General features: G+C 36.9%; 8 protein-coding genes and 1 long non-coding RNA gene across 12 annotated transcripts; 6 read left to right on the top strand and 3 right to left on the bottom strand.

Annotated features, from left to right (window-relative positions):
- The first annotated feature begins 12,615 nt into the window (after nucleotides 1-12,615).
- rasgef1bb (RasGEF domain family, member 1Bb) lies at nucleotides 12,616-21,243 on the top strand. Its single transcript, XM_059539892.1, has 14 exons — nucleotides 12,616-12,886; nucleotides 15,402-15,591; nucleotides 15,684-15,806; nucleotides 16,647-16,784; nucleotides 17,140-17,364; nucleotides 18,040-18,114; nucleotides 18,235-18,327; nucleotides 18,594-18,696; nucleotides 18,808-18,887; nucleotides 19,756-19,851; nucleotides 19,934-20,029; nucleotides 20,113-20,236; nucleotides 20,624-20,696; nucleotides 20,812-21,243. Exons 2-14 carry the CDS (start codon nucleotides 15,409-15,411, stop codon nucleotides 20,831-20,833), a joined length of 1,431 nt encoding a protein of 476 aa, XP_059395875.1. The 5' UTR covers nucleotides 12,616-12,886; nucleotides 15,402-15,408; the 3' UTR covers nucleotides 20,834-21,243.
- Nucleotides 21,244-22,019: 776 nt separating this feature from the next.
- Nucleotides 22,020-24,945, bottom strand: si:dkeyp-41f9.4 (PR domain zinc finger protein 8). Its single transcript, XM_059539894.1, has 4 exons — nucleotides 24,575-24,945; nucleotides 24,327-24,494; nucleotides 23,535-23,745; nucleotides 22,020-23,078 (listed from the first exon to the last, which is right to left on the bottom strand). Exons 1-4 carry the CDS (start codon nucleotides 24,590-24,592, stop codon nucleotides 22,111-22,113), a joined length of 1,365 nt encoding a protein of 454 aa, XP_059395877.1. The 5' UTR covers nucleotides 24,593-24,945; the 3' UTR covers nucleotides 22,020-22,110.
- Nucleotides 24,946-26,060: 1,115 nt separating this feature from the next.
- antxr2b (ANTXR cell adhesion molecule 2b) lies at nucleotides 26,061-35,826 on the top strand. The gene is made up of 18 exons (XM_059539891.1): nucleotides 26,061-26,482; nucleotides 26,699-26,770; nucleotides 27,462-27,533; nucleotides 27,617-27,698; nucleotides 27,791-27,895; nucleotides 28,111-28,179; nucleotides 28,724-28,804; nucleotides 28,889-28,949; nucleotides 29,514-29,612; nucleotides 29,923-29,992; nucleotides 30,401-30,479; nucleotides 32,182-32,277; nucleotides 32,377-32,427; nucleotides 32,510-32,605; nucleotides 32,686-32,859; nucleotides 32,953-33,033; nucleotides 35,354-35,420; nucleotides 35,503-35,826. Exons 1-17 carry the CDS (start codon nucleotides 26,337-26,339, stop codon nucleotides 35,390-35,392), a joined length of 1,473 nt encoding a protein of 490 aa, XP_059395874.1. The 5' UTR covers nucleotides 26,061-26,336; the 3' UTR covers nucleotides 35,393-35,420; nucleotides 35,503-35,826.
- A 981-nt stretch (nucleotides 35,827-36,807) lies between these two features.
- paqr3b (progestin and adipoQ receptor family member IIIb) lies at nucleotides 36,808-42,162 on the top strand. Of its 2 annotated transcripts, none has more exons than XM_059539235.1 (7): nucleotides 36,808-36,953; nucleotides 37,442-37,640; nucleotides 37,713-37,875; nucleotides 38,014-38,169; nucleotides 39,007-39,204; nucleotides 39,307-39,397; nucleotides 41,258-42,162. In XM_059539235.1, the coding sequence occupies exons 2-7, from the start codon at nucleotides 37,456-37,458 to the stop codon at nucleotides 41,398-41,400; spliced, it is 936 nt and encodes a 311-aa protein (XP_059395218.1). In that variant the 5' UTR covers nucleotides 36,808-36,953; nucleotides 37,442-37,455; the 3' UTR covers nucleotides 41,401-42,162. The 2 variants fall into 2 exon arrangements, with proteins under 2 accessions (XP_059395218.1, XP_059395219.1); XM_059539236.1 differs by having other exon boundaries at nucleotides 36,810-36,953; nucleotides 37,380-37,640.
- Nucleotides 42,163-43,636: 1,474 nt separating this feature from the next.
- Nucleotides 43,637-49,391, bottom strand: anxa3b (annexin A3b). The gene is made up of 15 exons (XM_059539134.1): nucleotides 49,009-49,391; nucleotides 48,130-48,184; nucleotides 47,642-47,686; nucleotides 47,472-47,519; nucleotides 47,294-47,381; nucleotides 47,050-47,144; nucleotides 46,848-46,961; nucleotides 46,676-46,766; nucleotides 46,486-46,565; nucleotides 46,325-46,381; nucleotides 45,500-45,593; nucleotides 45,259-45,354; nucleotides 45,032-45,090; nucleotides 44,780-44,902; nucleotides 43,637-43,917 (listed from the first exon to the last, which is right to left on the bottom strand). Exons 3-15 carry the CDS (start codon nucleotides 47,654-47,656, stop codon nucleotides 43,855-43,857), a joined length of 1,023 nt encoding a protein of 340 aa, XP_059395117.1. The 5' UTR covers nucleotides 47,657-47,686; nucleotides 48,130-48,184; nucleotides 49,009-49,391; the 3' UTR covers nucleotides 43,637-43,854.
- LOC132127327 (uncharacterized) lies at nucleotides 47,938-50,998 on the top strand. Its single transcript, XR_009427513.1, has 3 exons — nucleotides 47,938-48,065; nucleotides 49,101-49,249; nucleotides 50,752-50,998. It is a non-coding gene; the product is annotated as an uncharacterized LOC132127327 (long non-coding RNA).
- A 12,369-nt stretch (nucleotides 50,999-63,367) lies between these two features.
- Nucleotides 63,368-80,881, bottom strand: mrrf (mitochondrial ribosome recycling factor). 2 transcript variants are annotated; one of them, XM_059539967.1, is made up of 8 exons: nucleotides 80,749-80,766; nucleotides 78,674-78,762; nucleotides 76,185-76,355; nucleotides 75,715-75,867; nucleotides 71,950-72,068; nucleotides 68,592-68,683; nucleotides 65,550-65,709; nucleotides 63,368-63,950 (listed from the first exon to the last, which is right to left on the bottom strand). In XM_059539967.1, the coding sequence occupies exons 3-8, from the start codon at nucleotides 76,351-76,353 to the stop codon at nucleotides 63,873-63,875; spliced, it is 771 nt and encodes a 256-aa protein (XP_059395950.1). In that variant the 5' UTR covers nucleotides 76,354-76,355; nucleotides 78,674-78,762; nucleotides 80,749-80,766; the 3' UTR covers nucleotides 63,368-63,872. The 2 variants fall into 2 exon arrangements, with proteins under 2 accessions (XP_059395950.1, XP_059395949.1); XM_059539966.1 differs by lacking the exon at nucleotides 78,674-78,762 and having other exon boundaries at nucleotides 80,749-80,881.
- A 29-nt stretch (nucleotides 80,882-80,910) lies between these two features.
- rbm18 (RNA binding motif protein 18) lies at nucleotides 80,911-99,114 on the top strand. The gene is made up of 6 exons (XM_059539968.1): nucleotides 80,911-81,041; nucleotides 81,724-81,837; nucleotides 93,411-93,537; nucleotides 94,029-94,109; nucleotides 97,776-97,864; nucleotides 98,085-99,114. The coding sequence occupies exons 2-6, from the start codon at nucleotides 81,731-81,733 to the stop codon at nucleotides 98,245-98,247; spliced, it is 567 nt and encodes a 188-aa protein (XP_059395951.1). The 5' UTR covers nucleotides 80,911-81,041; nucleotides 81,724-81,730; the 3' UTR covers nucleotides 98,248-99,114.
- Nucleotides 99,115-100,714: 1,600 nt separating this feature from the next.
- lhx6a (LIM homeobox 6a) lies at nucleotides 100,715-114,906 on the top strand. Of its 2 annotated transcripts, XM_059539529.1 has the most exons (9): nucleotides 100,715-101,344; nucleotides 101,970-102,041; nucleotides 102,476-102,658; nucleotides 104,367-104,488; nucleotides 110,780-111,000; nucleotides 111,088-111,188; nucleotides 112,193-112,288; nucleotides 112,385-112,559; nucleotides 113,378-114,906. In XM_059539529.1, the coding sequence occupies exons 1-9, from the start codon at nucleotides 101,267-101,269 to the stop codon at nucleotides 113,455-113,457; spliced, it is 1,128 nt and encodes a 375-aa protein (XP_059395512.1). In that variant the 5' UTR covers nucleotides 100,715-101,266; the 3' UTR covers nucleotides 113,458-114,906. The 2 variants fall into 2 exon arrangements, with proteins under 2 accessions (XP_059395512.1, XP_059395513.1); XM_059539530.1 differs by lacking the exon at nucleotides 101,970-102,041 and having other exon boundaries at nucleotides 100,716-101,344.
- The last annotated feature ends 423 nt before the right edge of the window (nucleotides 114,907-115,329 follow it).

Genomic DNA, 115,329 nt, shown 5'->3' with positions numbered 1-115,329 from the left:
TATAAATATCATATCACAAAAGTACCATGGTATTACCTGAGACCATCATGGTTCAATTTTTGTAAGGGAACTCGAACAGCAAATACAGACTGTGTATCTGACAACTACAGTTCACAATAGTGCATGCAGAGGCAATAAGTCCAAAATGAATCTAGCCATATGTAGATATGCCAAGAAAACCAAATGTTAGGTAACACATAAATGGTCTATTAAAAATTAATATATTGAAGCAGTATTTTCTCCCACATTTGATCTATCTGGGGCAAAATTCCCCAGAATAAATTTTCCTTTCTGACTCACATCCAAGTGCTGTCAATAATGACTCCCTGTTGTCTGGTTAAACTGGTTGTCTTTTAATATGAGGGGGTTCCATCTGCCTTGTTCTTTAACATGAAAATACATAAAAGTTCTGTGATTTCAGCTGCACCACTGAATCATCTTAGCACTCTTATAAATAGCATTCAGGGAAAACATTTTTGTTATTGCCAAAGCTTTAAAAACCTGTCGTTTTTAAATGATCCAAATGAAGGGAAAGAGAATGTAGCTAGGTCAGCACTGGGGCAGTTTGGAGAAACTGGTGACTTAATTTTGATGTCCATAATTGTTCCAAAGCCAGGCCTGTATCCTGTGATATAGAGCAGCATGTTCTGGGCCATGTGTTTACTGTCATTAATTTGGCTGTGGTGGGTGGAGATCAACCGCTACATCAGGAAAGACTTATGGATCATTTTTCCAAACGTAAATATGTCTTCACTGAAGCATGTTCTTAAAGGAGTAGTTCACACTAAATTGAAAATTAGCTGATAATTTACTCATCCTCAGGTTATCCAAGATGTAGATGAGTTTGTTTCTTCTTTAGAACAGATTTGGATTACATCAGCATTACATCACTTGCTCACCAGTGGATCCTCTGCAGTGAATGGGTGCCGTCAGAATGAGAGTCCAAACAGCTGATAAAAACATCACAGTAATCCACAAGTAATCCACACAACGCCAGTCCATCAGTTACTGTCTTGTAAAGTGAAATGCTGTATGTTTTTAAGAAACAAAACCATCATTAAGACATTTTTAACTTCAAACTCTTGCTTCCAGCTAAAATACAAGTCAATAATATATTGTTTCCTCGAGTGAGGAAGTTGTCTCACCTGAATCAGGAAAGACGTATGTGCAGATCAAGCATTGATTACAAGGGAAAATGCTCCAAAACAGTTCTAAACAAATATGCTGGTGGATTTTGATCTGAGAGGATAACGGGGGATTTTCACTAGAGGAAGCGTTATTATGTATTACATACTCATATTTTAACCAGTATTGTTAAAATGTATACATCTTAATGATGAATTTGTTTGTTACAAACACAAAGCTTTTCAGTTCACAAGATGTTAACTGATGGAATGATGTGGATTACATGTGGATCATTGTGATGTTTTTATCAGCTGTTAGGACTCTCATTCTGACGGCACCCATTCACTGCAGAGGATCCACTGGTGAACAAATGATGTAACGCTACATTTCTCCAAATCTGTTCTGATGAAGAAATAAACTCATCTACATCTGGGTTGGCCTGAGGGCGAGTAGGGCTACATTTTAAACAAATTTCCTTTTTTCTTTTTTTTGGTTGAACTGTTGCATTAACTACACAAGTACAAACTATATGATAAGTTAATGTAATGGGACCTGATTATTTAAACTAAGTAACGGTATATTTTAAGAGCAAATATGGATGTTTCAAACACATTACTGACCCTGAAATGGTTGCATAACGAAAAAGAAGGGTACTTTTTTTTCCCCCAAAAGGCCTACTTTTCAGAGATTACCAAATATGCAATGTCCCTGAGACTGCTCCAAAACCCACAAGTTCTGATTTGACAGATCAGTGTCGGCCTCCAAACACTCTTAATTATTTCAATATGCAGTGGATGGAAAAAGCCTGCTCTGGACCGAGTAACTGGGCTACATGCATACTTTATTCGTGGATCATGGTGTAGGCTAACACCAGATTGCATAACAATCCACTTTTTTGGAGCTCTGACTGCCAGGAGACAGGCCATATCCGGAGTGTACGTAGACAGCAGGCCTCTGGAATAAGTCTGGGATTGTGCAATAGCAAAACAATTAAAACCAGACAGAAAACGCTCCTGCTAATACTGATATGTTCTCTTTGATGTACATTTAAAGAGGAATTTTAACCATTTATAAACACAGAGTTATTGCTTAGCATTTGGTTGCACTAAAGCTGTGGTGTCCTTTAAAATGACACATTAAAATTACCACAGACCACATACTTAGAAATATGGAAAATTATTAACATGACATTGGCTGAATGTAAAAATATATGTAGAGCACTTGTATATTAGAAATACAAGCTTGAGGTCAGTGAGTTTTTTAAATATTTTAATACTTTTATTCAGCAAGGATGACTAACTATATTGTTGCAAATATATATATATATATATATATATATATATATATATATATATTTTTTTTTTTATAGATGCTGCTCTTTTGAACTTAAATGATTTCTAAAGGATCATGTGACAATGAAGACCAAAGTAATGATGCAAAAAAATTCAAGCTTTAAATCACATAAATAAAAAACATTTTAAATTGTATTAAAAGTTAATACAAAAATTCTAAATTCTATTATTAATTCACATGACGTTTGACGTTTTTTATTTTTATTTTTTTTTTTACTGTATTTTTTTATCAAATAAACACAGCCTTCGCCAGCATTAAACACTTACTGACCCCACTCTTTGGAACAGTAGGGATTTGTATATTTGGTAAATGAACTTAAAGGGATAGTTCACCCAGAAATCTAAATTATGTCATTAATAACTTACCCTCATGTTGTTGATCTCCGTTTATCTTTGGAACACAGTTTAAGATATTTTAGATTTAGTCCGAGAGCTCTCAGTCCCTCCATTGAAGCTGTGTGTACGGTATACTGTCCATGTCCAGAAAGGTAAGAAAAACATAATTAAAGTAGTCCATGTGACATCAGAGGCTCAGTTAGAATTCTTTGAAGCATCGAAAATATATTTTGGTCCAAAAATAGCAAAAACTACGACTTTATTCAGCATTGTCTTCTCTTCCGTTTCGGTTGTGACAGAGTTCAAAACAAAGCAGTTTGTGATATCCGGTTCACGAACAAATCATTCGATGTAACCGGATCTTTTTGAACCAGTTCACCAAATCGAACTGAATCGTTTTAAACGGTTCGCATCTCTAATACGCAATTAATCCACAAATGACTTAAGCTGTTAACTTTTTTAATGTGGCTGACACTCCCTCTGAGTTCAAACAAACCAATATCGCGGAGTAATTCATTTACTCAAACAGTACACTGACTGAACTGCTGTGAAGAGAGAACTGAAGATGAACACAGAGCCGAGCCAGATAATGACTCGTTCACGAGTCAAGAACCGGTTGCATCGGTTTTCGGATCACCAGTAGTTCTTTCGGACAGTTCGATTCAAGAAAACGGTTATTTTGCGCTCGACGTATAATGGCGTCATTGGCGATGATTGCCCTTGATTCAAGCCTTCTGTTTACCCGCGCTCATAACATTAGCACAGAATCAGTTCAGAATCAATCACCAAAAGAATCAGTTCAGTTCAGACGCTCTGTGTGTCGGTCTGCTTCGCTGAATCACACATGCGCAGTATCATCAGCTCCTCGGTTCTCGAATCGGACACGTCTGACAGAAACGGTTCTTGACTCGTGAACGAGTCATTATCTGGCTCGGCTCGGTGTTCATCTTCAGTTCTCTCTTCACAGCAGTTCAGTCAGTGTACTGTTTGAGTGCATGCATTACTCCGGGATATTGGTTTGTTTGAACTCAGAGGGAGTGTCAGCCACATTAAAAAAGTTAACAGCTTAAGTCATTTGTGGATTAATGCGTATTGGAGACGTGAACCGTTTAAAATGATTCAGTTCAATTTGGTGAACTGGTTCAAAAAGATCCGGTTACATCAAATGATTCGTTTGCCGTATATAACCGTATATGACAAACTGCTTTGTTTTGAACTCTGTCACAACAGACACGGAAGAGAAGACAATGCTGAATAAAGTCGTAGTTTTTGCTATTTTTGGACCAAAATGTATTTTCGATGCTTCAAAGAATTCTAACTGACCCTCTGATGTCACATGGACTACTTTAATTATGTTTTTCTTACCTTTCTGGACATGGACAGTAGACCGTACACACAGCTTCAATGGGGGGACTGAGAGCTCTCGGACTTAATCTAAAATATTTTAAACTGTGTTCCGAAGATAAACGGAGGTCTTACGGGTTTGGAACGACATGAGGGTGAATTATTAATGACATAATTATGATTTTTGGGTGAACTATCCCTTTAACATAAACATTTCAGCATGCTGGGTTTTTATAGAAAACAAAAAATGGCTTCATAATGCCCCTGAAATGTATTTAGTATTGCAGACTTGCTGTCTGCCACCCTATCAGAACAGAGCTGCGATATATTTTTGAAAACCACTGCTCTAAAGCATTTAGCAATGGCATGTGTACAAATACAAACAAACATGTAAACACAATCTGACTGATATTGACTGATATTCTAGATTGCATTCAAAATCAATCAACGTTGATCTGCATGCCTGCAAGACACTGCAGATGAAGGCTCTACACTATTAGACAGAGGCCTCAGTGCTCAGGGGAATTCCTCTGACATGTGATCTTCTACATCTAGACGCCTGATGGAGGGAAGGGCCAGCTGGTGGCCCTGAAACACTGCTCGGGATGAACAACTGCATTGTGCATCCATTATATACATATAATGAAGAAAGAGAAGAAGGGAAACAGCAAAAATCTTAAAATGAGTAGTTGTGACCTATTTCATACATGCATGTATCTGTGTGTGTCAATTCCTATTTAACCAGGATAAAAACATTAGCAGGGAGTTTGGGTATTTAGTGGTGTAGAATATCAAACAAATCCCTGTTTTTGTTTTTCATTGGCCGTTGTGTGAGTGAATGGATGTGTCTGTGATTGAGAAGGGAAAAGCTGATCTCTGTGCTGACACTAAAGGGATCTGATGTAAATGAGATTAATGAAAGCCCCCACTTTTCTATTTCCATAGGTGAGTCTCCCCCCAACAGAATCTAGTGGAGGATTACAATTTTAAATCCCAGGGGCAGAGACAATTACACTGATAGACTGAAGGAGACACACAAGATGGACACAATAACAGGTTTTAGAGCCTGAGCCGTATTTATGGTGCAGAACCACTATTACTACTCTTATTATTATTGTAAGTATTAAACTTCAGCATATAGATCAATATCTAGTGACCAGAAAGTTATGCAATCACCTAGTAAACACCCTAGCAATAACCTTTCAATCACCTTGAACTCCCTAACAACACCTTAGTGACTCAGAAGACCTTGCTAACTTTAGGATCACTAAGGTTAGCAAGAGTTTTACACTGGCAAGCACCAGTGACAATTTCTTCACAAGTTGTTTTCCTAGGTTATAAGATTATTTATGAAAACCGTCTGTACTGGATATTTAAGGTACCTTCACCTTAACAGAACTAACCATAACTCACAAACCCTACAAAGTGCTGAACCTATGTAACAGAATTGTGTAGTCAGGGAAACATGTTCATCCCAAACACCACTTATTATAGAATACTAACAATTATAAATGATTTACTGATATTATAAGCAGTTTATCTCAGCTGAGAGGATGTGGAGGGATATTCAGTGAGCATAATCTCTGCTGTGCTGATTTTGGACAAAGACACACAGCAAAAACAGTCTGTCTGGAACACTGAGCAAGAGATGATCCAAGCTCTTTATCTCACTAAATGTGTTTGTGTGTATGTGTGTGTGTGTGTGTACAGGTTTTTCCTACACTGGTGGGGACTTAAACCTGAATGCACACCAACTCATGGGGACTTGTGTCATCATGGAGACCTAAATTGAGGTCTCCACGGGTACAAAAGCTTATATATCATACAGAATGAGTTTTTTTGAGAACGTAAAAATGCAGAAAGTTTTCTATGAGGGGTAGGTTTAGGTGTAGGGTTGGTGTAGGGCGATATAAAATACAGTTTGTACAGTATAAAAACCATTACGCCTATGTAGAGTCCCTACAAGGATAGTGCACCAGACTGTCTGTCTGTGTGTGTGTGTGTGTGTGTGTGTGTGTGTGTGTGTCCAAAATCAGGTCATTCACTGATTGATGCCTAAGGTCTTCCTAGACCGAGAACCAGGCAGATATTAATGCAGCAGAAAACAGAAAGAGAAGACAGGAAGGGAGTGTTTGACAACTGTACGGGAACAAATGCCATATTATGATAACCACCACCTGGAAACCGCACTTCCTGAAACACCTTCAACATCCTTTTTTCATTTCCTTTTCCTTTTTACCATAACTAGTATTATCTTACATGAAATACTCCATTTGATATTTTTTTAATGTCTAGTCTTTGTGTTTTCTTTGGAGTTCTCAGGTGTTCTTTGTGTGTTTTCCGTGAAGCCCTGTATGAGTGACTAAGACAATAGAGGTCTGCCACAGCTGTGTTTACCACTTCGGCCCCATTTCCACCTCTCAAGGCGGGGCTGCTTTTAACAAGCCTTTTCAAAAAAATACAGAGGCCCTTACAAACACAGAGATCCTCACCAAGGGAAGCCAACACACCTTTATCAGCACAAATGTCTTCAATGAAGTAGCACATTGCCATAACAAAGCCATTAGCATTGCTTTCCATTAACACTATGGCAGTGGACACCAAGAGCTGTGGCTGAATAAGCAGAAAGGACATTTAGCCATTCTCTGGCATGTGAGGTCATCTGCTGTTTTTCTTCAGTGTAAGGTTAAGGCCATCTCAGGAGATTGTTTGTTTTTTTCTGGTGATTTGGCTGGCAGGAGCTCTGCGGTAGACGCTCTAACAGCTTCTGTGATTGTACTGCTGAGGCCCACATAAGGTTTCCAGACTGTTTGTCTTGATCACAGGACAAGACTTCAAAGTCTGTTTGAAAAGCAAAGAGCTCACTGTAAAAACCTTGATGAACTACATATAATAAAATTACAGTATTTAGGCTAAGTTTTAAAGGGTCATATGACATTACTAATTATAACATTATTTTGTGTATTTGGTGTAATGTAATGTGTTTATGCAATTTAATGTTAAAAAACACATTATTTTCCACAAACTGTACATTATTGTTTCTCCTCTATTCCCCGCCTTCTGAAATGCGTCGATTTTTACAAAGCTCATCGGTCTGAAAAGCAAGGTGTGCTCTGATTGGCCAGCTATCCAGTGTGTTGTGATTGGCTGAACACCTTAACCGTGAAGAACACAATATTCACTTTGTCATGCATACAGCTGATCCGTGGTCGCTGAGGAAATACATCAACTTCACGCTGTGGATCGCCAGATTGGCTTTCACCGTGGACGAAGCGGAGTCCAGCCCGGGGTCGTCATGTGGTTGGCGCAGCCCCCGGACGCTCCATCGTCAAATCCGTGGGTTGTTCCTCGTTATAGCCTCCGGCTGTTCCTCACTCAAGCCGCTGACCATTCCTTACTTTCTGCAAGGACAGTCTGGCGCTTTTGACTCACAGTATATAAGTAGGTTTACATATGTAAAGAATTTGCGTAAAAAGTTATTATAATCAGTAATTATGTTCCCACTGGATACAAAAACTGCCTCGTTTGTAATAGGTTTTATTGTTATTGTCCTGTCATGCCGGTGTTTTGACCGGGACACGCCATAACAGTATATGTTGAGGGGCGTAACATTTCCGTCAGACACTTGAAACATTCGGCCAATCACAACACACTGGACAGCTGGTCAGTCAGAGCACACCTCGCTTTTCAGACCGATGAGCGTAAAAATTGAATGCTTTTCTGAATGCGCGACATAGAGGAGAAACAATAATGTACATTATTAAAAATATATATATATTTTTTTATCTTAAACCGCATCAACACATTTCATTACACAAATACACTTTTTTTTGCGTTACAGTAAGAATAATTTGGGTAGGAAATTGTCATGAATTTCGTGACATTGTTTTTACAGGGAACATATACATTTACATATTTACAGGGAATCTTTGTTTATGTTTTTAGGCCAAAGTACAGAGGAGACTATAATACACAAGGGAGTAATATTATCACTTTTTTGGAAGTTTAATTTAGCTATGATAATGTACACAGATAAGACTACTGTAAACAAACATCCCAAAAACTCCCAAGAGCAGTAGTGTCTCCAGTGACTGTTGATTGTGACACACTTTTTTTAAATGCTGTGATGCAGAAGCTGTTGCTCTGTACCGTTTTCTTACTTTTATCACTTTGGATTGGATAGAGATGGAGCGAATGAGACATGGAGAGAGAGCAAACTATGGGAATGAGATCCTGTCTGGTTGAGGTTTTTCTCCTTCAGTTTCCCTCTCTTCCTGAAAGTTCCTCCCTGTTGTTTTTCCTGGCCAGCTGTACTTACTGTTCCAGCTTTTTGTGTGTGTGCATGTATGTGAGCTTGAAGAGTTGCACTCCTATACACTCCCTTTCCCTTGAGTTTGAACACACACACACACATGCTCATAATGAACAGATCTGTCTGCATGGCTGCACAATGAGGCTCTGTTGGAATGTTACTTCACTCTAACTATGCAGTCTTTAAAGTAAGTGGTAAACAAATTTGGATCACGTAGGAGGCGGAGGAGGATCATAACAGCGCTGAAATGTAAAGGACAAAGCCATATTGCAGCCCATCCTGTTTGTATCATTTTTACCTTCCCCTCTAAGAACTCTTCCAGCCACCTGCATCTCCAAACATACATTTTAAGTCTATACTATATTCATATTTTGATTATTCCAAATTTAATATATATATACATATATATATATATATATATTTTTTTTTTTTTTTTTTTATTATTATGATTATTTAAAAAAACAAACAAAACAAAAAACTGTTCACTATTTATTTTCTCTCATTTTGTTTTTAACCCAAGTGACTTTCTTTCTTTTCTTTCTGTCGATTGGTTTAATTTTCCAACCTGGCACAATAGCTACAGCAGAGGAAATGATTTTCAGTCAATAATGACTTCAGTCTGTTCATCACACAAAATGACTTCAAAATATTTTATGTAACTTGTCAGAACCTAGTCACTTTATTTATTCATTACAGAAATTAGTATCTTTTATGTTTCACTGAAAAACATACTTTACTTTTGGTTTTAAGTGTTATACAGGAATCTGTTTGATTTGTTATTTATAGGCTTTTAGTTTTGGGGAATGCAAATCAGACAGAAATTAAGTGGAAGGGGTACCTAGAAATGTTAAAATCATAAAGAGTTATCTATTAAAATACAAAGCAACCAAATACAAAGCAGGAATAAAATGGGTTAGTTGTTACAAAATAGTGGCACTTCTTGTGAAATGGTTTAGACTGATCACAGAAATTACTCCTCAACAAAATGACTACAGAACTCAAATCATGTCTTTTTTTAGCTGATTAAAACATTCGTTGTTTATTGTTTTTCTCAATAATTCACATGTGTACATTTACAGGAAACTCCGACTGAAAAGGGGAAAGGGAGACGATTTTAGAATTGTGTTCATCGGAAAACTATTTCATAGGCCGACCCAGACATGAATAGTTCACCTTCATGAGTGCGTTCATGTGAGATGGGGGTCATTAACATTTGCGGTGGTGGCGTCACCATGGATATGGGGACAGCTGAGGGAGGTACTGAACTATTCTGGCGCACACATAGGGGACCATGTTTGAAAGTCAATGAACTGGGGGGCTGAATCACATTCTTACTGGAAAGCAGTGAGTCACACTCCCACCCCCATTATTCAAGTGTATCCATTGTCGAACCAACAGATGTTATTGCACTCATCCTTAATGGCTTGCAGGTTTCATTTCCATTGTCATATGGAATTTCTCTTAAGTGAATGTTTAGCATTTTTGCTTGTTTCGATTGTTTTGGTATAGTTTTTTGCTTCATCATAATGGTACAAAGTAAATGGTTGCTAAGTAAACATAAAAACACGGAAGTCCGATTCCGCCACTGAATAAAAAAATTAAAAGATGTTTTTATCTAATAATTCTGATATTTATTTCTGGCAAGTATGATTTTTGATTTTGATTTTGTTTCTCAGAATAACAAGATTTGAACACAATTACAAGAGACAAAGTCACAATTGTAAGATATAAACTCACAATTCTGAGAAAAAAATTGCAATGTTGCAATTCTGACATGCAATTATAACACGCAATTGTGACTTTATATCACACACTTACAGTATGACTTCAAAACTCATTTACACCAAAACATGGTTTGCATAAAATCTATTTTATGTAGTGGAAACAATAGGTACTACGCCCAAACAAAATCTTACTGAAAGCTCTTGTTTTTGAGATATCAACCTCGAATTTGGAACATAATTTAAAATATTTCCTTTCAAAGATTTATTGATGGATTTTTTTGTGATAGGACAGTAAGATGACAGGAAGCGAATTGGGAGATAGAGAGGGGGGTGTGATCAGGAAATGTCCACGATCCAGGACTCGAACTTGGAATGCCCACAGCACAACAGTGCTATACGTTGGTGTGCTGCCCACAAAGCTATCAGCGCAGATGGAACACAACTTAATTTTATTATGACTTGCTTTAACTATACTGCTGTGAATGTTATAGGAATTTCATCAGAGACAGTCCAGCCATAATGCTAATGTATGCAGGAAATTTATTTTGCAGCTAAAAGGTCACAACACTGCTGTTGCATGTTCGGCAGGAAAAATAGCAAAGGAAAAATTCTTGTGAAGTGTGTGCTGACGTAGATTCCGGTTATGTAACCTCAGTCTATAAAGGAAAATATCATCACAGCTAGTTTAGAGATATAAAAGACTGGCGTTCCCAAAGGGTTCTGCTCTGTTGGTTGAGTCTTTGTGGGTGTAAGCTGAAGTTGATGTGTGTTCACCATATGTGTTAACACCATCCTTCTGTAGCTGAAGCTCTGCAGGGGCCAGAAGGTTTCAGGGCTTCAGCGCCGTGGGTGGAATCCAACAGAAGCTTCAGCTTGAAGCACTATTACTGAGCTCAAGTCAAACACTCACCATTAGGTGCCTCTTAACAGTGTGGGCGAAGCACATCATTCAGAAAAGGCCTTGCAGGGGTGAATTATTCTTACAGACACTTTGTTAAGTGGACCTGGTGAGGTACGGGCTTGAAATGCAAACCACGTTCTTATAAAATGAGACTTGCCTACCTCTGCATTGATGTAATTCAACTTTTATATAACCTAAAACTCTGACCACACCCACAGAAATAAAAAATAAGCTGTTCTGGAAAGAGTGGGAAGCTAGTGTTTACCATGGGAATACTGCACACAGCAACATTTGCCCAACCAATGACATACATTTTGGGGCGGGATTATCTTTTTGACCAACCAGTGGCAGACTGGGGAAGTTTTCTGGAAATCTGTTGGAAATTAATAACTTTTTGTTCGTGTAGATGGTGTATTCTCACTGGCCAATACTGCTAGCGAGTTAGCACTGAAGACCATTAGGTCAACTGTTTTTATTGAACAGGTTTTATGAACAGACTTAAATGCCTGAAATACAGGCTGTGGCTGTGTTTATAATCACACTCTAACTTTCGGTAAAATGTTTCTAAAGAAAAACTGAGATGGCGGAAGCTTAGCAATGGTGATGTTGAAGTCATGTGACGTGGTGTATCTTATTTATAGCCCACCTTTAGCTTTTTTTAGACTTCATAATTCATTAAGTTGTGTTAATTTGTGAAGATTATCATGATGAACAAAACATGCAAGAATTATAAACTTTTGTTGGTAACAAAGCCTATTTTCTGGAATAATTCAATCCTAAATTTTTGTCAAAAGTGATGCTAACGTACAGGTTGGCCAACGAAAATGTAATCACTGCAAAACGCTATTTTTATTCTCATAATTTCATGATATACGGAATTCAAATAAGGAGATAATTTCTTGAGCTCCGATTATAAACATTGTGTATGTAGGCAGATACATTCTCAGACATATTACATTCACTGTGTTGCCCAACAATTTCCTCAGGTGTTAATTTAATTTACTTTATTGGAAGCTATAACACTTACCTTGTGCTATTTTTGGATTTCTAGTGACTCTTCATGCTTTATGAGATTGCAAAGCTTGATTTTTGCACACTTCAAAATCTCAGGGAATGCAGTAAGCCTTCTTGATACTGTTTGTATATTGTTTCATGGATACTGCGTACACAGTGACACAAGTGGCGCAGACATTTCTTCCCCCTTAAAACTAAATATCGCTTGCCTTAGTTTATATGCTCTAAATTACATAATACTACTGCCTGTTTATAGATTATAGCGATTCGCAGAGCCAAATTGAACGAATACTGATGAATCCTGGAAAATTAAAACAAGTTAAGGGTGTGTACAGACTTGAACCTTCAAAACAAGCGGCTGTTTTTGTTTTGTCAGTGGTTTGTGCGGCGAGTCTCGGGAGTTGATGGACATCGCGCTGGCCAATAAGATCACTGGAAAATTTCAATTTGTTGCTTCCTGCCTCTGATTGGCCAGTCTTCCCTTGTGGGCGAAACCGCATTTTCCGGTTTTCCTTCTTAATGCTGTCGGTGTTACAGGAATTCGATATTAGTTTCTCATGCTCACGATCTGGATTATTGGTAAAATAATGGAGACCATCACACAGTATCATTTTGCGCCTCGTTAGCAGTGAATTGATCATTAGTATCGCGCGCAAAATAAAGATAAAAAGACTATCAGTGAGCTTGCATTGTAAGAAAGCAACTTGATCTGGGGTGTGCACGCGTTTTGGAGTCTTTTTGTTGGACCTCTTTGGATATCCATATCGTCAACTTTCTCGTAAGTTTACCTTTTTCTTGGGGTAAGTTTACAGGGATTTGTAAATCACTGTCTTTCAAAAAGAAAAAAACTTTTAAAATGACGGTGTCATACTGCCCTTCATACTTAATAATAGTTATTTTCTATACTTATTGAATGTGTAATTTTGCAATCAAACAATAGAAGTATTAAATTTTAAGTCTTTCAGTTCGCTTCACAAATGCATTTAGTTTACTGCATATTTAGTTATTCATATTTAGTTTCACTTTTTTTCAGATGTGAGGGGTTTTTATGCGTCTGTTTGTACTTGTTTCGTTTCGTTTGTGTTGCTCATACATGTGTAAAGAGTGATTGCTCATCATCCATCTGTGATTTTCAGTCTGGTCTGACGAGTCAGAGCTAGTTAGTGAAGGACACTCGTGTAATTACACAGACTGTTTACCATCGCTTCCTTTTCATGAATTATGTGCATTTTGTTTATTTTTGTGGTAAACTGTCACAGTGAATATGACCTGTTCCAGAATAGTTTGCAATGAAGTTGTTTACTGTGCTTCCTCAGAGAAGCGACACATTTACAGGAGACTTCCATCCAAAAATATTTTATGATTTTCTTAATACAAAAACAATGTTACATGAAGACAGCCACAATTTGCATACACCTTAATGTATTCTTTTTCCACTGACTGTCATTCTGCTTAACATCTCCTTTACTGTTCCACACAAGAAAGAAAAGTCATACAGGTAAGGAACAACACGAAGATGAGCAAATGATGATGACAGTTATAATTTGTGTGTCAAATATCCCTTTAATGATTGATGAATAAGCGACAAAGAGAATCACGAGACTAGTTCGAAAGGGAAGATTCGCACGTGGCGTGATTGGTCAGTGAATCACTGTTGTCATAGAAACATCGTTGCCAGTCAAATTAGTTGTTTTGGGGTTCGTTTTGCTTTTAAACACAAGCGCGCGCCTTTTATCTCGCAAATGACTGTGTTTTCAACTTGAAATTGAGCAGGACATCAGGGATGCACTGAACTCAGTAAAGGAGATCAGTGGACCAGGAAAAGAGTCCTGCCGTTAAACCTGCTTGACCACAAGACTCTTCCTTAATCCAATAAGAGTACACCGAGTTTACAGGAGCTTTAGAGATAGCAGAGCAGGAGGGAAATTAACTCTTCTTCTGACCTCCATCCAATGTGATTAGTAAATGCCTTTTTGCATTTTGTTAGTTAGTTTTTCTCCCAATATGAATAGCTTTAAAATATCAGAACTGAACTTCTTTTGCATTGCACAAATAATTATAGTGTCATTCACTATTCAGTTCCTCCTAGGAAGTTCACATTTGTGATTTGGGAAGTTGTAAGCATGACATCAGGTGCGTTCAAGTCACTTCAGTTGGAGCAACTTGGCAAGATGCCCTTTCTGCATAATTTTTTGTATTTTTAAAACTCTATGTCCATAAAATCATGAATAAAGGATCTGGATTGGGTGTGTTTTTGTTTTGTTTTTATTCAGTTGACACAAAAATTCTGTAAATTGAATTATTATATTCTATTATAATTGTACACTATGGTATTTTGTTCCTGCAACCTAATTTTATTGTAATTTATATATTCGTAGATTTACCATGTATGCAGATACTGCATCCATTGTGTTTTCTCACTGACACTTTTAAATTTTTGTATTGTAAATCTGAGGCACTTTTGTAACTTTTAGTCCTGTCCGGGGGTTCAAACTGAGTTGTCAAAAGTGTCACTTGCCCTGTTGGTGCTGTTTTGCACTAACTAGCTTATGTTGTCAAAGTATGTGTGACTTTACAACTAACTAAACTTAATCAGTTAACTGTCCAACTGTTTCAGCTTAAACCTGATAATAACATTTCCAACTGAAATCTGGAAATCTTGAATGGTTTGAAGTTTGGTCTCTTTTTGAAGAAAGAACTTTGCACATTGTTGAATTCAAACAAGCTATAAATAGGAAACGGAGAAAGAAAAATCGACAAATATGAACTGAGCTTTCCAATGATACACAATTTGTTTAGATTAGAAAGGTTTGTAATGGGTTAAATGGGCCCACCGTTTGGCCAGTGACAGCGAATATGTTAAACATGGTTTTCTTTGAGGTTTTACTAATATTAAAGTTGCAATTTATATGCATAAGTTACATTGGATTGGAAAAGGAAAAAGAAATGTGTGTTTATAAGTTTATCCCTTTCATGGTGTCTTATTTACTTATTTTAAACTGACAGCTAAATGTTTAATAAAATCACTCTCTGGCACATTAAAATAAATTTGATCTATGAATCAATCAATGGAAATTGGCAGGGCAAGTAAAGTTTCTTCAAGCATGTTGTTTCTAAACACAACTTCTTGTCCAATCGCATCAATCGAGGCAGTTTGACTGGTAGATAAGCAGAATACAGACTGCTCGCATGTATCTGTGTTCATCTGGTGGTGGGTGTTCATTTCACACCTTGTTTCAGAGGGATGCTGCTATGCTACTTTCTTACTGGCTGACTAATATTTTCATCCACAGGTCCAAAATGCCACAGACAACTCCATATTCAAGCAAATTCAACCCTAGCACTTACAGCAGCAGTCATAGTCACCGCCAACCTGTGGAGGAGAACTATGGAGGCCTGCATTACCGTGATAATAAGCTTGTGTCTGGCTCTCTGGAAGCCTTGATACAGCTCTTAGTCCCGACTGTGGACTATTATCCTGACGTAAGTATACAGCCTTCGCTGTGATAATTATTAGTTGCGTGGTAAATGTCAACGTTTGACTGACGCTTTAGTTTTTCCTGTCATTTTTTCAGAGATCATACATTTTCACTTTCCTGCTAAGTTCCCGTCTCTTCCTTCATCCGTTTGAGCTCATGTCTCGTGTCTGTTACCTCTGCGTGGACCATCACAGGGTTGGCGACCCACAGACAGATAAGGTAATCTTATATCACCAAATGAGTCATTTTACATCACAACAAAGTTTTCTTCTCTGGAAATATAACTCTGATGTATTGCATAACCATGTGGTAATGTCTGTTTTTGGATAATCCAGTGAATTAATCAGACTTGGCCAGTGAAAGGTACTTGATGGATGCAAACCAAAAGATAAGATTATTAATAACAAATGACTGAATAAGTCTGGCATCAGTGCAAAAAACACATTCACATTATGTAACACTTGAACAAATGATTCAAAGAGAGTCATACATAATAAAATGATTGTAGCCACGTTTGAATGATTTTTAAAACAGCCGATGCACATTCACCTGTGTGACAACTCATGAATCAATTCTATTTTAATATGCCAAATTGTCCGCAAGCACCATGTGACATGACACATCAAAAATAAATCACTCCTATTCATTTTAAACTTTGGGTTCATAGGAAATAAATTAAAGAGATAGTTCACCCAAATATATCCTGTCTGTATGAGTTTCTGTCTTCTGCTGAACACATAGGAAGATACTTTTTTTTTTCATACTATGGAAGTCTATGGGTACCAGTTTTTGGTTACCAACATACTTTAAAATATCTTCCTCCTTTATTTATTTAGTGTGTTTTTTTTTCTTTGTGCATTAAAAGATTTATTAATTGCCAGTTTAAACAATTCATTTTACTAAATAAACTCTAAAATGTACTAGTATCTGAAAATGTCAGATACTAGTAAAAAATTTTTTGTAGCTAATAGCTATTACTTCTAATAGTTGTATCCAATAGCTACTCTCTTATAGCAAACTAGATGATTCAGTGCTAAATTGTCTTACTTTATTCAACAGAAAAGAATACGGGAAATAGCACCAACAATCGTGCAGCTGCTCACAGAATGGACCGAGACTTTCCCGTACGACTTCAGGGATGAGCGCATGATGCGCAGCCTCAAAGAGATGACCCATCGTCTTGCTTTCGGAGATGAGGTCAGCAGAGATGATGCCTTCCTGATGATCTAGCACAAACATCATGATTGCATCATGTTATTGTTTGTTTCTGAACCATGTTAAATCTTAAATAAATAAATATTGACGTATGGCTAAATTCGAAACGGCTTATGGATATATCGCTACATTGGACAACAACATGACATGGATTTGAAGCCAAATGCAAATGTGTTGGATTTGCATGTGCGTATTTGGCTTCAAACCCTCTGACGTATTTCCTTTTTGCTCAAGCTGTGATATCAACACAACAGCTCACAGTTACCAAATGTTATTTCTGGCTATGAATGGATATTATAATGCTGACGTAGGAAATGGTTGTGTTGTTTTTGACTAGCTGTCACGGAGGGCCATGCAGAGACTCATTCAGCGCCTCTTACGCAAACTGACCACCCTCGGACAGTACGAAGAGTCTCTGGCGACATCCAGCGCCGCTGCCGCCGCCATGGACAGGCCGCTCGCCCTCAAGTCCAAACAGCAGTTAGTACGCAGAGACGAGTGCGTTTTGAACCTGTGTGATGACCCTTTCGTCTTCGCCCAACAGCTGACGCACATTGAGATGGTGAGTGACAGCAAGGTTCAATCTGATTGGCTGTCAGTATTGATGTTCTGCACTTTTAAATAGTTCACCAAAACATTAAAATTTGCTAACAATTACTCCCCTTCAGGCCATCCAACATGTAGATGAGTTTGTTTCTTCATGGGAACATATTTGGAGAAATGTAGCATTACATGACTTGCCCACTGTAGTGAATGGGTGCCGTCAGAATGAGAGTCCAAACAGCTGATAAAACATCACAATAATCCACAAGTAATCCACACCACTCCAGTCCATCAGTTAATGTCTTGTGAAAGTGAAAAGCTGCATGTTTGTTAGAAACAAATCCATCATTAAGGTGTTGTAACTGCATATTTCTCTCCTGATTCAGATGCAGTATTATGGATGGAGTACTTGTATTTTAGAAGCAATGATTTAAATTTAAAAACATCCTAATGATGGATTTTATTTCCTTCAAACACATAATTTTTCACTGCACAAGATGTTAACTGATGGACTGGATTTTTGTGGATTGTGCTGTTTTTTGTTGGCACCCATTCACTGCAGAGGATCCATCGGTGGGAAAGTTATGTAGCGTAATGCTCCATTTCTCCAAATATGTACTGGAAAAGAAATAAGATCGTCTATATTTAATTACCAGATAAACTACTTCTTTAAGCCTGCTCTCATGTTTTCTAGGAGAGACTAAGTTATATTGGCCCTGAAGAATTCGTACGAGCGTTTGCTCAGAAAAGACCCTCGGACAACCATAAGGTAAGCTGGTCACACAGCTGTAGTCAAAGATTACCCAAGACACTGTAAATGGAAACAGAATGGCCACAGATAAAGAAGCAGCTTGACTATTTCAGTGACACTTGAACATTTGTCCCTCAGAGTTTCTTCAGCAAAAGAAAAGCGAGTAACCTGGAGGCTTACGTTGAATGGTTCAACAGACTAAGCTACCTGATAGCCACAGAAATTTGCATGGTGAGCACACCTTTCATCTATTTTGGGAATAAAGCAAAGCAGTTGTAGCAGGCAAAAATCTATCTGTTGTTGTTGATGTCAAAGGTTGTGTAACCGCTCTGTCATTTGTGTAATTCCGAGCCTGTGTGGTTCATTTTGTTACTTTTAAAAGATGCAAAGGTGGTGGTTTGGTACTTAAAAATCTGCTTCCTGAAGCAAAACCTATTGAGAACACTGTATGATTTGCAATGACTGACACATGCTGCCCTCTGCTGGTTTGTGTTCAGCCAGTGAAGAAGAAACACAGAGCAAGAGTGCTGGAGTTCTTCACAGACGTGGCACAGGAATGCTTCAACATCGGCAACTTCAACTCATTAATGGCCATTATTAGTGAGTACATATTGAATTATATTGTGGTTAACTATGAAATGCAATGTTTAAAATACAGTTTCTTTGCCATAGTCTTGATTTCACATAATTAAAACCTGTTTTACTGTGTAGCTGGGATGAACATGAACCCTGTATCCAGACTGAAGAAAACCTGGAATAAAGTCAACACGGACAAGTTTGACATCCTGGTGGTAAGGAAGAGAGAAAGATCTGCAGCGGGGTCCAGCAGTTTAATGGTGTCTGCACACCTAACACGTCACTGTAGTTTAATTAGGGCTGCACGATTATGACAAAAAAAAATCATAATTTATTATTCCCTTGAAACTTTAATTGCAATTTTATTAATAATGCTTATTGCAATTAATTGATTTTTATGCTATTGTTTGATGTAACTGCATGCTGTATTTTTATATGAAAATAAACAATAACATAAGTGGACTTTGAATGATTAATTGCCGCTTTGAACGAATTGTGGCATCCATAATTGTAATCGTGATTAAATATTTGATTAATTGTGCAACCCTAAGTTTAATCGAACAATGTTTTTTGCATCACTTGCAGAAAAAATTTCCAGTACAACCGGATGTGTCAATAAGTTCTTTGCTGATTGGTTTGCGCGACACATTGTTATGCAAATTTTCCGCTGAAGCTGAACATTTTCAACTGGCGTGGAAGATAACCAATTCATGTCATTTTTGTCGCCTCGCGCAAATTCACATCTTTTCATTGATTTCGTTTGTAATCTAATCACGCAAGAAATTAGTTTCGTGAAACCACAGTATAATTTACACGTGGAAGTTTTTTTTTTACAGAAACATTGAAAGAAAATGATCCGCCCCATTTCTCTGTCATCACACAAATAAGCTAATTTGTCACAGTGACATTGTGATTTACAAAAATGTTTATTAGAAATGGAATTACATTAGGAAAAATTAAAAAACTGAAGTCTTCTTACTAGTAGTCTCAGACTTTTAGACTGACACTATATATGGCTGTTTTAAACCTATACGTGATTTTCTATGCACACCATTAATTTTGCTGTTTGTTTTGGTATTTTAGCACCAAATGGACCCATCTAGCAATTTCTACAACTACCGCACTGCATTACGGGGAGCAACTCAGAGGTCTAGTACAGCACACACAAGCCAAGAAATGGTAATTTAATTACAAAACTTTCATTGTAACACCTAAGAATTGCATGTGAATTTATTATGAATTCACCATTCTTGTCTTTCAGATTGTTATCCCGTTCTTCAGCTTGTTCATAAAGGATATCTACTTCCTGAATGAAGGCTGTGTCAACAGATTGCCTAACGGCCACATCAATTTTGAGGTGAATTGAGATTTAATACTCCACAATACTATATAACTTGGTTATCTATTGGCTTTAAAAGCTTTTCTTTACTCATCTTACAGAAATTCTGGGAGTTGGCCAAGCAAGTGAGTGAGTTTCTGTCCTGGAGGCAGGTGATCTGTCCTTTTGAGAGGGACAGGAAAACCCTGCAGTATCTCATCAGCGCACCAGTGTTCAGTGAAGATGGTGAGCCGCCGCTGCTTTCTACTTGCACTTAGAAAAAAAGATGGTGAAATGTAGAGGTTTTGCAAAAAAGAAAGGACCGATCACAATTCAGTATTCAAAAAATACAGTGATGTCACCTAATAAACACCTTAGTTGATTTAGTAAATATTTCACCTTTATTTTAAGGTAACATCACTGAAGTGTAATTACAAATAAGTATTGCGTAATAATAATTATCTACATGTACTTACTACAGGGTTTGGTTTATGGTTAGTTGCTTATAATTTCCTGTTATTACTATAGTAAATACATGTAACTGTCCCGTTAAAATAAACTGTTGCCGGTATTTCTAGTGGTTTTGGGTGAATGAATTAGGTTTGTGGAATAAGTGTATTTGTTGTGTCTCAGAGCTCCAGCTCGCTTCATATGAGAGTGAAGGTCCTGAAAACAATCTGGAGAGAGACACGCGTCGTTCACTCAGGTCTGAAAAACCCTTGTTTCTAAGACATTAAGTTGTACTTTTTAAACAACTATCACTAGCCACTACTGTAAATGCACACTTGATTTCACACGCTGATTGTTTCTCATTGCTGCAGGTCGTCTCTCAGTAGAATGTGAACGGTGAAATTGGGATCGGTCCTAACACAAGGACTGATGGCACTGAAGACTTTGAAGGACTTTTATAATCATTCCACTTTTTCTGTTGTTTCATCGGTGAAGTTGAGGCTGGATTCTCATTGTGACAGTAACACTATGTTAAAGGAAACATACTCGTGTCATTTACCTCAAGTACCTTAATGAAATGTGTTATAAATATGCTATAGATCTCCTGGGTGAATTAAGAGCGTGTCGCTGGCTGACCTGTTCTACTGTTACATTGTTTTTTTTTTGCTTTTGGTAAGTGGTATTAATAGTTTGTGTACTGAACATATTTGTTACAATATTAAAAAAGATATTTTTATGTGTATTATAGTTTCATGTGGTCAAGTGTATATGTTTCCCTATAAAGGATCTCTGAATTAAGCAGATTTTTTGGGTTGTCATGTTATTTTTTTTTTTTACACTTTTTTTATTTTTTATTTTTTTTTTATTTCTGTGTTCTGTTAATAGTGTGTGATATGCACAGATGGACAGCAAATAAACAAGTACTCTTGCGCCACCTAGTGTACAAACTAGCATTGATACTATGACGTGGTGAACAATTTAGATACAATCTTGAACCATTTAAATTAATCCAGTAATCTGTTTGGCTTTTAAGGATTGTTTCACAAAAAAAAAAAAAACATAAAAATAAAATAGAAATATAATAATGTACATTTTAATTCTGTTTTACTGTTAAAAAGCTTTTGGTCACATCATTCAATTATTTACAAAAATGTTATTTAAAAAAAATATATGCACATTTATACTTATGTAGTAAAGGGACAGTAAAATTATTTTAAACAATAAAACAGTGATGACATCAAATCGTTTTTCTGACAGCACAAATGATTGTTTTCAAAAAGGCATTTATTTTTTAAATAGTGCATTACAAAGTGGCACCGCGTGTAAAAATACAGTGTGTAATATAAAACAGAAAAACTGGATTTAAAAAAAATCCCAAATAATTTGGCATCATTTTGTCAGACTGACCTAATGAAGGTTTCTCAAATATTTATTTAATATAAAAGAAATGCCTTATAAATCTTAATCTTAAACACTAACTTTTATGCTTAGAAAGTGATGCCTCCACATTCCCTGAAGACGACATTGGCATAACAATGTTTATGAGAATTACAATTAAATTTGACAAAATACATTAGTATTTTTTATTTTATTTTAAAATGCTTATTGAGATAGTTCTAGGAAATGTTGGAGAAATATTTGATGAAACGATATCTTTTTTATAAACTAGCTTATGAATGAGAGGTCATGTGACGTGAGAGGTGATGACGCTCTCTGAATGTTTCGTTACATACGGGACACTTCAGCCTCTCGTCCCTGTGCCTCGACTCTCTCTCATCTGACAGCGCCCGCTTGTGGTGGGACCTCATGTGTTGCACCAGGTCCGACGTCAAATGGAAAGAAATGTTACATTTAGCGCACCAATTTTGGAAAGGTAGCCCAAGAGAAGACAGAGAGGGGGTCAGTAGCGACTGCAGTCGATTAGTGTGTGGATGCAGTAGATGGGAGGTCTTGGGCCAAAGGTTTGCATCTTTGGAAAGATGAGCCAAATGTTTTGGAAGATCCGTGTTTAGTAAAGCAGAGCTGTGGAAGTTGAGTGGGAGAATGCCAGGGAGGACAGATGTCCGGTTAGTGAAGAGGTTGTTGGTAAGACTGGTTGACATCAGCGGGTTATGAGGAGGAGGTTGCGTGAACGCGCTTTTCTTGTTCTTGTCACCTTGAACATTGTTTGACACTCCAGTGGTGAACGCAGACTTGGTTTTCAAATCCTGGTTGTCTGGGTCTGTCCTGCAGTTGTCATGGCATTGTGGAAGGCTGCATGGAGAACTCTGGCCCTTGCTGAAAGACTTGGAGGAAGACCAGGAACATCTATTCACTGCATTAACACAAAACCTTTTCACTAATACATTTTCGTCTCCATGTGTGTCCAAAGATGACGCTTCACTATCACTCTCGTCTGTGTCTGATTCAAGAGAACGTCTTCTTTTAGGGCTCTTTGCATCTGTGAGACGATTTTTCCTGCAGTTCTCCAGCTCTCGTGCTAAATTGTGGAAGTTTGTAGCTGGTTTGCGACTATGAATTTCTGGGATGGTAATTTTCTTCAAGAAGCTTGTAGGTTTTTTTGTGCAAAAAAACCTCTTGTGTGCCAACAGAGGGAATTCAAAGAGAAAACTCTGTTTGCATTCAGAGCAAATTAAACCTAAAAGAGAAATCAAATAAAAAGTTATATACCATTGCAGTTAAACATTAATTTAAAGGCAGTTACTGAATCATTCATTTAACAGTTTTGTTCCAAAACACTGATTCATTCATTTGTGAGCAACTTTATTTTGTTATTACAGTTTCCTAAAATCAGTCTAACGCTTGTTTTACCATTTCAGATAAAAATAACAACAACAGCTTTTAATATAATTGATAAAGGTCTTCTATTTTAAATACATTTCAAAAACACTGATTCGTTTGGTAATGAAATATGCATGGGTGATTCACTGAATCATTCACTTATCCAATTTGTTCAAAAACACTGATGCATTCATGAACAACAAAAACAAGTGGCTGTCTTAGTGAGTCGTTGAATTATTCACTTAACTGATTTATTTATTCTTAAACATTGCATTTAATATAATGTGGTCATAAATATGTAATACATTCAAACCTTTTGTGTTCTTTTGCTCTGTTCTGCTGAGGCCAAGCAGTTTGGCTAGATCTCTCCCATACCAAACTAAAAGCTCTGTGTTTTCAGGAATATCATTTATGGCTCTGAAAACCAGATGTCCGTTCTTCATATACGCCTCTAGATTTTGCTCCTCTGTATTTCTGGCTGACTGAATCATCTGCAGATATTTGCTTGACAATGATGGGTCCATCTGAACAATGCAAAATAACATGTCCTTAATATCTGAAAATGAATACATTAACTATTTCTAATACAACAAATGTTATTTGCATAATTCATAATAGCCCAGACTGGAGGTACACTGTCAAATGGTGAAGTGGTCAAAAAGACTATATCTTTGTAATGTTAAAATTTCTGTAATGTTAAACATGCTTTTACACAAATTCGGATTTTCTCTAGCAGTGGAAATATCTTATATTGGAAGCTGAATTTCGTATTTTATTTTTGCAATAGCAAAATGACATACATTTGAATGAGCGCTACTTATAAAATACAAGAATATTTTATTTGCATAATAAGTTGTCATATGTACTTAATATGTTTTTGTTTATTTTATATATATAACTCCAATTGCCAAAAATACTTGTTTCTACTTGTTCATACTGTTTTTGCTAGGCACTAATGGTGAAAATCTCAATAGATTCTTTATAGCATAGAACTTAAAGTATAATACACACACAGAAATTAAATTTCATTCTAATAAATATTCTCTGCGTAAAAGGCCGACACCCAGCCCCGGTCTATAAGTGATGCATTGCTTGTTTAAATGACCTGCAGCACACGGGCGGTCTCTCGTCTGTCCGAGCTCTTGCAGGCGATGAAGGCGATGCTGTCGCAGAGGGAGGTGTGTGTCAGAGCACATGGTCCGAGCACAGCTCCTGCAGGCACGGCTCGAGAGCTGCTGATGCTGCTCTGAAAACACGCACTCTCCTCTGGACCCTGAGACAACAATCTAAAAATCAAATTCACTTTCTGGATTTTTAAATAGAGTTTTAAATATCAGCATAAATGCATCTTACCATTTTCATCTCAAGCATATAAAATCCTCTCAGCTGAGTCGGTGTCTTGGAATGGGTCCTGATTTGGATGCTCTGATGATTCTTAAATGATGAACGCAGTCATTTATCTGAGGGAAACAGTGACGAGACTCCGCCCCCGATCCTTCTGACCTGTCCTGTCCTGTCCTGTCTCTAATATGAGCTCTTATCTCTAATATGTCGTTCTGGGTCAGTGTCGCTAATCGTGGATATGTGTGGCTGATTCCTGAGCACTGATCTTCGGCTCAAACATCGCTGAGATGAGCTCATTACTGTCATGTTAACTAACAGCAGTGAGTTCAGGCGTGAAACATCACTGACTAGTGTCATGACTGCAGGCTATAAGAGTCTTCACACACAGGCTCTATCTATCTATCTATCTATCTATCTATCTATCTATCTATCTATCTATCTATCTATCTATCTATCTATCTATCTATCTATCTATCTATCTATCTATCTATCTATCTATCTATCTATCTATCTATCTCTGTCTGCTACAGTGACTTTTGATTATAAAAGAAAAGGGTGTTTTCTGCAATGCACAGCTTTTTACATTTTTAAAAAGCTATGGAATTTATAATTTTTACATTTCAACTGAATATTCTAGTCTGTGAGCTTTCAAAAAAATTTACCAAAAATTAACAAATTAAACCCATTCCCTAGACGTCCAAAACAATTTTGATTTACTACTGCAGTGTTCACCTGCATGCAGACAAATACATTAAATAACGTTATCTAAAGATTATTACATATTTACATTATTTGAAAGTATTTTTGTGGTTCATTTTTCAAATGAACTTCTAGTTTTTGACTTGGATGTAACATTTAAAAATATGTTTCGAGCTTTCTAAAGTTTTTAATACTGTTTCACAATTGTGATTTATTTTATTTTATTATTATTTTAGTCATGTGGTCATGCATAGCCAACTCATTTTTAATATAATATATAATAAAATAAAATAAAAATGTAAATATAATTAAATACAATATAAATTATATTGAAATCAGCATATTCTGTAACTGAAATCTGAAATGTTAATATGATAACAATTATTTTATTCAAGCAGCCTATATTAATTATTAATTAAGTATACTTGCAATAGTATTGCATTAAATTAAAATTAAGTACAAAATTAATTTTTCTAATTTAGCAGACTTTAAGTATACCAGTTTAGTATACTACCATACGTACAATTGCAGGGTATTTTTATTAAGTAACCTAAATAAATACGTAAATGTATTAGTAGCATGAAATAAATAGGGTAGGCTACTCTAGTATAAAATAAGATCTGTTGTCATGATATATCTTTATTAATGAAAAACCTAGTTGACCTAGATGGCCAGCACCCTTCTGCTGTTGCTGCCGAAGCCAGAAGGCCTTTAATTTCTCGTTTTATTGTGCTCTCTTTTGTCCCACAAACCCATCCCTGCTCTTTTAAGATCACACGCTGTTGTGTGAAAGGAGCGCAACTCCACATTCTGCGCACGCGCACTGAATCAAGTGCTCATGTGCAGCGCAATCCGGACCCGCTTTGAAAAAAACAACAAAACTTCACGGAATGAAATGAATCTGGAGTGGAGGACATGGATATTTGAAAGCGACAGGAAACGAGTAACAGTTCCTGAAGATCGCGGCAGTAGTGGTGTTTAAATGCATTATTATCCGATAGTGAACTAACTGCGCGCGCCAGCTTCATTTCTATCACTGGATTTGACGTGTTCCCACAACAACGTGCAGCACATGACAGGAATGAGGAGAGACAGCGATCGAGCCAGTAAAGCCACCTGGGTCCTCCAACTTTTCTGCATCTCTCTCCTGACTTCATTCGTGAAAGCAGAAGATGGGTCCTGCCACGGAGCCTTTGATTTATACTTTGTTTTGGATCGGTGAGTTTGTAGAATTGCTGTACACGTCTATATGTTTTATAGAGTGTATGTTTATGAAAACACGCGCACACCTCTCTCTCTCTTTCTCCAATGAGCTCATTAATAGCCCTGGTATTTTGAGGTAGCCTACAGTTGTTTTTTTCTACATAGCTCCCAGGAGCCCTTATATGGCCCTGTTTATCTTGTGATGCACCAAATATTCACCATCATTTATAGGTCAGGCAGTGTTTCTGACAACTGGATGGAGATCTATGGATTTGTGGAACAACTGACGAATCGTTTCGTAAGGTATGAAACTAAAGTTAAAAGTTGCTTTTTTATAACCAGCTAACAATTACCAAAAGCTATTGACACAGAGTTTCAAAGTCTTGTCTGGTACAAACCATTTGTCCGACTCTGAAGCTCTTGCACATGTGTGGAACTAAATATAAACTTAATTTTAGATTACTATATTTAACTTTGTGTAAAATGTATGTTTGGATTAGTGTGTGGAATGGTGACCTAGTTATACAGCTATTTACTGCTATAAAAGTTATATGGCCCATCAGACTCTTTCAGAAAACATATTGGTTTTTTTAGGGAAGTCGTGGCCTAATGGTTAGAGAGTCGGACTCCCAATCGAAAGGTTGTGAGTTCGAGTCCCGGGCCGGCAGGAATTGTGGGTGGGGGGAGTGCATGTACAGTTCTCTCTCCACCCTCAATACCACGACTTAGGTGCCCTTGAGCAAGGCATCGAACCCCCAACTGCTCCCCGGGCGCCGCAGCATAAATGGCTGCCCACTGCTCCGGGTGTGTGCTCACAGTGTGTGTGTGTGTTCACTGCTCTGTGTGTGTGCATTTCGGATGGGTTAAATGCAGAGCACAAATTCTGAGTATGGGTCACCATACTTGGCTGAATGTCACTTCACTCACTTTCTTACCCACCCAGAGAGTAAATTTGATTTTATACTTCCTAATTGATTGTTTCTACTTCCTTCAGCCCGAAAATGAGAGTATCCTTTATAGTCTTTTCTTCTAGTGCAGAAGTAGTCTTGCCTCTCACTGGAGACAGGTGGGTTTTCCTTCATACTTAAATATTGTTAATATAAATCCAGATAAAAAGCATAAAGCTGATGTGTTAGCCGGGGTGTTTAGGGCAGCTATTGATAATGGTCTGCAAAGTTTGAGCAAGATCAGACCTGCTGGTGAAACCTACATGCACGAGGGGTTAAGAAAGGTAAGTAGATGATATATCATCACCAAAAGCATTGCATCTTTTTTCTCCTACTATATGTATGTCAGAGATCATAACAAATCACAACATTTTAGGTATTAGAACAAATGACTACCCATGGCACAAGAGCATCCAGCATCATTATTGGACTGACTGATGGGAAGCTGGAGGTCTATCCGCATGATCTTGCTGTGAACGAGGTAAAGCAGCATACCACATATATGAAATATTAATATTGCATAAGCATTTATTTAATGGAAACTATTGCATGTTTGAGCTGATGTAAAATATTGAGGTATTTAATATCTTCCACCTTGTTTTGCAATAAAGGTTTGACATGTTCTGGATTTATATTAGTATCATGCATATTAATATTGAATAAACTATTGAATGTATTCCCTATTCGCTTTCTAAGGCTGGTCAGGCGAGACAGTATGGTGCTCGGGTATACTGTGTTGGCGTGAAGGACTTTGATGCAAACCAGGTAAGAAGGATGCATCTTGTTGTAGCCTACATTAAAGATGTACAATTTTCATCTACTGAAAAACAAACAGAAAATTCCATTGACTTACATTGTATATTATATCTAGAGACCACGATATCATATAAACTTGGAAGCAATCAGCTAGAAACCATAGCATGATTGGTGCATCTCACAATGGCAAGCAAAAAATATTTCTTCCGAAAATGTAAAATGTTGTCTGAATCTTTTATAGTTCATTAGTTGTTGGTGCATCACTGTCACGGGAATGTTGTTGTCATGAGGATATAGTTTTTTCATGTGCATTAGTAACTGCATTAGTGTAACAGAGGGATCCTTTATATTGACGTTGGTGGATGAGCTTGTCTGATGCTGAGTGTAATTGCATTCAGCAGAGCCCATATCTGGCCCGTTTTACATTAGTAAGAGATGGCTTCTGGCTTGGGAAATGGTAGCAGGATAGCTTTAAGAATTGGCAGCTACAGTGATGAGAGATTATGAAAAGTAATTTCTGACACAATATGCCAGTTTTAATATGTTTTCATAGCTTGCAGATATTGCAGACAGCAAAGATCAAGTGTTTCCTGTTGTGGATGGATTCCAGGCTCTTAAAAACATTGTAAATTCGGTGAGGTTTAGCACAAACAAAGAATGCTTTTCTCACATGTGGTTTCTACATTGGCTTCTAATTGACTTGTATTTGTGTTTACAGATTTTAAAGAAATCCTGTGTAGAGATTTTTAACCTTGAGCCCTCCAACATTTGCGTGAATGGTACGTCTAACACCGAGTTTACATTACATGACCCAATTCAGATTTTTTCCTTTCATGTAGCACAGATGACCCACAGATATGTAAGCAGGAAAAAAGCACATGTATTCTGATATTCGTTGAAAATAAATCATGCATTTGTGTCTACAATGTAAGTGGACACATTGGATATTCCAGGTTGCTATTGAAAAATAGCCAAAAACAGACAGTGGCAACTGACGTCAACTAGACGGACACTTTTTTTGGTAATGTTGCCAAGTCTGCAGTTTTCTTGTGGAAATGGCCTGCTTTTGATTTCGAGTGACCCCCAATGAAGGGGAAAACCATCGAAAAATCATGACTGAGTTTGTTTTGTTTTAGCAATTGGACTGGTTTTGTTCTGAAGACCTGGCAGCCCTGTTTCCGGGTCAATATCAAACTTTTAAAAGTCAAAAACTTTTGGATAGAGTCAACAAATCAGAATTTGGCATCAGGACCTGCAGTGTAAATGCAGCTTAAAACCTGATTTTTTAAAATCTTTTTGAACTCATGATCATGTCTAATTTCAGTGTAAACACTGTGTTTTAGAAACTTTCAACATTGTTTTGCGAGGGAGGGGATTCACGCAGGGAAGAACTTCAGAAGGTGTGGTCTGCACATTATCTGTCAATCAACAGGATCCTTACAGTAAGCCACTGAATGCATTCCATCTATTATAAAACATAACAAGACGCCCTATCCACAAAGATACGCCTTAAAAAATAAGCATTATAATTCACCTCCCCATTCAGCAAATGAATAAATAGCACATTAAACGACAATGTTATAATTATTTGCTAGGAAGAGACGTCCTAAACTCTTCATGGGCTCCAGAGGCTCTTGTTTTTTTTAGCCGATGGGGAAGTTTCATGCAGCCACATCCTTAAATAATGCCTCTGTGTTTCAGCCGGCGTTTGGCATTTTATGGCAGTCTCATGCTGCTCTCTCTTCCTTCTAGATGAGAAGCCGAGTGCAGTGAAGGATAATTACGTTCTGTGTCCAGCTCCAGTGTTGACCGAGGTTGGACAGTAAGTGGCATTGGACCAGCTTCAGTTGGAGAACAGTGGCTCTCCATTCACAGCCACAGCTGTTACAAGCCTACATGCAAAGGGAACGAGTTCATCATCTTTTCCCGGGGGGGTTTATCTCGGTTTCTGTTTATGGCTTAGCTAACAGACAACTGATAAGGAGCAGGCTCAGTGCAGGGCTGAAACAAAGCAGTGTGTGTGACAGGAGCATATATTTGTTTGCCGCAGAGCACTGCGAAATGGGCCACCATTTGCTTTGAACAGATGAAAGAGTCTTTTTAAGAGACATTCATCTTGTTGTTTTAAAAATAATACTTTAGTACCGTGCTGTTGGTCTTTTTGTATGTTGAACTATGCTCCGCCTCTGGCAATTAATCCAGTAATAACGGACTTTCCCTCTCTCAACAGCTCCCTCGATGTGCTCATTAGTCTGAATAACGGCCAGTCTTTCATTTCAAGTCCAATCACAATATATGCCACAACATGTGTAAGTACACAATACAGTTTTTAACAAAACAAATGTAATAATATTATATACCAAATATACCAAAAAGGTCAGTAAATATCACAGTAAACTGTCTGGTTAAAGGAACATAATTAAACCAAAGTACAAACCCGATTCCAAAAAAGTTGGGACACTGTTCAAATTGTGAGTAAAAAAGGAATGGAATAATTTACAAATCTCATAAACTTATATTTTATTCACAATAGAATATAGATAACATGTCAAATGTTGAAAGTGAGATATTTTGAAATGTCATGCCAAATATTGGCTCATTTTGGATTTCATGAGAGCTACACATTCCAAAAAAGTTGGGACAGGTAGCAATAAGAGGTTAAATAAATAAAATAATTTAAATAATAAAAGTTAAATGTACATATAAGGCACAGCTGGAGGACCAATTTGCAACTTATTAGGTCAATTGGCAACATGATTGGGTATAAAAAGAGCCTCTCAGAGTGGCAGTGTCTCTCAGAAGTCAAGATGGGCAGAGGATCACCAATTCCCCCAATGCTGCCGCGAAAAATAGTGGAGCAATATCAGAAAGGAGTTTCTCAGAGAAAAATTGCAAAGAGTTTGAAGTTTTCATCATCTACAGTGCATAATATCATCCAGAGATTCAGAAAATCTGGAACAATCTGTGAGTAAGGGTCAAGGCCAGAAAACCATACTGGATTCCTGTGATCTTCGGGCCCTTAGACGGCACTGCATCACATACAGGAATGCTACTGTAATGGAAATCACAACATGGGCTCAGTTTAAACATTTGATATGCCCTCTATGTTGTATTCTGAATAAACTATTGAAATTTGAAACTTCCACATCATTGCATTCTGTTTTTATTCACAATTTGTACAGTGTGCCAACTTTTTTGTAATTGGGTTTGTAGCTGGTTATTGCATGTCCTCTTGAAACAATGGATTCTAATACAGTGTCGCTGTCTTTTTTTGTTTATATATAAATACACACACACACACACATACACTATTATTGTATTTTTGTAATATTTGAGTAAACATGTTTTTTAGTTATTGTTATCCATTTTTTATTAGTTTTTAATTGTATTATTTCAGTTTAAGTCATTTTTAATTAAATAAATAACATTTTAGCATTTAAAGTTATTTTATTAAGGTTTTTTAATTTAAAATTTTTGTTTAGCTTTTTCCCATGTGATATGTATTTTAAATATATTTCAGATAAATGTTAATTATATATAATAATGCTTTGAAAAGAAAGCTTTCCTGGTCACCAAGGATTTATTTAATCCAAAATACAGCAAAAACAGTAATTATGTGACATATTAAAAGAGTTGTTTTCTTTTTTGAATATACTGTCAAATGTAATTTATTCCTGTGATGCAAAGCTACATTTCCAGTATCGTTACTCCAGTCTTCAGTGTCACATGATCTTTCAGAAATCATTCTAATATACTGATTTGATGTTTAAGAAATGTTTCAATATTGAAAACAGTTGATTTGAGTTGATTTTTTTCAGGATTCTTTGATTAATAGAAAGTTAAAAAGAACAGCATTTAACTGAAATAGAAAGCATTTATAACATCTTAAATATCTTTATTGTCACTATTGATCAATTTAATGCATCCTTGCTGAATAAAGGTAATTGTACACAACATTTGTACATGACTTTTATGATTCTAAATCAAACACATTTTTTTCATTTCTTATAGTCTGATGGGATAGTGATAGTGATAGTCATCCTGGTGCTGCTGGTGTTGTTGGCTTTAATTGTGCTCTGGTGGTTCTGGCCGCTCTGCTGCATGGTGGTGAGCACTACAGATACACATCTTGTGTTATTTTCTACAAACCTGTATATTAATAAGATATTACTATTTATACAGACTGTTTTTCTACTCCTGTAACAGGTAATCAGAGATCCACCCCCATCTCGCCCTCCGCCTCCATGCCCAATACCTGTAGGTACAGTACATTGGGGCTTGAAATTTATAATTGCCAAACTGATGATTTCTTGAAATGCTTGTTGTATATATCTTACAGGAACCTGAAGAGGACCCTCTGCCGAAGAAGAAATGGCCTACAGTGGATGCGTCTTATTATGGTGGCAGAGGGCCTGGTGGCATCACACGGATGGAGGTGACTTAACAATCCAATGCAATCCAAAAAAACAGAACAAAAGTTCTATATATACATGCTGAAGCTTACAACATCCACAGGTTCGCTGGGGTGAGAAGGGCTCTACAGAAGAAGGGACGCGGTTAGCGAAAGCCAAAAATGCTGTGGTCAAAATGCCAGAGGAGGAGTTTGAAGAGCCTGTAAAAAGACCCCCACCCAGACCACCACCAATATGTCAGGCCCCAGTCCCAGACAAATGGTACACGCCCATTAAAGTAAGTTTCTTGTCAACACACTGGCTTTTCATTGTTGGATGACTGTGGTAATATATGTATTCTTACAAATGCCATTGTGCTTCTGTGTGTTAGGGGCGTTTTGATGCTGTGTTAGCATTGCTACGAAGACAATACGACAGAGTTGCTATCATGAGACCCACAGCAAATGACAAGGTACAGTGGCCTTGGTTTATGCAAACATGTATATTATAAACTGCAGGAAAATGGCTTTTTGTTAATTCAACTGTTTGGTTATCAATAAATAATCCGTTTTTTAATCTCATGGAGTAAATTGCTATAAATACAAAACAGTAAATTGATATTCTTTGATATTTAATAGTTTGTAGTTGTGAGGACAAAAGGAGGTACAGTATTTTAGACTACGTGTACATTAATATGGATCCAGAAGGTGTTATCAAAATATCCAAAAGCTAGCTGCTGTGTGGAACATGCCACCTGATGACTAATTTACCATTTTTTCTTCTTTGTAATTTAGCGGTTTCCCTCTTGTATCATCCTCCAAGTTTCCCTTACGGTGTGTGCATAACAAAAGCGAATCTAATTATTTGCGCTAGTAGTTTGCATACACGGTCAATGCAAAGACACAAATAGATGCGAATTCGCGCCGGCGAGGCAAAGGACACAAATTGGGTGACTTCAGTTGGCCTCAATCGCGTTTTCCACCCAGGTTGAAAAATGTAGACTCGAGCGGAAACTTCGCATGACACGCTGTCTAGAGTAACAATGTGAATCTAGAGCGACATCGTGATACCTCCTTAAACATATAGATACATAGATTATCTATTTATAGATATAAAGAAATGTATATATTTCAATAAAATGGAAGACATAGATTGTACTGCATGTTAGCTTTCTTATCGTGCCCAAAAGCATCATTTATTTAACTCCAATTGTCTTGCTAACAAGAAACTATGCTTCTAACCACAAGTCAGAGGCTGTAGATTGTTTAGAATGTTTGTTTAGAATGTTCAATTAAACTATGGTTTCAGGAAACACCAACAGAACGGAAATTGCGACCATAGTTGGCTAATGCTTTTAGGAAGTGGAGCCCTAGGCAGGAGCCTATGATGCCTTAAAACGCTGCTTATGTAAAAATCTCTCTAGGCTGTAGAACAGAGGCATTGTGTTCCTCATGCAACCGCTTAGTTCAGTCCCTCATTTGGTCCACTGACAAGGCTCATTAGCACTAATAAGCTGCACAAACGAAGCTGACAGTCCTGTCACAGACAGACCAGATCGCACTCTTGCTACGGTAGTACGTCTGTCTGCGGTGCACCGACTGCTCATGACCTGACTCTCAAACACACACTCATCAGAGAGCAGTCGTCACTATTATACTCATTAGGTTGACCTGACTGTCAGAGTTCAAGTTGTCAGGATGTGACACTCAGTGTCTGACACTTCACTGCCGAGAGTGACCTCTAACCTCACACTGATTGCACTGTCACACTAAGTTTGAGTTTAACTGAACGTCCTTCTAGGGCATAACGAGAATATTGTTAAAGTGTTTGGCTACGGGCAACAGTAGATCATTGCACAAATAGTTCATTAATTCTTTAACTAAATTGTTCATACCAAGTTTGATTACTAAAATGCCTACATTTGTTGTTTTTTCTTAAAATACATAAGAAAAAGATAAAAGTAAAAAGTAGAATATAATAAATTTCAATAGTTTTTTCACCTTTTTCTTATATTATTCCATTTACTTGTCTTTAGGAGTTCTGTGTGTTTAAAACCTTTTCATATCAAGTTTGGTGAATACATGATGCAGTTTTTTTTAGTCTGCCGATTGATTAAATGTACCCTCAGATCAATAAACAGCCACCAGGCAACCAACAAAGCAATGCCATGGCAATGTGGTGGCAGGATTTTCAAAGACAGACACTCCTCATTTTCTTGTTATACAAGGTTTTTTTTCACACCAGAGATTCAGACCTGCTGTAAATAGAGCTTAATTATTAACACTGGTACCTGTTCTACATTCATGTTACCAGATCTGTCCAAACAGGGTTTGTCATGCATTAGTGTTGCTTGATCAGCCTGCCTGACCTCCATCATTCCTGCTTCCTTACCGCCAATTAAAATCAAACCTCCTCTCAATTGAACTCAATTACTCCAAATTATCGTACATGTCAGCTTGACAAAAATATTGTCAAAATAATTATTTTTTACCATATGAGATGCATTAAAAAAAATCCAATGTGGATGATTCAGCTTGAGTACTGAGTTAATGTGATGTGGACTAGTCAGTGAATGGTGGGTAAAAGACCTTTCACCAGTCTCAAAATGAGGGCATAGCCAGTACCATGAGGCAGAGATGTTAGGGGATTCCACTTGTCATATTTCACATTTATAAGAGATAATGGGGTAAAGAGATGAGTGTGATTGTAAGAGGGGGTGGTGGGACAGTCGGTCCTCCATTATGGATCTGTAATGTAGAGTAACATTCTGCTTTTGTTTTTTTGTCTTTCAGGGGCGCTGCATCAAATTCAACCGAGTTCAGCATCACTGACCAAACACAATGTGTCCTTTACTTTAAAGTAAGTTTTAATCAATTTTAAGATACTATTTGGAAAGCCCAGAAATTCTGATGTAGGATTCACAATAAATGTCACTTTTCAGGTATGTTCAGACAAAAAGGACTGGAGGATCCACTGCTGTATGGACACGGTGTGAAAAGCTGCACTTCTGAATTAAAACCTTTGCATTTTAATGTGTAAATCTATCCTGCTGATTTTGTTTCTGCATGTCTTTGAATATGGTTGAATTCACTGCTTTTATAACAGTCAATCTGTTTAAGGTTTTCTAGTTACAAACCAACACCGTGCCTTCTTGTGAGTGTATTATGAATGGTTTTGTCAAGGGAAGAAAATGTAAATTATTATTTTTATTTCCATAGTTATTTCTTTCATTATTATTAGTAAAGATGATTATCCAGTAAATTCATGGAGATGTGTATTTGTATTATTTGTTCTTATATTTATGTATAACAATTTGATTTAATAAATAGATTGCACGTGTGACACTGTTTGTTAATGAGGTAAATGGCATATAAATACAATAAAATAAATTATAGTAGTTTACCTACATTTTTTGTGGAAACTATGACACATTACAGTTCAAAAGGTTACAGTAAAAAACACTTTAATATTAAATATTCTGCATTAAATTGGTCAAAAGTGACAGTAAAGACTAATGTTGCAACAGATTACCGTTGTATAATAAAGTCATTTTGAATTTTCTCTTCATAAAACAATACTGAAAGAAATTTCATGATTTCCACAAAAATATTAAGAAGCAAAAATACTAAAATAAGAACAGTTAAGTTTCAATAATAATTGAGAAGCAAATCAGCATATTAGAATAATTTCTGAAGGATCATGTGACTTTTTTCAGGTAAATTAAATTCATCAGTTAAACTGTGACATTGTTAATTAAGTAAATGGCATATCTGTTAGTTCACTTGTGAGCATATGATTTATTATTTAATGAAACAGCTTGTATTGCCTTAAAAAAATTGCCAAATGGTTCATTTATAAGTTTTTACAATGATCAATGAATTATTGACGTAGTCCGCAAAATAGTCTGATAGAAAATGAAAAGCCTAGTATGAATGATAAAATATAATTTGGTAGGGATTAGTCTGAAACACAATCAACAGACTGTATAATGTCTGAATGTCTGGATTTTCCTAATTATAATCCAAATCTCTATGGATTTTAGGAAATATTATTTTGCTTAAAGGTAAAAGAGGGCTGAGAATCAGACACCTTATTTAAATATAAAAAAAAATATACGAAACGGTAAAATATATCTAATCATTAAGTTTTTAATTGTTTAATTTCTGTCCACATGTATGTGCCTTTTCCATTAAAAACGCAATTCGTGAAGCGAGAGGTTGTCGTCGCATAATGTGTGTCTGTCGCAGGATATTAATGTCAAACACCGCCTCTTTAGCCTTTAGCTGCTCGGCTAACCGCCGGTCATCAATATGACGCTCATATTCTGTTATTAAACAGAAATTAAGAAACAAGTAGGGCTGAATGGGATATACGGCAGGTCTTTACCTGGAGGTGAGATGTCAGCTGTACTTAAAATGAGCTCTAATGGATTTAAAAACCTAATATAATCTTCATTAAAGCGCAGTTGTTGTTAGCCTGCAGCAGACATAAACTAAACATTTAAGGTTACCGTTATGTATGTTCAAATCTTATACGGGCTTTTATTGCATGTTTGGTTGTGTTTATAATATATATATATATATATATATATATATATATATATATATATATATATATATATATATGTTCTCAGGAGACTATAGAGACTTTTATATATGAACTGTACTAGCCACAGATTTCAATACATGCAAAGTTATTAAAGCCGACTCGAACCGACTGTCCTAGTTTAAATCTTGCTGATTTGCTTTTAGGGCTTTTTGTTGGAGCTGATTCATGGGCTTTAATAAATAGTGTGTGTGTGTGTGTGTGTGTATGGAGCTCGCTGTTTTGAGACACAGCCTCATTGAAACGAATAAGACACATTTGTCTTGTTCCTCCAGCCACATGAACCAAGATGCCTCAGAGCATCCTCAAGAGCACTCATTACATTGAGCTGAGCAGCTTTCAGTACTGGCCTGTGCTCGTGGCCAGAGGGATCCGATTATACACCTTTGAACAGATCCCAGTGTTTCTGAAGGAGAATCCCTACATCACAGATGGATACAGAGCACACCTGCCATCCAAACTGTGCCTCAAAAGGTGCGTTTCTTACTCTTTTGCTGGTGTAGATGTGTTGCCATTCGTTTACTCATTATTTCTCATATCCTACAGCATATTTATTCTGTCCAATGAGACGGTGAACATCTGGAGTCATCTGCTTGGGTTCCTGCTGTTCTTCTCGCTGGGAGTGAATAACATGGCCACAGTCCTGCCGTCTGCAGGGGCGTCACGAGAGGACTACGTCATTTATTCAATAGGACTTTTTTGTTTTCAGGTAATATATGAAATGTGCGATAGGTAATATTTCTATTAATTTGCTTTGAGAGAGCTTAGATAATCGTGTATCATACACAGGAACAAAGAAGTGTCACATTAGTTAATGGGCTTTTCTTTTTTATTGTTCTCTGGTCAGGTTTGCATGCTGTGCTCTGTGGGCTATCACTTGTTCTGTTGTCATCGCTCGGAGAAGACATGTCGCCGCTGGCTTGCTCTGGACTATGCTGGAATATCCGTAGGGATTTTGGGATGTTATGTTCCTGGAGTCTTCTATGCCTTCTACTGCAACAGTGTACGACCGATGTGTTTCATAAGAGCCGACTTCAAATCTGATGGTTTCTTTTTACAGCTTTAATTTAATTTGTATTGTTTTTATGGCATATATTAAATTAAATGAATTATTTGAATCTATTTTAATTATTGATTGGAATATTATTTTATCTATTTATTTATTTATACATATTTATTATACACATTACCAAATAGACAAAAGTGAGGAGTAATACAATTTTTTAATGTTTCTTGAAAGACACATCTTAAATTCACCAAGGCCTGCATTTATCAGATCAAAAATATAGTAAAAACAGTAGTATTTGGCAATATTATTACTATTTAAAATAGTTGTTTTATATTTGAATATATTTCAAAATGTAAAATGTGACCCTGGAACAAAAAAACAGTCATAAGTAACAAGTGTATATTTGTAGCAATAGCCAACAATACATTGAATGGGTGAAAATTATCGATTTTTCTTTTATGCCAAAAACCATTAGGATATTAAGTAAAGATCATGTTCCATAAAAGATATTTTGTACATTTCCAACTGTAAATACATCAAAACTTAAATTTTGATTAGTAATATGAATTGCTAAGAACTTAATTTGGACAACTTTAAAGGCGATTTTCTCAATATTTAGATTCTTTTGCTCCCTCAGATTCCAGATTTTCAAATAGTTGTATCTTGGCCAAATATTGTCCCATCATAACAAACCATACATCAATGGAAAACTTGTTTATTCAAATTGACCCTTATGGTTTTGTGGTCCAGGGTCACATATGATCCTGTGATTTAAAGCTGAATTTTTAGCATCATTCCTCCAGTCTTCAGTGCAAATTATGTTTGTTTCAGTTTTGGAGGCAGGTGTACCTGCTGACGGTGCTGGCTCTCATCCTGGCTGTGTTTGCAGCTCAGATCCATCCGCTCTACCTCACACAGAAATGGAAGAAATTGCGCTCTGTTATGTTCTGCTCAGTGGCCGGATACGGCATCATCCCAGCCTGCCACTGGGTCTGGCTCAACGGAGGATTTGACTCTGAAATCGTAAAGGTGATATATTTTCACTGTGAGGAGGGAAATAAAGAGCAATACATCACTTCTACCAGAGAGGGTTGTGGTACTATTAATATTGATCACATCATATCTTTGCAGGTGTTTTTTCCTCGAGTCATGATCATGTATTTGATTGCAGCCTCAGCATTTCTTTTCTACGTCAGTAAAATCCCAGAACGGTACTTTCCAGGTGATGTTTTCTATTCTATATTATTGTTGTTTTTTATTGAAGGAATATTTCACCCCAAAATGAAAATTTGCTGAAAATGTCATGACATCCAAGATGTAGATGAGTTTGTTTGTTTATGTGAAAATATTTGAAAAATGTAGTACTACACGTACACATTACACATAGTATTTGATCACAAATTGATCTTCTGCAGTGAATGGGTGCCGTCAGAATGAGAGTCCAGACAGCTGATAAAAACATCACAGTAATTCACACCACTCCAGTCTTAATAAGTGTCTTATAATGTGAAAAGATGCATTTGTAAGAAATAAATCTATCAAAGCATTTTAGCTGCATATTTCTCTCCTGATTCAGATGCAATATTATGGATAAGAGGACTTCTAGACAGAAGCAACGATTTGAAGTTCAAAACATCTTAATGATGGATTTGATTCTTACAAACATGCAGCATTTCACTACACGAGATGTTAATTGATGGACTGGAGTGGTGTTGATCACTTGTGGATTATTTATATCAGCTGTTTGACGGCACCCATTCACTGCAGAGGATCAACTGGTGAGCAAGGGATGTAATGCTACATTTCTCCAAATCTCTTCTAATGAAGAAACAAACTTTAAAGGTCCCGTTTTTTACGCTTTTTTGAAGCTTTGATTGTGTTTACAGTGTGCAATATAACATGTGTTCATGTTTTGCGTGTAAAAAAAAAACCAGAGTTTTTTTTCACACAATTCGCCTATCGGTATACCGCTGTTTTCACTGTCATAAAAACGGGCTGATGACTTCCTTGTTCTATAAAGTCCCTCCTTCAGAAACACGTAACGAGTTCTGATTGGGCCAGCGGTTCCTGTGTTGTGATTCGACAGCAGCTGAGCACGCGCTGTCCTCCTGGAAACGTGATTGGACTAGTTTTGAGAAGTGGGCAGGAGCATGTGCTGGAGATGTACTTATAATCACAGGAGTGTTTTTACTGACGAGATGCGCATGAAAATCGCATTCGATTTTTTTGCACAGCCCTAACATCTAGTTAACAAAGCTAAACAGCGTTGCCCTTTGTGTAATAAGTTACAGAAACTGTTTAACGCACCAACTTAAATAATAAAATACACTTACCGGTTGTGGTCCATAAACAACACCTTCTCCAGACAAAGAGGGAACTGCTCCATCTTTCAAGAATAATCTTTGTGCGAATCCGGCATTAAACTGATTGAGATTGAGGAAGCTGTCCTCAGCAAAATGAACTGCACAGTTTTACATGTGGATTATAATTTTCGGGAACTGAGTTAAACATAAATTGTAACCATTGATCTCGAAGTACAGCGTCCCTGGGAAAGCCAAACAAAGATGATTGGACTCCGAGATGAAAATAACAGCGTTTCGACGACATGGCGACAAACACAAAAGCAAATCTTGCTCTTCTCTGTCGGAGCGCAAAAGACCACGCCCCCCTTTTTGTGTATTCATGTGGGTGGAGGTTAGTCAAAAAACTGTTTTAGTGACGTCATTACTGCAGGAACTAGAGGGATGTAGTCCAAACGGGTCGTTCGTTGGAGGCGAATTCTGTTAAATAAAATATCTCGCTTGGCATTGAACTTTGAGCTTTAGAATTTTACAGATATTATTTATACTCTAACAACAACATTACACACTAACTAAAGTTTAAAACATGGGATCACGAAGAACGGGACCTTTAAATACTGATGTCGGATGTTCAAAACGATCATATCCAGATCACCAATATAATACTGGTTACATGTTGTGCTTTTTTTTTTCAAATGAATCATGTTGAATTAATCTCATCAAATAAAATCAAATTGACCAAATTAGCCAAAATCATTGAATTTTATATGTCTGCCTCACAGGCCAGTTGAACTATCTTGGAGCCAGTCACCAGCTCTGGCACGTGCTGGTGGTGGTCATGTTCTACTGGTGGCACCAGACCGCTGTCTACATCATGAAGTTCAGACACAATCAGCCCTGCACAGACTACAGCATTCACGGTTAAACACCGTTATACAATCACCTGAGCCATTTATGTTCAACAAATTCATTTGGTTTTTGTTTGGCATTATTTTAAGTTGTGCTAATAGAATCAATGAAACTTCTCCTCTCATTTGCCTTTGAACGCAGTACTGTAGGGTTACGTGCAATGAAAATCACATTTTGTGCAATCAGTTGAGTTCCTCTGGTTAATGATCCATACATTCTCTGCTGGATATCAAGTGTCTTTGTCTGTTACTTCATGTATTTTGTGTTCTATTGAGCCTTTTCCCCATGGTATCATTGGGGCTGTGAAACTATACATACTTGATAATACGTTGCCTAACTTTTCTGGAATGTCCTTCATTTAAATGCTCTTAACTATCACAGTTCTGAGACTGATGAATTCTATGGTGAAGGGTAATTCTCTTTTTTTTTTATATGGTTTGGTAAAGCGAGTTGTTTTGATGTATTAAACGCTTTTAAGTTCATGTATAAAGCAGCACTGGAAATGGGCATTTAAATGATTAAGAAAGCATTACTTAAGTCATTTTTTGTGAGCAATAGGTCAAAATCACAATACTTGCACTGAACTGATTATGAACCTGTTATGAACATATATCAAGGCTGTCGCTAGCCTATGAAACCTTTTGCATGACTTTCTCCATTTCATCCTTTATAAACGTTTGTTGGCTGTTTAATTTTCTTTAATTGATATAATGTAAACCTCCTGTCTGAATGAATATATATCTGAATTGTGGAACTGAATAAAAAAATGTTTTTTGTACTTAGTGTGTAGCCTATATTGTGTAGCTTTACTAAACAGATTGTTTAGCTGCTTGATATCACAAAGTTAGTGTGTCTTGCCATGCTATTTAATTTAAATGTATTATCTTCATTATGAACAATAAGATTTGCGTTGAAAAATAAGATTCATAAAAATAATATTTAACACACTTAGGTCTTTAAACATATTTTCAGTATGCATAATTTGTAACATTTCAGAATTATAGTAAAAGGTATTAAAAACGTTTGAAAAAAAATCGCTTGATCGAGTTAAGATTCGGTGTAACTCGCGAAAGAATCGGTTCTATGAACAAAAGAATGAATCCGACATCGTTACGTAGAACTGAATATCAGAACTGTATTCAGTATACTATATTTTACAACTCATGTTCGTGAGTTATTATTTCAATGTCGTTATCCTTCAGGACAATGACTGTTGTATGTATGCCATGTGAAAGCTGACCTTGTGTCGTGGCCTGTCTTTAATCCCTTACTTGTCACCCCCCATGTTCAGCATGGAGACACAAATGACATATCCAAAATTAAAAGGTTGCTGCTTATGATTCTTTCTTACTAGATACATAATATACATAATGATACCATCTTACATGGAGTTTTGGCATATTAAGAGCTGAATTGTCTTAATCATGTTGAAATCTGTTTTAATCCGAGTGTAGCATTAGGGATTTTCCAGTGCATTGTTCTTTTCCAGTCTGAAGACTAATTGAAAAGAAAGATCGTGGTTTAGAGGTCAGCTTTTCTCTTACTTAACAGCTTATATATTATGAACAGTAATCAAGAGAATATGTGAATCACTTCAGCAGACTGTTTGTACACGTGCGGGTCTTAATTTGTATATATGCTGTGTGATGAATTTCAATAAAAACCCAAATTACTGTGTGTAAAATCAGTTTTCATTGCATAAACACTCATAATAGTGTCTTGCATTATCTCCAAGTATTAGCACTGATGCAAGCCATATCTCATGAGAATGAAATCATACTTCTGGGCCTCAAATATTTCCACAATCTGTCGGTGACCTCACAAATGCTCCAGAGCAAATTAAAACCTGTTTCAAGTCTCATCAGTGGTTTCTTTACTGGTGAAAGGAGTTAAGAATCTTTTGTTGGCTTTAGCAGCATCTGCAAACATCACTTTCTCATGACAATCTGCATTGTCTTGGGGGATTAGATATTAATAATCTCCAAATGAGATTGAAAGTCTAATTTCAGCATCTGAATTATGATCAGTTGTCTTCCTAATTCTGTTTTAATATATGTTTGTAATTGTTATAAGATTTTAATCGTTGACCCCTTTTGGTACCAAATACATGTACTTCACTGCTTCCTGCTGGATCAGGGACAGAACAGCACATTGAAGACTATCACAAATCGCTAAATTTCATAGGGAAAAAAAGTTATTCTTCATTATGTATACACAGTGTGTAAAAAAAAAATTGTCAATTTAAAATGCAGTTTCTGATACTAAAAATATTTTGTTTTATTAGGGTTACTATTGAACCAAGTATACATGTTATCTGTGATTACAAACAATAAAGTTAGTTCAAGAATACATTTCATAAAGCTCTTCTGATTTACTGATAGTATTTTAATTGTAATAAAGTTATATTTGAACATTCTTTCACATTATAGCACTTCAGCAGTGATGTATTCTTCTTTGGCAGTGGGTACATTCATTTGCCATCTTCACCACAGATCTTCAGCAGGGTTTGACAAAAATCCCCTGATGTTTCAGACTACAATAAAGACATACAAAAGAACATTATGAATGTGACTACTGACATTAAATTACAATAATGTAACAAAACTCTGTGCCATTTTCGTATGTACACCTTCAGTAATATCTGAACGGCTCTAGTCTCGTGTAGCCAGCTGAAGGACTGGAATTCATGGCAGCTTTCGTTGGCCAAGGCCCACCCATGAAGCCATGTGACCGACATGTCCAACAACCAATCACAGTTCGTTTCATTCATCGTCATGTTTCGAGGCGTGGAAATGTCACCACAATAACAGACTGGTGTGTAAAACTCTAGAAAAGATTCTATGCCTCAAACTTTAAATATTTCACATACTTTTTAAAATCCAGCATTTAGCTGATCCTGATAAGCACTCGTCATCACAGTTGCAAACAAAATGGCTTTCTTCTTTCGTGAGGGGGTTTGGCGCCACGGTATCTTTGTTTCTAGGTGGAACGTTAAAGATCGCGACATCCTGTAGAATTCAACCAATCCGATAACGACTTCGACATTCCTGAAGTGTTTCCACTTTTGTGTCCCATATGCATCAGATGTTTAGCCAACGGTCCGTGGGCGTGACATCTGAAGCTAGTCTAGAACGGATCTGGTTAAATTGTGAGGTAGGCGGTAACTTTGACCAGTGTATAATAAGGATTTGCAGATTTTTTTTACGTTTAAGGAGAATGTTTATACAAGAAAATACTATTTTAGTCTTTCTACTTCAAAATTTCACAAGTAATGTTAATGTGTTACATGTGATTATTTGTGAAGTTTACTTGCAGTGGCAATGGTGAATGTTTTTTTACAGTATATTTTTTCAGTGTAATGTACAGTGTACAAATTCCCATTTAATGCTTCTTACCGCAATGTCAGAGTATAAAGAAGTGCCAAAGAGCTTCTTATATTCTGCCTTGATGTCCTGCAGGTCGACCTCTGAACGGCTCACTATGATTCTAGTTAAGGTAGATTCAGTGGTACCAGCACCCTGAAAGCACAGGTGTTTCTTGATCAGAAATAGTCTGCTTATAGAGGCATTGCAGAATCTTGTTTCACTGTACATAATTTTTGTAATGTGACAAAATAAGGGAACTGGAAACAGAAAGACAGTTCTAACCTTCATGCTTTTATACAGGCGCTCCGCAAGGTATGCTGGGACGCTCTTCACACATTTCACTAAAGCAGACACATTTTCGATTAGATTTTACAAGTTCAAAATTAATGCTGTAACAATAAAATATAAAATAAAAGATTAAAAAAAAATATGTAAACAAAACTGAAACCAGTTATTTTATGAGGAATACGTGCCTTAACAAATACCACTTAAAAAAACTTTCTAATCACCTATAGCCACCAGAATATCCTCCAGTCTTCCAGTCATCTCTCGTTCAATGCTTTCCTGAAGGGTCTTTCCACTCAGACTCTTATACTCAACCAGAGCTGCAAGATAAAGATTGAGACGTGATTCACACTGCTCAAAGTAAACTGGAACACTGATCCTCACTTACTGGTTTCACAGCTCTTTCAGAATGATTACAAAATAGTATATAAATTGAGAGATCTGAAACTAAGCCAGCAGGTGTACTTTGTCTGAGCTGAGGAACGCTCCTGTGGCAGAGGATGTCGATAAACTTGCTCTCGTCGGTTCCCCACTTTTTCTCTCCTGCCTCATACAAGATCTGCACCGTGGGGAAAATAGAAGAAGAATGTTGGTAACCAAACAGTTTTGGTTCCCACTGACATCAACTGTATGAACAAAAATATAATGGAAGTCAGTGGGATCTTTTAAGTTCTGCAGATGAAATACAAAGTTCTGTCATGAAACTGTAGATGGCACAAGCCACTAAATCTAATATAATTAGATTCACATCATTATTCACATTTGCACAACTGATTGGTTTCTTTGCACATTAGCAGCCAATGAGCTGCTGCTTAATATTCAAATACTTGGCTTGCGCTTGCTGTAGCAGTTGCAGTGTGCTTCAAAAAACCTCCCCTTCCCCAGTTCCACCTGTGTAGATCTGCCACGGGTTAATTTCATGTTATGCATTAGCAGTAGCAAGACTCTGTACTTGCTCTGCCGCCGCAGCATCAGCGTAGCAGATCCATTCCGCCAAAACTAAACACATTACCATGGCCATGTATATTACCATGCTAAAACTCTTTGAGAGTCGTCATGACAGAAAGAAACTCATGCAGGTTTGGAACGACATGAGGGTGAATAAATGAAGTAAGACTTTTCATTTTTGGGTGGACTGTCCTTTTGATACACAGTCATACATGGGCAGAGTAACTCAAGTATGTGGGTATATATTGGAAATTTTGTTTTTTCATTTGATTCTTTTTACCGAGTTTGATTGTACTTATGTATACACCTGATAAAACATCAGCAATAGTGTTTTCACTTTACCTTGGCATCCTCTTTAGCTTTTGCCACGTCCACGTTTGTACTTTCAACCCTCTTACCCTTTTAGTTAGAAAGAAAAATGGTAAGTGAAACAGCAGCATCACTCATTTGAATGAATTTAAATATGGTGCAGGACCAAAAGAAAAAAACTGATTTGACTGAACCTCAGCGAGGATCAACAAGGTCTTTTCAAAGTCCCCTGACACCTCAGATTTCAGGTCGTGAATTAGAGCTCTTCCGGTTTCTGGAAAATAGACAACACTTAAATGGCATCCAAGAGTCAAAGTACTGTAAGAAAAATAAAAAGTATAATAAAAGGAAAATATATAATAAGTTACATTAAAAAATACATACCAGCCAAATATGCATCACACATAGCTTTGATTTGATGGTTGGAGCGTGATGCAAAAATTTCTATCAAAACGCTTTCATCTGTACCAGCACCCTGTGATCAAACTCAATCTGTTAACAACTTCATTGATGTAATCTTGGTTAAATAAAGGCAGAAAAGAAATGCATTGTGTACTTTTATAGCCCGTGTGAACTCTTGGCAGTCAAACTTAGCAGGAGGAGTGATCAGGGCCACCAAAATATCCTCAAAATCTCCATGTGTATCACCTTCCAAGTCATCACAGAGAGCCTAAGATGAAAAACATACGCATGTTTTTATATATCAGACAACAGTCATCACTTACTTCAACGTGTGTACAGGTAACATGGGGTTTTACCTTCCCAGTGGCGTCCTGATACGCTTTACAGATGAGTTGGCGTTGGGCATTGCTTCTTTGAGTTAGAATGTCAATAAGAGTCTTTTCAGTAGTGCCTGAGGAGTTACAAATGCAAACACACAGTTCCTTATTGTGCAAAAAGGCAAACAGCCAGCAAACAGAAAGCAACAGGATTTCAACATCTCAGCTGGATGTGTACACTAGTATAAGTACACTAAAGTCCACACCCATGTTAGTGACTTACCAATGCCTTCAATAGCTTTCCTTAAAGCGGCAGCATCCTCGGCTGGATTAAAGCTCGGCTTCTCCTTAATGGTGCCACGTACCGTTGACTTAGCAAAACATGGATCATGTTAATATAGGAGCATGTTTAACTTACTATATGAAATGCATAACTTTATAAAATACAACCAGAATCTTACATTTACAGTCAAAGAGGAGGGGGAGTCCAGGAGAAGATCCAAATCATCCTGAAAACAGAAAATAGACAGTAATAAGTCTTCTGAAAGATGATAATCATCAGTAAATATCACTGAAATGTAAATGTAGAGTCACTCTATCCTGAAATGGTTACAGTACAAATGAAACTGACCCATACAGAAGACATTCCTGCTGTTGTTGTGGGTGGGTTTCAGTTCTGTAAACAGATGTTATCTAGTTATAGTAAACATAAATATAAATGATTCTTAACTTACATAATTTTAGTAACTAACGAAAGTTGGGATATTTTATCAAAAGCAGCAGCGTTAATTCTCCTAACGCAGGCCATTTTTAACGCATTAATGAAATACGTGTTAAAAATGGAAGATTAAATCCCGATTATATAGCCTAGGTCTCATTGCAAAGTGTATTCTCCATGCAATTTCATATGCGATTCACAAGAGCATGACCAAATCCGCTAACATCACTATGTGCTCGCTGAGATCAAACCCGACAGAACGTGAAAATATGGCGTCTTTTACAGATGAATACTTGGCAACACCGTAACAAACAAAACATCAAACTCGACAATGTCGGTAAGCGCGCGATTGGATTTAACGCTATTTTATATAGACAAAGGAAGAAAACTTTAAACTTTACCTCTGTTAAAGCGTCCGTCCACTGTAAGCCACACCTTTCACGGGTCTCTCTGGGACTACACCCAAATACAGAGGATATGAGATCAAAATGAGATCACCAACTCGTGTATCACGCCAGTTTTACATACGTGGCCACAACTGAGAGCCACAAATCACAAAGATAAGTGATACATGTGGTGATAAACCAGTTAAAATGTACAATGTGCTAGTTTTATTTGCCTTTAGCAGATATTTATTTTCTTACAGCCTATTCTGTCTTCAGAAATAAAATCTCATGTTCCCAGAACAAACTATTCTGTGGAGTTGAGATCATTAGGCCTGGTCTTAATAGACTAGTTTGTGACAAACGAATGCCATATTTTACATACACACCAGTTTAATAAGTCGTGGGAGCTGTATATTGATGCCAAAATGAGCACGAAACCTCATATATGGAAAATGACCCCAACTAAAATTAAACATCACTTCAAAATATCCTGTGCAAACTAGGAAGTTGATTGATTGTTTTATTAACTTTGGGTCTTCTGCCAGAACCAGCAGCTGTTAGTACAGTCATAAAACTAAAACATGAAACGTCACATATAAATATGTTTACATGAGCTTACTGAACGTTCCTGTTTGATTAGCACATTACTGTTTAATGGACAATTCATGAAGTCTTAGGTCTTGGTGGGAAGAAAACATTTATGAAGAGTATCATTTACTGAAAGGTAATAACAGTACGTCTTCCTTTTACATATATTTAACTACAAAACAAATACAAAGAATGCATTTAACTAGTCCTTTCCTGTTCAGTTAAGTTGTGGAAGTCATTCTAAACCAGAAAAAAGCACAATCAGTAGTTAACTGGGATTTTAACAAGCCCAACAACAATCCTCACCAGAGAAAGATGTAAGCCAATTACAAGCTCATTATACGATGTCTCCAAAGTCGTTGTTCTCCACGTGATTCTGCTCTTTATGAATCTTACAGTGTAAAGTGCAGAGCAGGTAGACACAGATGAGAAGATAGATGGAAACCACCGACCATATGACCGTCCCATACAGAACAAACAACCACAGGTTACCCACAGGTTCCCTCTGCATCCTTACTTCGGGACAAACAGCAGACAGGAGAGAGAGGTAGGCCTATCTGATAGGGGGGTTACAAAAATCACTGACGTCATGGAAAAATATGAGGGAGCAATAAAAATGAGTTCTTAACTAACACACACCATTATATTATTAATGCGGAGCACAACTCACATAAATAAGGAATATACTGTACACAGGGAATGACACACTTGCATAACAGTACTGCTGGAACATAACAGTGTCCAAACAATGTATTTCTGCAGTCTCAGCTCCAAAAAAGCTATTGAATATTTACAATTATTGATTAGGAAAAAGAATTTAGTTTAGTAAACATGTTAACTATGTTGGCACTGTATGGGGTAAGTTGTCACAGTGGAAAGCTTCAGTTTATTGACACTCATTTGAGAAGAATACATTTTGCGAAATATTAAAGTTAATAATCTTGCACAGCATACCAAAAATTAATTACATTCAAACTATGAAATGTAAAAGAAAATATTGTTCGATTTTGATTCGTAAAAATTTCTTTCAATTCAGAGTCTTGCCTTTTTTCCCTCTTTTTATTATTTTATTAAATTTACTAGCAATTTCTGAGTAAAAAAAAGTTTCAGAGTAAATCCATTTTTTTGGTCTAGGCGATTTAATGGTATCCAGAAAAATAAATAAATAATAATAATAATACAAATAAAAAATATAAACAGTACAATTATCAAAAAAAAAAACCTTCTTAAAAAAAAAGAATTCATGAAATTGCAATAATGGAAATAATTGGGGGCTGGGCTGTTATTGTAATAAATTTATTAAATTAATATTTTTTAAAAATCAAAAGAAATTATTTAACTCATAAATATGATGCCTACCTTGAATGCATTTAAGGTTACTTTGGATAAAAACATCTGCCAAATGCATAAGTGTAAATATTTAAAACAACAGTTTACCTACAAACATGAAAAAAGTTGAACCTAGTTTAAAAAAAAAATCCTACATTGTTTATAGTGCACTCGTGTAGTTTTATTGTGTTCAGATGTTTACTATTACAAAAATAGAAATATACATTGTCATTTTAGTTTAGGACATGGTTCCCGAAAATTATACAGATTCAAGAGGGATTAAATGAACTAGACGTTTGAAACTAATATACAAAAACCACTGCTAATAATAATAATAATTAAATATATTGGCTTTTTAGTCTAAGGTTTTACTATGACTAAGATTGAAGGCTTGTGACAACTAGCCCCGGTGTCCCAGTAACAGATTCTAACGGGTTACACTGTCTGCTGCCTCCCTCTGCTGGTCATTACTGTCAAATATACACAATTAGCTTTATTTTTCGAAAGCCCTGACCTCGTGGACATTTCTCAGAAACGAGAAACGGATATAGTGTGAAAAGTAAAGAGCCTGATGAAAGTCTGATTCAGCTCTCATTTGTCAAGAGCTGTTGAGGTTTACAGCTTCTCTAAATCACATGTTCTCCACACCACTGCTGTAGATACGTTCATATTTCAATTTCACGAGAGGCCAGCTGAGTGTATTTCTACTGTTATCTATAGTCTCATCTCCAGTGCAGCACCCTTGAGGAAATTGTGGGCTGAAGGAAGCAGCGGACGATCCAAGCCGAGGCCGGAATAACGTCTCGAGTGCAGATTGATCCAGAACACTGTGGGATTATCAAGAGAGCCGGAAGAGCTTGGTCCTCACACTATAGCTGAGGCAAAGCCAGAACCCAGAGCCAATTACTTCCATTTATGAAATATGATATCTAGAATTTTATTCTGGATAAAGTGAGAACATTTGAGATGGAAAAAAAACTACTTTGATTCAATTAGATATAAATTGACTTAATACCAAGAAAAAAAGATTTGCGTGTTTAGAAAATATAAAATGTGAAAAAATATATTTTTCAATGTATTTGTATTCATATTGTATTGTTTAGCCTAAACTAAAAAGGTAAGCCGCTGGCAAAACCATTTGCTCATAAACCAGCTTTTAATTTCCTCTTATATAATATTTTCCTCTGATAACTGTTGTCCTCTGATATTAACATTTTATTTCTTTTTTTGTTTTTAAATATGTTCTTTAAATTGTATTTCATCTGCTAAGTTAATGCCTACTGAAATGCATATGAATTTAACTTTTAAAATCACAGTTTTTCAGCATTTCTGCTCGTAACACTTCTATCGAACATTAGCCAAACATTTACTATACTTTCCATAATAATGTAAATATGTGCAAAATGTATTCCAAAAATTGTATTTACGACCCCCCCCCCCCCTAAAAATTCAATTCAATTCAATTCAATTCAAGTTTATTTGTATAGCGCTTTTTACAATACAAATAGTTACAAAGCAACTTTACAGAAAATTATGTTTCTACAATATTTAGTAGTAGCTAGTAGTTTGTGCACGTTTGACAGGATTTTATAAAAATAAAAATAATAATAATAATACAAGACGTAGTCAGCTAGATGATGAACTATCAATATTATTAATTAATAGTAATTATATGATGCAGTCACACATGTAGCAATAATTGTTAGTTCTGTTTGTTGATTCAAGGTTAGCATCATCTGGGGTCCTCTGAGGGTCAGCATCATCTCTTCTCAGGTGTTCTGGATCCAGACTGGAGCTTGTGTAAATCCTAGTTACATCCCGTGGCAAAACATAGAAACAAAATAGAGACATCATTAGCATAGCTGCTGATCCAACAAAGTAAAATTAGTTTAACCCAAGCTAAAGAATAAAAATGCAGATGCAACTACACTCACAATTTAAGAGATACATTATTCGAATGCTTGGCGAAAGAGATGCGTTTCTAATCTAGATTTAAACAGAGAGAGTGTGTCCGAACCCCGAACATTATCAGGAAGGCTATTCCAGAGTTTGGGAGCCAAATGTGAAAAAGCTCTACCTCCTTTAGTGGACTTTGCTATCCTAGGAACTACCAAAAGTCCAGCATTTTGTGACCTTAGGGTGCGTGATGGGTTGTAGCGTGGTAGAAGGCTAGTTAGGTACGCAGGAGCTAAACCATTTAGGGCCTTATAGGTAAGTAATGATCATTTGTAACTGATACGGAACTTAATAGGTAGCCAGTGCAGAGACTGTAAAATTGGGGTAATATGATCATATTTTCTTGACCTGGTAAGGACTCTAGCTGCTGCATTTTGGACTACCTGTAGCTTGTTTATTGAAGATGCAGGACAACCACCTAGAAGTGCGTTACAATAGTCCAGTCTAGAGGTCATGAATGCATGAACTAGCTTTTCTGCATCAGAAACAGATAACATGTTTCGTAGCTTGGCAATGTTTCTAAGATGGAAGAATGCAGTTTTTGTAACATTGGAAATATGATTTTCAAAAGACAAGTTGCTGTTTAAAATAACACCCAGATTTCTGACTGTAGAAGAAGTAACAGTACATCCGTCTAGTTGCAGATTGTAATCTACAAGATTCTGTGTGGTGTTTTTTGGTCCAATAATTAATATCTCTGTCTTATCCGAATTTAATTGGAGAAAATTATTTGTCATCCAATCTTTTAAATTTTTAACACACTCTGTTAGCTTAGATAATTGGGAAGTTTCATCGGGTCTTGTTGAGATATATAGCGGAGTATCATCAGCATAACAGTGGAAGCTAATTCCGTATTTTCTAATAATATTACCAAGGGGCAACATGTATATACTGAAAATAGAAGGGGACCTAGGACGGATCCTTGTGGCACTCCATATTTTACTGATGATAAATGTGATGACACCCCATTTAAGTAAACAAAATGGTAGCGATCGGACAGGTAGGATCTAAACCATCTTAGAGCCTGCCCTTGAATACTTGTATAGTTTTGTAATCGATCTATGAGTATGTCATGATCTATGGTGTCGAACGCAGCACTAAGATCAAGTAAGACTAGAAATTAGATGCAGCCTTGATCTGACGCAAGGAGCAGGTCATTTGTAATTTTAACAAGTGCAGTTTCTGTGCTATGGTGGGGCCTAAAACCTGACTGAAATTCTTCATACAGATCATTTTTATGCAGGAAGGTGCTCAATTGAGCAGACACAACTTTTTCTAAAATTTTAGACATAAATGGAAGATTTGAAATAGGCCTATAATTTGCCAGTACACTAGGATCTAGTTTTGGTTTCTTAATAAGAGGCTTGATAACCGCCAGCTTGAATGGTTTTGGGACGTGACCTAAAGATAACGACGAGTTAATGATATTGAGAAGCGGTTCTTCGGCTACAGGTAACAGCTCTTTTAGTAATTTAGTGGGTACAGGATCTAATAAACATGTTGTTGGTTTAGATACAGTGATAAGTTTATTTAGCTCTTCCTGTCCTATAGTTGTAAAGCACTGCAGTTTATCTTTGGGTGCGATGGATGAAACTGAAGTGTTAGACGCTGTAGAATCTACATTCGCTATTGTATTTCTAATGTTATCTATTTTATCAGTGAAGAAATTCATAAAGTCATTACTATTTAACGTTGGTGGAATATTTGAATCAGATGGTGTCTGGTAATTTGTTAACTTAGCCACTGTGCTAAATAAAAACCTTGGATTGTTTTGGTTATTTTCTATGAGTTTGTGGATATGCTCTGCCCTAGCAGTTTTTAGAGCCTGTCTATAGCTGGACATACTGTTTTTACATTCAATTTTAAAAACTTCCAAGTTAGTTTTTCTCCATTTGTGTTCAAGACTACGAGTTACTTTCTTGAGAGAGTGAGTATTACTGTTATACCATGGCACGGTACGTTTTTCTCTAACCTTTTTCAATTTGATGGGGGCAACAGCTTCTAATGTATTAGAGAAAATAGTGCCCATGTTGTCAGTAATTTCGTCTAATTCATGTGTATTTATGGGTACAAATAGCAGTTGAGATAGATCAGGCAGGTTATTTGCGAATCTTTCTTTGGTGGCTGGAACAATAGTTCTGCCCAGACGGTATCGCTGAGACATATAGTTAATATCAGTTATACGCAGCATGCACGATACAAGGAAATGGTCTGTAATATAATCACTTTGGGGTACAATATCTATAGCAGTAAGATCGATTCCATGCGATATAATTAAATCTAGTGTATGATTAAAACGATGAGTGGGCCCGGTGACATTTTGCTTGACTCCAAAGGAGTTTATTAGGTCAGTAAACGCAAGTCCTAATGTATCATTTGCATTATCAATATGAATATTAAAATCTCCCATGATTAGCACCTTATCAACTGTAACTAGAAGGTCTGAGAGGAAATCTGCAAATTCTTTTAGGAATTCTGTATACGGCCCTGGTGGTCTATACACAGTAGCCAGAGCAAGAGATACATTAGATTTCTTTTGCATGTCTGACAGTGTAACATTTAGCAGAAGTATTTCAAAAGAGTTAAACCTGTATCCTGTTTTCTGGGTAACATTGAGAATATCACTATATATTGTTGCAACACCTCCACCACGACCAGTCTGACGGGGCTCATGCTTATAACAGTAGTTTGGTGGAGTAGACTCATTTAGACCAAAATAATCATTTGGTTTTAGCCAGGTTTCAGTCAAGCAGAGTACATCAAAACTATTATCTGTGATCATTTCATTTACAATAACTGCTTTGGGTGTGAGTGATCTAATATTTATGAGCCCAAACTTTAAAAATTGTTTTTGTTCATTTACTTACTTACATTTTTCTGATTTAATTATGATAAGATTTTTTCTAGATCCTACATTATATTTTGACCTCACTATTCGGGGAACAGACACAGTCTTAATAGTTTTTACAGCGCAAGTACTTTTATCATTTAAGCGGGTGGAACAAAACTCATCATAATAGTTATTAGAGAATTGTCTTACTAGTCACATGGAGCGAAGTGTCCTGGAGATGTTGTCAGAGAGCAGCTCCGCTCCGATTCTGCTGGGGTGTAATCCATCAGCGCGAAACAGCCTAGGACGCTCCCAGAAAAGATTCCAGTAATTAACTGGAAAATGAATAAAAACAAATATTCCTATTTGAAAACTCAGATTTTTGCTAAAGATGGATTATAGTGAAAACAATAAAATACACTAGCAGACAATCGACAACTATAAATAGTACAGATTTTAAGTGAAGGTTGACTTGTAGACTTTCTGAGGACAACACGAAGGAGTTTTTTGTTTTGTTTTGTTTGGAGCAAGTAGTTTTGGTGATTGTTAAGGACTGTATAATTTGACTGGTCTTTGGAAGGTTGTGACCACCAGGGGGCATCGATTAGAATGCAGACGAGATGTTCCGTTTAGGTGTTTTATTGAAATAAAGGTTCAAAGTATATGTGTGTGGTTCTGAAATAGAGATACAGACATAAATCAGTAAAAATGTAAACTCTCTATATAAATAACAAAGAATTATTACGTGCCTAACAGGTATATAATAAAACAAACACCATCAAAAATTAAATTATAGTTTTGGTATGTATGACTTAAATACAGTGTTATAATAAATGGTTATTACTAAGTAAATACAAACTCAGAAATGCAGTAGTACACAATATCTCTATTCAAAGATTACTTTGCTGCACATTAATTACAACAATATACAACATGCCAAATTCAGCTGAACATTTAATAATTATGGACTGCAGAGTTACTCCTTAAATTAAACAACGTTACACATCGTGCAAGAACAGAAATTATTTCAATTAAGGCACATAAAGTTTGCAGAGCAACACTTTCAGTAATAAACAGCATTATCAACAATTAAACACAAGAGCAGTACGAAGCTCCGCCATTATAGCCTACTGTACGACAATGAGCAGCAACATGCCGCGACATTATTGAGGTAAAAATAACAACAAACTTCAGTATACTTACTGGTAGTTGCACGCACACATTACTAGGAAATTGTAAATAAGTACAGCGTCACTTTCTTATATTATTTATGAAATAACACCGCAGTCTTTCAACGTCAGCGATCTCTTCCAAGTGTTTCGAAACTGAAACTAAAACCGTCTGCTTCCGCGAGCCGCAGAGCGCAGTGACACTTCTGATTGGCTGATTCTCAAACAGTCAGTTTTATCTGCCTGAAAGTAGTCGTCCTTCGTCACACAAGTTGTTATAAATGTTATACATTTACTGGAATAAAAGTAAAATAATTGTAAATTTTAATAATACAATTACCATGGTTTTAAATGTGATATCTTATGCCTAAACTGTTTTTCTTTTCTTTTTGCTGCTTAACGGTTTTTTTCTTTTCTTTTTAAATTATTTTACGATTTAAATATATCTAAATCTATCTATGATATGCCGTTTCTAAGCAGGATCCTTTTATGACGATACTGTAACTTGTTTTAAATTAACTGTGTTGTTTTTTTCTTTCTTAACCTACTGTATATCATCAAAAAATATTAAACTAAGTACAAAGTGTCATAACTAGCCTGACCTACTCTTAATCATGCCATAAAGTTTATGAACCCTAATCTAAGCAACAACAAAAAATACAGATCCCACCCCCAAACATTATTTATTCGCATCAGAAAAAAAATCAAAAAATTGCTCAAATCCTATAAAGAAGGAAAAAATACTATACAATAGTAGTCGGGAGGCTGTCCTTCTGTCTGTTGCCACATGGTGGAGTGTTGTCTAAATCAGGAGAAATGACTAAATAAGAGGCTTTAATTGTATATACATGCTCCTTCCTAACAAACACATTAAAATGAAGCCTTTGCTGCTTTTAAAACTAACCACAGCGAGACTAAAAAGACGAAAGATTGATATGCGTCGTCAAGGATCCAAGGACCACAGGAGACAGACAAACAAACTTTCTTTTTTGGTATTTTGGCGTCCTGTTTGAGAGAAAACAAGTATTTTTCCCATGCCAGTAGAAAACATATGCAGTGCAGCTCTGGGTTGTTCTTTTCTTTTCTTCATTTCCACCGACCGTAAGAAAAATCAGATGCTGAAAGACTCTATTAATTTGGGAAACTCTGCCAAAACCTCAATCCACATGAAATTCTTTACCCTTTGGAGAGAAATATCTCCTCTTGAGCTACAAACCCAATGTCCGATCTCCTCCCTAAATGACAGTTAAACCCCTCAAACAGTGCACCGTCGCTGCACTGGGCCTCACTTCCCCACAGTGCTCACCCGAAGACCCCAAAAGGCTTGGATCGTCTCGTAATTAATATTCCTCGAGAAAGAACCCATGAGGAACCAATTATTCAATAAGCCCCCCAGCCCCCATTGTTTAATGTGTCGTACAGGAGGCTTCCAGCCGGTGGATCCAGAGGTCCAGCACTGCGCCATGGGCCGGGCTCGAGCCTCGACCGATGCACGGCGGTAATTGAGATCAGATGCGAGCGCGACCTGCTCGGAGGGTAACCTGGAAGCATTTATTTTATGGAAAAGATGTTTAGTTAAGTGCAGCGCTGTGGTCTAATGAGGCTGGACTGGGTTCTGTGATGAATATGATTGGTGAAAGCTCTGAAGGCTGGTTCCTGAGTCCTTCCTTCCTTGCGCATGCATCAGGTTACAGATTAGTAGACTTCCTGTCCACTCCGAGCATTTACCCTCGAAAAGACGATTCTTTAATGACGCTTTTCATGTATTGGACTCAGATGCTTTAATCCTTCTTCTTCGTGACTTAGTGTTTGATAAGAGGGGCTCTGTGAGGCATCATGAGCCTGCTCTCTGATGACACTGAACTCTGGGGGGCATTAGCCTATGGCTAATTTCGCATTATAACTAATTAACATATGGATTTTTTTTTGTTGTCCTATTTATTAATTTATCTAAAAGTACATAAAAAATACAAAAGACTTGTATTTGTCAAAAATATATATCCGTGATACAACAATCCTGATATCACAATGAAGAAAAACTTGATAAAAAATTTAATTCTTGAAGTATTTTAATAAAATTCAAAAACAGGAAATCGGTCACGAGGTCCAGCAACACCAGCACAATCATAACAACAGGAAATGATCATGGAGAGGACCGCAGACGCTTATTATGTCTGTCAAGATCAATAAATCAGCTAAAATATCACATAATTAGATTTTTTTTATGCATAGACAAAGGCATTTCCATTTTTAAAATGTCATGATGTGATTCCTTAACATGTTATATTAATTAATAATAATTCATGATATTAAAAACCTTGTAAACCTACAAAATCCTTTTTTTTTAAAATAATGACTAAGATGTGTACACTCACGGTTTAAGGACATTATGATATTACTTTCTACTTGATGGTTGCACCACATGATATTTTTAGTCATTGAATTGAATCCAGTCAATAAGTAATCAATAATTTTGGATTTATTTAAAACCGTATGAAGCCAACATGATAGAGGCTAGATTTACTAAGAACTTAGCAAGTTATACACTTGATAGATGTAAAATCTTTACTGATTTGCGCCGATTTCTTATAAGAATGACCACCTTTTTTTCCTATGCTGGCGTCATTTGAGATGAACCTCCTCTAAAGGACACATAAAAACAATACAATGTGGTCGGTTGCTTTACATGTCCTTCTTGTGGAAGTTAATGCGCTACGAAGTTGACCAGACTTTATGCCACTAAAAATATATATAGGTTATTTATTGGCTTTAATGATTCAGTGAAGCACCTTTAACGTCCATGGAACCTTTCCAATGGATAAAAGTATCTTTAGATTACTGAAATGTTCTTCACACGAAGACAAAAAAAGTTATTTTAAGAACTGGGGCCAGTTGCATAAACTTAGCCACCATGTCTTAAGAACTAGTTTGACCAACTAGCACTTGCCAAGGGGAAATCAGTCTCACTATTCCAACACAAATAAGACCAATCTGCCTTTTTCATAACCAAATTAGAAAATGTACAACCAGTCTTGAGGATTAGATGCAGCCAGCCACAATTCACTGAAAGGTTCTTTTCAGAACCAAAATAGTTTTATTTTAAGTCAGTGTTTGAGACTCCAACCACCTCAGATTCCTGAAGTAAACTGTATACTATTTTTAGATGCTACTTGCTGAGAAATCTTGGTGGCCTTAGACAGCAGTCACTCACACCACTGCCCAATCTGTTCATGACACAAAACTACAGTCCACTGACACTAGTGATCTCGGACTCAGTGAGAGGCTTCTCAAACCACACGCGTGTGCCTTTAACTAACTTGCATGGCAGGTGCCTCCTCCTCGTTTGTGCAGTAAAGACTTCAGCTTTGTGCATGCGCGCATGTAGGCCTATGCCGTGACCCCCACTCGCCTCATCTCGCATCTCTCCGTGCTTTGAGCTGTTGATTACAGTCCTCCCGAGGGGATATCGAGACTCCGTGGAGATGGGGGCATCTAGAGCTCCAGTCACTTAGGATCAAGACAGGGGCAGGAAATCGCCACAGACTTAAAGCTAAATATATAATTCCTCCCGTGCTGGTAATCACAAGGTCCAGACGATTTGAAATGACAGTTTCAAACTCAAAGACGTTTCTGTTCAATAGGATCCATCTAATGAGCGCACCCTGGGTAGGGATCTAATTGCACGTATAGCACAGGTTTAGGTCGTTCAGGTTGGATGGAGGGCAACCGGAAGGAAACTATTTCCACAGACTAAAATCCCAACTAGAATAGATCGTAGTCAGATTTGCGCCATATTTCATTTATGACAGGAATGGAAATGAGGCTGAAGTAAGTGCATTCAATGGATTGTGCTGTTGTTTAACTGTTTGCCTGATGAATCATCTTTCTGAAAGAAAAAAAAGTGGACAAAAATTCCATGAAAGTTGTGAGTTCTGAAAATTCTTCTTGAGCTAGGATCTTTATTCAGTTTGTGTCATTGTACGCAGTGTTGGGGGTAACACTTTACAAGTAAACGAGTTACATAATCAGATTACTTTTTTCCCTACTTTCAAAAGGTAGGCTAACACAAGAGTAATGTAATTTCATACTTTTCATAAAAACTAACTAACGTGATTAGTTACGTTTTTATGGAGTAACACAATATTGCAGTGTGTTACATTTAAAAGTAACTTCCCACAACACTGATTTAAAGACTGTTAAGTCTCTCCCTAACAGCCCAATTTTCATCCATGTAAAATTCAATAATGTGTCTAACCTGTAAAGTCTAAAGTTTACATTTTGTATAAAAATCAGATCTGCATTTGTAGTGCTTGGAAAACAATAAAAGGTTTAAAGTTAGCTAAGCTTAGGGTGTAAAATTAAGCAATTTACACTTAAAGAAAAAATCTATATATAAAGCTTTATATTATTTATTATAAAATAAATTAAAAACTCCAAATTTCCACTTCATGGAAAACAGATTGATGATCTCTCATTTTGTCTAATCAAATGGCTCTGAGATGAACAGGGCTCTGGCTTAAGTTCCTCTTATACCACCTGAACCGAGCAATAGCATAAATCATAGTTCATAGCTGCGGCTACTGTCTATTTTGTGTTATTATAGAGACTTTTTTTATTATTAAGGGATAAGCGCATCACTCGCTCCTGTTTCAACTTCCAAATTTAATTAGGAAATAAGTAAACACAAGGAAAGAAAACAGTAAAATATTGTTTTCTTTTTTGGACTTCGAAGAACCTGATTTCCCAAAATAACCTTTCAGTGAACACTTCTTAAAATAAAAAATATTATTGTACATAACATTTTAATAATCTAAAGAACCTATTTTTCCATTACAAAGAACCTTGAAAGGTCCCTCAATGTGCAGAAAACTGTAGAAAAAAAAAAGGTTTGCTATAAAAAAGATGGATTTCAATTCTGCGTTTCCTCACAGGCAGCATAATAAATGATCAGGGAGGAAAAGTTTGTTAGGCTGATATCGAATAACAGCGGCGAGCTCGAAGTCCAATTCAAGTGTGAAGTGACATGAGCACGCGGCGGTTAAATCTAACCGCGCGCTCGCGCAGGCTATCATCAAGCCTGCATTACAATGCAGTTCACTAGCAGCCACATATTAAGTTGTGTAATTCTTGAAAAAGCGCTCAGATTGACCTGAGATCAAGAATGAATAATGTATTTGCCAGAAAAGGCTTCGATTTGAACTCCTTACTCGCTCCCCTGATATATGCATGACTATCAGAGGAAGAGAATCCGCGCTAATTTCCCTTCCACTTTGCATATGCAGTGATCATGCCCTTATGGCACCGACATCACGACGGAAAATCTCTTTTCATCTCCAGCGAAGTGCATCTCGCGCTTAAACTGATTGGATTCTTGATGAGGCGGTCGGGGTGGCTCGCGCACTTCAGGCGAGGACGCGTCGAGCCAATTCGGTGCCACTGAAGTGATTAAACGCGCTCTCGAGGCATCTCCGGGTAAGGACGCGTGCGTGGACCGTAATCAGTGCACGCGGACAGGGAAAGTATAGCACAGCTCTGCTCCCGTTGTCTGTAAAGTGCTCATATTCCCACCTAACCAGCAGATCAGTGTTCTAGCATCGTCACGAGACTGAGAGGATGAATAATGCAGTGCAGTCCTAACTCATTTGCATGCAAACAAGGGTGGAAATATGGAAGATTTCCATGTGTTTTTGCACGGCAAACAGAAAATGCCGATGGACACTTGCCTGTTAATAGATGTATTGTTTTGATTTTGCATGCACACTGACCCCGTTCCGACACGGGTCAAGAGGTGACGGTCCACGTTACGCAGTGTGTGTATATTCTGCGATGGGAGTTTACTGTCAATTCAAGAGTTTACAGAGCCAATTTACATGTATATATTTCCAGCGACACAGAAGGAAAAACATTTGGTCTCCCCGCTGCTATCACAATCCTCTCCATCATGGTAGTGGTAAACAGAGAAACACACAGTAATCCACTTGATAAATGTCAAGTGAAATGAAGCTATCAGCTGAAAGCAATTTTCGGGGCAGGGCGCGGAGCCAGCGACTCGGGCTTTTCACCCCTCCATCGATCACGAGCCTCTCTCTCAGGCCAAGGTATACAATGCCCCCAAATTACTGACATATGGACCGCGGGAAACCTGCCCATTTCCTCTGTCTGCGAGCTAGCGCCTCTAAACTTTTGTTTATTTAGTGACCCACGTTTTCATCCATTAGAGACAATGCTTACGGTTATTGCCCAGAAATACTTTTGGACATGCAAGGAAAAACTGAAGACGGAATGTTGTAGGCCTATACAATAAATAAATAAATAAAAATTCGCAACCAGGAGGTGATAATGCAACCACAATGCTGTTAACCCATAAGTGTTCTCATAAAAATAATAATAAATGCATTAGCCCAGAGTCAATTATGTATACCACAGTTATCATTTATATTTATCGCAAAGGTATTTTTTGATTTTCTTTTTACATTTTTTGTCTCTTGCAACTGATTAGAAACAGTCCAAGTTCCTATTGACTAGTCACGTTATTGCCATTTTTGGCTGAGCATGCACCCCATTGAACTTTCGTCCAGCTGTCGAAATTGTAAGAAGTTAATTAGAGAAAAAAAAATGGAAACCATTTTTTAGATTTTAATGGTTTTAAACTGTAGCTAGTCATATGAAGTCTGAATGAAAATAGTTTTTTATTGGCACCTATACAGTTCCATAAAGAACCTTAACCATCTTAAAAATATGTAAGGGCTCAGAATAAGACTTTGCGCAGTGATGCCACGGAAGAACTATTTTTAAATCCCCAAAGAAACTTTCAGTAAATTGTTCCTAAAAGAACCACAGTTTTTTTTTTAAGTGTAAAGATTATTTAAATAATCTAAAGAATCGTTTTCCACTATAAAATGCACTGGAACATTTCCATGGATGTTAAAGGTTCTAAATGGAACCATTGATGCCAATAAAGAACCATTATTTCTAAAAGTGTAATAGTGAGAAAAGGTTCTTTAGATGATTCAAATGTTCTTTACACGCCGGAAAAATGGTTGTTTTGGTTACAATTTGAGTTACAAATGGTTACGGTTCACTGAAAATTATTCAGGAAACCTAAAATGGATATTCTATAGCACTTTCTGTAAAAAAAAAAAACTTTTCTTTTAAAGAGAGTAGCCGAAAAAACCTTGGAACATTCATCAACCAATAAGAATCAGTATTCAGCACTGAGAATTCAGAAATGTTGTGGCAGAAGAAGATATATTTCACATTGCCATTGTAGAATAATCTTGGGCATTAAGTTTCAACAGTAATAAACAAAGAACAATGGATGGGGAAATATGATTCAAAAAGACACAGCACACACACACACACACACAGACTAAAGCACAAGGACAATAACTAAACCATTTTATTAATTTTACATGGCTCGATCTGATAATACAGATGAAAATATGACTATTTTAGGCTGTTTTTGTGAATGCGAAACAAATGTTGGCAGCATGTTGCTTAGTGCTCTCATCCTCCATCCTGTGTGACTGTCAGCCTCCTGTAAAGACCACAGCGTTTACATTCAGTGCGGTGCCTTTTACATAAACACCACGTTTGTGGCATCGCTTTGATTAGGAGGAGTACCCCAAATCACATTAAAACTTCATTTGTCCTGCGTTTGTTTGTTTGGAGATGTGAACACAAGCAGCGTCATAAGCCACTGGCGTGCCATGCCGACATTTGTTTATGCATGAGAAAAACATCCAAACACCATCCAAAACACCACCTTCCATCGCCATGATCATTAACTGTTTTCTGTTTGGGGGATTTTTGTTCCAGTCACAAGAACAGCTGACTGTTTTTGACCTGATGATAGAGAGACAAACAGACCGGCGGCGTTATGAAACTCATCCGAGTAACTCCTTGGTTTTAGTGGCCAGCTGTTTGTCAATGTCTGCCACGTAACCGTCTGCCATTTGTTGAATCTAGTGATGTTGGACAACACAAGACAGATCAAATGTAAATGATTATTATTTATATATAAATACCATACAATATTTACACAATCACATATTTGTGTGACTGCGAAAAAATACCTTGTGGGTATTTATATGTTGGTTTATTTAAATTATAGATTATTAATATATATTACTTTTTATTATTACTACTACTAGTACTAATGCTAAATAAAAAGATTTTGTAATAAAACAATCAGTACTACTACTACTACTAGCTGCTAATTATTTGCTATTTATTAATAGAACAATAATTATTAATAACATATAAATTATTTTTTATTAACATTTATTTTTATTAATATTTACTGCAACTACTAAAAGTACCAGTAATAATCTATATTTATTTAATAATAATAAGACTAGTATTAATATTTATAATTATAAATAATATTATTATATTAATATTTTGAATACTACTATTGCGAAAACATTCTAATTAAAAGGAATAAAACAGCAATTAAAATATTTATAATTATTTACTATTACTAAGGGCTGGGTATTGATTCAGATGTCCCGATTCAAATCGATTCGATTCGGAAAAAAATAAACTTTATTCAACAGCACATAATCTCCAAAAATTGCACTACGGTGATGTGGAGAGAAACAGAGGAGAGGAATTGTTGAATAAAGTCGTTATTTTTGTTTTCTTCTTGTACAAAAGTATTCTCATCGCTTCATGAAACACTGATGGCAGATGGAGTATTCTGATGATGGACCTTGACTTGGCAGTCTATGGGACAGTCTCAAGCCTCCTGGTTTTCATCCAAAATATCTTCAATTGTGTTCTGAAGACGAACAAAGCTTTTACAGGTTTGGAACGACATGGGGGTAAGTGATTAATGACAACATTTTCATTTTGGGGTGTGTGAAATAAATACCCCATAAATAAATGTGTGCTGAAATAAATACCAGAAAAGATAGATTTGCGGCTTTCGAGAATAAATATCGAATCATTGTCATTTAAAAAAAAAAAAAAAAAGATTTATGGAAAAATAATTTTTTTTGCCCAGCTCTACTATTACTATACATTCATATAATATATATAAAAAACATGAAATAAATAATAATTATTATTAATTACTACTGCAACTACTACTACTCTGAAAATAATATTATTACTAAAACAATAATTAAAAATACAACTGCTGCTGCTACTTATGATAATAATAAACATGAATTCATTATTAATAAAATAAGTATTAATACTGTATTATTATTATTGTTATTTTAATAAATTTAAATGAATATTTATGCATTTATTAATAATAAAACAACAATTAAAACATTTAATTATATATTATTATTAATACTACTACCACTACTACTACTAATAATGTACATGAATTTATTATTAATAAACAACTATTAATAATTATTATTATTATTGTTACTAGTACTACAATTACTACTACTTTCAATACCTTCAAGTTAATATTAATTTATTAATAATATATATTTTTTTAATTAGTACTAATACTACTATTATTACTACTGATATTAATAATAACATTTATAATTAATATTTATTATTTATTTTATTTCTTGGTTCATCCTCATTTGTGTCACCTGTTTTTCTACCAAGTGAATGGTATCTTCAGAGACGCCCTCTTTGGACTTCTTCACTCGCGTCACCGCATTGGTCCGTACTTTTCTCAGCGAATCCTTGGCCTTGTTACTGAACTGCTTCGCCAGTTTCACCAGATTCTCTCTGTGTTCACGCGTCACCCTGGAAGTCAAATACACGGTTACACCAACTCATTTTAGATCATAATAATCTCTGATATGTCTCCAGATCAGTTGTGCTAATTTATATTTTTAGACCAAATGACATTTAGAGAATGAGTCACGTCATTCAAACAGCTAGAAGCACAGTCTTTGAAAATAAAACAAAAAGTCTAACAATAAACAAACTGTTGTTCTCGCCCAAATTCTGCTGTAGGTGTAGAAGTTTCCCCATCTTATAATTGGCATTTTGCTGCCAGCCATTTGCAAACAGTCCAAGAGTAGTGTCTGTTTACTGCAAACAATGTTCATAATTACTGATTCGGAGCCAATCAAGCCTCCCGCTCTCTTTAGAAATGCAAATGCATGCGAGGAGGCTGTGCTGATTACAGGCGAGACGTTCGGCCCCTACGAACATGCTGCCAGACGAGCACCTGCTGCTGGAGCTAGAGCTGCAGCGCGCTCTCGTAATCAAACAGTTTTGTGGTTTGTAGAATGAAGGCCGTGCGGCGAGACTCTTTGGCTTGGCAGGGAAGAGCAGTTCAAGACCTCTGCGTTTGCTTCTTTGTGTCACATATAAAAGAGAATATACAGCGAACAGAAGGGAACATGAAAAATTACAACACAACGCCATCTTAAACACTAACAGAACAGGCGAGTTTTATATATCAGATGAAAAAGAACAGGATATGACTGGATTGCGATAAAAAGAAACATGAAAAGCATGCAGTTGGTATGTTATGCTATGTGTTTTGAGTGTGTTTTCCAAGGTGTTCCTATGGTGTTGATGATAAAGTGTTCTAGGTGGTTCCTAGGGAGTCACTATACAGTTACTAGGGTGTTCTGAATGGTTGCTTTGGAGTGGTTATGCGGTTGATGAGATGCAGCTACAGTATGTAGCTGGCACAGTTGATACTAAGGCCCTTTTAACACTAGTGCGTTTTAGTTTTAAAACTGTATTTTAAAATGAAAACGATCCTGGTCTACACTGACTTTTTCACTGCATTTTGGAAACGGTCTACACTACACAACCAAAAACGCATGTCACATGACCATTCATGCAGGTACAACCATAGATATGTAAAGGTAGATTCCCTATTATTCAGATGGCGGACACATCTGCGTGCTTGGGGTGGTCGAATAGGGAAACTACCTTTACATATCTATGGGTACAGCTATGAGCATGATGTTATTGTTTACATGTTCGTCAAGGATACGAAGAGCTAATGTGGGCAGCCACACCTCATCATTTTCAAAAGTCTCCATTTTGGTCCGTTTACACTAAAATGCCACCCCACAGTTTTCAAACTAAAATGAGGGCTGCAGCATTTTCAAAAGTCTCAGTTTTCGAGAGGGTCGGAAACGCAGGAGTAGTGTAACCATAGTAAGTTATGCGTTATAAAACGAAAACTCACTAGTGTAAACGTAGCCTAAGATGATCTGGATTAGGGCTGTCACGATTATTTGATTCAATTCAAGTACTCTATTAACATACATACCTGAAAAAGGTGACATGGTTCCAAATATAATCCTTGAACTGGGGATTGGGGACTACCCCATCCCCGAATAACTTTTTTGAGAATACTACGCCATAAGCTATTCTATGCTGTTTTGTAGTATAAATAATGCGAGTTGTATGTTCACATTGAAAATTTCAAAAAGAAAAGAAATCACTTAACTGAAAAACTAAGTGTGGAATATTGAACACTTCATGCACTCGACTGTTGCAGATTTAATTGCTTCATGGAGGGGTAGGGGCAATACATATCGTATAGTGCGTCATTTGGGATGCAGTCCTCGTTTATTTTTTAGATGATCGAATGAAGAGATGATTTGTCCATAGTAAATGCTGCTCCACACAAACAGTGATCATTTACATGTGGGGAGTGTCTCAAACTCCATCTCTGCATACTGTTGTGAGTTTGGGATTGTTATAATGTTCATCTGGGATCAATGTGCACCATTCTATCAGATCTATAATGTAAATCATTTATAAACCTATGCCAACACAGGAGAATACATAATCTTTCTCAATATGCTAACTTTTCATCTGGCCATAACTTAACAGGCCATATGCGCCATTTATCTGGGACACTGACTGGCCAGGATTTTTATATTGCCTAAAACATAAAAAAGTAGTCTGACCAATATCGTGTGTATTGTACATCGACCAATCATGGCGCGTGAGAAGGTGATTTGTACGTTCGTTCGACCTGAAGTCGCTGCGCGCCGATCATTGTATGACACCAAAGTACCGCAACAGTGATTCGAAAGCATAAGGAGCCATCTTCTGTGCTCTCTATAGCTCTAGTGAATGTCATACAACAATCGATCTGCAAAGTGAAAAAACATCAAAAACTTGGATATTTTAGGCAATAAAGGGATCCTGGCAAGGACGGGTCCCATAAAAATGGCCCATATGGTCACCCTACGATAACCAAAATAATCATTTGTGACAGCCCTGTTCTGCATTGTTCCTAGGGTGACTGTTTATTATCCCTAGAGAAAAGAGGCTCTCCATCAACCTGCTGAAAAAGTTAAAACCAGCCTAAGCTGGTCTCCCAGCCCAGTCAAGCATGTTTTCAGCTGGTCTAGTTGGTCTCCAGTCTTAATATTTAGAAAGTCTTAATTTTCTTAACTTCAGTCTTAACTTAAGAAAAGTGCCAAAAAATCCCTCTAAAACCAAAATGTCCTAAAGCAATGGTTATGCATGACATAAGCTAAAAGCACATTAAAGAGACATTAGCATTGTACAGACAACAGGATAAAAATGAGACAGAACGACAGGAACTGGAGTGAAAGCAAACAAAGCTTGTAGAAAGTGTTGTTAATAGGAAAGGTGAGAGTGGTCATGGGGATTCAGGCCCTGGGCGGTAAAACACTCACTTGGGAACAGGCACCCTGATGATAGTGCCCTCCACCTCCGGGTTGAGTCCCATGCTGCTGTCTTGTAAGGCACGGGTGACGGCTGTCGTGGCCTGAGGACACATCGCACACACACACACACACACACACACACACACACACATCAGAGCTAATGACAGCCAGCTGGGCTTGTGGTACCTGCTGCAAAACTTCACACACCCTTTGCATCTCTCCAGCCCTCATATCTCACAAGACCACCCCCTTCCAGATCAGTGGAGTATCCCAGCCCTGGGCCCTTTGATCCAGAAGGAGCTGGGCAGCATCTCCCCATGATGGAGCTCCAGAGAGTGAGGTAGAGGGGTGGAGTGTGTGGTGTAGCAAGCGCTGTAGGGCACTGTCAGCGCCTGATCCAGTGGGACGGAGCTGAGAGGTTGCAGTGCAGGGCCATGACCCACCGTGACCCTGTGTCGGGGGTTTTTGCCTGTTCACCTCATCTCCTGTAGCCAGACTAGCTTGAGATTACACTCTGAACTTATGTGCATGCAGTCTAGTGTATACATCATAGTGGATTTAGTTTGTTTAGACTGGAATACTAGTGCATACTGCACAGTATTTACTGTATATGCCTAATATTACATAAAACAGCATGTGAAGTAGTATGCAACAACAAACGTTTAGCACATTAGTGTGCTATAAAGTTCTCCCATTACCACATTGCATATTTAATTTTGTGTAAAATATTTTGTTTTGCATACACACTGTATACACAAGTTTCAGGAGTGACAGCTGGATTTAAATATGGTACTGAATCCCCTAAGTTATCGTTTTGTGTTTGTATGGAACAGAACTGGTACCATGCCAGGTGTCTCACATGTTTGTTATCCAAAGGCTACTTTGCAGAGTACGCTCCACTTATTATAAGCGCATTGGGCCTGTTGTTTGGGCTCAGGTCATAACTTGATCCAGTTTATGGAGTTAATAATGTAAGCAAGCATGTCACAGTTTTTTTTGCCATGTGGTTAATCTTCTTATTTGTTGTTTTTTTTTCTAGGAAGATCTGGCAACACTAATGAGTCAAAACATACCCTGTTATTTTATTTCCCCACACGAATAGAAGAAACAACTCTGATACGTGTTTAAGTACATCTGAATCAGACTCTGTAACCGTGAGTTCTTTTTTACTTCTGTTTGAAGTTAACTTTGAAATGTTATATTGCAGTAATGAAAACAATGTTTTAGTTTCATGCAATTTACATCAGTCTATTTACTAACTGGTTATTCATATGTGAGTGTTCAAATAAAGATACATATTCACCACAGAATTTTGTTGTACAAATTAATAATGGAACAATAAAATTGACTCAGTTAACTTTTTTCTTCACCAAACAAAATGAAACAGGCAAAAAAAAGTATACACGCAAGTGCTGTACACAAATTCCTCTGATGTTAATATGCATTTCTTGTGAGGTCTGACTCACTTACAGGCATTGTGTGCATGTGCTTTCTCTCTGATCGTCGTCAGCCATCATTACTTCCTGGTGGTTCATAATTTTACGGTAAAACCCGTATTTTTCTGTTTAGTAAGTAAAAAAAAAAAATCTGTATCCCACTGTACTAGTGATTAAAAAAAGAGAATGGGGTTCAAAGTCAACTTGAGAAACCGTGAGCAAAAAAATCCTAATTTTCTTAATGATTCTGGATACCACACAGGCACACGGAGAGTAAAAGCTAATGACTGCTTTCTGCACCACAACACACAACAGCCACTGGGGTTTCTCAACAAGGCTGCACCTTCCCTGGCCCTTTAATGAATGACTGGAAAACAGCAGCCTCTTCTCAGAGAGTGTGTAATGGATTAGAACAATCATAAAGCTGTTTGCTTTTGGCCCGGGCCAGTCAACTCTGTGTTGTTTTTTGCAGGCCTGTTAGGTAATGGCCAGTTTCTCCTGACACCCTAAATGGCCGCATATGGTATTAGGGTCATCTGAGCATAAAATCTGACCCCTTAATACTGTGCAGGGTCTTTTTTTAGTATTATGTTAACATAGAGCTGATGAATAGAAAGGCAACCCCATTTGCAAATGGTTAATTGTAACATCAATAACACCACCCCAGCTGTTGTTAACAAAAGGGAAAGTTACATTTAGTCATATTTCTGTATTCTTTACATGGCTCTCTGTAACGCTTGATTCTGATTGGACAGTTACGACATTCAGATGTTTTTGTATAATGACTTCCTGGGCCCTATTTTAATGATCTAAGCACATGGTCTAAAGCACACAGGGCAGGTGCACTCAGGGCATGTCCGAATCCACTTTTGCTAGTTTAACGGCGGGAAAACAGTCGGCGTGCCCAGGCGCATGGTTTAAATGAGTTGTCCCCATTCTCTGGGCGTTTTTTGGACATAACGTGCAATAAACCAATCAGAGTCTCATCATAAATAATTAAATAACTATTAAATAAAAATACAGTTATTTTATAGTACACATAAAACACAATGCTAAAACTTAAATTTACATTATTTGTTTATTTATAATTTCATATAAATTTTTTCATATAAAATCAGCAGATTGCTGGCAAGTAAATATATGCGCTGCTGACTGAATTGCGAAAGCGAATGAAATTTCATAGTTTTGCTGTGAAACCGGCAGTGCATAGTATAGATTTATGCTTCAGTCTGAATGCAAATCTTATACAGCTTTATAGTTGCTTGTTATAAAACGGTGATTATGCATAAACAGCAATAGAATAGAATACAATGGTTTTGGTTTTGAACATCCTATCAAGGTTAATTTTGCAATAATGACTGGCTGACTATACATTATCCCTTACATACATGCAATCTTTGGCTTGAAGTCTCCCAGGATGGATGGCGATGGTAGATTAGTGGGTTTTAGAGCCACCAGGAAACTCGAGACTTTGGTATTGAGTGGACATAGGCCAAGAAATGAGAGCATTAATCTCATTAGGGTTATCTGAACATCAGGCAGAGAGAACTCATATATATCAATGGAGAGAGTGTGGTGATGGGAGGAGGAGGAGGAGAGGAAAAGCAGAAAGACACAGACTCATAAGACACAGAAAAGAGAGAGAGATATCACACATTAACTCAGGTCTAAGTTCCAGAGGCCACTTTGCGGTCATTTCCTGGCCTGACAGCTAACCACAGAGTCTTGGCCTATGTTTCAATCGTTCTCCAAGAACAAAGGGCTTCCCCCAACAATCAATCAATTTCTCTGAAACCAGGCTGGAAAGAGTCCATCACACTCAGGTTTCAGTAGGAGAAAGAGTGTGTTTTTGGTGTGTGTGCTTGACATTTCATGCAGCAGTATGGAGTGAGAAGTTCTGCAAGGAAGCCCTCTGTAGTTTGGTTCTGTACCTCTGGGAAGCCAGTCATGTTGACCACAAGTAGCTGAGGAGACTTCATGGATATCTGGCCCAGCTGGTTGAGTGGAAATTTGCCATCCTTTGTGGTGACTGTAATGTGGTCCAGCGCACCTGAGAACACAAGAACACAATCCTTTGTTAACCAGTGTGTTTCTCCACAATTTTAAAGTGATTCAACCATTTGCCAATTAAAATAGAAAAAAAAAAAAAACCTCATACAGTTTCATAACACCTCATTATTAGACGTAGGAAAATTCGGTCATACTTTAGTTTGGGACCAATTCTCACCATTAACTAGTACTTTTTCCCTCAATAAACTCCTAATTTTCTGCTTAGTAACTCTTTCCCCACCACTGATGAGTTATCTCGTCATTTAGAAGACAACACTTCCCTGCAATTGACTTAGTTTTTGACAAAAATGCGATTTTCTCAGCTTTTTGCTCCAAATTATACATTTTTATGAAGTGTTGATAAAAAAAAAAGAATGCTTTAAGCTAGAAAAAAATATTTTTTTGTTTAAACGTAGAGGCTCTTATCTTTATTTTGTTGTATTGCATATTCAAATATTCATACAGCAAAATATACCGGAGTCCATCAAATTTGAGTCCAAAAAAACATTAAAATCGCTGGCGGTGGCTGGCAACTTTTTTCAAAAAATACTGGCAGGGAAAGAGTTAATAGGCAGATGTTAAGTTTAGGGATGAGGTAGGATTAGGATATCTAAAAAACAGTCATGCATAATAAGACATTAATATGTGCTTTATTAGTCCTAATAAACAGCAAATATTCTAGTAATAGGGATGCTAATAAGCAACTAGTTGATGGTGAGAATTTGTGAGAATTTGGCTGAAATCCAAAATGTTTCTCTTTACTGAAAGTGAAAAGCATCAAAAAATCACAATAAATCAGTGTATGTGATATGTTTGATATACAGTTATTAGCCATGGCATACTGGACCAATGAAAGCTATCCAATGAGATAGCGACAAAAATGCAAAGTAAGCAACCGACAAGATGTTGTGCATTGTTGCTGAAACTCAAAGAGTAAAGGCAATAACAACACCAAGGTCATGGGATCCATTCTCAGGAAATTCACGAACCGAAAAAGAATGTTTCTGAACTCAAGAATGTTTCGACTGTTTTTGTTCATACAATGAAAGTCATTAAGGCCCCAAAACAACACTGTATGTACCATTGTATGTACAAAAAAACAGAGACATTTTTCAAAATACCACAGAAGAAAGAATGTCAGGTTTGGAATGATGTAAGGCTGGGTGAACTATCCCTTCAAGAAAAACAAATGCAATAACTACCTTCACTGTCTGTCAACTAGACACTTGCCTGCATTCTGGATCCATTCCCAACCAGTTTACAAGGTTGCAAAAGAAGAGGCACCTTTCGATGTCTGTTGTGACGACATGTCTCGCTTTCCTTGAGGGATGAAAGCACCAATTCCTTTCTCTCCAGACAGAAAACCAGAGCATTTCGCCAGCATGTCTCCTTCCCTCATCTGCCTTACCTCACACAGCAATGTTTCTGTCTCCCGCCCTTTGTCCCCAGTCTAACCTTACTTTATCCCACACTTCTAAAAGACTTGAGAACAGCTGAGATGCACCTTTGATCTTTCAGAACCTGTATGTGCCTTTTTGACCAAAGAAAACACTTGAGAACTTCAAAATCTCTATATATGCACCATTCTGCCACTCAGTTGAACAGTAACATCTATGAAGACCATACTTCAGCTTCTGTCCAATCTCTAAGGAGCTGAACAGTGCATATGGTGCCCAAACCTCAATCTCAAATTGGGCCAGGATCCCACCTCAGTTTGTGTGTGTGCTACCTGGAAGCCTTCACATCTGCTAACGCTTCCATGAAACATATAGCTGTTTCCTCCACTAAAGATCCATGAAGTTTAACAGGGAAGCTATTAGCCAAATGTGCTCTTTATGGTCATGATACCACCTGTTGCCCTCTCCGTTTCAAAAACGTAAAGTTTTGTCAATATTCAGAAGCAACACTGGCTTGATTTTTGATTTACGTTCTTGCAGATGAAACACAAACATGACGACTGTTTAAGCCTTTAGTTGGAAACACTGAACCGATGAGGTGTTTGGAAAAATACAAATGTCTCTGTGAAGCAATGTCCTCTGACGGCAGATTTATCTGGAACAAGAGAAGGTATATTTATGGAGATCCAAACGTAAGCGTTCTATCCTATAGATGACAGACCGACAGGCCGTAATCCTCATGTTGTGTGCCCAGACACCGGGTCACCACATTAATCCTGCACTGCGCAACCTCATTCCCCCAGCCAAGGTGATTCTCCTGTCCTTCACAATAAACTTGCTGCTTAACTAAATCCAGATGAGTCCGTCATTTGCTTAAAAGAACGTCATTTGATTTTGCTATCTCACTGAGCTTCCATATTTGCTCCAAGGAACCAAGCTGGATCAGGGAGCAAGGAGGGAAGGACTGGCAAGTCAAGAGGTCAAAGGAAAGAGCATGGACTCCACAACCACAAGTCCCAAATGCCCAGCTGTTGGGTCTTTTGGGATTGAGCTAGAGTGAACGGGGTTGACCTGGATGTACTTTAGGAAGTAGGATCGCAAACAGGGTGACCCCACCTTTTTTGGAACAATGGTCACGGCCAGAACGTGCAAAAGTGGATTGTTGAGCATTGATCCTCATGGGAGGACAAGGCAACACAATACTACTCTAGCCTTCTGTAACCTCAACATGACATTGATAATGTAGATCAGGGCTCTTAAAGTCCAGTCCTGGAGGGCCAACAACCTGTTAAGTTTAGTTTTGACCCAAACACACCTGAAAAAGCTAATAAAGGTGTGGTGAATTGCTTGCAAATTATAGATAGGTGGGTTAAATTAGGCACTGGCCCTCCAGGAATTGAGCTTGCGAGCACTGATGTAGACGACATGGCACAGCAAGGTTGAAATCAGTGACACCAAACAGCTCTGGATCTTGTGTCTTGTAATTGAATGTGATGCACAATAGTTAAATATATATGAGAATGTGATCCTATATGAGAGAAGGCTTTCAGTGAATAAAGCTTCTTATGGCTTCAGAAGTCACATTTATTTCTGTGATTCCTTAATTCTCTGATTCAATTGCTTGTTCACTTTATTACTCAAAAATCAAGAAAGGCTTAATGGAAATGTGGTATATTAAAACCTTTGATTAAAACTTAATTAAAATAATAAAATATGTTGTTTTTGCGGCATTATTTTCTTGCTTTAAACATTATGAATTCTCATTAAATCAAATAAATAAATATAGTAAGTCATCAAAAGGCAAACAATGTCTTAGATTTAGGATAAGATTTTGTGCATACATTTAATTGTATTATCCATATCTGAAATGAATTTAAATTTAAGAAAGTGGAATTAAATTAAAACAAAACTGTGTATAAATGATCAATAAATGTCATTTACATGATCATACATCAAACATGAGGTATAAAATGATGGACATTAACTGCATAGAAAATATTGAACTTTTAAACTTGAATAAATCTATAGAGAAACAATTGTATTCTACACATCGCTGACTTAATTGGCATAATTCGTTAAAATTAAGTATGTAATTCCTCTGTTGTGTGCCTGTGTGAATGGCTTGCAGTGGTCAAAAAGCAGCCAGATGGTGTAGTAACAACATTTACCAGTGGGGGCTAACTAGTGTAACCAGTTACAGGTTAAAAAGCACAGGATTGCCTGTGTGTCAGTGTCTCCCAAGGTCCTGACCTGGGGATGTACGAATGCTGAGGTTGCGGCTGAAATCTTCTTTCAGAGTAGTCAGGACAGCAGCCATGTCTTCCTTCACCTCCTCCAGGCTGATGATATCCTCCACCAATGCCGCATTGATGTTCACTTTAGCTGTCTGCCCTTTTGCTTTTGCTAACATATAAAAAGCAACAAAGAAGAAAGAAACATTAATGTCTTCATCCCTGATGGCTTCAAAAGAAGAGCAGGAGATAAATATGAAAGACTGTGACCAGCATGCTGGCTGATTGTCTTAGCAATTACAAATGAAAGCAGGATTTCAGACGGGGAAAGAGGGAATCTCTCCTCCCTTCATATGGGCTCTAAGCCCACTTGAGTGAACCTAAACAAGCACTGCTATGGAAAACAAACACAATATCACTTCTACCCCTATGCTGGATGTTCTTTGTTGTGGATCTGTGAGGGATAAGTAGCCGTGGTGCTCCACTCACCTTTACTCTTCTTGGTGGCATAATGCCGGACATAATTGGGCAGGACTGTGGGACAGCTCGCGTGGGGCAGAGAGGGGACTCTTGAACTAGTCACCAGTGGGGTCCTCGAAACGGAGGACAGAAATCTGCACAGTACTGGTCGCAGGAGGTTAAGATGACTCAATGCCATGTCTGTGGTCACAATACCATGGAGAGAAAATTAATTATGCAAGGATGATAAACACGTAGAGCAACTTTACATTAAATATAGATAATGAGAAAAAGAAAAACACATTAGCAACAACAAAATGTTGCCACCAGGGGGCGTCTGTAAAATCTATAAAAAAAAGACCTCTACAGAGACAGACAAGAAAACCATCAGTTTCATCAATAGAGTCAAACTGAACTCAAAAGCGTAGTTGTACTTTCTGAAATAGCATGATTGTCCTTTCAGCACAAATACAAGTGGATGACAAACAACAAATAAAGAGTGTTCAAGATAAAGAAAAGGAATTCTTTAAAATGCATGTGCAAAGTTCACAGAAATTAATTTACTTTATGTTGGTTTTATATAAAAACTATTATATAATTTGTAAAGGCATTTAACTTTAATGGCTCAGATGCAATTCCACTGTGAACATGTAATTTCACTGTCTAATTTTTAATTATTGATCTTATTGTCATAAAAGGTCTAATTACTTCTATTTTAAAAGACGTATTGACCTTGACAGACAGTTGTGAGGGTCTGAGGGGGTCTTCTTTGTGATATATCATTTAGTTGCATGACATCACTTTGATCAGATGAAAAAAAGTATATTTTTTATATATTATTAATATGTATATCCCACTAAAAAAAACAAAAAACAAAAAAAAAAAAAACAATTAGGAAAAAGTAAAAGTATCATACAAAGGCTTTATTCAAGTAATTGTATTTATGAATTGCGTTTTGATTATTTTTCTTTATTCAATTTAATTGTAATTGTGTTTTTTAGTTGCATTAGTTCATTGTTATAATAAAATATTCATTTTATAATTAAATTTTTTTCATTCATTTAATATAGAAATGTAAAAAATTATATGTAATAAATGTAGCATAATCCATTCCATACGCCAAATTACTTAAAAAAAATAAATAATAATAATTCATCAAGAAGTTTTTATGACAATTTAGCTGTTTTCCGGGTGGTTTCGTCCTCGCTCAGGTCAAAAAAGTCCACCCCTGAGTTTCTATTATATTCTAGTCCCTTGATATGTCTCAGGACCTTTCTTCAAATGTAAGTTTATACATATTTCCACCTTGTTTATAATCCGCCTGGTGAAAATTGTAAGTCTGATGGTTTAGAAAAGTAATAGCATAACTCCCCTGCAGCCGCATGATTTGACGTATCATTCCTGTCCACAGCAAAAACAGTACTGAGTGTAATACTCAGGGTTAGGGCAGTGCTCCTCAATCCTGGTCCTGGAGGTCCCCCAACACTGCACATTAGGGATGTCTGCTTAATCGAACACATCTGATTCAACTCATCAGCTCATTAGCAGAGACTCAGAGTCCTGCAATGTGTGTGTCACTGCCACTTCGTTTAGTAGCATAAATCTTCAAACGCTGGTTGTTTATCAGCGTGGACTGTAACAACAGCGCTGTTCTGCAGGTGCTCTGGAACAAGCTCGCTCATGGGCTGCTTGCGCCTCTGTCATTCGGTCTTTGTTTTGTCTAGCGTGAGGTATCCCGCTAGTCAAAATACAGCCTGGCTTCTGCTTCTCCAAAGGATAGAGACTGAAACAAGTTTTTGGCCGTGTGTTTTTACAGTTGCTGTGATAAAGATAAGTTTGTGGCACGGGTCTAACAGCAGCCGCTGCAGCTTTTCCCCAAACACGCACAAGCTGAGATTTTTATCGGCTCTTGACGATGCTTGTTGCAGTTTCAATGGGAGCCGCAGCTGTTCTGGTTAGACGCAGATCAAAAAATGAAAAGCGTGACTCTTCTTGTCGTCCTTAGGAGATGGGAGTTGTCCGACACGGGGTGTGGATGGAGAAAGAGATGATGGCAGTTTTTAGAGAGGCCTTCAAGCAGAAAAGCAGGTGGTCTGTGGGTTACATTTCGCTGGTAGGAATGAGAGCGGTTGGCTCACCTCATGAAAGAAATGTTTACAGTGTGAACTCTTACAGTTCTTACTGTGAAAACTGAGACAGTGTTGCATATCGGTCGGGTTTCAGTAATAAAAACCACTGGATGGATTTCAGGAAATTTAATCCAGTGCATGAAAATTGACATTGTGCAGTAACTGTTTTTCAAAGCTTTTTAATTAAAGGCATAACTCACCCAAAAAGAAAGAGCATGTCATTATTTATTTACCCTCATTTATTCACCTTCATTTCATCTGTTGAACACTTAGAGGTGGTGTTTAGCAGAATGCTCCTGCTGCTCTTTTACAGTGCAAGTGAATTGTAATTATAGGGCTGTTGAGGGAATTGTTCACCCAAAAATGAAAGTTTGCTGAAAATGTACTCACCTTCAGGCCATCCAAGATGTAAATGAGTTTGTTTCTTTATCAGAATTGGAGAAATGTAGCATTTCGTCACTTTATCACCAGTTCATCCTCTGCAGTGAATGGGTGCCGTCAGAATGAGAGTCCAAACAGCTGATAAAACATTAACACTGGGTGAACTACTCCTTTAACCCTCTCAGGCTCAAATTAAGTTTTAGTAACTTTAGTAACCTTTAGTAAAGTTTTTAGTACTCCAGATACATAAAATATGTATCTGGAGTAATAAGGTTTTTAGTTTTTAACTGTTGCAAATCAGCAACGCCTGCCTTGAGAGGGTTAACAATCCTTGGTCACTCACCATTCATTAGAATTGTATTGAAGAGCGGCGTGTACATTCTGTGAAAATTCTCTTATGTGTTTAACCAGCAAAATGAAATGAGGGATTAAATAATGACATGATATTCCCTTTTCGGTGGGCTATGCCTTTAATTAAAAAGCCTGGAAATACAGTTGTTGCCAAAAAATATATATACACAGTGGGTACGGAAAGTATTCAGACCCCCTTAAATTTTTCACAAAATTTCACGAAATATCCTGGATGAAAACCTTCTCCAGAGTGCTCAGGACCTCAGACTGGGCCGAAGGTTCACCTTCCAACAAGACAATGACCCTAAGCACGCAGCTAAAATAATGAAGGAGTGGCTTCACAACAACTCTGTGACTGTTCTTGAATGGCCCAGCCAGGCCCCGAACTTAAACTCAATGGATCATCTCTGGAGAGACCTGAAAATGGCTGTCCACTCCACCAATGTTTACCACCCAACCTGATAGAACTGGAGAGGATCTGCAAGGAGGAATGGCAGAGGATCCCCAAATCCAGGTGTGAAAAACTTGTTGCATCTTTCCCAAAAAGACTCATGGCTGTATTGGATCAAAAGGTGCTTCTACTAAATACTGAGCAAGGGGTCTGAATACTTAAGACCATGTGATATTTTAGGTTTTCTTTTTTAATAAATGTCCAAAAATGTCAACAATTCTGTGTTTTTCTGTCAATATGAGGTGCTGTGTGTACATTAATGAGGAAAAAACGTAAATGATTTTAGCAAATGGCTGCAATATAACAAAGAGTGAAAAATAAAGGGGTCTGAATACTTATCATATATAGTATGGTATTTATGTCCCAAAAAGTCAAACCTATTTAAATTTAACAAAAAAATAAAATAGAAATGTATCACACAAAATGTTTATTCGAGCCATTATTAAATAATCATATTGAAATATTACGTTTATAAATTATGAATAAACAAATCAAATTAATAATAATAATAATAAATAAATAAAATGAGGTACATAAATAAAGACATGATATGAGCTGTCTTTAATTAAACAGCCTTAAAGTAGAAAATATAATAACAAAAAATAATAATAATAATCATGTCCAGTTATTTATATTATAAAACTGGTTGAACCGTGTCCATTTTACAAATATTCTATTTCTTAATCATTTGAAATGCTTTTATTTTAATTTATATAATGTATGGTCAGAGCCTTCAGGTTATTTTCCAGTTTCTTTTTTTAATCTAAAATCTACAGGCCTAGCTAATTAAATAGTATTATATTCTGCATACAGTGATGAGAATGAAGTGGTTTTAAGTGTATGATCCATCATTTATCAGAGGAAAACACTTAAAAGTGAACATTTAAAGAACAGAAGCTTGAGTTGATGAAAAAGTTAAATAATTCATCATCTTAGTCGCAACCTATAACACCACCTTAACCAGTGCTATATGGATATTATGTTGTGAAACTAAAACGACAACACGTGCTCTCCTTTGCCTTTCACTTCTTTATGCCCTGTGGTATTAATAACAATGTTTCCGAGCATTACCCAAGAACAGACAGCACAGACAGGCTGTTCATTTGACGTCAGGTCAAGTCTGCATTAGCACACTGTAGTACAGAACAAATGTAACTTTACTCCAAGCATCAAAAATACAGAAACCCACACATTGCTACAAACATAAACATACACAGCGAGTACAAATACATTCATCCCGCTAACGTAGTTAACAACACAAGTGTTATTCAGACATACTCACTTTCCTCATGTAGAAAAATGTGTCTTAGCAGGCATGGCTTGTAACAGTCCCTTTTTGACAACACGGGCAGCTCAAGGGCACACGTCATCGCATTTTAGTGTTCTGCGTCATCAAAGCCGGTTGTTAACGTCACTCTCCGGCGCCGTTGTTGATGTTATGCATGCTAAGCTAACTGGCTACACTCGTTCGTGTGGCAGATATACGAGATTCATTTTAGTGTTTGAGGCATTGCCACCAAATTTTATACAAAGTATCTTTAGTTTAGGTCTAAAAACACAGGATACAAGAGAAGGGTGAGTGCTCTGATAATCTACGTAACGTAATCTGATAATATTGTTTGCTAGTTGTTAACATAACAACCATTCAAATGGAAAATTAATTATTTCTCGACTAGGTTTATGTTGTTTATCAGTTACAGTTGTTCTATAATATGACAGTGTTTGTATACATAATATTCGTTGATATTATTGTCTTCATACTGCATTTGACGTAATTATCTTGATTATTAACACACTAAGAGGCCTAAGATATAACTCTTCTGCATATATCACACTCTCATTATATAATAAAACGTGTGGCTATCAGTCAGATCATTTATGTAAAGATGGCCTGTTCTATGATATATACTTTAGTCTACATAGATAATTAGATTGATAGACAGATAGATGGTTAGATAGATATATAGATGGTTAGATAGTCAGATAGGTAGATCAATTGTTGGTTGGTTAGAAAGTCAGATATATAGACACAGTTGGATGATAGACAGTCAGATATATAGACAAAGTCGAATGGATAGATAAACAGATTGTTTGACTGATATATAGATAGACACACAAACAAATGGACAGACTGATAGATTTATTGATAGAAACTTTTTTGTTAGATAGAAGAAAGTCATATATATTTAAACACATCAAATACCTGAGGCACATACTTACCTGAGCATCATTGAAACAGCTCTCTGTCTTTTCTCAGGAGCCTAATGCAGTCTGCTGCAGAGACTGTGGAGAATGCCTCCATCCTGTCTGGTGGCTCGGGACAGGACGGTCATCGGCTCTGGATCGGCAACATTGACCCTAAAATCACAGAGTGAGTGTTTGTATGTGCAGTAAACCAGCGCTGCACTGCCTCCCAGGTAGACCTGCGGAGCTGCCCGGGTGATTGATTAGCCAAGTGTGTCTTTGTGCTGGAGAATGAGCAGATGAAGACTAGGCGTGTTAAAGAGAGCTGCTCGGCCGTGGAGACCTGTTTTGCTGAGGGCCTGCCATCATTTCTCATTCACCTGGCGTGTTTACTTAGTGAACCTGTAGCGGCTGCTCAAGGTGGAGAGGGGGTAGCTGGGTGACACAGAAGGGAAGCACAAGAGAAATAGCACACGTTGCTGGAGCACCCCTGGAAAATGTATGGCTTGCCCGGGCTGGCGTCTAGACAGGCGTTTCCTTCCCTCTCGCTCCTCTGTTTTTCTTTAAATAACCTGCTTGAATGAAAACAGGCATGATACCCACAGGCTGGTGATTGGAAAGATTAATTAGCTCACATGCTGCGAGTGTTTGTAGTAGGGGGTTCCACTTTAGGGTCCTGCAGATCTCACACACACACACACACACACACACACAGTGGTGGAGTCCTGCTATGTGAGGTCAGCGTTCACCCAAAGGCAAAATTTTCCTGGGGTTTCCAAGTAAGTGGATAATTGAGATCAGTAATTGAGGTAGGAGGTGAAAAGGTATTTTAAGCACTGCTCTGTAGCAGTTAAAAAAAAAAGAGATTTACGTAGAAACCAAGGAGATTAGGTAAAAGCTTTGGATTGGATGGGATGACCTTTTACAACGATTAGGAAATGTGGTCTTGTTTACAACTATTAATGTGCTCTTTTGGTCATCCAAACACTAGTGGTCAGTAGTAGGGCTGGGATAAACGATTATTTTTTTAAACGATTAATCTAGCGATTATTTTTTCGATGCATCGATTAATCTAACGATTAATTTTTAATTTTTCAGACTGATTTGATTTCAATTATCTCCCCATTAATTGACTACTAACAATTTATACATGTCGATTTACATATCTGAATGAAAAAAACATCAATTCCTTAACATTGCAATATATGTTTATTGCTCTTAAAATTACAAAATAAAAGACTGACTAAGAATGCATTACTTTGCACTTGTATAGAGATAGCATTCAATAAAACCTTGAAACCTTGAAAACACATAGCTTACTGAAACAAGCTTACTGAACACATAGGGCCTAGCTTACTGAAAAAAGAAGTTCTTTCAGATGTAGTTGTTGTTATTCTTTCAAATAACAACAACTTGATGTCTAGTATTCAATAAAAAAAGTTACCCAAAATACTTGTTTAGAGCAATTGAAAGAATACAGTATGTAAATGTAAACTTGACGGCTTTAAGCTAATACAGAGAGTGCTTTTACTAAAAAAAATAATAATAATTAACAGTGGGAGCCAGCAGCCTGTCATGGAGAAAAAAATTCTCCGAATGCTCAACGTGAAACTTTGGCGTTCCGCCCTTTTTCTATCGTGTCTAATGATTTTGGTTAATATGCACAAGGGAGGGAGAGAGCAAGAAGCCCTCGTGTTGTTTGACGACTGTGAGTGCGCGCGCAGCCGGGGCTCTCTCTCGTACGCGCCCTGTCACTGTCACTCACCGATCAAATAAGGCTTTGACAGCCGCCAAAAAAAAAAGATCAATGCAGAAAAACCCCTGGATTGGTTATATAACGTTGGACAGAATGTTGATCCGGCCATCACGTATATTCAGCGCACATAAAGTAAACGTTTTGCAAACGTTTTTTAGAGAAATAAAAACAGGTCGACGAATCGATGCGCATATTTTGCGTCGACTTATTTTTTGCGTCGACGTCATCGATGACCTCGACGCGTTGTCCCAGCCCTAGTCAGTAGTAGTCAACTAGTATATAATGTTTAAAGACTGATGCCAGTGCCAATATCTTAGAGAGCAGGATGATCAATGGGTGATATATATATAAGAGCAGTGTTGGGAAGGTTACTTTGGAAATGTAATAGGTTACAGATTACAAGTTACCCTGTTTAAAATGTAATAGTAGTGTAACCTTTTCAATTACTTTATTAAAGTAATGTAACTAATTACTTTTGAGTACTTTTTGATTACTTTTCTAAATTTGTGAAAATTAAAGAATAATAAATAAAAGCATATACATCAACTTAAATACAGTTATCTAATAAGCATGTGACGTATTCTGTGTAATAAACTCCTGAAACATTGGTGTTTTTTTTAAACTGCTGTCTCTCTGTATAGGATGATAGTTTTCTCAAAATAAGTAAAATGCACATGAAGTGACACAAAGCAGTTCTAGAAATTATGTTTATGTGCTCGTGTACTCCTATATTGAGATGGCAGAGGTTGAAAACACTGCGAGCTTCAGTAGGCCTATGTGTAGTAAATGAAACTATGTCTTTGCCATTAATTTACAGGAGGGGCGGACTGGGAAAAAAAATCAGACTGGAAAATTCAAACTCATACAAACAAATTCATGGACAAAACTATTTTTTGTATGGACCTGACATAAAAAAGGTTTAAATCTTTAATTTGGGGACATGCAAAATAATTAAAAGTTCTCTCCTGAACTGCACCTTCACTTCCATTTTTCTCTTCAGTCTCTTTATTTTGCCCTGTTATCCATCTCTCTCATGACTTTAATACTCAAGATTGAACAAAACTATACTTTACAATACAATACTCTAAAATACTACAATATCTTTATAGAAAAATCCTAATACTGTACACAAGTAATATTTTTCCCTTACAAAAAAATACCATGCTTTTATTAGCCTATATAAAAGTAAAATAACCTTGTTTTTTTTTATAACCTTGGATTTGTATTTATTTTTAAATAAATACATTTGTAAAATAATTTTACATTTTTGGTTATCACAGTTTAACAATAGTAACCATTTTCTCTGGATTTATAGTTAAATATTAAAATGTTAATTTTCGTAAGGGTTGTGTTGTTGTCTGTCGTAGCTCCCCCTAAACCTATAAAAAAAATCTGATTTTTTTTTCAGCTAAATTACTACTGTAACATTACAAGAGATAATAATGATGTGCTTTATATAGTATTTTGAGTGATGACTGATGAGCAACGTGCTGCTGCTTGATTAAATAAAAAAAAAACAAAGACAAAAAAGCATCTTTACAGATGAAACTGACCTGAAACCCTGAACAGTATAGTTCTGCTTCTCTGCTCCAGCTGTCCACTTTATTCTCTCTCTCTCTCTCTCTCTCTCTCTCTCTCTCTCTCTCTCTCTCTCTCTCGCATTGATTACTCGGAGTCTGATCCAAACCGTTTGGCGGAGGCGCGGAGAGCGCGCGAGTCATGACTAACAATTCATGATTTATTAGAGATTTAATTATCAAATGGCGGATTCGCAAATGATCGCTTTATTACATTCGTCAGGCAATTATACAACAATGATATTAAATAGTGGGGCAAAATTGGCTCCCAGGCCACCGGGAATTGTCCCGGTTCTCCCGGTGTCCAGTCCGCGCCTGATTTCCACAGACACGCAGAATGTGCAAGTCATATATTGCATTTTTGGGGCTTTATATTCACAGACACTAGTCGATGTCATGTTTTGATTCAAGTGTACTGACCTACTTTTGATTTAGTCATCCAAAATGTGGCATATTCCGTCCGCGTTAGGCATTCCGTTTTTATGATTGGATTCTACGAACCAGACTGTATTTCCGCATCCCGGAAATTATTAGGGCGGTATGTCTCAGAATAGTCAGTGCAATTTGGGAAAGAAATCAGTTAAATCTGTATGTGGATGTGTGTAAATATTCAAATGTAATCCCCTTTGTAATCGTAAAAAATTTCATAAGTAACTGTAATTTAATTACTCATTTTTTCTTAGTAACTGTAACTAATTACAGTTACAATAATTTTGTAATTAAATTACGTAACGCCGTTACATGTAACTAGTTACTCCCCAACACTGTATAAGAGCAAATATATATGAATTTACATTATATAATTTAAATAACATGCATGACAATTTCTGCACTTACATATTTACTAAATTTGAAATGATCAAAATCAATCAGTATGAAAAAATAATTGGAACTAATATTATTAATTTTGCAAGGTAGTTTTTTTTTATAATTGTAATTTATAAAAAAAAAAAAGTTCACAAATTAAAAAAAATGGTTAAAACATTAATAAAAAGGAGGTAAATGTAACCAAGTATTCTGTTAAGCTCTCAGTCCCTCCACTGAAGCTGTGTGTATGGTCTACTGTCCATGTCCAGAAAGGTAAGAAAAACATCATCAAAGTAGTCCATGTGACATCAGAGGGTCAGTTAGAATATTTTGAAGCATCGAAAATACATTTTGGTCCAAAAATTGCAAAAACTACGACTTTATTCAGCATTGTCTTCTCTTCCGTGTCTGTTGCGAGAGAGAGTTCAAAACAAAGCAGCTTGTCATATCCGGTTCGCGAAAGAATCATTCGATGTAACCGGATCTTTTTGAATCAGTTCACAAAATCCAGAGGTGGAAAGTAACGAATTACATTTACTCGCGTTACTGTAATTGAGTAGCTTTTTTCTGTACTAATACTTTTTAAAGTAATTTTTTAAATCTGTAATTTTACTTTTACGTAAGTATATTTTGTTTAAAGTATTGTACTTCGCTACATTTTAAAACACATTAATTACTGAGTAAAAAAAAAAAAAAACGCTCCCTGGAAACTACGTCAGTAAATAATGGGCAGGAGGGCAAACTGGCGCTAAAATCACAAGAAAGATGCAGACGGACAAAACAGGCGTTAGTGGTGCAGACACCGCTGAGAACGAAACCCCGTCATATTCTGAAGTTTAACTCGAAGGAAATGAAGTGAAGCCCTGGCCATATGTATGCTCTATTATGCAGTGTAAGCTGTACTTGCCTAGGAAGACCAAACTAGCAGCTTATAAAATCTCGACAAGACATCAACCCTTCGCAAGAATGTAGAGGTAAGCTAAATAATTGCATCGTTGCATTGGTGGTTAAAATGAAGCTTTGACATGTTAGCAAGAGGTTTTACACAAATTAGCCAAAAAGACAGTGGTGAGGAGTGTGCTATATATATCGTCTGTGATAATATCATAATTTTTGTTTTAATGATGTGCGCGCGCATTTATAGTGCGTTCTTTCACTGTGTGATTCAGTCTCCTAAAATGCATTTAGAATGATCACAAAATTGAAGATATAGGGGCAGAAAATTCACATATTTATATAATTTCATATATTAAATCAAATTCACACAAAGAAGGCCGTCTTTTCCTCCAAAAATCATCATGAATATATATATACATACATATATATATATATATATATATATATATATATAACAGTTCAGTAAACAAGTTAACTAAGAGACTTGCGTTTTAGACACCATATTGCCTTTTTTAGCTCTATTTCTACAACAGAAAATAATTCCAAACACAGCCACCAAAGCACAGTTTTGCGTCTCTGAGCAACGAACGTGACAGTGTTTCGTTTCTGAATGAATCAACCATTTAAATGATTCGGTTCAATCGCAATGACTCACTTATTAACAATGACTTGCTGACACATACTGGCCATTTTAATTTCACATTTAAAGTATCTTTAGATTTTTTTTAAAATAATTAATTTCTTATCATTTCAAATGAGTATTCAACATGTTATGTCTTGTATATCAAAACATTATTCATGCATTTGTAACTGCAGGTTAAATGCATTCTTGTCCTGCACTAAACAGTGTAATACATCTAAATGCCACTTCCAATGAATCTTCTGCATTTCCTCTGCATTAAAAGATGAGTTTGTCGATACTGATTTGCCTGGTAACAGCCCAAATGTTTTATTATTCTAAATAACTGATTCCTTTAATTAAAAACAACTAGTTTGAGATTAATAGACCTATCCCAGGGGTGTCAAACTCAGTTCCTGGAGGGCCGTAGCCCTGCAGAGTTTAGTTCTAACCCTGCTCTAGCACACATATCATGTAGTTTTTAAATAAACCTAAATGATTAGATTAGCTGGATCAGGTGTGTTTAATTAGGGTTAAATCTAAACTGTGCAGGACTGTGGCCCTCCAGGAACTGAGTTTGACACCCTTGGCCTGTCCCATTTTTGACTCCCTCCCACTGTTAAAATGTAACTAAGTAATTTTTACTCTGAGTAAATTTTAAATGAGTTACTTTTTACTTTTACTTGAGTTGATTTTTAGACTGGTACTTTTACTTGTACTTAAGTAAAATTTCATTAATGTAATGGTACTTTTACTTGAGTAGAATATTTTTGTACTCTTTCCATCTAACTGAATCATTTTAAACGGTTTGCGTCTCTAATACACATTAATCCACAAATGACTTAAGCTGTTAACTTTTTTAATGTGGCTGACACTCCCTCTGAGTTCAAACAAACCAATATCCCGGAGTAATGCATGTACTCAAACAGTACACTGACTGAACTGCTGTGAAGAGAGAACTGAAGATGAACACCGAGCCGAGCCAGATAATGACTCGTTCACGAGTCAAGAACCGTTTCTCTCAGACGTGTCCGATTCGTGAACCGAGGAGCTGATGATTCTGCGCATGTGTGATTCAGCGAAGCAGACCGACACACAGAGCGTCTGAACCGAACTGATTCTTTTGGTGATTGATTCTGTGCTAATGTTATGAGCGCGGGTAAACAGAAGGCTTGAATCAAGGGCAATCATTGCCAATGACGCCATTACGTCAAGCGCAAAAGAACCGGTGAACCATTTTCTTCAACCGGTTTATTGAATCTAACTGTCCAAAAGAACTACTGGTGATCCGAAAACTGATGCAATCGCTTCTTGACTCGTGAACGAGTCATTATCTGGCTCGGCTCACGGAAGAGAAGACAATGATGAATAAAGTCGTAGTTTTTGCTATTTTTGGACCAAAATGTATTTTCGATGCTTCAAAATATTCTAACTGAGCCTCTGATGTCACATGCACTACTTTGATGATGTTTTTCTTACCTTTCTGGACATGGACAGTAGACCGTACACACAGCTTCAATGGAGGGACTGAGAGCTCTCGGACTAAATCTAAAATATCTTAAACTGTGTTCTAAAGATAAACGGAGGTCTTACTGGTTTGGAACGACATGAGGGTGAGTTATTAATTACAATATTATGATTTTTGGGTGAACTATCCCTTTAACTTTGATTTCTGTCAGGATGTGGAGAAGACTTACTAGCATAACAACATTTTTTTTAACCAAATCACCTACCCTGCCTTTAATGCAACAAATACTACTGTGAATTATTTACTAAAATTTTATTTTCATAATGCTTTTTAAACATTTGAGTCACATATCATCCTTTGTGTACTACAATAGTAAAAATTAATTCTTTGGTTTTACAGTTACCTTAAATAATTGTGTGAAATGACATTTCTCAACAGTTTTTGTGAGTTTTACCCAGTAGTTTTTGGGATTGAAAAAAAGTATGAACACTATTTGTCTCTCTTAAGTTTTTCTCATGTTATTTCTCTGGCCTTTGTGCATTAACAAACAATTTCTTTTGTCAGTTTGCAATAAATTAGTAAGATAAAGTAACATTTTGGAAGTTAAAATCTAGGAAAAATCAGCTTTGAGCCTTCGTGCTTAGATTCTGATGTAACGGTAATGTATTGAAAAAACACTTTTTCGTCAGTCATTCCATCACTTCACAAACAGCCTAATTTATTTAATATGATTAATCTCAGTACATCACAGGTTTGGAAAAGTCTGTGACATACACATTTACAGTTCTGCAAACACTCACCAACAAATTTCAGTAAGACAAAAAGAAAATCTATCTGTTCTTTCACTGTAAACTGTTTCTCCCGAGTGCTAATCCATCTACCTTACTGACTGTAAGTTTCACCATCATCGTTACATTCATCACAAGCTGTAGCTAGATGGAAAAATTACTGTTTCTGGACACAGTTGCTTAATTCCTCGCATTTATTTTCCACTGAAATGTGGTATAAATGTATGATGCTGATTTGTGGTATAGTCAGTGCTTGGGCACCATGACAAGTCACATTGCTGAAATTGCACGAGTCTCATACTTTCCACCTGTCAAATCAGCCCTGTGTCGACACTCTATCCAGGGTGTGTCTCAATCCACTAGTGAAGTAAGCACACTTCCTAAGAAGTCAGCCACTTCTAGAACTGTTCCATTTTTTTTAATCTTTTAAAACTGGAAAGTTGTTTCAGTAGCACAGACTTACTTATCACTGTCCCAATATCACCATGTCCAATGTACATTTCCAATCTACACATTCACATCATATGGAACTAAGATTTGTAATGGGACACAGCCCAAAAAGGACTGTGTTGTATACCATGTCACAGGCGTCTCACAAGTTCTCAAGCACTGTCAGATCCACCTTCACTAATCCTGCAGCTTGAGTGACTTTCAGATACCAGGTGCTGAAGTTTGACCAACCCACGTAGAGGACAGTGATGATGACAACCTATCTTCGCATTTTCCATCTAATGAATACATCCGTCGACATTTAGAGAGCTCCACCCCATCACACATGCACAGTCTCTCTGACACAAATATACAAACTTTCTTTCAGGTTTGGTTTCCCACAGTTGAGACCTGTGGCGGACACAGCCGTTCACACAAAGCAGGGGCTGCTGTCGTAATAACAGGCTGACATCTTGACCTGTCCATGCTCCGCTGGGGCCCATTTAGAGCCGGTGATGGATCTACCATGTGCCGCAGGTTGTTTGTGCTTTTGGAGGCCTGCTTTGCATTGTCCGTTACATTGGCAGAAGAGAACAGGAGGCCTATCCGATGGGACGGCCTAGGAGGAAAACAGCACTGGCCTCAGACCACACCCTCCAGTCATCTGAAATAGACACGTGTCTGTTGGAATCGCTCCTTGACCTTGATATCCGTGCTGTTTTCTTGATTCTGTTCTGTTAAATGTTTCTCAAGGTTTGGGTTAGGAGACTGAAATGGGAGACGCTGCAGGTGGGTGGGCAGGGGTCCGACGACTTTGGCCCGTACAGATGACATGCTTGGCTCAAGTCAACACTTCACAAAATACTCCAAACTCCTTGGACGGACCCCTTCTTCCTCCCAAACTGCACATTTTGTGGCTCTCTGGGGGCATGCATTGTGGTCTGAAAAAAAAAATCTACAGGTCGTCCCTTTGAATCGGGACACTATCAATGCTTCAATCTGTGGCAAGTCAGGAAGATCCCGTGGTCATAGCCTGAGAGGGTGGTGGCTGGGAAAGTGCAAAGTACTACTTGGAGAAAAGCTCCTGGGAAAGGAGGGGAAAACATTAATACCGAAGCTAGGACCCCCAGTTCTATCTGCGTTCCTACCTTTCCAGGATTAAAAATAACCTCAACCATCCAAAACAATAAAGAAATCCCCAGCATCTCCTCGTCTTGGTGCAGGCAGCAACTCCCAGACGCTCTGGCTGTCATGCTGGAAGAACAACAATATAGTAAGAAGTTCCACAAATGTATTGTTGTTTATCCCCAGCATGTCTTGAGCATGTTCTTGATTCTCAGTTCGGTAGCTTTCCCAGCTGCAGGAAATGCTTGAACGTCTTCCTGAGCTGCATTACTCAATCTTTAGAATTTGGATTCAGGGATGCCCATGTGATGCCATTACGTCAAGATGAATAACTGAAGAAGATGCCAACACTAGCGACAAGTTGCCTTATATTTACTTGAATCTTAACGACAAGTAGGCACTTCGACCTTTACACACTGATATGAGTTTGATACCATGTCCTGATTTTCCCCTTCATGTTTCTGCACACTGGTTGCACCTCATGACACCTCATTTTGCCTTTATAATAAGACAGATCAGAGCTGACGGTAAGCGAAGTGGGAGAGAGAGAGAGAGAGAGAGGGCGGTGAGATTGGCAAAGGTCCTCGAGACGGGATTCAAACTCAGGATGCTCTTTGCAGAACAACGCTCTATGTCAGTGCTCTGCCCAGGCTATCGGCGCCAACACGTGAAGTTTTTTTAGATGTTTTCTATTCAAGAGTTTCATCCTTTTTAAGAGACTTTTCTTCTTCATTATAATAGCAGATCTGTTACATGTTATTTACATTTAGTCATATAGCAGACACTTTTATCCAAAGCGACTTACAAATGGTGACAATGGAAGCAATCTGAATCAACAAAAGAGCAATGATAAGCAAGTGCTATGACAAGTCTCAGTTAGCCTAATGCAGTACACGTACCACTTTTTTATGTTATTTATGCTCTAAATTGTTTTTAGATGAATACCGCTTTTATGAAAAACCTGTTTTTCAAGTAATTGTTTATAGAAATAGAATTTTTGTGTGTTTTTGATAAATTCGTAGATTTGGGTAAAAAAAAAAAACAACAACAAAAAACAAGCATCATGTCATTGAACCTTGACTTTTCTTTCGTCAGATGTTGTTTTCCAACAACGTGAAAAAACTTGAGGTGCAAATGGAGTTGTGTTCATGCAGCGTTAAGTCACATTAAATGTTAACGGTTCGGATGACGTACAGGTGAACATGCAGAAGCAAGGATACTTGCAAACATTCTCTTTTATGCACAGACTGCATGCTAGACTGCTCTCGAATGCTGTGAACATGGTTGTTTGAAGAAGACTATTTGCACGAAGCTCTCTTTGTTTGAATAGCACAGGTTCAGCGTGAAGTTCTCTTGGAAAGAAATTCATTATTCTTATTTTACAAGAGTTCTCTAGCTCTATTGAAGAATTTCTTTTACTAGAGATTCTTTTTTGGCTGATGTCACAAAACCCTCTATTTTCTTTTTCAGCGTTCATTCATATAGTGACCACGCCAAGCCGGTATTGGTATGCAACCCCCCACTTTTTACAAATCAATTCCCAATGGATGCACGTCCCACTTTCACTTGGAAATATGTCACATTTGGAATTTAATGAGTTGCAAATGCATATTTCACGTTGAACCTTGGTGACCATGTGGGCATTGTGAATTTGAATCTGGCTTGCAACATTTCAAATTCACCTGTCTTACATTGCTATCACTTTCTTTCTTTCTTTCATGGAACACAAAAAAAGATATGTTGAAGAATGTTTCAGCTGTTTTGGTCTACGTTGTAAGTCGGTGGGGTCCAAAATGACATTCAACTCTGTCGCCCTTCATTAATTAACAAAATAACTAGTACTGTTTTTCTCAATAATAAGGGATGTATTGCTTTCATGACAGCAGGTTATAGAAGCTGTACTCGTCGCCATTGTTTGTCTTTAATTAAACTCTTCAGGGAATTCAGTCTTCCGCTTTTTTATATCCCTCTGCTGTATCCTTTGTATTGTGTGAATAAAAGATTTACAGCAGCTAAAAAGGTGTAAAGAGCCCTGCCATTCTGATCAAGCCTTGCTTACAAAGAATTATGACACCATGACATGCATTATTCCCTTGTGGCCTTAATCACTCATTTTTTAATTCTTGGTCTGTACAATTATTAGTGCTATTTGTTAAAGGAAGCCTTATGATTACAATCGCTCATAATTCCAGTGTCCTTAGTCATGACATTATGACTGCTGAACCCCTAATTTTGCAAGTATGTTGATAAAAGGCAATTAACCTTCAAAATAAAACCACTCTGTGTTCCTGCAGGTACCACCTAGTGAAGCTCCTGGAGAAGTTTGGCAAAGTGAAGCAGTTTGACTTCCTGTTCCACAAGTCCGGTCCTCTGGAGGGCCAGCCAAGAGGATACTGCTTCGTCAACTTCCACACCAAAGAGGTACTCTTCGTTCTTCTTTACAACATTGAGAATTAATCACCATTCAGTTTTGATCCAGTAATGATATGCAAGTCTTTAAGAGGCACCCAGACAGCTATTGCAGATAAGGAACCGTTGGCTCTCTGGAGGGTAATATGAGGCAGTCCCAAGGGTGTTGTTGAAGAGGAAATGTGTGTTTACTGATCTCATTCACGCCCTTCATGAGAGCTTGGAAAACTAGTGATCCATCATCAGCCATTATTGTTCCCTATCATTACGCCATGCTTCCAGCAACAGCCAGAAACTAGAAAGTAGCAAACAAACACACAGGAAGGTTCAGAATCCAGACACTTCAGAGACCATCTTTGAACAGCACAGCACTAATAGAGGATTTCAAAAATAGACATGAAAGTCTTCTAATCCTGATAGTGTTAGCAGAGTATCACTATCAGGATTGTGGTCATTATAAAATCATAACATTTGTGATCATCAGTGTTTTCTGTCCATTACAGGAGGCTGAACGGGCTATTCAGTGTCTGAATGGAAAATTGGCTCTTTCTAAGAAGTTAGTGGTGCGTTGGGCTCATGCTCAGGTAAAGGTGGGTATTGCATGAGTTGTGGTGTTTGCTTAGACAATCATCACTATTACTAAGGCTCATACTATAGGTTAGTAGTGTGTTAAAGTCTCTTACCCTAAGTAACTGCTTTTGCCTTATGGGGGGCTGCGCATAATTAATCTTTTGGTATCACTTGAGAATGGGGAACACACAATTTGCTTCTTATTAATAGTTATAAGATTTTTGGGTTGGATTAAGGGATATAAAATATGGCCATGCAGAATAAGGCATTATTATGTGCTTTATAAGTCCTAATAAACAGCCAATATGCTAGTAAGGTGCATGCTAATAAGAAACTAGTTAATAGTGAGAATGGGACCTTAAAAGAACGTTATCCATTTGTTTTAATCGATCAGACTTTTTTTTTTTTTTTTTTAAGGATGATAAAACAGGACAAAATGCTAAATTCAAGTTGTATTGAAGAAAAGCCTTATCTAGAGACCAGAATATCATAGGCCTTGTTCAAACTGAATGTCATGTGGGTTTTCATTTTTTGTTGTGTGATATTTTATATCTTTGAGAGCAGGTTTAGCTGTTATAAAGCATATATAAAAAAACAACACAATTTAATTTAAAAATAGTAAATAAAACATAGCATTGCTCAAATAAAATTAACATTTATTTGAAGTAATATTTACTTCATTTGAAATAATTGCACAGTTAATTTTGAGAATTGTTTTTTGAGCTTAATTAAAAAAATGAAAAAATTCAACTTGATTCTGTTTTTTAATCCTACTTTAGTATTTTTCCCCACATTAAAAATATGTATTAGAAAATATAAACTTCTGTTCAAAGATTTAGGATCAGTATGATAAATAAAAAGTATCTTATGCTCACCAAGGTTGCATTATAAAAAAGTGAATACAGTAAAAAGTAATATTGTGAAATATTAGTACAATTTAAAAATAACTTATCATTTGTAATATATTTTAAAATGTAATGTTTGAAATTTAGAGCATGTAAATGTAATGTAAAGCATTACTCAAGTCTCACGTGTTCCTTCAGAAATCATTCTGATTCGCTGCTTTTACAATGTTAAAAACTATTTTTGCTGTTTAATATTTTTTGTGCATAGAAAATTTTAAAGAATTTAATTATTTGAAACAGAAATATTTTGTAACATTACAAATGTCATTTTTGATAAATTTAATCAATCCTTGCTAAGTAAAAAAAAAAAAACACTTACTGACCCCAAACTTTTGAATGCTTTTGTATAAATAAATAAAAAAGAAGATTGTGACCAACAGTGAACTCAGTAATTTGATTAATCTGGAATCACGTTTTTTTTTTTCTGTGTGTGTGAAAATTAATACCACACAATGCTAATTACTTTTCCACCAGTCGTCGTTGTTTTCATGGGTCCGTATTTGTAGCAATGACAATGCAACAAACAACACACAGGCCAACGTTTACCATTTTTTATGCCATTGTTCATAATAAATATTCATATTTTGATACTGCGCTCATGAAAAACATACTCCATGGAAAAACATCCACTTCTAAAGTCTCACACATGGTGGGTCTAAACAGTTTAGCATTTAACTTGCCATTAGCGCGTTCAGAAAAGTGTGCTGCCATGTAGACTTGAGGGTGGGCTGTTTTGACTTGGCCCATTAAGCCCACCCAGTAACCACTCAAAACATCCTAGCAACACTCAGAGCACCTTAGCAACCACAAAGCAACAACCTAAAAACACCTTAGCATCATGCCGTTAACTTCAGTCCATCACTGACATTAATAAATGCTTCTATTGTTGTTCAGTGGAATATCTGGGTTCTGCTACAACAAAACAGACCATGAAGATCATGCATCACATGTAGAGTTGAGCTATAGTGAGGGGCTCCTGAGGCTGCCAGGCTTCTTAACAATAGGCAGCTGCCGCTGGGAGTGAGGAAATCCTGTATGGTTGAGAATCGCACCCCTCTGCCCCTCCCCGTCTGATGGGAGCGGGACACCAGGCCGGGGTCAAGGTCAACAGTGCACAGTTGTTGACAACAAGTAGCAGCAGACAGGTCTGGTCCCAGGTCCTCTTGAGCAGCTAACCCAACACTGTGCTCATTGTGAGGCTGGTGAAAGTGTTGGATTGGTCTGGGAAGGCCGTGTGGGTACCGGTGTATTCTTCAGCACTGTGTTTATATCAGCTGTGCCATTTGAAGGCCTCTGGTTCAGTGAAACGCTCTGATAAATGTGGTGTATTTAAAAAATGGCTTCCTCTTTATACGTAGTTGTTTGTGTGGAGTGGAGCGATCTAAAGGAAAATAAACAGAAGTTAAATTATTAAACGATTGTAACCTAAAAGTTCAGAGGCAGGCTGTTAGAATATTGCTTTATGGTTTTCTTTATTAAAAAAAAAGTGATTTTACAGAAGTTATATTTACTTGTCCTTGGTCACATTGTGCAAAATGTACTCATAAATGAATTACATTATTTTCGATTAGATTTTCTGCTTATGTAACAAAAGCTATGCAGGCAGTACAACTAAATTAAAAAAATATATACTTATTTTATTAAATTTTTGTTGAGGAAACAAATCAAAGTACTTCAAAAAAATTAGGTAATTTTATTTTTAGATGTTGCAATAATAATATATATTTTTTTAACTATAAAAATAATTGTATTTTTGCCCTGCTGAAAAAAATCAATCATGTTAATTATTTTAGTTAACAAAAATGTTAAACTGAAAAAAGAATTTTCATCATTTTGTTGCCAATAAAAATGATTGTTGCCAATAAAAACATTATCTGAGAATATATAATGCTGAAATAAAGCACAGAAAATTACTGTTTAGTTTTTCAGTAACATTCAACAGCAAAAATACTGTAGCCTCCTGTTTTTGAATAAGCTATATGAATGAATTATAATCAGATGGTTATATCATGTGGTTGTGAAAAGGTTTTCCTGCTTTCAAAGGAGGGTGTCACTATATCTCTATGATATTTGATACCTGTTTTATCATTCACCAGGTCTGATTGTTTCGAAAAGTAAGAGCAACTCTCATAATGAATGATTTAAAGTATCATTTGCGTATGTTCAAGCCAAAGCTTACTTCAGTTTAGGAAATCTGGAACAACAAGCTCTTCTCAACATTGGCAAACTCTTTATTATTCAAACAAAACCAATCCAAGCAGATAAAATTCCTGCATCCTAAAACGAGAAAAGTCCCAGCCCACACTATTTGACACCTAATATCCAATTCAACTCAATAAATGTGTCTCATTATGGAAGTTAAATGCTTTGTTAAAGCAGCTTCATAGCGTCTTTAATTGTGTTTCGATACATTAGAATCCTAAATTCCTAAATAAAAGTCTAAGCCAGTTGTAAATAATTTTCTAGACTCTCATTAAATCTCTTTGTTTTTATTCCCCACAGATTCCCAAGAGCTATCATCATCATCATCCTCATGGTCGCAAGGGTTGTTGGATGGACGTTTTTGAGTGGAATGAATGTTTATGATGTTGCATAGCCCAACTTTTCCCACACTATTCCAAGGGAGCATATGACTAATAAGCAGCCAACTCTTGTTTTTTTTCTGGTCTCTAAAGCAACCAAATGAGTTTAAGTTACTAAAGGCCCAGCAAGTTATACAACCCTTCAGTGCATGTTGTCTTGTATCCATCCTGGTGTGTGTTTTTTGTCTTTCAGAAGTTTGAACCCTTCAGAGGAGACAAAAATGTGCCGGCCAGTTTAGAGCCTTCGTCCAGTGAAGCCGAGGAGCTGCCAACCACACTAGGGTTTGAGACATTACCACTCAAAATCTCTGTTGCCTTTCATTTTCTTCCATGTTTGAAATCTCTCCTGTTGACTTTCCCCAACTGTTTTTGGTTTCGTTCTCAACTGTTCCTGCTCCAAATGGCCCTGAGCTCACATTGACGAAAGTGACCCATTTGGACTGGATAAGAAGGTTAATGCTCTTTTCTTTTCTCTCGATTCCCTTTCCTGTGCGGTTTAAAGCGTTAATGCAAAGATCCGTGCCATCGAAGCCAAGCTGCAGCTGATGGAAGAAAACCCAGATGACTATACCGGCCCATCTGCGTACATCTACAACAAACCCCCCGATAAAAGAGACAAGAGGTCCCAGCCCTACCACAAGCCTTTCCGGAGATTCAGAAGATGACCTCTCCAACAACTGTCCAAGTGTGAGGGTGTGGAGATAAGCTAAGCTGCTCTTGTCTCTGGCTAGTGAGAGACTGTAATGTATTATGAGACCAGAAAGTCCAACACCTTTGATTGGTAGTGCTGTTCTGTTTCTCAGCCAGCGGAGGAGTCTTTACTGTGAAAGACAGCTGAAGTAAGCAGAATCTAACCACATAATTCTAGTGAATTCATTTTTCCTTTTTTGAACATTGCTGTTACCCAAGTAATCCGAGTTCTTCAGGGTTTAAAGGGATGGTTCAGTCGAAATTCTGTCGTCATTTACTCACCTTTGTTGTTCCAAAGCAGTAAGAGGATTTTGATAAACGTCTTTTGTCAATGAGGTCCGAAGGTGTTTGAACCCTAAAATATCTTTCTCTGTGCTCCACTGAAGATACAACGGTTGTACAGGGTTGGAAAATCATTGAGGCACATGAATCATGATAGAAATTGTATGAGTTTTGCACCTTTTCAAAATCTCAGTTCAAATCCCTTCCTTGAAATCCTTCCAGAATATATCTCCCATTGTTTTACTGTAACTCACTTGTAAACTGCCCGGTGTGCTGCCTGTGAAAGTGTTGTTGTGTGTTGTGAGTCTTATGATCCTAAATCTACATACTCCGACTTTACCATTCTTTGTTACATTGGTGTATGTGTAAAGGAAGCACAATATTATGCATTGTTTATTTAACTATTAATATCTTGCCTTTTTAAGTCTAAAGTGAAAAGGGCTTTTATCACATGATCTGGAGAGGGGGCATCACAACAGCAGATGTCATCAATAGTTTAGATCAAGTGTAAATATCCAGGTATTTTGATAGATTTTGCTTCTGTCGTGTTCAAAAATAAATGAAACTGTGAGGTGTCCAGACTTTTTGTGCATGTCATTTGAAATGGACATGTTTGTGTCTTTAGATCACAGTAAGGTCTGTTGTGCTGTTTTTGCATTGCTTTGAACTCCCTGTAGCCTAATGAGCGATTATAGTACCTTTTTTATACCGTTTTCAATTACGAACAGGCCTAGTGAGTCTCTTGCCATGAGGAGAACTGAATTATTTCAATATCAGTCGGATCCTAAAATAATCTGTTTTCTTGTTACAACGGTCTAGTTTTTAAATTCGTCATTAGCATCTGATCCCCTGTCCATTTAATTTGATTCGGTTTCATTTGATTTATTATTGTTATGTTTGTTTTTCATTTACTGTGTTAGTTTATTTTTCGACACTACTAGGTTTTTTATTTTGATTGTTGTGATATAAAAATAGGCCTAAATCAGTCACATCGACAAACGAGGCAAGTTTCCGCCTTACACACTTAAAAATAAAGGTTGTTCTTTTGCATTGATGGTTCTACGAAGAACCTTTAACATCCACGGAGCCTCTCCCTTGCGCTGTTCTTGACAATAGAAAAATGTTTCCGCGCACTGGTTATTTTTTTATTTTAAGAACTGTTCGCTGAAACGTTTCCCCCCCTTATGGCAAAATGAAATAATTAAAAATAAAAAAAAACAATCTTTGGAACCGTCAGAGGTCAAATAAACGGTAGGTTAATATGACGTAACTAAATTCTGCAAGGTCAGGTCACACTATTCCTCTTCGTATTAATTTCAAAAACCCGAACAATAAGTTCAAATGAAAGGCGAGTAGGCTAATATCTGGGTTTATAACTGCTGTTCTTATTGAACCTGATCCCTTTCCTTTATAATATCTTACATGCACATGCAACCCTTCATTCTAACAATATATATCTAGACGATATTTTCCTCCTAATGCATCTGTTGCGTAAGAGAAAAGGTCTAAGCTGCTCCCTCTGGATATTATCTGATGCAAATGTGTTAACCCGCTTGCTTCTCCCCGACATAATGATAGCATGAGGGTTTCAGGCTTGCTAACTGATGTATATTTTTTATCTCGCATGCCCATTTTAAACCAAATCAAGAAGCAAATAACATTGTGAATGCATATAGTTTGCGATACATTTATCTAAAAATATGATTTATACCAATTATACAGGCTACAGTTTGGCATTTAATATACATGAACGATATACCATTGCAATAGAATACGACACATAGGCCTATCTAAGTTGATTTCTTAACAAATAAAAAAACCTTTAATCCTGCGTTTGGAGATTTCATTGCATACACGCATAAACGGCCTCTGTAAGAAAGGTCTTTTTGTTAAAAAAATTTGCAATTGCAGATACAACTAGGCTATTAACGAATACAACCGAAATATCTGAACATGCTGTTGTTCTATATATATATATATATATTATTATTATTATTTAAATGAAAGTTAATTTTGTTTTATTGCCTTTTTTATGCTGGAAGATTAGCCCATTTCATATAATTTATTACTGTTTATTATTTATTATATTTGCTACGAAACTTTCTTTTAAATCTTTGAAATTGTTTAACATATTAAAACTAATTGTTGCTATTAGATAGGCTACGCTCGATTCCACTAACAGCCCTGGCTAAATATTGACTTTGGGTTGTCGAATATAATTTCTAATCGCCAATTTGTCAGACAATTAAAAGCCAAACATCATGCAAGGTTTCAGCATCACAAAATGTCGCTGCACACTCAGGCCACATCTCTTCCCTCCCTCTGATCTGATCTGTAAACTTTCAGAAGGTAGGCTGTGCTCTGACTGCCTATGAGGAGAGCAGGAGCGAAACCTGCCAGCCCCTCAATTTTCTCCACTTCCTGTATTCAAGCAACTGCATCCCAAAAGAGGGAAAAAGTAGGAAATATCCAGCAAACGGTTCTAAATAAGGCGTCCCGACGAACCGCTCGCGCTCGCGCGTCTGCTGCAGCTTTACTGACCATCACGAAACTTGCTTCAGACGTTTATGCTAGTTTATCGACTGACTGTACAGAAGGAAACTGCGAGCTGTGTTCATATTACACCGAATTTGACCGCATGGGAAAACGAATCTTTAACAGAAAAAGCTTGAAGCAATTTGAAGATATCGAAAGAGAAGGTTAAGCCGTCAAATGTATTGGAAAAATGAGGCTTTGGCCCCTCTATCAGAGGGAAATCAGTTTCTATCCGAAGGAATTCCCTCAAAACGGGTAAGACTTATCGTATACTATTCAAGTGTGGACTGTGATGCACTCGTGCTTATTATTATTATCCATTTAATTGCATGGGAAGAAAAACTTGGTTTCACTGGAGAAGCAGTCAACATGTTGCTCGATGTGAAAGTCCTCTGTATCATCTCCTGCAGCCTGTAACATCTTCACCTTGGAGTCATGTCGTGAGAAGCAGGATCTATTCTGAACATTGTGATTCGCGGTCCATCCTCTTCACACGCCAAATCTGCAGAGGAAAAATTAGATTTTAATTACTGCCATTAAAAATCAAATTTGCTATTCTTTGGGTAGCCCGTTGCTTCCTCTGATTGGCAGTTGAAATTGACACTCTAGGGTCCTCTTATCGCGAGCATTTCAAGCTATTTGTAATTGCAGGTAGTTTATTTTTTTCAGCTGCCTGGATTGCGTGGAAACACGATTATGGGAAGAGGCACGGGTTAAGTGTGGGGAAAAAAATTCAATCCAAATTGAAATCGCTTCATTAAAACGGCTTTTTGTTGCGAGGCCCTCAATGCACCGTTTAAAGCGTTTTTATTGTTTTTGGAGGAATATATAGAGCTTGAGCATGCCTGACATGGAGCACTGTGGCGTGAATGTGTTGTAGGTGATCTCTCCAGACTCGCACAGCACACCGGGAGCATCGCGCTGCGTGGACGGACAACACGGTCGCGCGATGGTGAGTGCGCGCGACGAGCCATAATGCGCATTCATCGCGTCTCTGCTAGCTCACAGCTTTGATTTTGCAGAAAGGCCTTCTGACATAACATAATCTATACTGGTGAAGCCTAATGCAATTTTGTAGATTATTCCCTCTTGGATTGGTAAACCGCTTTTATATTATCAGCGTGTCACAAATGTCACTGAATTTCCAAATGTTAGAAAACCACTTTATTTCTATTTAAGTTGACGCGACCATTTCAGACCTGAAGAGTTTCGATTTGCCTCATCACGAATTAAATTAGAAATGTTGGTTAAAGAGTGCAGCAAATCACTGCTTGCTGTTAAAGTGTTCAGTTTAGTTTTTTTTTTATTAAACAGAAAATTCCTGTCAACCTTCTGAACCTCATTCTTTCCCGAGTGTGATGTTTATCGCGCTGTTTCCTCTCGCAGTCCCAGTCTGACGGAGAATCTCACAGGTCTGCTATGGAGAAAGAGGAGCCCCGCTCGTCGCCCAGTCCGCCCTCGACGCCGTCCGTCTGCTCGCCCACCTCCAGCGCCTCCTCCGTGCCGTCCACCGGGAAGAACGTGTGCGCGAGCTGCGGCCTCGAGATCCTGGACAGATACCTGCTCAAGGTGCGAGGCGCGAGTGTGTGTGTGTGTGTGTGACCAGTCAACTGACTCTGCTAGATAGCCTACTGACGTTTGGAGTGGAGCGTTTGACTGACTTTTGCAAAGCTTTTGCGCAAGTACTAGTTGGAACTATTTAGTAGTCTGTGCTGTGTCTTATTGTTGCTTTTATAATTATTTAATAATTTGTTTAATATTAGTTATTATTTGTAGCCTATTAACTATCATGTTTGGGGTCTGATACACCGCGGCTAGTTTAATAGATCGGAAAATATAGGCTTCTCAAAGTGATCAACTAAATGATTAACATTTGTAACTTTCCTAATTCTATGATAACTGATTCTAAACAAAATTGATGAAATGCTTCAATAAATGTTAGGCTATATGAGGATACCTATGTTTTGGGTCTCAGAGTCCTCATGTAGCCTATAGGTAAATAGGACTATTCAAAAAAGAAAAACAACAACGCATTTTTTTTTATTGTACTTTATCCAAAAAAGTTTCAATTTTTTGTTTTATTTCTTTGCTGAGGTCAAACTGGTCAGAAGCAGAAACGTTACTAACCAGTCATTCGATAGAGCAGACTGGGTTTAGGTTTCTGTAATGTGTGCATGTGTTGTGGTTTGGTCAGAGGAGCATATTATAATAATGTGAACGGTTAAAGAAGTTCATTTCGAAATTGCTGTTTTTACACATGCATCATATAGCCTAATAAAGTAAATTTCAGTAGCCTATAACATGGATACAAATTATTTCGATTTTTTTTACATCTATGATATAGCCTAGATGTCGATTTTTCGACAAAGAAGTTGTCTGTAGGCTATTTTGCTTTCTAAAAATGACTAGGTGTTTTAGTGCAGATGTTGACAGTATCGCTGTGCTCTCGGCCTGCTTGTTTTTCAGGAAGTGCGTGTGTTGCGCGTGAGGATCAGTGGAGCGCGAGCTCTCAGACTGTCGTGTTTTGCTCTTTTGCGGAAACTAATAAAAAAAGTGCGTGAGTTTATTACAATTTAGTCAGGATGAACGAACTTAGACCGCTTTCTGTGCATTTCCCTTTTCCTCAGCTCCTGGGATCTGAGAGTCAGGGAATATAATTAGGCCTACACTTATTATTTTTATTTTATCGACAGAATGTTTAAATAAATATTTCTAAGATGCACCTTGTGTGTGTCGTAAATGTTCCACAGATAACATGTTTATAATCATAATTTAAAATCCCAAATCTCAGTAATCAAACATTTTACAATCAAATACATTTTCTGAACGGAATATGTTGCAAGTTTGATTAACAGTGTTAAAATATACTTTTTTTTTTTTTGCTTAAAATTCAACAAAATAGGCTACGTAATATGCACGCATCTAGATTTAGCTATATTTAAACACCTTTATGTACAGCGAAATTCAAATGCAATATTCACAAAATATTTACAAAAATCACATTTTAAATCATACCTTTAATTACAAACAAAAAAATGTATTTAGTAGCCTGTCATATTTATGTGATTATATATGGCAGTCGTTTTGAGACTGTTCATATACAAACACGTGTGTGCGTTTCGATTATTAATTTTAATGCACGTTGACATTCCATTTAACAAAACTATGCATGACAAATATTATGAAATGCTTTTTAAGGAATATGCTAATTTCATTATTTTCCATTATTATTATTATTACTACTGTATTTTCATATGGGCTGTTGTGTTTGTTACAGGTTAATAATCTGATCTGGCACGTGAGGTGTCTGGAGTGCTCCGTCTGCAGGACGTCACTACGTCAACACAGCAGCTGCTACATCAAAAATAAGGAAATCTTCTGTAAAATGGATTATTTCAGGTAGGGTAAGTTTTCACTTTCTGTCCTCAGAAATATCAGGAGTGCATATTAACGAAATTCTGCTTAATTATTAACTTTTGGTTGAAAAAGCGCTGCGTGAGTGTGGCGTTTGGGTTTATTGTTAAAAATACGCTTTCTTAAAAAAGTAGCGAATACATATAATTATGCAATACGCCGTTTGTAATTTAGTTGATTTTCTAGTAATACAATCTCTGAAAAAGGCCGACAATTTAAAATATCATCAAACGTGATATTCATAACCTTCAATTTATTAGAAGCATTTCGTAATTGTAGCTAAATTATTCATCAGTTAGAAAGCTTTATACTTGTCTTCTCTAAAGCTCCATTAGAACTGCTTTTTATATTATAATAGTAAAACTAACAAACAATTGATCTGAGACCAAAATAACAGTTGTAGCTTATTGTAAGTAAATATTTTATAATGCTTTAATTGGTTAGATGTTAACAAATGAAGCACCTTTTTTTCTTTTTTGCTGTCTGCATTGGATTATGCAAAAAAATAAAAATAAAACATTTTACTCTCCACAAAAGATGTTGTCATTAGTAATGAGAGGTCTAAATAGTACTTGATTACTTGATTATCAGTAGAGTTAAATTTGCCAGTATTTCCTTGTATGCGACTGAATAGTGTTAGAAATCAAACACAAGTTACATAATTCAATCTCAGTAGTATCAAGATGCAGTAATATGCTGATGGAGTGAGGGAGAGCCGACAGGGAAGCTGTGAGATTGCATTGAGGCTAGAAGGGCTGTGATATGGCATGATTGCAGAGCACTCAGCGAGGCTTGTGAATGGCACTGTGATATTGGCCAGCTTTCCCTGCTTATTGCCCGTCAATGTGAATGACTGGCCCCTTTAAAGTCAATGCTGTGTTGCAGGAGAGGGTTTGTTTTCTACGTTAAGGCCAATATTCTGAAGAGATGCTCCATGAGATGGTGCATCAATGCCTTGATCGTCACTGGTTGTGTTGAGTCTAGGGCATCAGGATCTCTCAGGCTGTTTATCCATGAGTAATTACAAAAAGGAAACTCAGAAAGGAATGCAAAAAACTACACAAAATAGACTTTATAGGGCATTATGTTAAAGATTGTATTATGAAAATGGCGAGTTGTGGTTTAGTACAATAGAAATCTGAAATGACGAAATGATGACTGATGGCAGTAAAACAAAAAGGACAAGGGTTTTACAAATTCTTCCAAGTGGTTTAATGTGTATTATTTTATTGGCATTAAATATGCTAACACTATTCACATTTCTTTGAAACTGACCTTAAAACTTTAAGTGTGATTTTCATGTGATTTGCAGCTTGTAGAAAATTAATATATATATAAAAAAAGTTACATTCAGATGAATAAAATAAATGCAAATTACAGTATCCAATTTTTCAGATGTTTAAAATAGCTTTATATACATCTACAATTGTATTTTATTGAAAAAAATTTAAGCAGCATTTTATTTCATTAATATAAAATGTTAATGTATTTTTTTTTTTTGCTTCTATGCAGTTCTGTATGTCAAAACAGCAACCTTGGGGGTTTATGTTGGTTTTAGCATAAAATTCAGCCTCAGATTGAGATATCAGATATCTGAGATAATCAGGGAAAACATAATCAGATATACAGTTAACATTTTTTGATATCACAGGAACATCCCCGGAAGCGAAATACTGATTGACCCACGTTTGCCTTGAAAAAGAGACATAATAGACTTAAGTTCAGTGATCTGAAGTACTGCAAATACAAGTGTGTCTTAGTATAAGCCGATTTCACCTTTTTTTAGTCTTAGTTTTGGTATCCTTTTATATATATATATATATATATATTACATATAAAGAGATTGAGATCATAACTGCTAGTAGTTAGCAGAGCGCAGCATTTGACATAATTGCTTGAAACTAATTCTGTACATTAATCTCCAGTTTTTTATTGGCATCAGTGGTAGGCCTACCATAAAGAACCTTTAACATTCATGGAATCTTTCCATTCCACAAAAGAGTCTTTATAGTGGAAAAAGGTTCTTTAGATTTTAAAAAATGTTTCTTTGAAGAACTGTTCGCTGATAGGTTCTTTGAGGAACCAAAAATGTTTATTTTATGGCATTGCTGCAAAAACCCATTTTGTAACCTTCATTTTAAAGGGTGTATATTTATACAACTGGACAATTTTATCCATAAACTGGTTTCAAGTTAAGATGTCAGTTATTTGTTTCCTTTGTCCATCGATATAATAAGTAGACTGGTGGACCTGTGGCACAAGTTTCTGAACGCAATGCCATGTTTGTCTCTGGATTGTTTCGCTGGTGCTGCACAACATTAATAGAAGATGGCCATCATATGCCTGAAAGGAAAACGATCCTCCAATGATTTCTTGCAAAAAAAGGAAACGAAACATAAGGAGATATTATTGGTCTCTCATCTGGGCCAGATTGACAGCTGCTCTAATAGAGTGTAATTACAGGAAATCAAAGTGGGTTTGCTGTGAGTGCGAGGGGGGGGGGGGCAGATCTGGCGGTAAGGGTCAGAGCGGAGACTGTACCTACACTAAAAAGAAACAGCCACAAAGGCACGAGCATCAGGCCACACAAGAAGTCAGAGGAGGCTGTTAATCAGAGGAACCAAAGGATAAGGACAGGGTGATGGAGTAAAGCGGTAACCCGAGTGGGTTTGCGTGGAGCTGCGATCGCTAGATTTGGAGGAGATGACGTACTGTGATGTCCATATGCGTGTACAGAACTTCTTGTGTTTAAACGCAAACAGAAGTAAACAGAGCGCGTGTAACTCATAACTTGCTGGAGAATGCGGGAGATTACTGAAATTACAATGACAAAATTAGTTTTTTTTTCTGGTTAACGGAGGAAAATTGCTTCAACATACGGGTATGTTTGAGAATAAAAAATAAAGAGAATGATATTTTTTTCTGTGGATGGGTGCTAAGGTGTTGTTAAGTTGTCCAAAATCGCATATTGTCTAGTAGTTACTACATTCTGTTTTATACTTTGTGACTATAAAAAGTATGTTTAATATAGAATAAATGTGTAGCATGAATACAGTTCGGATGTACTACATCTGACGTGTTGTCATGTGGCCTACGACGTCAGTCGCGTCGCTTCACTGCCATCGACAAATCCTGTCCTGAGGCCTCATGGGATAGTTAAGAGTCATCAAATGTGCAATCCACAAACTTAGAGGAAGAACTACGTCATCCAGTTACTTTTAGCCTATTTTCGAATACTATAAATTTGTACAAACTATTACTGTTTTTCACATTTATAATATGGAAGTATGAAATTTCGAATGGGCTAAAAGAAAATGCATTAATTTCTTTCTTCTGCTGTACACAAAATCTTGAAGAATCTTGATAGCCAAACTGTTGATGGTAGCCATTGACTTTCATAGTATGAACAAAAAATACTGTGGAAGTCAATAGGTACCAGCAAGTGTTTGCTTAGACACATTCTTCTAAATATCTTCTTTTGTGTTCAACAGAAGAAAGAAATTCATACACTTTTGGATCAATCACAGTGTAGTACACAAATTAATGCAAAAAAGCAGACAAATCACATACTATAAATTTGGATGTACTACTTCTTTCATGTACTGTTTTATCGCATACTATATAGTATAGAAGTAAGCGTTTTCAACTGCGATAATTAGACCTGCATAAATTTCTTTTAATACTGAAAACGAAAGAGGATATTTTGAAGAATGTTGATAACCAAACAGTCGCTGGTAGCCACTGACTTTAGTAATATGAAAAAATAAAGTGGAAGTCAATGGCTACCAGCAACTGTTTGGTCAGACCCATTCTTAAAAATATCTTAAAATTCATAACAAGAAGAAGAGTAAATGATGACAATTTTCTTTATAGATATGTCTCTATTATGCTTTCTAGATTTGGCTGACAAATGACTACCATGTTTCTCAGACAATTTATTGTCCATGAGGTTTTGATGATGCAAGTGCTAAAGAATGGAAAAGCACACCTCGAAAAGTTGTAAGATATGTGGTATTATTTATGCCTGTTGCACAAGCAATGGAATGAGACGAGTTTTGGTTACATACCAAAATTAAAAACTCTTGATTCAGGTTTTGAAAAACCACCATGAGCAAAAGTAAAAGCAATGCTCGCCGTAGCAAACACCGCTAATATGTCTCAGCAGTATCTGAGAGGGAGATTTCCCCCAGATTATAACACTCCGAGAGTATATCAAATTTAATCTACCGAATTTGTTCTTCCAAAAGCTTCTCTTTTCCAGCCAAAGGTGAATTTTTCGGGCGCTGAGGGAAATGCTTTGCGGCTGCAGGAATTTTCCCCGGCGAGTTATGATCTGCAGGACAGAAATAAATCCAGAATAAGCACAACAACGCACAATCAGATGTGCGGCAAATCTGAACAAAAACAAAACCCCCTTAAGATCTTCATGGCTTTTTTTGAAAGGTTTTGCGGCAAATGAACTGCCATGACAGATTACGGCTCCGTTCCACAATGTTTCTCCTCTAAACACACGTCTGAAATGCATCATTACTCAAACGTTGTATTCTTTGTCTGGAACGATGCTGTCAGAATATGGTGTGCAGTGTACACAGAAAGCCCTTTGAATGCTTTTTGCAGGCATTAATACGTGAGGTGTGTTTTATGTGTCGATACTTTGCACATAAGTGGACTGTAAATATTTTTGAAGGTTTTTGATTCAGGTTTGTTTTCGCTCCTTGACTCATCATGCTCAAGGGCTGATTGGCAGAGACAAATTATTATACATGCACACAAGTGCCGGTCCAAGTTTCCTGGTCCCCGTGGGGCTCCCTGGTGGGCTATGATGTCATTTCCAGTGGATGAACGCCCTGAGGGCCCCACTGTGGGACTTTCGGGGCCGGTGTCATCATTCTTCAGTAGCGTATACAGGGGAAACATGGCTATCTTGATATCCCTGTGTTTCTTTGCAGTTGGAGGAGGTTGTGTGTGACACTTTGTTTACACAAGGGCTCCCAATGACAGAGGTGTAGAGTTGGAGGGGGGCTCAGATTCAGGCCAAAGAAGGGCCGTGCCTGGCCATCTGCAGAGCATTAGTCTCTTCTAGTCCTCTCAACACTGGAACCCTCTTTGGTCAACCAAATGTGATGTCTGGGTCAAGAAAAAAAAAACGGCACAGTCAGCCCTGTCCAGTCAAAATAACACTTAATTTTAGCAGTACTCGCTGTTGGCTTGTATCGCCGCAGGGTTGTTTACAGAGTCCTGTTGATCGCAGGATAACAGAAGAGGTGCTATGAGTAGCTACACGGCCATACAGCTGCTGAAAATGCAGGGCTGAAGTAAATATGGATTACGTATGTAGTTTACAAATCACAGTTGGCTGAAAATGTGATGATTAACGTAATGTCAGCAGTAACATCAATAACATGCAGCATCTTAACTCCATTTCTGCATCAACTTTGTAGTGTATTATATAATTGAACAGATAAAAAACAGAATCACAACGTAATATGCAAATAAATGAGAACCAATCGCATTCGCAAATCACATTATGACTAATGGTGAATGGCACATTCTGTAGCAAAGTCAGTGAATAAATTGTAGAAAAAATAAGTAAATTATCAAATAAACAGACAGATGCACTTTTTTCCAGTTATATGTAAAGTAAGCTGTTTCAGATTATTTATTTCCAGAAAATTCTCTCTATTTTTAAAAATGCTTTCATTTTATAAACTATAACTAACTATATATATATATATGAATTATTAAAATTATAGTGTTTAATATTATATGTCATATATATTAAACAAGGTAATTTATCAACTCCCTCGCTTTATTAATTTACATATGCATATTAATCATATCTCAAGTCCTTTTCACAAAAGAAACAGTGGAGGTGGTTTAAAAATAGACAATCTTACATGCATTATGCACTTTGTTGGATAAAATCAAGAGTTTATGGATCCTATCAGTACAGTTTATCAGCAGACATTTCCTGTCGACCTGCGGCTCAGAGAATTACTGGTGGTTTGTTTGTGCTGAGAGTTTTACAGCCGTGTCTGACACGTTCAGCAGTTATCTTTTGGACACGGTTCAGCCTATCTGTATTCTGTCTTCTACCATGGAGAGCTTTCCATGGAGAAACAAAATACCTGCTGCGCTGTTAAACTGAATTCAGAACAAGAAGCAAACAGCACAAATGCTTTTATCATTACACTAGCTTAATACTAAGCACACGTGTAACATGTTTTATTGTTTATGGGATAAGTATTGATGCACAAGCTCTTCTCTGTCTCACAGTAGGTTTGGTACAAAGTGTGCCCGCTGTGGCCGGCAGATCTACGCCAGCGACTGGGTACGGCGAGCCAGAGGCAATGCCTACCATCTGGCCTGCTTCGCCTGCTTCTCCTGCAAACGGCAGCTGTCCACAGGCGAGGAGTTCGGGCTGGTGGAGGAGAAAGTACTTTGTCGGATCCATTACGACACAATGGTGGAGAACCTGAAACGGGCTGCTGAGAGCGGTACGTGTGTTTTTCAAGATGCATATTGCTTTAAGTCTCGTTGATCTGAAAATAGTTTTTAACCACTTTTCCTGGGTTTTTACACAGGAAGCGGACTCACTCTGGAGGGGGCGGTGCCGTCAGAACAGGACAGTCAACCAAAACCAGCCAAAAGGGCTCGAACATCCTTCACTGCAGAACAGCTGCAGGTAAGACGATCAAACACAATGAGGAAGCAAGGCCCTCTTTGTGGTTATGCTTTTATCTGTTATCATATTCCAGTTCCATTTAACATCTTAAACAAATGGAACAGCATTTCACCTTTACATGGCACTATCAGAAAGCAACCAGCCCCTACTGTATCATATTTAAAAACTAATTTCCAAGGTCTCTAAATGATCAATCAAAACTTGTTGCTTACAATCTACTACATGCTTTCTGTCATATGATTGATCAGTTATACTTTTTATAATAAGTAAAAGGCCTTTTAGTATAATTGTAAAAATTTATTTTTGCTTTGAAATCTTTACTAATTTTATAAAGTAAACATTAGAATAATTTGTATTGTTAGTATTTCAAGCAACTTAGGTGTACTTGATTATCCATATGTCCTTTTTTAGAATAATCATGTTAATATGTGTGTATCAATCAGGTTTTTAAGGAACGTTTATTTGTTCATCTCTCAATCATCATTGTATTACATCGCATTATAGGTTATGAAACTACAGAGCTTTGATCATCAAACTTAGCATTTTAATATCACCTTTTTTTGGCTGATATAGAGTGAAAATTGATATCCATTTTATGTAAGTAGCCTGATATACTGTTATAAAGATCACTGATTTACATTATAAGATATGAGAATTTCTGGCCATATAAATATTGCAACACTGCACAAAATTGGATATTTTTGCCCAGTTTGGGCCTCTGAGTTTTTTCCTCCTTATGTTTTAGCTCAATATTCTTACTACATCATACTTTATTAGCCATAAAGGCCTGATGTTTCAAATATGATACTTTTAAAAAACAACAACAAAAAACAATGCAAACTCTTTGCCCAAAGTTCAAATAAACTGTTCCATTTTTAAAAAAGTATTTTAATTTCATTTATAATTATAATTTGCAATTACGTTTTTATTTTATTTTGAATATATAGACTTATTAGATTATTTTTAATGTATGCATTCTTTACAAATATGCACTTCCCCCACAGGTAATGCAGGCGCAGTTTGCACAGGACAACAACCCTGACGCTCAGACCCTGCAGAAGTTGGCAGACATGACAGGACTGAGTAGACGAGTCATACAGGTGACAAAAATCTCTTAATGTTTCCTCAATACTTCCATTCCATTCAAATGCTTGGAAAGAGACAGCTCATCTTGACAGTTGGTTGTATTTTCATAGGTTTGGTTTCAAAACTGCAGAGCGAGGCATAAAAAGCACACTCCACAGCACGGCGGCCCACCTCAAGCTCACCCGCAGGCCCGCATGCCCCCCTCGCTGCCCGACGAGCTGCATTACTCCCCTTTCGGCAGTCCTGAGAGAGCACGCATGGTGGCCCTGCACGGGTACATCGAAAGTGAGTGTTTCCTCAGAGCTGTTATTGCTAATAATATATTAACAGTAATAATAATAATAATAATATCTAAAATATTAACTTTGATATAAATTACTGTTCAAAAGTTCAGAATAATTATGATTTTTAATGGTTTTGAAAGAAGTCTCTTATGCTCACCAAGGCTGCATTTATTTGATCAAAAATACAGTAAGACAGTAAACTCTATTTGATCTAGTTTAAAAGAATGGCTGTCTGATGTTATATATTGTAAACCGTGATTTATTCCTGTGCTGTAAAGCTGAATTTTCAGCATCATTCCTCCAGTCTTCAGTGTCACATGATCCTTCAGAAATCATTCTAATATACTGATTTGCTCTAGAAACTTTTTTTAATCAATGTTAAAAGCAGCTTCATATTATGGTGGAACCTGTGATGCACTACACTAACTTAAAAGTTAGTAAGATTTAAAAAAATATATATAAAAAGTGACAGAAAAGACATTTATGTTACAAAAGATTTCTATTTTCAAATCAATTGTTCTTTTGTACTTTCGATTCATCAAAGGATCTTGAAAAGAATGGAATCATTGTTTCCACAGAAATATTAAGCTGTTGTCAAAATCCGCATATTAGATTGATTTCTGAAGGATCATGAAAATCAATTAATTTCAAAAATCATTTAATCATTTAAAAATCTTAATTATTCCAAATTTAGTATTGTAGTAGTCACCAGTTTGGTGGCATTTTTACTACTGTTCTCTGGACTAGAAATACGTTGCGATGAATTAATATAGCTAGAGATTAATATTATGTTGTGTTTATGTTGTTTTGGTTTCGCAGGTCATCCGTTCTCGGTGCTCACCACACAGAGCCTCCCTCATCAGGCCATGACGCTGCCGCAGCTCCCTCTCAGCCGCTAACACCCCGCCTCGCACTGACCCCTGACCTCCGACCCCAGAGGTCAGATCTGGCTGAAGGAGAGGGTGACGGTCCCTCTTGCTCTTGACCTCTGAACTCGCAAAGAGAGAGACTATTTCCTCTTTGGTTTCATTGGACAGGATTTTACTCACCTGCATCTAGTCACTCTCGGTTAAGGAAAACCGCATGCATGACCTGTGAATTTAGGACTTTGTCACCAAGACCAGGATCTGGACTTCTGGACAAAAAGAAAAGACTCGAGCACACACTGTAAAAGACTAGCGCTCTTGGTGCGTTCTCTCTTCTGAAAATCTCATCTGACTCTTGTTCAGCATTTGGAGACTCTGAATGCAAACAAAAGGAATGTAAAGTTACCAGCATCAGTGTTAAACATTTAGATTGAAAAAGGCAAAAGCACAAGAGATGTGGATGGGAAATAAATGGCATAGAACCAGGTGGTAAGACAAATTTTCTCTCTCTTTTTCCTTGCCGAAATACGCCACGATTGAAATCTGTACCATGCCAGTAAAATGAATTCATGCCACAGTTCAGTTCTTTCTTGTTCTAACACCCGTATGCAAAGCATTTGTGTTTTCTTGGGCCTAAAAAGCCAGCAGTCTTGATTTGTCCACAGATTTCACTTTAAAAATAATCTTACATCATTTAATTGTAAAAATAACGGCAAGTTGTTTCTGCAATTGTTTGTCAACATTTTGTTTTCGGAAGCAGATAGTTTTAGAAATGTGACATTGTCTCCTTTTAGATTCGGGTAAAATGTTGAATAATATTTTCTATAGTTTAAAAGACAAAACTTTGATATTTTCCCTAAATTTGTTTTCCAAAATGAATTTCAATAACTGTTGTCATTGTGGTTTACCACGCAATCAGAGACTACAGCTGACGATGATCTTACTATGAGATTATTTCAAATCGAAATTTTCATTTTATACAAAAAAATGCAAAGAAATATTAAGGATCAGGAAGGGATTATCAATGACAACAGTATTTTGTGTGCGTAAGACAGAAAGGAAGAGGAAACCTGAGACTAAAAAGAGCACTTGAGTAAAATGTAAAGATAACTACATGTAAAGAAAATGTACATTTTTTTATTTAAGCAGTGTCCTGACTTTATGTGGGAGACGAAAGTGTCAGTGTTTGATTGTTTTCTTCGTACATGTGTGCCGTATAAGCCTCAGCTGTGACGAGGGAGCAGGAGTGTTGTATACTTGCTGCAGACACGTTGTATACTAACAGATAGGAGCTGTGTACAGGTCAGAAACCGGGGGGAAAGTCTGCAATTGTAACTTAAATTGGAGAAATCCATTCTTGTGTTCTGAATGGGGGACAAGGCCTCTACATTCTTGTATTTATTATGACAGATAGCCTGTAAGCACTTTTCCCCACTTCCACATGTCTGTTTTGTAAAAAATAAAATAAAATAATTAACTATTTCTTTGGCTGTGCATCATTAATAAACTATCTCTTGGCTATTTATATTTTATAAATAAATTAATTAGTTAAAAAGACTTTAAAAATTATTTTCAAATGTTTTCCAGTGCTTTAAAAAGCCTTTAAAGAATGTATTTGTGTGTGTGTGTGTGTGTGTGTATATATATATATATATATATATTTATATATATATATATATATATATTTATATATATATATATATATATATATATATATATACACACAATTCATATATACTTTTTTTCCCCCTTGTGCTAGCTTGGATGTTATTTCTTAAAAAAGTAGAAATATGTTTCATTCAGTACCATGGTATTCCCAGTACAGTACTTTTTGAAAGGAACACTCTTTTATGAAATTAAATGCAGATTTTATATCTTACCGCTACAGGTTATGAAGACAGGACA

The sequence above is a fragment of the Carassius carassius genome, chromosome 45 (genome assembly GCF_963082965.1).
Source record: "Carassius carassius chromosome 45, fCarCar2.1, whole genome shotgun sequence".
NCBI lineage: Eukaryota > Metazoa > Chordata > Actinopteri > Cypriniformes > Cyprinidae > Carassius > Carassius carassius.
This window is presented reverse-complemented; position numbering and strand designations above follow the sequence as displayed.

Coding starts and splice junctions, on each gene's coding strand:
- rasgef1bb (XM_059539892.1), top strand. CDS start 15,409: ATGCCACAGACAACTCCATATTCAAGCAAATTCAACCCTAGCACTTAC. Junction 20,237..20,623: donor ACCAGTGTTCAGTGAAGATG/GTGAGCCGCCGC, acceptor GTTGTGTCTCAG/AGCTCCAGCTCGCTTCATAT. Junction 20,697..20,811: donor GACACGCGTCGTTCACTCAG/GTCTGAAAAACC, acceptor TCATTGCTGCAG/GTCGTCTCTCAGTAGAATGT.
- si:dkeyp-41f9.4 (XM_059539894.1), bottom strand. Junction 23,746..24,326: donor AGACCGCCCGTGTGCTGCAG/GTCATTTAAACA, acceptor TGCATTGTTCAG/ATGGACCCATCATTGTCAAG. Junction 23,079..23,534: donor AGAGCAAAAGAACACAAAAG/GTTTGAATGTAT, acceptor TTTCTCTTTTAG/GTTTAATTTGCTCTGAATGC.
- antxr2b (XM_059539891.1), top strand. CDS start 26,337: ATGACAGGAATGAGGAGAGACAGCGATCGAGCCAGTAAAGCCACCTGG. Junction 26,771..27,461: donor CTGACGAATCGTTTCGTAAG/GTATGAAACTAA, acceptor TACTTCCTTCAG/CCCGAAAATGAGAGTATCCT. Junction 32,860..32,952: donor AATGGTACACGCCCATTAAA/GTAAGTTTCTTG, acceptor TCTGTGTGTTAG/GGGCGTTTTGATGCTGTGTT.
- paqr3b (XM_059539235.1), top strand. CDS start 37,456: ATGCCTCAGAGCATCCTCAAGAGCACTCATTACATTGAGCTGAGCAGC. Junction 37,641..37,712: donor TCCAAACTGTGCCTCAAAAG/GTGCGTTTCTTA, acceptor CATATCCTACAG/CATATTTATTCTGTCCAATG. Junction 37,876..38,013: donor TAGGACTTTTTTGTTTTCAG/GTAATATATGAA, acceptor TTCTCTGGTCAG/GTTTGCATGCTGTGCTCTGT.
- anxa3b (XM_059539134.1), bottom strand. Junction 46,962..47,049: donor ATCAGGACGCCACTGGGAAG/GTAAAACCCCAT, acceptor TTTTCATCTTAG/GCTCTCTGTGATGACTTGGA. Junction 45,594..46,324: donor AAGCTAAAGAGGATGCCAAG/GTAAAGTGAAAA, acceptor CCCACGGTGCAG/ATCTTGTATGAGGCAGGAGA.
- mrrf (XM_059539966.1), bottom strand. CDS start 80,836: ATGACGTGTGCCCTTGAGCTGCCCGTGTTGTCAAAAAGGGACTGTTAC. Junction 72,069..75,714: donor CAGCATTCGTACATCCCCAG/GTCAGGACCTTG, acceptor TTGTGTTCTCAG/GTGCGCTGGACCACATTACA. Junction 63,951..65,549: donor TTCACTTGGTAGAAAAACAG/GTGACACAAATG, acceptor CAACATCACTAG/ATTCAACAAATGGCAGACGG.
- rbm18 (XM_059539968.1), top strand. CDS start 81,731: ATGCAGTCTGCTGCAGAGACTGTGGAGAATGCCTCCATCCTGTCTGGT. Junction 81,838..93,410: donor ATTGACCCTAAAATCACAGA/GTGAGTGTTTGT, acceptor GTGTTCCTGCAG/GTACCACCTAGTGAAGCTCC. Junction 93,538..94,028: donor TCAACTTCCACACCAAAGAG/GTACTCTTCGTT, acceptor TGTCCATTACAG/GAGGCTGAACGGGCTATTCA.
- lhx6a (XM_059539529.1), top strand. CDS start 101,267: ATGTATTGGAAAAATGAGGCTTTGGCCCCTCTATCAGAGGGAAATCAG. Junction 111,001..111,087: donor GAAACGGGCTGCTGAGAGCG/GTACGTGTGTTT, acceptor GTTTTTACACAG/GAAGCGGACTCACTCTGGAG. Junction 112,289..112,384: donor TGAGTAGACGAGTCATACAG/GTGACAAAAATC, acceptor GTATTTTCATAG/GTTTGGTTTCAAAACTGCAG.